Raw genomic sequence first — 144,179 nt, 5'->3', positions numbered from 1 at the left:
TCAGCCCAGGATGGCTCAACCCTGGACTTCTTATTACATCAGAAAAATAAGCCTCTACCTAACTCTGAAGGAACTTCTATTCTTTGTACCACACACATCTCTAATAAATACACCTCGTTTTATGAATGAAGAAGTGAAAGCTCAGTGAGTTTGTACAATGCAACTGATAAATGTCATAAGGAATTTGTACCCAAATGTGCCTGACACCAATGCGTATGCTTTTAACACAAGAGCATCTGCACTGCCCTCTGCTTGTCTTTCCCGTAGGTTCACCACGAGGGCTCACCCTTTCCAAACTGTGTCGGAGTTCGGGGGCGGTTCACAAGTGCAGCCCAGGAGAAACGCTGCATCGCACAGTCCACGCAGCCCCTCCACGCACAACAACGTATCAACATTTCCAAGAAATCCCAAAATAAACATACAAACCAAACACCTTGCTCGGCTTTGACTTCACTCCGTCGTGCCCAAACTGTTCGAACATGACTTTTTTTTTAAAGTGACATTCGTAGTAATTTCCTTCAAAGCAGGGTTCCTTAGAGCACGGATTTGGGAGGCCATTCGCTGGATCTTGAGGAAGAGTTATTTCCTCAGCTTTGGTTTAAAGGAAAAGTGAGTCACAATTTGCTACTTTGTGAATTTTGTCGAGGATTTTCCCCACCCTGTAGCTCAGGGCCCCCATAAAGTCCCACATGATAAATATCTTGGAGAATTTGCTGCCACGTCAAAACATGGGCCTCCCGAGGAAGTTGTCTGCTTCCTTTTTCCTAATAATGAGCATTATGTGACACTGTGCTTTGTCCTTTGCTTTGGCTCCGCGGAAGCTCGGAGACAAATGGAAACAACAATTGCTGGCTCAGGTTCCTGGGTTTCATGTGCTTATATTTTCTTTTACCTGATCTTGATTTTCCCTTTTTAGTTTTTTGATCCCGATTCTGTGTTTTAATTTTATTGGGACTATTGTGTATATTCTTTTGAGTGATACTATATTCTTTGTAGGATGGGTGGAACATAAACATACTAATTCAATGAAAAATCAAGACTATTCCAGGAAAAATAAGTCCCATGGCCTCCTTGTCAACATGGTTGTCCCTATCATGTCTAATCAAAGAATCAAATTTATTTACCACCAAACTTGAAATTATGTCTTATGAATGTTTAGTAAATGGAGGAAGTAAATTTTCAAAGGGGTAGTATATTCTTGAAGATGAAACATAAATACCTATACTTTTATTTGAATCCATTATAATATAAATTAAACTTTTATTGAAATTAATTCTATTTCTGTAGATTTTGGAGTTAATCCACATCCATACCACCAAATTAGGTAAGCAAATTAATCACAACCTTGCAAGAAAAATAAAAATAAGATAGACATACATGCCTGTGATATACGCCTATTTCGGAAACTTAATTTAGTTAACCATGGTTAAATAACCATCACTTCCTTAAGGCGGAAGAATTTGCTCTAGGTGCCCACACAAAGGAGCGGTGAGTTATTCATAAAGTGGATGACTTGGGCCATTCATTGAAGGGGCAACCAGACAAGCTCCGTATCAATAAGCAAATGTTAACTAAGGGTACAATGTGAAATGCAATAGGAGATGCAAAGAAATATGATACCGATGTTGACTCTCAGCTGTTAAGGGGAGAATGCTCAGGTATTGAGTAGCAGCTGCGAGAGGTAATTCAGAATACATGGTTTACAGCCACTGCTTTCGAACAAACTCCTGAAGAGCTGCTTTTAGATATTATCGAATTTACTCATAACTTTTCATATCTCTGTAGGGCTTCTCTTAGATCTTCAGTGCTTTAAATTCCAGGCTTTAGTGCAAGGCATGGTGACTACTTGGATAAATTTCTTGTGTAAGGACATTTTGAAATATTAACATTGTTTTTTTTCCTCTCTACTCATTCAGGCAGCAAGAAGATGTCCTCCTCACGGTTCTTAAAAAAGGGTTGTTGGAACAAAAGGAGTCCAGTTTTACCTTTTGAGTGTCAAAGTAGACCTTGAAATGCATGGCAGAGAAAATAGCTTGAGAAAAAGGGTTTTCAAAAACACTCTTGTTAATCTTGTTAGAGTTAGTTAGGCTTCTTCATAAAACAGAAATGAAAAGGCTTACATATGCAAATTTATTTCTCTTTCTTATTAAAGAAGTCTGGTAGCATAGACTCAATCTCATCCTCATATACTTGGACTCCATCTGAATTTGTTTCCTCCTAGCACTAGCTTGCAGCTGCCAGATTACCTCCTGGTACAAGATGATTACTAGAGCAGAAACCATTATATCTACATTTGAGACAGTAGGAACCAGGAAAATGCAAAGCGTATCCCTTCCAGTTGAACTGAATTGACAGAAGTTCCATAAACACTTACGCTTATATTTCATTTGCCGGTATTTAGTCATGGACATGCTTAGCTGCAAGGGAGCCCAGAACATAGAATCTTTGGTAAGGTACACAGCTGACCTAAATAAAATCAACACTGAGTGGAAAGGGAGAATGGGTATAGGGCTGCAAACAGCCGTCTCTGCCTTATCCCTGAAGAACTCAAGGTACAAAGTTGATATCATAAACATAAATTGAGGCTAGTCTTTGATTATGTTAGAGCAACTTTTGTTTTGCTTTTTAATCCCAAATGAGATAAACATCCTTTGGACTGGGCAATGAAGAGAGGAAGAGGAAAGAAGTGAGAAGCAAATGGGTATTGTGGGTCCCCAAGCAGGTTCCTGTGCCCTAACATTCATCACCAGAGAAATCTCCAATAGATCAGGGGATCCAAGAGTGGAGGTTCTGTGCCTTGCTCCTTGGTGAAAAGCTGGGACTTGACAGCCTTGTGGGCTTTCCCCAGGCCTGTGTGGTGAGATATCAATAATACAAATGGCAGCCTGACACAACCATACGTGGGGGCCTATGACCCTAGAGTAGTGTGAGGGAGCATCCAACACGTATGTTCCCAAGCCCTTCCCACTGCATTATGAGGGGCGTAAAAGTAGCCAAGAGGGGCCAGCAGGCCTGAAGATGTTTTGATACTGAGATGAAAGGGATGTGGAGTGACCTTCCTGGACCGACTACTAAACACCAGATGGAAAACCCAGATGTCCTGGAAATTTCTGGAGGGGACGGTGTACATCCCCACATGCCGCCCCTCCTCCAACACGGGCTCTGTGAAAGCTCCCGGAATTCAAACAGAATCTTGAACTGACTGAAAAAATAATCCTGATGTGAAACATCAGAAAAGTATGATTTGACTGAGTTTTCTCTAAAAGTGCTAGGATTAAGTAATGCTAGCAGGAGACTGGGTACTTGAAATTAAAATTAAATTCAGTTATACCAAAGAAAAAGTAGTATTATTTTTTGTATAACTGAATGGATGACTTGGCAAAAATTGATCTGCAATGTAGGCTTTATCAGTTTGTCATATTTCACTCAAAAGTCATTCAGCTCTGAATTTTGGCACCTTCTTTCTTTAATGGTGTATGAAAAATAGTAGCAAATGAGCATTTTGCTGTTTCAACTAAAACTGTTTTGAATGAGTAGAATTTCACTGTCACGTTGCCTTAATAACCCTGTACTTCATATCTATGACTCACACACACCCTCCCTGCTCCCTGCTGACAAGCGCCACCTTGGATGGCCTAGGATGGATTTCCCCAAATTTAGCAGCATCCAAGGAAAACTCTGTCCTATCTTGCCCAGGGGGAGGGAGGAGCTTTACAGCAGGAATTCTTTCAACAATCCAGGGCAAAACAGAAAGGTTGGTCACTGCTGTTGAATCAGAATCACTCTGTGAACTTCTACAGCACAGATTCCTGGGCTCCACCCGAGAGCATCCAATTCAGTAGGGAGGCTGAGCCATGCATTTGTAACACACTCCCAGAGACTCTAATGTAGCTGGGCCATGACCCTGTTGTACTGCCCCTAAGGTCACATTTCAGTACCCCATACGCCCCTCAGCAGTAACACAAAGGAGTTCTATCAGTCCATATATTTAATCAATGACCAGTTCCTGGCAAAAAGCTTTGACCAAGATCTTAAGTCTCTCTTCTTCTTCTTTTTAACAGCAAGCAATTCCCTGGCCTGACTGGCCCATGCACCTGAGCCAGAGCTCAGTCCTGGGGGCCTTAGCCTAGCACCTGTCCCTCCAGCTCTTCCAGAAGTTCTTCAAGCCCTCAGTGTTTTGTATGAAATCCCTGCCTCCTAAAACCAGTGAAAGAGAGTTCTGTTTTCTGTAACTGAATCTTGACTGATAAATCACAAGACCATTGAACACAGGGTTTGAGAAACAGTAAAGGAAAGGGGAAGGAGTTAGTGTACATTTCAGGGACCGTGGGGAGAAGGAAAAGCAGAGATTTCCTGAGTGCAAAAGCCTGTCTAGGCAAGGATGTCCCTGCACACCTCCACCCCTCATGAGCAAAGCACTTAGAAACCCAGCTGACCATATCAATACTGTACATTCCAGAACAATTACTGCAGGCAACCGGGGAAATGACATCATCTGTCCTCTCAATCCAAACAATAAGCCTGTCTCTAACTCTGTATACAACAAAAGCATTTTTCTAACAGAAGGAAATAAACAGGCTTGAGTTCATGGTGAACTTTCTGTCGTCTAACTAGCCTCCCCCAGTCCAGTATCTTACCCTAAAAAAGATATCCAACTTTTTGGTGTCTCTGGGCCACACTGAAAGAACAGTTGTCTTGGGCCATACATTAAATGCACAAATGCTAATGAAAACAGATGAGCCAAAAAAAAAGTTTTAAGTAAATTTATCATTCTGTGTTGGGCTGCATTCTTAGCCATCCTGGACCGCATGCAGCCTATGGGCTGCAGGTTGGACACCCCTGCTAAATCTGAATAGTGGACACAGTAAAGTCCTCTGAGACCAGTGAAGATCGAAGGAATCAGGGGCCTGGTCTACCATACGAAGAGATTTAAACACAATCAGAAAAAAAGAGTCCCCCAAATTCTCACACATTTCCAAAGAAATCAACTATAAAGCCATTCCTTTAGACTTCTTATTTAGTCCTTTAAAAAGAAATTCATCCTATAGGGTAGAAAGGAAAAAAAGATGGCAGACATATACTCGACTACAAGGTCACTGATTTGCTAAACCAAGCATGGAAGGGGACAAAGTAAGCCATGAAATCTTGATGTAGACAGGCCTTGATAGTAGCTCAGACATGCCAGTTAAAGTCTTGAAATTGGGTGGTGCCTGTCTGAGAGCCCAGTGTCAGGTATTAAAGTCATTGTTTCTCCCGAGAACACAGCACTTCTGCCGGGGGCTTGGAGAGCAGCTCAGCAGCGGCGCTGACACACGAGGGCAGGTACTGCACAGTTTTACATTTAAAGTTACTTATTTATTTTGCCTTATGCATTTGTTTACTTGAACTTTCCAGCTTTATTGATATATAATTGGCAAATAACACTAAGTTTTGATTTGATATGCACAGATATAATCTATATATATAGTGAAATGATTAGTGCAATCATGTTATTTAGTAATTCCTCTATCACCTTACACAATTACCATGTTTGTATGTGTGGTTTGTAAACCTAAGATCTCCTCTCTTAGCAGCTTCCAAGTTCATGATCCAGTATTGGCAGCTGTGGGCAGCGTGCTGTGCGTTGGATCCCGGAAACACCACACATCACTCAGGCCTGATCTCCTAGGCCATGGTGGGCACCTTACACCACCATGTTTCACACATTAAAAACATCCTTTTATGATCTGAAAAATAATTGTGACAGGCCCTCTTAATATAAACTCGATCACTATTCTGTAAGATGCTTTCCTTCTAAGACCAATGAATCAATAGAATCCTTTTCCCCTCTCAACACTTGACTTCTCATCCCAATAGAGGCTTTTCACCTATACAGCTATATACAAGGTCATCATGTGTTGCAGTTTTCACATTTTTCCTTCTGCTTTTCTCTCTGGCTGCACTTGTGATGAAACTTGTGATAATAGTTCCATCCATGCATTGGAAGTCACCCTCATGTACAACAACTCTTCAAGTTGTGGGGGAAGAGCGAAGGGGTGGGTGAGAATGTAATGACTCCTTTCTACCCTTGTCTGTCTCTGGTGGTCCCTCCTCAACATAGCAGCAGGGCCTTTGTACAATTTAAACTCAGTCATGTTTCTCACTAATTAAAATCCCTCAGTCATTCCCCGCTGTACTCAGAATAAAAACCAACTCCTTTGCAGGGCCCCAATAAGAGGCCTCTGGTCCAGAGTTTCACATAAGCTAGTAAATGTAAACTCTTAGAACTGTGTCAGCATGTAGCAAGTGCTCAGTAAATCTTAGCCCTCCTCACCCTCTTCATCCTCCTCACTGTTACATGACAAGGCTCTCTGTGGTCTGTCCCTTGTCTCGCCCTTTGCTGTCAGTCACTCCCCCCACCCCCACTGTATGTCGCATCCACACTGGTCAACTTTATGATGGTATGAAGATGCATTCAATAGACACTTAAGATAGTGTGAGGATGCATTCAACAGAAGCCATACTTCAAATTTTGAATTTTGATCTTCTCTGAGGTTAGTGATGTACAGTAGGCTTCTCTCTTGTGATACTGGGCAGTGGCAGGGAGTCCCAGCTCTCAATTAGCCACTAATCGCATTCAACGACAGATGCTCTACATAATGTACTATTGTTGCCACCATTTTTGAGTATATGTTTTCTGTTTTTGCATTCCATCATGTCTATAAAATGCTCATCTATGTCTCCTGCTTCTGGTGAAAAGGAGAGAAATGCAATTACTCTTGAAGTAAAAATGCAAGATAATTTCCAACTAGGCTAATGTAAGTGTTCTGGGCATGTTTAAAATAGACTAAGCTGAAGTAAAATATTTGGCAAGCTAGGTGTATTAAAGGCATTTTCAACTCATAATATTTTCAACCAATGAAGGGTTCATCAGAATGGAACCCCACTGTAAATCAAGGAGCATCTGTACCATGCAAAAAAGACCAAAAGAGAACTGAAGCGGCTACACTAATATCAGACAAAATAGCCTTTAAAGCAAAAAAGAAAAGTTACATAAAAATATTATATAATGCTAAAAAAGCAAATCCAGCAAAATCTATAACAATAATAAATGTATATGCACCTAACAACAAAGCCCAAATACATGAAACAAAACCAAATGGAATTTGAAGGAAAAAAAGACAATTTAATAATAGTAATTGGAGATTTCAGCACCTCCACTTTTACTAATAGAACAATCAGGCAGAAATCAGTAAGTAAAGAAAATAGTTGAATACTGTAAACCAGACTTAACAGGCATGGATGAATCTCGGAAACACAATGATAAGTGAATGCTAGACCCAGAAGGGCACATAATGTATGATTCCATTTACAGCAATTGTTCAGCACAGACAACTCCGCAGAGACAGAAGGTGGTTTCTCGGTGCTGTGTAGAGGGAGCAACTGCTAATGGACAGAGGGTTCTTTTGGAGTTCTGGAAGTAGATTGTGGCAACATTTGCACAACATTCTGGATGTACTAAAATCGATAGAACTGTACACTATAAACAGGTGAGTTTTGTGGTATGTGAATTTAATCTCAATTAATAAAATTTATATTGGGTTAAAAGTTAATAATTTTGTGCCTTAACCCACCTTCAGCTATATTCACTTAAGAATTATCTACAAATGTACCATATATTCTTCAATATGCCCAAAATAGCACAATTATCAATTTATTTCTTTTTTAATTGATTGTACATACATATCTTTAATTCTTGTGCATACAAGAATATTTTTGCCTATTCTTGTGTTGTCATAAAAAGGCCTGTGGCTTGTGAAAAGCTGAGTTTAAATAATTATTTGCATGTAACATTACTATTAAATTCATTGCCTATTATGAAAATTATTGCCATCTTTAAGAATTACTTTGCTAAGTGAAGTAATTAGAACTGATATTTATTTTCTATTTCAGTTCCAAAAATTGATTTTATATGCTAATTAGATTCTACAATTTGGGATACAAATTTCTTTTTTTTTTTTGTATTAACTATTGCAATGTCCTGTATCCTTTTAAAATTTAGTTTGCTTCAAAGGTAGTTGCCACATGAAGTCTGTTCATGTGAGTGAGTTTCAGACCCCAGACAATGAGCAAAGGATGGGACACTGCTCTTCCCAGCTGTGATGCTGTTTAGCTGGGCAGAGAGAGAAAAAGGAGACATTTCTGGGATCCTATTATCAAATAACTGTGCCCTTAGAAATGAGTTTTAATGTTTCTAAGCATTTCCTTATAATTTTCTAAGTGAAACTAATATTAATTGCCATCATGCATCATTGGAGTTTTGTCAAGATTTATGACATATTAAGCCTGAGCTAAACAAGCCAGGCAGGGCAACAGTGGGGCCAGGAGGAGTAACGAGGAATAGGAAAGAAGGAGAAGAGAACTGTTGTCTGTTCACCCACAAAATAATATTTGTTTGGCCCACATCATATGGCTGTTGCAAGAATCAAAGAGTGCTTTGTATGCACAGCACATAAATGAAAGGAATCATTACTGTTGAATGAGCCAGAGAAGCAGTTTACTAAATTACTAGTAGTCTGAGTTACTATTCAGTTCTCATGTATAAGATCATGCCCACATTTTCCATGGAAAGTCTCAGTCTCATTATCTGGCACAAATTATCCTGCTACTGTGACTAAATAATAGTCAACAAATGTCTAAAGTGCCTAATAAAACTTTCTCAATATATTGACAGTGTTTGAGCCAGAATTGAGGCAAAGCTATAAAAGCACTTTATTAACTGTGAAATGCTGAATACATGTTGAGTAAATGAACTGAGAAAGTTTTTTTCACTTTAGCTTTTTTAAAAAGGTTCATGTTGAAATCAACCGATTCCCAATTCAGTCCTATGACAGTATTTATTGATGCCATCTGCTGGAAGCTCTGAAAAATTGATGAGGTTAAGATGAATAAAATGATAAGCAGCATACCACATTGTATTTTAAGTACATGCATTTCTTACCTATTAAAAATTAATGTCGGTAGAGTTTCAGGGATGCATGTATCATATTAAAATTTGCTATATAAAACATTTTAATGCTGAATAAATAAATGTGTTTCATGAACTATAACATTCATTCATTCATTCAACCAGTATGTTCTGAGCTCTTGCTGTCTGCCAGGCCTGTGATAAGAACTAGAGCTGGAAGGAGGTGTCAGTAACTGTCCCAGTTCACAAGAGGTTAGGGTCCTCAGTGGTGAGGTCTCCATGGGGAAAACTGAGAAAGGGAACTTCCCAAACCAGGAGATGGCAGTTTTTCCCACGAAATATTGAAATCCACCATCTTTACCGGAGTGGAAGAGAGAAGGAAGAATTACGGAAGAAAAACCAAACTTGAACTACTTGAAACCATCAGGCAGGTGGAGGTAGAAAATTTTTTTAAAAGGCAAGTTTCCTCCCACCCTCTAAAACATCCCAGGTACCAAGTGATCTCCATGAACACTGAGTTAGATCTAAATTAGTCTAGGCTTTCACCCATGAAATGCACCAGGGATTTAATACAGAGTGTATATACTCTGTAGACCAATGTATTCATCATAAAACCCCAGCATAATTTGCCCCACATGAAATGCAGACATAGCATAAGTGTGATGAGTTTTCCCTCTCCTCAGCAGGCTAACCCCAGTGAGTTCATGAATCCCACAATTATGCAAACCTGCATTTTACATGACTGACATTTCAGACCCTACTTACAGAACTTTAGGAGAATTTACAGGGCGGGATAATGAAAATTGTTTTTAGACCAGTGGTTCTCAAACTTCAGAGTGCATCAGAATCACCTGGAGGCCTTAAAACACAGATTGGCTGGGTCCCACCCCAGAGCTTCTCATTCGGGAGGTCCTGGGTGGGGTCTGGTCGTTTGCATTTCCCACCAGCTCCCAGGCGATGCGGACACTGCTGGCCCAGAGACCACTGTTGGCACGCAGACCACTGCTTTAGACAGTGAAAACAAACTTAAAAGTGATGAACACAAAGCATTCATCAGTTTCTATACGCACTTAAAAATAACTCATAATAATCTGTTTCAATTTAAAAAGCAATGCAGGGAATATTGGAAAATTGAGAATGGAGCTGATTATAAAGAAGATATAAATCACCTAATATCTCAACCTCGGAAATAGGCACTATAAACATGTGGTATCTTTCCTTTCATATTTCTTTTAGTGTGTGCACATGTGCATATAATTGAAATTGTTCTGTATATACAATATCATATCTGATTTTTTCTTGTGACCATTTTCTATAAAATTTAAAATGAGCAAGTACAGGGTATATTGATCACCAGGTTATTGCCGTGAGCAGCTGGGGAGCAGATCATCAGCTACACTGCGTCTTGCTGGAGAAAGGGTTCGCTGAGCTTCCTAACCCAGGATTTTGAAAGGCCTTCCTTACCCTCCTTTACTTTTCCTTCCCTGACACAAGGTTGGTGGAGGGAGGAACATGAGTAAGTAGGAAGTGAGTGATCAAATTTCTTCCTGTTTTGAAACGGGTTTTCTTGAGCAAATAAGAGGAGACTTCAAATTCTAAGATCTTCCCTTCCTCAGTATCTCATGTCCCTTCAACTGTTAGTGTAACTTTGAACAGGTTTAGTAGAGTGTGTGTAAGTTGTCATTGTTATTTGGATTAAGATCAACTGATTGATCGTATAATTAGCCTAATTAATTGTTTTGGCATTCCTAAGATATCTGGTTTTATGTTAGTAAACAAAAATTGAGGTTAAGAGTAGAGATCTATAACCAGAAATTTTTTTTAATGTTTTTTGAATTATGTGAGTGATAATGCCTAATCATAGGAAAACGGCTCTATCTTTTGTTCCCAGATTATTTTATTTAGGTACTAACTCTAGTGCACACTCACTCTAGTTTTGGTCTAGATAATTATCACTCTACCTTTGGCTACATACTAACTCTTCATTTCCTTCCCACCACACCTTATTGGTCAAGAGCTCAGACTCATGAGAGGCTACTCAGAAACACTCCCAGCATTTCAAAAAGGGGCTTTAATGGGGTGGATAGTTACATAGGTGCAGAAGGGCTGATGGAGCGAAAGGGGGGACAATGGGATAACGGAGAGGTTAGTAAGTGCAGGCATTTGCCACCACCTCAAGGCTAGAAAAAAAGAAAAAGGAAAAAGGAAGGTAATGTCATCAGGCCCACCAGGCAGTCAGCTCTGTCACCTCTGAGGCTCACTATTGTTTCCAGAACCGCTGACATGCCACTTGTGCCCACTGCTGCCACAGCTGCCACCCACCGTCTAGCAGCAGCCGTGACCTACTGCCCCACAGCGTTTGTCGAACCCAATAAGTCGTCTACCGTTTTGTTCCCAGGGGGATATTTCTGATACCACTATGACATGCTAGGAGGCTTCGACCGTAACACATTGCACTGTATGTTTTTGCCTGATTCTCCTTATCATATTCTTAAAGATAAGATTTATAAATGTTTCATAAGAGGTATAATACATTGCAAAGCTTAGTTTATTTTAAATATTTTGTGCACAAACCAGCTCTCTCCACACAATCACTTCTGCTCGTTTGCTGGGTTAAGGGAGCAGGCTAGCATCTGGATACTTTTTTTACACTACTAATGTTGATATGGCCTACACATTGTCAGCTGCTTAGAGAACACTATTCCAACTGAGAATGACAAGTCTGGATTCAAGCCAGAAACAGTGTTAATGAGACACACCTGGGCATGACACAATTCTACCGGGAGGGTAAAAAAGCTTTTTCTCATTGGTCAGCTACATTGTTACGCACGGCCCATTTCTTAGAAAAATCACTAGAGGGCCTTTGGAAGAAAGAGTAAATATAAAAGGAATGTGGAGTCCTTACTGAAACCTAACCCGGCAATTAGTTAACCTGCCTGCAGCTGCAGTGAGCTGCTGTCTGCGTTATGTGATAACAGGACCTTGGGCACATCAGGCCCCTCCCCCACAACAGCCAGGGTCAGGTATTGCTGCAATTGTATTTCCTGAGGCTGTGCTATCAACACCAGTGAGAGCTCCTTACATTAAGTAAGAAAAAAAAATCACGGGCCCACTGTGGTTCTGCCACCCTCTCGCTTTCATATTAGATCCATCCTTGTGTCCTGGGAGGGTTATCTTGAAGGCCATCATTTGCCAAGACTTAGATTAATTTTTGTTCATCCATTCTAAGGTTCTAGAAAATGGAAGTAAGTAATTTGCTGCAATCTTCTTTTCTACCTTGAACAATATTTCGGCTGGTGACAGGAAATCAGCTTCTGGTCATTCGTTAGTGCTGTCTTTTAACTTCCAGTGATTTCACACTGGAGACTGTAAAGCAGAAAAACCACAAGAAAGCACTTGAGAAGGTGCAGATGAAGAGGTAGTCAAACTGTTTTTTCTACAGTTTGGAGCATACAGAAAGGGAAGTGTAGGAAAAGCGGTCAAACTTGTTACCCATTTCCCTGTAACATCTGACAGCGCTATTACTGCTCTCCAGCACAGACTCTATCTAGTTGTTGGTCCCCCAAGGTATAGCTGCTGTGGCGCCCCACATTCTAAGTATCATAGGAAACTCCTGGCAGGATGCCTGGACAAAAGAGGGCAATTTCTCTCTATGTTTGGCTTTCTTCACCATCATCCTTATAAAAAAAAAAGGGTGGCCTGACACATTCTTGGGGACTCGAGGCTCCCTGGGATTATTTAATCCTAGAAAAACTTTGAATTTCCTTTTTCTGGCACTCTCCGCAGTCACCCCAACACTCCTACAAAAGTCTACTACTGGTAATAGAAGTAAGAGAACAACCTGGAGGAAGTGAATCACGAGCTATCGGAGCCCCACTGGGGACTGCAGAATCCACACCCCCTCCTTAAACACTGAGTGAAGATGGAAGAACCGGAGCGACTGACCCAGGTTCCCTCTGATTCTTTCCCTGACGCCATGCTTCCGATCGTGAAATGTGTTCAATACACTTCGTAGCTTCCTTTCGGCTGAGAGTGGGCAGTGGAGGGACTTGCTGAGCATCAGGCCCCCACACAAAGGGTTATATTGTCTGTGCATTCTCTCGTTTAATCCTCATGCCAAACCTGGGAATCATTATTCTTCTCAGTTTGCAGATTTGTAAACTGAGATCTTGAGAGTATGAGTCACGGAGTTAGTAAGTGCCTGAGCCAGGATTCAACCCCAAATGTGTCTGACTGCAAAGGCCCCTGGTTCAAACTGCTCCACGACACTGCTCTGTCTACGTAGGATGTTGCTCGTTCTAAAGAAGGAAGCACAGCCAAGACATGGGGAGCAATTCAGCGCCCAGGGAAACACGCCCAGGGCAGGAACCACTCCTTCATAATGTTAGTGATGGTCCTAGCCACCACTAACTGAGGGCCTGCCAAAAGCCAGGCATTTTGTATGTGTTATTCCATGTAATTGTTACAACTGCCCTGTGAAGTGATTACATACCCATTTTGGTATTGACATATAATGGGGATCCTTACATGCCCATTTTCCAGATGAGGACACTGAGAATTAGAGAAATTAAGTAACTTTCCCAAGGCACGCAGTTGGCAGGTGGTAAAAAGAAAACAGAGTTAAATCTAAGTGACTTGAAATACCATGTTCTTACTCATTGAAGATGAGAGCTCAGGCTATGGATCTAGTTCATAGATAAAGAAGACGTGAATAAATGAACAGAGAATAAATAAGTGGGAGCTGGAACGGAGTCTGTACCTATTATCAAGTAGGCTTTGATTAGAAGCTCTTAAAAGCACAATGTTCTGTTCTGCTCCAAAAGGTAGAATTGGGACAAGTCACTGGAAATTGCAGGCTTCCTGTGGCTTCCTGTACAGGAGTCTGCCTCCGAAAAGTTCACAGCCCAGGTCACCTTCATTTCTATGATTCAACCGTTCTCTGAGATTTGATGTCTTTTAGAGGCATTATAAAAAAAAACACTGCAACAGTGAGAGCTGTCTTATAAAACAGTGACCTGCCCACCTCTGAAGGTGTTCCAGCCACAGGACCACCTGCTGGAAATCCTGTAAAAGAAACTATTAAATTGGGTGGTGTAGAAGATTGTTTACAAAAATAGCTGCAGCTGTTCCCTTCCCGTATTTCCCCTTTGCAAGATGCCCTTGAAGTCCCTTCCATTGAGAGATGGCATCTCCCCACCCCTTGAATCTGGGTTAGCCTCGTCGTCATTTACGTATCCAAAGTAATGCAACAGAAGCAATATTATGCCAGTTCTGAGCCTAGGTCTCAGAAGGCCTTGCACAGTTTCACTCTTTCTGGAAACCCTTGTGAAAAAGCCCTAGCTAGATTCTCCTGCTGGAGCCTGCCAGACAATATGGAGAAGAGAAGCACCCCAGCCAATAGCCAGCCACCTAGCTGGGCTTTGCTGATCACAGATGCAGGAGAGTGTACAGCTGAGTCCTGAGAAACCACCCCGTTAACCTGTACATTCAGGGGCAATAGTAAATGGTTGCTGTGTGAATCTCAAAAACACCCACTGAGATGAAGGGAAGATGTCCAATCAGAATGGGTCAGGCCACCATCACCCGCCTGCATCCCAGAAGGTCCCAAGGACCCTCTCAGAGGACTTAGAAGCCAGCGTGAATTTGGCATCTTAATACTTTCCAGGCGATAGTTTTGATGCTTTATGTAAATTAATTCTTAAGCCTCACAACAACCAGTGAGAAATGCATTATTATGACTATTATCATTATTATTGAACTGATTTGACAGATATAGAAATGATGGCAGAGAACTGAAGGAACTTACCCCTGGTACAGAGCTTAGTAAATGTCCAGCCCAGGTTTTGAACCCAGGAAGTCTAAAGCCACAGTCCTTGCTGTTTGTCCTACTACGCCGCCTCTTGCTGTCTGACATAACAGGGAAGAATGTCTGCAGGGACTATACTTATCGTCCCCAAATCTGGTAGTTGTAAGTATTCCCACAATGCCTTTCACCAGGCTCTGTTTACGAAGCCTGAGGTATCATTTTCCAGGCCTTTCCCACTTCAGAGTAGGTTTTCCTACATCCTGTGGCTAAGGAATTTTACTATTTTACTTGAAGCTTAAAACGATGATAAAGAGAAATGTTTTAAAAGATTTATCACCAAAAAGTATGAGAGCAATTACAAAAAAAACCCCACTTATTTTCCAAAAGAGAATCGATTTGCCAGTATGAGAGTTTCCATCCTATCTAGAAAAAGAAATGTACATAAATTAGGTTTAGGAAAAACATATGAGATGGGCTTATGCAAAAGGGTTAAGTAGAGAATCAAATACAAAATAAAAATCTTTATTTAAAGCAGATCTGATAATCGCGCCTAATGTCTCAGATGTGTTCATTTCTCTCCCGTCTGATGCAGTTTTCCTGCTGGTTTTCTTGTTGATGACAAGGAACTGCCCACACTTCACCCAGAGTTAAACCAGCCCAACAGAAAAAAACCAAGAAGCGTATCCATTCCAGCATTTTCTGCAGTCTGGTCATGTACAGGGTGGGGCAAAGGTAGCTTCATGGCTGTAAGTACATGAAACACAGTTTACTCTTTTGTTATCATTTTATTAATTATTGCGTTACTTTCCACATGGACAACCATAAACCTACTTTTGCCCCATCCTGTATAGCTCTCTGCTAAAAGATCTGTTCCATGGGAACTCCAGTTGCCAAACTGGAGGAAACATGACCAAGACATACACACTCTTCTAGAAATTTCCTCTGTCTAGTCTAATTTCTAATTTCCATTAGGGCAGGCAGTGCCACTTACTCGTATTTCTCTACCGTTGTGGGGTTTTTCTCTGACAGCTCTAGTGGTCCAGGTGCAGCACCACCCCCATTCCCCCCCACACACACACACAAACACACATGGTAGGAATTGATGGGAATCCTCATTGCCCCACCCCTACCCCACTGCTAGGGACAGGCCACTGACTCTAGGCAGAATAGTATAAATGCCTGTGTATCTGCTTAAGACCTCCTTTTTATATCGCCTATATGTCTAATTATTTTAAGCATTCCTGTAATCTCACCTCCTTTTTACCTATAGCTTTTTCAAGTTTCTGATAGGGACCCCTCACTTCTCCTACCTCTTTAAGTCAACTATCAGGCTCTCAAAACCCCAGTGCCAGTCTTGTTCTGGGAAGTTTCATGGACCCCCCTTTTTTTAAAATGGACTTTATATTTCAGAGCAGCTTTAGATTCACAGCAAAATTGAGTAGAAGGACCAAGTCCTGGAACATATCCCCTGCCCTCAGAGACACACAGCCTCCCCAACTATGACCACCCCAGACCAGCGTGGTATCTTTGTTACAGCTGGAGAACCTACATTGACAGGTCACTATCACCCAGAGTCCATAGTTTACATTAGGGTTGACTCTTGGGGTACATTCTGTGGATTTTGACAGATGTATCATGACATGTACCAACCATTACAGTATTATGCAGAATAGTTTCACTGCCTTAAAAATCCTCTGTGCTCCACCCATTCATCCCTCTCTCCTCCCAATCCTGGGCAACCACTGATTTTTTACTGTCTCCATAGCGTTGCCTTTTCCCAAATGTCGTATAGTCAGAATCATATAGTATGTAGCCCTTTCAGAGTGGTTTCTTTCAGTTAGTAATAGTCATTTAAGTTTCCTTCATTTTTTAATGGCCCGATAGCTCATTTCTTTTTGGTACTGAATAATATTTTTTGTTGAAATACATGCTAGTCTATGGTAAGTATGTTTAGTTTTGTAAAAAAACTGCCACAGTCTTCCAAAGTGACTGTACCATCCTACTTCATCACCAGCACTGAATGGGAGCCCCTGGGGCTCCACCTCCCGGCCAGCACTTGGTGTTGGTGTTCTGGAATTGGACCTTTCTCATAGGTGCATGGTGCTATCTCATTGTTGTTTTTAGCCCTGTGTTTTCGCTTCATTTTTTGCCCTTTGTTGTTATGCCTGTACTACGCTGTGATATTTTTCTATTCTTTTTCAAAATGTTTTTATAAAAGTAACATATGCTTAATAACTAAGAGTCTGCTCTGCACATCAGCCTCTGCCTTAGATGCTACCAGGCACACAGAAAACATAATGTCACACTTTCTTATATCTCCTTGGAAATCTTTTTTTAAATCTCTCCTTTCCATCTCTGTCCCTCCTACCATATCCTGGTGTCTCACACTCAAACCTAGACCTGCCAACTGTGCTGTTGTTTTTAACCCATTGAAATTTACTCAGGAAAACATTCTGTCACTTTTCTATCTGTCTTACAGCTGTAGAAAAGCCCAGAGAGCTGCTTGTCCACTCTCAGCTGCCTCTAGCTGTGGAACTGCCCATGTAATGCTCTTGTTGTCATTTTTGCTGTAATGAATTTGTTTATCCAATTGAAATCAATGTTTGTTTCATGCAGAGGTTTTACTGAAATGGAAATATTTTATTCATAAAATTTCTGTTTGAATCATCTCTCTTTTTGACATAATCCTTAAGATTATATTCTATTCCATTTGAACAAAGATATAGTCATTTAAGCAAAAGACATATCTTAAAGTTAAAAATAAAAGTGATCATCCAAAATCATAGTTTAAAAAAGAAAACAATTGACCCAAGTTTTTACTGTGCTTTCAGCTGTTCATCAGTAGATTTATTTGGAGGCTGAATCCACCTCGAGAGTGGATTCTATTATTATATATGGCAGTAGGGTGAGGGGCTGGAAATGCAGGCCATGCGAGAGGATGATGAAGAAAACTCCCTGATGATAAAAAACAATTCCTCATCAATACTAGAAAAGGTGAAGGGTCAGAGCAAGCAGTGTAGACTTTCCTCTCTTCCCGAACTCTCCCTTCGGCAGTAAGGGCCTCCAGATCGGAGGGACAAGGACGGGCAGGGTTTACCCTGGTGTGAACATTTCTGCAGGAAAGAACTTGCAAGTAGTACATGTACTGACCAGCACTCCAATTACCCTCAAAGAAATAAATAAATGTTAAAGTTTTGTCAAAGGTATACAAAGAAAAGTTAACCTGTTCTGCAAGATTTATTATTAATGAGAACATAGGTCAGCAGCCTTCCCTACTACCATCCACTCTTTCCCAGAGAACATCAATCCAATTATTTTAATAGTTTTTAACTGCCTCAAAATCCACCTGAGTTACTTCATTTCCCTGGTCAGTATTACACCACTTTCCTCCTTTTGAGAGAAGGGAATTCTGATTGTGAGGTTCTCAAATCTTATGTAATTTTAGGAATTCTTTTTAAGAAAAATAATATAAGAGTTCAAAGATAAAATTACACAGAGCTTTGGAAAGGTTCCTGAAGCTTAAACTTCTTTAACTTCATGGTGAATCTGCCTTTGTCGTCAAGTGAAAACACACGAGATCCAATGTACTAAACTATCTCCCTAAACTGTCTCCCAATCAACACATCATGTCTAGAACACCTGATCTCCCCAAAATCCCACTTCCTCTATATGTTTTTTTCTACTGAACTGCAAAAATAGTAATGTTTCTTTAATTCTACGTTGTCTAAAATTTAATCTCATAGTTTCCTTCACTTTCACCTTATCCCATTTGTTTTTAAGGCAATTAAAAAAAATCTCATAAAGTCATTAGCAGCCCATGGTGCACAATTAGGTGTCAAGTTGGTTTTGCATATGAGAAGAAATTAACTTAGTTATTTAAGCCACTAAATTTGAGGCAGAAGCCTTTGTCTAATTGCTAAAAGCTTTAAGGAAAATACCATTTCTAATGTTCAACTTAATATGGCTACTCTGCTAGAAAAAAGGGTAAGATATTAAATACTAAAGATGACCAAAAGGTAGATATTGAAGGCACTAACAACAAAATCAAGAAAGGTATACTCACAGACCCAAAATGTAGCTCAAAGCATTAGCAAAGCTGAAGCTGTTTTTCTTTCACAGATGGTGAATCTATTTGCAAATGACAATAACTGAGCTCCAAAGAAGCGATCTTATACATCGAACTGTCATTAAAATGTGTGGCTCTTTCCTGCAGTGTCATGTTACTGAAATTTTTATTTTCCAGTAATACTGGAGGTAGTAATTAGAAGGTGTATTATTTTTGGCCAGCCATGATGGATACAACCACAGCCAAAGGTTAATTGCTATGTTGCAAACAGGTCAGTGATTAGCTTTTAGAGCAGACAGCAACAGGCAATATACTTCAAGGGAAAGTTTTTAAATAGACGCCATCCTTTATGTTGTGTTCCCAGATTCCCCTAAATTAAGTCAGTAAGCCACGAAATTCACACATGTCACTTGGAGGAGCTAGAGGCATGGGTAAAGAAGGGCTAGGCAAAGTAGAGTTTGGGAGAGAAGTTCAGGGGGAAAGAAGCCCAAACAGCCCAAGTTCCCCTCTTCCCCTTGGTTCTTTTCTGTGCCTCTGCTTAGCTCAGCTTCCCTCCAGCTGTTGGCTCCCCAAGCCACTGACTGACACCTGGCCATCAGGCCAGTGCTCACAAGCAGGTCTGCCCACATGTGACTGCAGACTTCAGGCCAGAGTATGAAGGAGGACACCATACCTTATGTCTACTTAGTTAAAAGTCCGAAATCAAGCTAATGAACTGTTAAATAAAATATGTTCTGTCCTCCTACCTTTATCCTAAGTTAAAATTTTTTTCATGTATGTAGCTATATTTTAGTGAGTATGGGCAAACTATCAAAGATGAATACATGTAATTATTATTATATGGTCACATAGCCTGTGATAAGCTGGAGATGTTTGGATAAGCAATAAAATGAAAACTTACACAATTTAAAAATTATATATTTAGCTCTGGTTTGTGGAGGGGCTCTGCCTGCAGAGCTCCCTGCCACCGTGGATGAGAATAATTCTACTGAGACTGCTTGCAGAGGAAAGGCTGGCCAGTTTCTCAGAGGAGAAAGGTGTCTACCCCTCTCTCAATGGGCTTTTATTGAGTTTAGCTTGCATAGGGATACATATCAAAGAAAGGAGGTATGGTTTACAGATAACATTTCTGGGAGCACAGGGGTCCTTTTGAGTCAGGGTCTGGTAGACAGGGTGACGCCAATTAGCTGTAAAACCTTGGGAAACAAACTAATTTTGTGCTTGGACTCTTAACATTTAAATTGAGGACATTCTTAGCAAAGCAGGTTTCACAGGGCTTTATGCATTCTTTCTTAGGCCTGATTGCCCCTTATGGGGAACTGCCAGTTCTGGCACAGGGCTGCACCCCCTTTCAGCATTGTTTCAGGCCTGAATCAAATGGGGGAAGCAAGGCAGCCGAGAGATTAAGAGACTTTTTATAGATAGAATGAGGACTTAGGCTATGATAAAGCTGAGGGGTGAGAATTTTTTGTCCCTTCTCCAAAATCCCCTAAGTCCTTCCCCGATCGCCCCTTTGCAACTGTGCCTGTCTTAGGTCGTTCCTTTCTTGAGGAATCTTAACTGTCATTGACTATCCAGTCATACTCCATGGGCCAAGCAGGGTGAAGTAAGGGGAGAAGAGGCCGCATCCCTGCCAGGAAGATAAATTTTGTCTTCTTAGTGGCATATGGTCCCAAGGACCCCTAGCTGTGGGGCCTTTATACCTGTCGGTGGGGTTACAGCTTCTGAAACCAGGTAGGACAGTTCCCAACACTGGTTGATGTGGCTCAGTGGATTAAGTGCTGGCCTGTGAAACAAAGGTCACTGGTTCGATTCCCAGTCAGGTCACATGTCTGGGTTGTGGGTCAGGTCCCTCAGGCGTTGGGGGTGTGTGTAAGAGGCAACCACACATTAATGTTTCTCTCCCTCTCTTTCTCCATGTTTTCCATCTCTCTAAAAATAAAGAAATAAAAATTTAAAAAATGTTAATTATATACTTCATAAAATTTATTTTCTTCCTTTTGTTTTAGCAAAATCACTTAATAATGTTATAATCAAGGTATTAATATAATCAGTGTTTTATTAACAATAATGCCAAATTTTAACTTGGAAACACTTTGTTCTCCTAAGACAAAGCAATTGAAATTGTCAATCAAATCCTTAAAGTAACATTTATTTTAGAAAATGAAGAACTGGAGTTTCAGGTCTGACATGTAAAGAGCATAGAAACCATCGTTCCATCCCAACAAGTAAAAAGCTGAATAAACTGAAAAGCAAACATTCTTGGATCTGTCAGAGGTCTAAGCAGCAATTTGTTGCTCCTAAAATAGAAGGAGACATAGAAAAACTCCTGGAACTAATGTGATTATAGCAAGGTTGCAGAATACAAGGTTAACACCCTATATATCAGTCATGAACAAGTAGAATTTGGAGTAAAAAAACATAACACCTGGAGGGACAGAGCAGAGAGAGAGAGAAAACTCATGGACAGCAATGTGGTGATGGCCTGGGAGAAATGGGGAGTGGGGAGAAGTAGAGGAGAATACAGGGGAGATAAATGGTGATAGATGGAGGAAAAAAACATTACACCAATTGAGAAAAATACACTCAAACACCCCCAATGGTACCATTTACATTAACACCCTCCAAAAGAAATGCTTAGGTATAAATCTAACAAAATATATAAGGTCTACATGAGGAAAAGTACAAAACTCTGTTGAAAAAGATCCAAGAGGATGTAAATAAATGGTGGGATATTCAATTTTCGTGGATAGGAAGACACAATATTGCTAAAATGTCAGTGCTTCCCAACTTGATGTATAGATTCAATGAGATCACAGTCAAAATCCCAGCATGTTATTTTGTAAATATCAACAAATTGAATCTGAAGTTTATACAGAGAAGAAAAAGACCCAGAATAGTCAACACAATATTGAAAAACAAACTTAGAGACTGATGCTACCCAATTTCAAAACTTACTGTAAAGATACAATAATCAAGTCACTGTGTTATTGGCAAAAAAATAGACAAATAGATCAATGGAACAGAATAGAGAGCCCCAAAATAGACCCATTTAAATAAAGTCAATTAATCTCTGACAAAGAAACTAAGGCAATATTTTCTTTCTCAACAAACAGTGTTGGAACAATGGGGCGTCCACATGCAAAAAAATGAATCTGGTTAGAAATCTTACACCCTTCATAAAAATTAACTCAAAATTGATCACAGACCTGACTGTAAAATACAAAACTATAAAACTCCGGGAAAGTAAAATAAGGAGAAATCTAAGTCCTTGGATTGGGTGATAACTTTTTAAATATAATATTTAAGGCACAATCAATTAAAGAAATCATTGGTAAGTGGGACTTCATTAAAATCTAAAACTTCTGTTCTGCAAAAGATAATGTCAAGAAAGTTAGGAAATAAACCACAGACTGAGAGAAAATATTTTCAAAACATAGATATCTGATAAAAGATTGTTATCCAAAATATACAAAGGACTCTTAAAACTCCACCATAAGAAAACAAATAACCTGATTAAAAAATAGGCCAAATATCTTAACAGACCTCTCATTAAAGGAGATATGTAGATGGTAAATCATCAGGGAGATGCAAATTAAAACAACAATGAGATACCATTACCCACCTATTAGAATGGCCAAAATCTGGAACATTGACAACACCAAACGCTAACAAGGATGTGAAGCAACCAGATCTCTCAAACAGTTTGAGAGATCTGTCTTTTGCCAAAGACAGTTTGGCAGTTTCTTATAGAACAAACATATGGTTTCCATAGGATCCAGCAATAGTACTGCTTGGTATTTACCCAGAAAAGTTGATAATTTATGTCCACACAAAACCTGCACACAGATGTTTACAGCAGTTTTATTCATAATTGCCAAAACTTAGACTCAACCGCAATGCCCTTGGGTGGGGGTACATGAACAGTGTACACCCGGACAAGAAAATAGTTTTCAGCACTAAAAGGAAATGAGCTATCAAGACATGAGAAGAAATGGAAGAATATTAATAAGTGAAAAAGGCCAGTCTGAAAGGCTGTATCTGTATGATTCCAACTATATGACATTCTGGAAGTCAAAACTACAGAGACAGTAGACAGCTCTGTGTGTTGGGTGTTAGGAGGGCAGGAGGGATGACTAAGTTAAACGTATGAGCTTGTGTGTGTCATAGTTGGTACTGAAAACTAGATTAACTGCTAAAGCAGTTCAACTTTCTATTATGATTTCGAATCAATAAAACTGTAGGACCTGCCTGGGCTGGAATCCCATTGCCATCTGTGTGTGGAGATCATGACCAGATTCTGGGAATTAACACAAGCTTTTTTTAGTTCGGTTATTCAGGAAGTTACTTAGTTTCCAGCTATGATCACTTGGGCAATTGACTTCACAGAACAAATTGGCCCTGTTTCAAAATCTTGGCTCCTGAGATATAGAAGCATCCCAAGTGCCCATCAATAAAAGAGCGGACAAAAAAAGTTGTGGAACATCATATATAGAATGGAATATTACTGCCATAAAAGGAATGAAATCTTATCGTTTGTAATAGCATGGGTGGACCTAGAAGGTATGTTAAGTGAAGTAAGTCAGCCAGAGAAAGTCAGGTACCATATGATTTGATTTGTGTGTGCAATCTAAAGAACAAAATAAACACAAACCCAGAAACAGACTCAAAGAACAGACTGATGATGGTTTGCCAGAGGAAAGAGGGGGTTGGCAGACCAGAGTGAAAAAAGTGAAGAGATTAAGATGTACAAATTAGTAGTTACGAAAGTCATGGGGATACAGCATAGGGAATGTAGTGAATAATAATAACTATGTATAGTGCCAGGTGTGCACTGGAAATATTGGGGGCAGATCACTTTTTAAAGCATATGATTGTCTACCCACTACGCCGTACGCCTGAAGTTAATATAATACCGAATGTCAACTGTAATTGAAAATTTAATTTTTTTAAAGAAGTCTTAGCTTCTGAAATCCAAAATGAAGTGGATTTTTAAAAAGCGAGCTTTATTTGGGGCATCGCCAAGAGCTTCCACAAATCCTTCTAGGCTGTATCCCTCTGGACGGGACAGCGAGTTGGAAGGCAGCCGGATGCTTCAGGTGCTGTAACGCAGGGCGAGCAGCCGGCGGCACCGGACACCGTTCGCCCCAGCCCAGCCCGGGCCCGCCCAGAGCCCGGCCGGCCGGGGAGCGCGGGCGGAGCGCGGGCAGAGGGCCAGGCCCGACAGCGCCGCCACCGCCGCCGCCACGAGCCCGGACCTGCCCGCCGGCCGGGCGGCGCAGTCTCGCGGGATCATTCAGCTCTCGCTCCCCGTGCGGCTCGGGGGCGGCTGGCGTCCGGGACCAGCCCGGAGCGGGCTCCGGTCGCGGGTGTCCGGCGGGCTGGACGGGTACGGGGAGGGGAAGCTGCCTTCCACGGTCGCCCGAGGTGAGGCTCCGCGGCCGCACGCTGGGGCGGGGTGGTGGGGGCCGCCGCGGGTGGCGAGTCCCCGGGAGGCCGGGGCGGTCGGGGCGCGCCCCCAGCGCGCGGGGGAAGCGGGGGCGCGCTCCGAGCCGCAGGTGCGCGGAGGACGCGCCGGGTCGGGAGGCGAGACCGGCCGCTCCGGCGAAGTTTTCGCGGAAGTCGGGGCCAGCTCCAGGAAGGCGACGCGGGGCCGTCGTGGGTCCGGGGACGCTGCCGCCCGGCTTCGGGCCCGGGGCAGGTGCGCGGGCGCGGGGCGCGTCACCGCGCGGGCGCTGGGAGCGGAGGCTCGGGCGCGGGTTCGGTGGGGTGGGGCGCGTGGGGCGCGGGGGGTGCGGCCCTTCGTGCCTCGGGGCCCGCAGTCTCCCTCCCACAGACGCGCCGTCGCCCTTCGGGGCCGGAGCTGCGGATTTCCCTTCTCGGTGGGACCACTGGGCCCCAGCTCAGGAAAACTAGTTTTGCTGCTCCGCAGGTGGGAATCCTGGGAGTCGCCCTTTTTAAAAAACGGAAAAGCATTAGACCCTTAGACCCCTGCCACAAAAACTGCCTTTTAGTCTTTAAAGAATTCACTTAAGAACTCACTGGGTCTTCAGAATTTCCCTGGGACCCAGTTTTCTTTTACATGCTACGATGTCCAGCAGAGTCTTAAGAGTTTATTGTTCTGTAAATCCTTTTTAACTTATTCCTAATGCCTTGCATTACTTTTTTTCTGTCTCACTTATCCAGTACCCCCATTTTAGCCTGTGTTCCGTGCCGCACAAACCTTCTGTCATTGATTCCCTAGAGATGAGATTTCCTCTGCAAATGATAACAGTCTGGGCTCAGGCAGGTGGAAGAGTGGATGGAATTTGCCGTCGTGTTGCCAGTGTTGGTGACCTAGGTGCAAGTCTTAGCGCTGCACTTGAACTTCCGCGTGTGAGTTTGTGACAAATGTTGCTGATAACTGCCTCTTGGTTGTTTTTTCAGCCATTGACCTGGAACTCATTTTCAGGAAAAGAGCTTCTTTCAAAATGGTGAAATAATGAAATGAGAAATTTGAACGTTTTATCTTTGGGTGGGAATCTGACAATGGAAAGAGCAATTTAATCCAAGCCATGTGGTAAAAGCAGGGACTCGAAGAAAATGGAAATGTTTCCATTTCTGTGGACATGTGTTTTTCTACCCCTTGTCAGAGGGCACAGCCTTTTCACCTGTGAGCCAATCATCGTCCCCAGGTGTATGAAAATGACCTACAACATGACGTTTTTCCCCAATCTGATGGGTCATTATGACCAGAACACTGCCGCTGTGAAAATGGAGGTGAGTAGTTCTTTATGCCTGTATTGAGAACTATTTTATGCTCCATGCTGGAATCAAGTGTGTGAGCTTTTTTAAGACAGTATGGAATTCTTTCAGTTGTGTACAAGTCATATTTGGAACAAATCTTTTTAAAAATTAAATCCTGCTAAGAATTTATGTTTTGTATATATTTGTGGCCCTGTTCAGCGGATTTGCTTATTTTAGGGTTTGTTTTCTATATAGTTGTGAATAATTTTGGCAAATCATTTTGCCAAAATTAATTTGCCAAATAATTAATGATTCTTTCCTGAATTAATTATGGTAGTTCCTCTAATAATGCAAATCCCGAATTTTTCCTAATTCATTGGACATACAATCTGTATTGTCTAGACTACATACCATCTTTTGCTGTGTGTACTGTGCACTTTTTTGCCCAAATTTTTGAGGGAAAAATAAGAATGTGCATTATACCTGGGCAGTGCCTGAAATACCTTGTATGTTTTTGTGTTTTGTGCTTATTTGGTACATAAAATTTCTTGTACCATAATATGATAAAAAAATAAATGCTAAAATTCCTTCATAATACAAAAAGCAAGTATCTAAATATAAATAAATAAATCGAATTAAAAAATTAAAATGAAGGATTTTTTTCTGAAAGTTTGGGCCAAAGACATAGCTGCACATTATACGTGGGAGCACATTATACATAGCAGAATCCAGTACATTTTTTCATTTTTAAGTATATTTTACTGATTATGCTACTACAGTTGTCCCATGTTTTTTCTCCCCTTTGTCCCCCTCTGCCCTGCACCCTCTCTCCCTCCAGCATCCCCTCCCCTTAGTTTGTGTCCATGAGTCATACATATAAATCATTTGGCTTCTCCATTTCCTGTTCTTAACCTCAACCTTTCTGTTTTGTACCTACCATTTATGCTTTTTATTCTCTGTACCTTTTCTCCCATTCTCCCCCACTCCCTGCTGATAACTCTCCATGTGATCTCCACTTCTGTGATACTGTTCCTGTTCTAGTTGTTTGCTTAGTTCGTTTTGTTTTTTAGGTTCAGTTCATAGTTGTGAATTTGTTGTCATTTTACTGTTCAGGGTTTTGGCCTTCTTTTTCTTAGATAAGCCCCTTTAACATTTCATGTAATAAGGGCTTGGGTGATGATGAACTCTAACTTGACCTTATCTGAGAAGGACTTTATATTCCCTTCCATTCTAAATGGTAGCTTTGCTAGGTAGAGTAATCTCAGATCAGATGTAGGTCCTTGCCTTTCATGACTTTGAATACTTTTTTTCCAGTTCCTTCTTGCCTGTAAGGTTTCTTTGAGAAGTCAGCTGATAGTCTTAGGGGAACTCCTTTGTAGGTAACTGTCTTCTTTTCTCTTTCTGCTTTTAAGATTCTCTTCTCATCTTTAATCTTGGGTAATTTAGTTATGATGTGCCTTGGCGTGTGCTTCCTCGAGTTCAACTTCTTTGGGACTCTGATTTCCTGGACTTTCTGAAAGTCTATTTACTTTGCCAGATTGGGGAAGTTCTCCTTCATTATTTGCTCAAATAAGTTTTCAGTTTCTTGCTCTTCCTCTTCTCCTTCTGGCACATCCCTGTGATTCAGATGTTGGAATGTTTAAAGTTGTTCCAGAAGATCCTAAGCCTCTCATTTTTTGAATCCTTGTTTCTTCATTCTACTCTGGTTGAATGTTTATTTCTCCCTTCTGTTCTAAATCTTTGATTTCCGTTTCTGTTTCTTTTCTTTCACTGTTGGTTCCCTATGTATTTTTCTTTACTTCACTTGTATAGCTTTCACTTTTTCCTCTATATTGCATCTGTACTCAGTCATTTCTGTGAGCATCCTGATTGCCAGAGTTTTGAACTGTGCATCTGATAGGTTGGCTATCTCCTTGTTTCTTAGTTCTTTTTCTGGAGCTTTGACCTGTTCTTTCATTTGGGTGCACCTGTTACATTGTAAGGGGTGGAGCTTTAAGTATTCATCAGGTGTGGGCAACCCACTTTGCTGCATTGTGGTGCTGTATGTGGGGGAGGAATCTGAGAAAAACAAAAATCTGGTACATTTCCATAAGTGGTTGTAATATGGCACAGTTTGGCACAGTTTTCTGAAGCAAATCAATTATTGGAAGATTTGGGGGTTGTAGATAGTGTTTTGCTAAAAAGTGACCTTTTGGGGGGCATGTAAATATTCTTTGATAAGATACTTTTTTAAAAAATATATTTTATTGATTATGCCATTACATTTGTTCTATTCCCCTCTTCATTCCCCTTCACCCTGCACACCCCTCCCCCACCATTCCCCCCCCTTTAGTTTATGACCACATGTCTCAAGTTCTTTAGATTCTATATTTCCCCTACTATTCTTGCCCTCCCCTTATCTATTTTCTACCTACCATCTATGCTACTTATTTTCTGTACCTTCTCCCCCCTTCTCCTCCTCCCACTCCCCTGTTGCTAACCCTCCATGTGATCTTCATTTCTATGGTTCTGCTCCTGATCTAGCTGTCCTCTTAGTTTGCTTTTGTTTTAGGTGTGGTTGTTGATAACTGTGAGTTTGCTGTCCTTTCACTGTTCATCTTTTTTTATCTTCTTTTTCTTAGGTAAGTCCCTTTAACATTTCATATAATAAGGGCTTGGTGATGATGAACTCCTTGAATTTTATCTTACCTGAGAAGTACTTTATCTGCCCTTCCATTCTAAATGAAAGCTTTGCTGGATAGAGCAATCTTGGATGTAGGTCTTTGGATTTCATGACTTGGAAATACCTCTTTCCAGCCCCTTCTTGCCTGTAAGGTCTCTTTTGAGAAATCTGCTGACAGTCTGATGGGAACTCCTTTGTAGGTGACTGTCCCCTTATCTCTTGCTGCTTCTAGGATTCTCTCCTTCATTTTAATCTTGACTAATGTAATTATGATGTGCCTTGGTGTGTTCCTTCTTGGGTCCAAATTCTTTGGGACTCTCTGAGCTTCCTGGATTTCCAGGGAGTCTATTTCCTTTGCCAGAAAAAGCTTCCTTCTCCTTCTTCTTCTCCTGCTCCTCCTGCTCCTTCATTATTTGTTCAAATAAGTTTTCCACTCTTGGCTGTTCCTCTTCCCCTTCTGGTACCCCTATAATTCAGATGTTGGAACCTTTAAAGATGTCCTGGAGGTTCCTAAGCCTCTCCTCATTTTTTTGAATTCTTGTTTCTTCATCCTTTTCTGTTTGGTCATTTTTTTCCTCCTTCTCGTCCGCTCCTTTGATTTGAGTCCCAGTTTCCTTTCCATTACTATTGGTTTCCTGTGCATTTCCCTTCATTTCAATTAGTTTAGCCTTCATATGTTCCTCTAATTTGTGACTAAAATCAACCAGTTCTGTGAGCATCCTGATCACCAGTGTTTTGAACTGTGCATCTGAAAGTTTGGCTATTTCTTCATTGCTTAGATTTATTGGCTCTGGGGCTCTGAGTTGTTCTTGAGCCATGTTTTGATCTGTTCATGCTTGTTATGTATGAGGAGCGGAGCCTTAGTTGTTCACCAGGGTGGGGTTGCCCAGGTCTCTGGTTTGTGACGCTGTATGTGGGGTCAGGGTCAGAGAGGGACAATGGCAGTCCCCTCAACCTCTTCCCGCCACTGAGGCCTGCACGGTTTGTCTCACAGCTCGCTCCTTCACCGGTTTATCTATGCGTGAATGTGTGACCATGATCAGCCCTCAGTGGGTCCAACGCCTTGTGCCTTCAGTGGGTCTGCCTGCTTCTCCACACCTGGGATCTGCCCACGGCTGCTGGCACGCCTGGGTCGGTCCAGTGGATCTTTTCTGCCTGACCCTGCTCTGCTGCTGGCTCTGCCCCTCTTACCAGTTTGGCTGAAGGGTTGGTTGTTGTCACACTTCCGTGTAGTTCAATATTCTGGGATTTGGCTGCATTTTTGTTGCTAAAATTTTGTTGTTTTTAAACTTGATTGTGCGTGAAGGTGCAGTGCTTCCACCTATGCCTCCATCTTGGCGGAAGTCCTCTAAGATACTTTTTAAAAGAAACCACATGTGGGATGGGGAACAGAGTGACACTAAAGATTGCCTTAGGTGCCTTGGTTACCTGCCTCTGGTTTAGAGACACGCAGATTGCTTGGATGGTGTGGGAAGAAAGAGTTTCCTATGGAGACAGGAACCTGTCCCCCAGTACAGATCTGTTAGGTTCAAAAGTCTCATGAAGGAAAGAAGACAGTGTTCTTGTAGCTTTTCTTCAGAAAAACTGTCCAAGAATAGTAAAGGTTTTCTCCACTGAGATTGTTGCTAAGAAATGAAACCCCTGTAATTTTAATATAGACACTACTTAAAAAACTAACCAGACTTGATTTTGCAGCTTCAAAAGTCTTCCTTTGTTGTTTGGTGAATAGTTGTTGGACTACCTCACTGTAGACTCATGTGTAAAATAGGGGGCCTTTTAAATACTAAGCCGTTGTACTTTAAAAGGGCATTACGAATTATAGTATTGTAATCTTTCGGTGGTCTTTTAAACCAGTGCAAGAGGTTATTTTGAATGCTGAATAGATGATGCAGTGAGACTTTTATTGATTAATCAGAACAATTTTGATGTTTTCATCTGATTAAAATAAAATATGTAGTGGGGATACCATCAAGGAATAATTATATCATTCATTCACAGTTTCTCTAATGATAGTATATGTTTTATGAGTCATGTTTTATAGTGTTCCTAACTTTTAAAAAAATCTGGCTCCATTTCTGTGTACCAGCTACATACATTTTTAAGTTTGAGTGCCAACATCACCCTTATAAATACAGATCATTCAGAGCTCCTAGGAGAGAGAGGCATCCTGTTAATAAATGCCTATAATTATAAGTTGGTAAGAACTAGTTTTTATTCTACACATGTGTTTTTAGAACTAATTGTTTCTGTGTAAAATATTATTTATTTTTATTTACCTAGCTTCCAGGTAATTTTGTGTCTGGACATTATCAAGAAAGCATTTTTGTTCTGACCTCCTCTACGTAAGGATATCTTCATTATATGATCTTCCTTGTACACAGAGCTTCCTCATAGTTTTTCCTGTTAAGTCTTATTGTATAAACCATACTTCAGTAGGTTTAAGGATGTAGAAGAAGAAAGCCAAACAGCCTTCACTGAAGTCCAAAAAGAAGAAAGGGAAGTGGGAAGGCAGAGTGTCAGCCTGAGTCAGACCTTAAATCCCCGTGTCTGATTCTTTTTGGTCTACGGTGTCCTGCTTTCCTTATTGCCCCGTCTGTATTTATCCTTAGCCAGTGGCATTCTCTTTTAGTTTTTGTGTTGAACATCCAGAATCCTTTTATTTTATTTTATTTATTTATTTTTTGACAGAGGGATAGGGAGGGAGAAAGAAAGGGAGAGAAACACCGATGTGAGAGAGAAACACCGATTGGTCGCCTCTTGCATGCACCCGTCCAGGGCCCGAATCAGCCCCTAGGCCTGTGCCCTGACGGGAAATCAGCCCACAGCCTTTCGCTTTGCAGGATGACGCCCAACCGAACCACACCAGTCAAGGCTGAATGTCCAAAATTCTATAATTTGAGAGCTGTAAGTGACCATGTCATGCAGAGCTTCTTAAACCTCTTTTCTGCCATTGACCTTTCTGAGAATAAGGGTATGTTTTAAAATTTAAATAAAATGAGTAGGAATACAAAGGAAACCAATTACGGTGAAATATACTTCTATTTATAGCCCAGGTTCAGAACACCTGAATCCTTCGTTTTATAGGTGTAGAAACTGAAGCCCAAAGACGTTCCCGTTCAAGGTCCAAGCACTGTCGGACGCAGGCTTCTCTGTCGACGTGGACCATAGTGGCATCTTTACCTTTATCCCTTGACCTTAAGGGATAAAAAGAAAACATCTCCTGACATTCAGAATATGATGTGTTAATTTAGTCTTTGCTGCTGCTTTGCAAATTTAGACAAAAGTTTAACAGAGTGGTTTTTTTTTACCTTTATTTGGCTCTACCATTTTCCCTCTCATCTATGCCATGCGTACAAAGTCTCCATAGAACTTTTCAATCAAAAATAAAGTCGTTAGCCTTCTGTTGCTCCTCTCTGTGGTACCAAAGTGATTTTATTAGAATGTGGATCCGTGAAGTCCACTTTGGGATTAAATTCTTCACTGCTTTCCTAAAGCCGAAGCAGTAAAGACCTGACTCTAATGTGGCATCCACGTGACTCCTCCTGTGGGGCCTTCCCTCCCAGGGCACTTACTCTGCTTCAGCCAAAGTGGCCGATGTGCAGAACTCAAATCCATATTGTTCTCTCTCACCTTTGTGCCTTTGCACGTAGTACGGTGTCCACTGTCTACCTACCTACCTGTATTCACCTGCTCAGTTTCTTCAGGGCTCAGTTAAAGCAGTAACTCTGTGCTTAGTGGAGCCTTTCACCTTGTCCCAAGCTTATTTAATCAGCTCACTCTTTATACTCTATAGTGCTTAATACAGGATTGGGCACAGGTAGGTTTACAGTTCATATGGCAAATAATACAATAATAAATAATAATACAAGAAAAAACTGTTTCCCGTACTCACAACCGTAAACCGACATTTGTTCAACCCAGTATATACAACTATTCTTAGCATGCTGTGTTGCAGTTATTTACATGGCTCTCTCACTAGATTACAGACTAGAGGTGGGGCTTTTTCTTTTCTATCCCCAGTGCCCGGCACAGTGCCTCTGAGCACGGTAGATGCTCAGGAGAGGCTGAATAAGGAAAAAGGTGCCATTTCCTGTCCTAAAGAACCAGCAAGGAGAATATCCTCCCATCCTTATCTCCCACCTTCATCTTCTGCAGTGTCTGAGTAAAACACATTCTTATATGTTTAGGTCGTTTACATATCATCCACTTCCTGCCCGAGCCTAGTTCTAGTAAAGTACCAGTTGGCATCTTCTGTTCTTTTCCGTATTAGTTTGCCACATGTGTGTTAGAATTTATTTAAAGAATTTCATTTTTAACCATTTACACTTATTTTTATGGAGTGAGAGAATTCATCTTTTGATTTGACCATTATATTATAAACTGTCAGATTTTTTCAAACACTGTATTTTAGTATTTAAGTTTATAGTCCAGACAACTACTAAATTATTAACTGCATATACCTTGACTTTTCCTTTTTTAAAAAGTGTTTTATAGCTTCCCTAAAAAATAGAGTGGGCTTTACATCTCCAACCCTACTGCCTTTGGTTTCTGCTAGTCCCTGTTGAATTTCCAGTGTTCACTGTGAATCGATGTTGGGATGAGGAGCTGAAGAAATATCCGATGTTGTGCTTTCTTAGCTTCCAGGAATTTCGTGTTCAAGAGGTCTATCTCACTCTTATATGCCTCAGTTTTCACTTTCTACGGTGGCTTCCAGACCTCACAGCATTTATGGTCATTGCAGATCGATGATTGTAGGAGCAGGTTTCGAGCAGTGGTTCTCACAGTTTAGTTCTTTAGACCAGCCACTTGAGAACTTGTCAGAAATGCAAGCTCGTGTGCTCCATCCCAGCCTAGAGAATCATGACCTATGAAGATAGAGCCCAAAGAACTGTATTTTAACAAGTTGTGCTAATGTTTCTTACGAATGCAAGAGACCTACTTGTTTAGAGCAGGGAATGCAAACTTTTTCCATAAAGACCCAAATAATAAATATTTTGGCTTTGCAAACCATACAATCTCTGTCACAGCTATTCAGCTCTGCAATGGCAGCAAAAAGCAGCCATAGACAATATATAAACACATAAGTATAGATGTGTTTCAATAAAACTTTATTTACAAAAATAGGCAGTAGGTCATTGTGGGGGGTTGTTTTTGTTTTTTGGTTTTTGGCCCATGGGCTGGAGTTTGCTGAACCCGAGTTCAAAGTACTTGCAAGTGTTCTTAAGTATTACACATGTGTAATAAACATTGTGCATTCTTATTAATGTTATCTGAGCATATTATTTACACAGAATATTTTTTAAGTCAAATATATCACAAACCAAAAGACTCTGGGGATATCCTGGTTTTTTAGTTTTGTTTCAGAGATTGCTTGAAATCAAGGACTTTGGGTTTTTTCCCTTATTTTATTAACCGAAGCTAAATTAATTTGTATTACAAAGAGTTAATTTACAGTTCTGAACAGCAGCTTGGCTTCTTAGAAGGATGTTGTGCAGTCTCACTTTCCCAGGTGCAAGAACAAACGGCTGTGGGGTTTCCATTGTGCGCCTTTGTGTTTCGTATCTGGAGTGCTGTTTCTCAGATTGTTGGGTCCATGTCCCTTGAGAGGCTGATCTAGGGAAAATGGAGAGAGGAATATTTGTTTTTCTTTTTGAATTGCCTTCAATGAGCTCTAGGCAAAAGCAAAGTCACGTATTATGTTTGGAACAGCATGTGTCCATTCCGCTTCTGAAAAGTCTGAAGGGAAGTGAGCCAAAGGGGGAAAAAACCCAACCCCTTTCCTTTCCACCTGTTAGTATGCACTACTAAAATGTTTATGTTCAGTTAAAAGAAAGGGATGGAGAAAAACCGCATAAACAAACTTAAGAAAAATCTGTTTCTGTTGGACAGTGGTTTTTAAACATTTTCATTTTTCTGCTTGTAGAAGAGTCTAGTGAACCCCTTCCTTTCCTCCTCTACTCATGCAGCTGCCTTCCCCCTCCCCCCCCCCCCCCCCCCAACACACAGGCAAGAATGTGGTTGGTGTGACGGGCCTCTTTATTTTCAGGGAGGGCGTCCTGAAAATAACTAACTATTCTGAAGGTAAGCTATCGAGCCATTGAAAATGAAATAGATATTGAGCCCTGACTGGTGTGGCTCAGTGGGTTGGGCATTGTCCTGCAAACTGAAAGGCCATTGGTTCGATTCCCAGTCAGGGAATCACTTCCAATCACTTTCTCTCTGTCTTCATTACCAGCACTAGAAATTATCTTTCTTTTGGTGCCATTTTACAGTAAAAATGAAGCTTTTGACACTTCGAGTGTTACTTTGAGAGTACTTTGAGAGTTACTGTGTATGCCACCACGAGTAGAAAGTGTAAGTCCTGCAGTGAGAATCTTTGCCCTTGGCCTCGATCACCAGTGAAGTTGCTTGTTTCCATGTTCCGATGGGGTTCTGATTCATGCTTCAGAATAGTGACAAATGTTAGTATATCTTGTGCCTTTAGTCCTAAAGGAGGCAAGGCACAGCCAAGATACTGCTGCAAAAACATTTCACTTAGGTTGGCTTTATATATTTTTAAAACATCAAAATATCTTCCTTCTTTTGATCTCTATTAGAATTCTAACCTAATGGAGAGACCTCAGGGTCTCTAACCTCAGGGTCCTACGCCCACGTTGTGGTTCCTTCATTATTGTGTGGTTGAAGCGCAGGGACTAGCTGGTGTGCTGCAAGGGCAAGGCGGTGGTGTGGCGGAAGTGGGCGGTCTGAGACTGAGGACGTGCTCACACTTCCTCCCCACGCCTCCGGTCCTGCTCAGGCCACTTGAGGATGGAATGCTCTTTGAATACACCTGATGTCATAAGGAGGTGAGTTAGATAACACCCCATTCATGAGAGTAGCTTGGGTTGATTACTCTAGGTGTCCCCTAATTGTGTCCAGTGGGTACCAGGGAGTATTAGCAAAACCAAGATGGGTGGTCCCTTTTATTTATGTAGGGTTAATCTTACCGGCCTCATCAGCTCTATGCTCTAAATATAATGGGCCAGTATAATGGCCTGGTAAACAGGGATATGATTAGAGCCTCTGACAATGAAGTTGAGGTACAGAGCTGAAGAGCTGACAGAATAGTTACTGCTTTCAGCCCCAGAAAAGAGGCTACAAAACCAGTTCAAGAATTCCTCTTACTGAGGTCACATGACCCATTCTTTCTGTGATTGCCACACCAGTCAGCAGTTCTGAGTGTAAGATCAAGGACATAGGAAACATCACAATGAGCCAAGTTAGTACGCCTTTTCATCTCAAAGTTTGGTTTCTGAGAATGATGCTCAGGACATGTTGTGGAACAGCATAAAAGATACCAATCAAGATTTTTACTTCAAAAGATTAGGGAAACATGCTCATTTGGTTTATGTTTTTAACCTGTTAGGATGAGTTCAGTAATAGGCTGAGTAGCCATTATTTAAAGTGCTGTTCTAAAATTATTTGTTCCAGAATTACCTGCTTCGGGAGGTACACACAACATCTGGAATGTTCTAAACATGACTTCTGACTATGTGTCCTATTATTTCGTTTTTCAAACTGAAGAGTTTTGTTTTATGTAGAAGATTCCCAAGCCTCTTTTGATGTATTTTCCCCCTTCATCCTTCTTGGCATTCGTGACGGCCTTGTGTTTTAGGGAAGGGTGATTTTCAAGGAGTGTGGGTGATGGCGTGGTGTCGGAGAAGACGTGCTGTGGGTCCACATGCAGTTTGCCACAGTCTACACCTGACTCTGTAAAAATTGCCTCACCCGTTAGAGTCTCAGTTTCCTTGTTTACAAGGTGAGGATAAGAACACCTACCTCACCTGACTGTTCACAGACTCGGTATATGAAAAAGCATAGCGCCTAGCCCATGGTAAGTGCTGAATAAATCAAACCTCTGATTTATCATCAGGAGCTGTAGTGTTGGTAAAGGTAGTGGTGGATCTGGGCACTTAAATTTTAATTCAGACTAGATTTGGGGAATTGCCTGTCCTCACTGTAATTTGAGGGTTTGGGCGAGGTCACTGGTTACAAACCGTGATCTCGGGAGGTGCTCTGAGGTCACTGGGGAGCGGTGAGCGGTGTCGCAGAGGGAGGGCTTCCTCTTCAGCCCGAGCAGCTGCGCTTTTATTTACTCAGTGTAGCAGGCTCTGTGTAACCTCTTTATTTAAAGAACACGTCCCTTGGCAAGACACACACACACATACTCTTTGGAAATAATAGACTTTAAAGTCCCTTCAGATCCCATCCAAGTCTGTAATTTTTCATGACTGTGGTTTGTAACAGAACTGGAAAGTTAATGGATTTGACTGTGGTTTGTAACAGAACTGGAAAGTTAATGGATTGACCTGAAGACATTTTGCTTGTCCTGTGCAGTATTTTAAATGTTTACATTAAAGTGACAAGATCTCTGTTTGACAACATATCTTGTGAGCTTCTAGTCTTTAAAACAAAACAAAACAAAAACCCACTTGCTTATGATGAAGACTGAATGAAATGGCTCATTGCCCACAGATTTTTTTCCCTTGTATAAGCTTTTGGGGGGATTTCAAGGGATGACAAAATAAAATGTAAATGTTGTGATTTGGAAAAAATAAAAATAAAATGACAAAATGAAAAATTTTGGAGATTTCACAAAAAAATCCAGGTTTTGTATTCTTGGAAGATTGATATATCTGACGGTTCTGGGCCCACATTCCCAAATAAAGTCAGACGGGGCTGAGTGGCAGCTGCCACCCAGCTGCTCCTGGTTGTCCTGCACCCGATGAATTCACTGGCCTGGCCTCTGCAGTTACTCCGTTTCCAACATCTGATTTATCCTCTGCAGACTGCATGAGTCTCGACGTTGTTGAATTAACCAGTGTTGACACTTTGAAGAATTAAACAAAGGATGTCACTTGCCATGTTTGCTCTGTAAGAAAATTATTTTAATACAGCAAAACTGTATTAAAGGTAACATGTGTTACCTTTATTTTGCTTGCTCTTAAACTGGACAATAACAGTTCTTAAGTGCTGACCACGAGTTTATCATAGCTATCGCAAACTGGCTTCTGATTCAGAATATTAAACACAGTGTGTTTTCATTCTTTCTAATATAGGATCCAATTACCAGGCACTCAAAAATTTTAGAAACTAGGCTTTTTTGGGACAGTAAACAAAGAAAATGCTACCAGTTTCCCACACCTCCCCTTCCCTACCTCCATCCCAGGTGGGGATACTCATACAGTCCGGCAGTCGCCCCGTCGGGAGAGAGGACATTGAGAAAGTACTCTGCCATTTGCTCTGCAGCAAGCTCATTAGGTGGCGAAGGTTCAGGCCCCAGTATTGTTCAAATGCGGGAGAGAGGTCTCGTAGTGCAGAAAAGCAGTGACAGGTCCGTCTGCTCAGTCACTGCCCCATCAGGACAGGGCGAGCTCTCTGCTGGTCCAGTGTCCCTAAAAGGTGTTTTTCCTCTCATTGTTGGATGTGGATGCTGTATCAGACTCGTTAGTCATATCTCACATGTACTTATGTTTTGTCTGCTTGCCCTTATGCTTTGTCTGCTTGTACTTATGTTTTGTCACATTTACTAGGAAATGTGCATTGACTGAAATCTCCTGTGCTGATCATGGACCTGCTCATTTCTCCTTGTACTTTTGTTCCTTTTACTTTATAGGCTTTATACTATTTTATTAGTGGTATACGGTGCTGAGCGATGCATTTTAAAGTATATTTGTTGAAGTTTAGTCAGAATCTGAATGTATTATGGGAGGAGATAGGTAGTTGGTTATACCCTTAAAAGTCAAAGTGCTTATTCCTTCTTTTTCATCTTTCAAAAATTTTGTAAAGTTTATAGTTCACAAAAAGACATTATCTTGTTTGTATGTGTGTAGCTATAGATTTTATTTTATTTATTTATAAACTTTCTCATTTCAGTGGCATTTGGAAAGGAAGGAGATGTTAATGTGTAAGTTGAGTGCATTCCCCTTGAATCAGAGTTTTCATCTCTTTCTCTACATGTTCTCTTTAGGTAATTTAATAAAATATTTCGGTGGCCTTTTTTATGATGATGACTTCCAAATCCTTCACCTAAGTCTTTCACCTGCATAGCTGTACTTAGTAACTGCCTGTTAGTAGCTATACACACTCAAATGTCCCATGAGCACTTCACATTGTCCATCAACAGGCAAATGTTTAAACAGGTTATGGTAGAGCCACACAATGGAATACTACTCAGCAACTAAAAAGAATGAACTATTCTTTTTAGTTCATGGAACAACATGGTGAATCTCAAAATCATGATGCTAAGTGAAAGAAGCCAGACAAAAAGAGTATATACTATATGATTCTATTTATGTAAAATCTAGAAAATATCACTTTATAATGATCTCAGGGTCAGTGGTTACCAGACGTGGGAGGTCCCTGGGGTGGAGGGAGGTGTGAGAGGAGAGGTAAAAGGGAGGGATTGTAAAGGGGCAAGAGAAAACTTTTAGTGGTGATGGATTTATGTATTACCTTGGTTGTGATAATGCTTCAAAACCCATTGGAGTGTGTACTTTATAAATGTTCAGTTTACCGTATACCATTTACACTTGAGTAAAGCTGAAAAAACTCTCAATGTCAAAGGCTTTTAACAGAAAAACAGCAGTCCCTACCCACCCTTCTCCATTCTCATGGAAGTCTTTCCCAGAAAAGAAGACACTTTGAAAACACCTTCAGGTGTTTTCTGATATGTAGGCTATATAGCAACAAATATTAATGTCTTGAATAACAATTTTGTTCAACATCATTTCATTGTAATGTTGACGAGATGCTATAGTAACCTATTCTTGTTTATATCAATTAGCCTGTGGTAGAAATTGATTTTACATCATTTTACTTTAAGTAAAGTCTATCAACAATGTTAACTGAGCGGTTACTGTACTCTAACTAATATGCTTACTCTCATTTATTCATTGGTTCAGAACTTCAGACAGTATCTGTTTATCCCTTTATATTATGGTTGATAATTAATTTCTCTTCCTCCACCACTTTCCTTCTCTTCCCAACCTCCTAATTCAATTTTCGGTTACATGAATAGTCAGTGCCAACATTACTAGGAGTGTTAAATACTGTATTCTACAGAGACAAGTAGTATACTCTGATTGCTTAATTTCTTTAATGCCTTCTGCCCCGTAGTTAATGCAGTAATGCATTTTCCCCATTTGCTTTGTTTTCTATGTAGCTACTACTAATTTTTTTCAGAACTCCCAACAGACTTATTAAACATCTAGCAGCAGTCTTCTCAAATGCTCAGAATATATAATCTGGCATTCTAGTTCTTCACTTCCATCCTCTTGGAGACCTTTCTCCTTAAGCCGTCTGTCCTATCAATACACTCTGACTGCTTTCCTAACTAGATATGTAGCTTTCCTGCTGAAGCTTCCTCCCACCATTCTCCATTGTTGGATTAACCAACTCCTGAGTCCTGTGGCATTTTTATTTCTGCTTTATCATATAGTTCTTCACTTTGTTTCAGACATATTACATCCTACAGTGGCTTCCTTAAAAGTGATTTTTTGAAGTTAAAATTTATTCCTTAGAGGGCCAAAATGGTCATTATTTTACCCTTACCTGAATGTTTAGTTGGGTATAGAATTCTAGGTTGAAAGCACTATTCCTCTTGAATATTAGTTATTTCCTCATGTCCTCTAGCATCTGATATTATCAAATATTCAGAATTTAATTCTTTTGCATGTAATTTGTTTTTTCCCCTCTGGAAACATTTATTGTTTCTTTATCATGATTCTCTAAAACATTTTATGGATAAGCCTTGTCATTGCTCATTCAGTGTTCTGGATAGTCATTCAGTTTTTCAGTAAATTTCTGTATAAATGCCCTAGCCAGTGTGATTCACTTGGTTGAAGCATCATCCTGTAAACCAAAAGGTTGCATGTTCTGTTCCCCCTTAGGGCACATGCCTAAGTTGTGGGTTCAGTCCCTGTTTGGGACACGTACGAGAGGCAACCAGTTGATGTTTCTCTCCCACTCTCTCTTCCTCTTGTCGCCTTTTCCTAAAATCAATAAGCAGTGGTAAAAAAAATGCATCTCCTATGGTAGAAAATGCATCTTGTCCCCTTTTCTCCAGATGAGGGGGAAAATAAATAAAATAAATAAATAAATATACATATGTATATACATACACAGTGTTCTAGGCACTGGGATGTAACAGAGAAAAAAATAAACAAAATTTCATCCCTCATGGAATTTATATTCCAGTGGTGAAGGCAGAAATTAAGAAATAAACTAGTATTTAATGAAATGTCAGACAGTGATAAATAAATACAAATTGGTGCAATGGAACAGAGGATGACAGGATAATTTTTTATACAGAGTGGCTAGGGAATGACTCTGACAGTTCAGCAGAGACTAAAATAAATGAGGACACAAGCTATGTGATTATCTGGTGGAAGAGCATTCTGGGTAAAGGGAACAGTAAATGCAAAGACTCTGAGACAGAAATATACTTGGAATGATGAGAAGCGAAAGCCAGTTTGGTGGCAATGGAATGAATAAGAGAAAGAATGATAGGAAGTAAGATTGGAGACATAGCCAGGGGTCAGGAAATGTAAGGCCTTACAGGACTTGGTAAGGACTTTGGAATTTATTCTGTTGGAGTCTTTTGAACAATGTAAGTTTTTTAAAACATTTTAAGCAATCACATTGGTGGGAATATGGATTGGCATGAAAATTTACTAAGACTAGCAAGGGTAGGAAGTAGTAAGACTTTGTAGAAGGTTTCAGTAGTCTGTGTAAAAGATGTGGTGGCTTAGACTGGATAGAAAGGGAGGGAAATAGTCAGACCTGAAATAGCTTTTGAAGGAAGAACAAACAGGATTTGCTGGTGGATTGGATATAGGTTAAGAGAGAGAAAAGAATGGATCTTTAGATTCTTGGCCTGAGCAATTGGGTGAATAGTGGGTGGTACCACCTTGTTGAGATGGGGAAGACTGAGGGAGTCTTTGGGGGACAGCATGCAGTGGGATTGAGTTGTGTTTTGGACATGGTTTGAGATGCACGCTGACAGCAAATGGAATTGTCCAGGAGGCAGATGGTCATTAACGTGTGAGGTTCGTAGGAGAGTTGAGTGCCAGAGATAAATGTGGGAATCTTTCTTGTATAGCTGGTATTTAATAACATGGTTCTGGGTGGGTTTCCCCTGAGAAGTGAGAAGAGGTCTGAGGATTGAGCTCTGGGGCCACTTCGTTATTTAGACTTGGGACATGGAAGAGGATCAGAAAAGGAAAGCCAGCCTGGTTGGGTAGCTCAGTAGGTTAGAGCATTGTCCTCAGATGCCAAGGTTGCAGGTTTCCCCTCATCAGGGTACATACAAGAATTGACCAGTGAGTGCATCAATGAGTAGAGCACCAAATCGATGTCTCTGTGTTTCTCTGTCTCTCTGTCTCTCTCTCTCTCTCAAATCAATTTTGAAAGAAAGAAAAGGAACAGCCAGTGAGATAGGTAGAAACCCAGGGGAACTGGCATTCTAAAGGCCAAGTTAAAATAGTACCTCACAGAAGGAGTGCAGTCCATTTTGTCAAATGTTGTTCAGACTTGAGTAGGATGACAACTCAGAATTGACTCTTGGATTTGACAGTGAGAAGGTTATTTTGACTCTGAAAGTAGTTTTCACTGGACTGTGGGGGACAAACCTGATTTGAGAGTGTGCTCAAGAGGGAATGGGAAGAGTTAAATTGGAGAAAGTGAGCATACACAACTATTTTAAGGAGGTTTTTTTTTTATAAAGGGGAATAGGAAAATGGAACAACTGGATGGGGATTGGAATGTAGAGTCAAGAAAAGGTATTGTTTTGTGGGTTTTCTTTTTTAGCAGTGGGAGATAATAGAGCAAGTTTGTCTGATGGAGGAATCACTGTAGCATAGACGGGGAAATTATTGCTATGACAGTAAACAGTTGCAGAAACAAAGTCCTTAACTTGTCAAGTGGGCAGAATGCAGTGTACAGGTGGACTTGGCTGATTAGGAGTTCAGGCTGTTCACCTGCTGCAGAGAATGCGGATTAAGTTGCAGGTATGTTGGTACATTTAGAGGGTGAGGAAATTATCTGGTTGTTCCTGTTTTCTCAGTGAACTAGGAGCAAAATCATCAACTAATGTGGTATGGAGTTGAGGCTTTGAAAAGAGAGAAGCTGAGAGATATCTCTTTAAAAGAGAATTCATTGAAGCTTTAGTCTATATATGTCTTAGTAGTAGAATTGCAAAGTGTGGTGCCAGCCTTTCCATTCTGAAGACTAGTATCCCTCTGTTCTGAGGATGTTCTTATTCTGTATTTGATTATCACCCCTCACCACTTCCATTCTCCCCATTATTTCTTTCTGAAGGCCATTCAGATGTGGCCCACTTAGACCGATCCCCTGATTGGGAGGATTTTCTCTCTAATTGTCTATCTCCTCCCGCAGCTTTGTCTTCTGATCCTTCTATAGAGTTCTTTATTTCAGTGATCTTATCATTTTAATTTTCCATAGCATCCTATTCTTTGTTAATGTATGTAATAGCTTTTTATTCAAAATATTAACCTTTTTATTTATTTCATGATATGTTCTGTTTTCTTATGTCCCCTGCATAATCTCTTTCCTCCAGATTTCCTTTTATCTGCTTGCTTTTTTGGTCTCTGTCTCTCATAAGGCTTCTTCACATGCCTGGTGCTGCCTGGGTGCCCATTTGTATTTGTGTGTATTAAAAAGCTCCACGTACACCAGTGGAGCTTGTACTGGGGTGGCTTCATGGTAAGGTGGACTCAAACTTTTTCATTGTCAGTATATAGAGGCTTTTCCCTCCAGGGCATAAGTTTTTCAAAAAATTGGGGGTGGTGGTATATGCCTGTCTGCCAACCTTTCGGGAACAGGGCAGAGAAAGGATGAGGGCTTCCCATTTCCCTGGACAGACAGTTACTCACATCAGTGTCTTTTCACTCCGTGCTGTATCTTTGCCTGGGTTTGTGTCAGGTTGCTCGAGTGCAAGGACACCTGTAGCGCTGTGTCTCCTGGGAACAACCCTGGTGGAATTTGGTGGGCATCTGGCTTCCTGGGGTGGGGGGACTAACATGGAGAAGAACTGGTTGTCAGCATTCCTTCAGTTTTAGCCTTGTCTGCTACTCTGGACCTGAAGAACTGAGGCTCTCAGATTCTTTAGGGAGAATCAGTTTATTCTCATATGAATCGCTCCACTCCTACTTTGTAATCCACTCCCATGTCCAATTAAGTTGCCTTGCACTCCTCTAATAGCTTTCTGTCATTCAAAGTTTGGGGACTTTCTCTTTAGGTGTCTTTGTTCTTTGGAAAACTCATACACTGAAGTAGTCTTTCCTGTTCACTTACTAATGGGTTAGTATCATTTTTTCTTCCTTGTCATTTTAGTGAGGAAACAAGGGAAAGAAGATAAACACAGGTGGTCAACATATGTTTACCCAGGACCCTCTGCCCTAAAGTGTAAACAGCACAATAACCAACATGATTGAATGCTTTTGCTTATTAACATAGTTAGTATTCACAACAGCCTTATGAGACAGTTACTATTATTGTTGCCACTCTACATATGAAGAAACTAAAATACAGAAGTTAAGTAACTTGCCAGAGATACACAGCCAGTTAAGTGTGGGCCCAGGATTCACACTCAACTGTCAGGCTGTAGAGTCACTTCCTGCCTAAAGCTCTCTAGTCATATCCCGTTTATTTTAAAATCCAAGCAACGCAACATGTCATCTGTGTTCTCCTTGATCAGGTCCAGCATATTCCAGTCTCATCTCTCTCTCTAGTAGCTCCTTGATTCCACCTCTTTGACCTTATATTCTCGGCAGACTGAACTTCTTGCCCTGAACGCACCATGGTCTCATGATCCTCACATCTTTTTTCTGCTGCTCCCTCTGCCCCCAAATTGCTTTATTCTCTGGGGTACTCAGTACAGTGTTAGGTTATTGGATATTTCAGCATATACTTATAAACTGAACATTTGTATAATTTATTTCACCTAGCAGTTGGCTCATGCTTTTGATTTGCTTTGATTTAGCATGTCTTCTTGAAAAATTATTAATTGAATGAAGTACTGTTGCATTTGCGTGAAGGCTTCTAAGTCTACCAAACAAAACAAAATCAACTCAAAATTTGATTGTATTGAGAGCGACAGTTGAAGATTCTCTTGGAGTATAAGTGAAAATGTATATACTTTAAAAGTAAATGAATTAATGTCTCCATTTGTTATTAAAATATTTTCTAACCTTATCCTGCTGTTTTTCTTAATAGCACTTTCTTCCTCTTGCAAATCTGGAATGTTCACCAAATGTGGAAACTTTCCTTTGCAAAGCTTTTGTACCAACCTGCACGGAGCAAATTCATGTGGTTCCACCTTGCCGTAAATTTTGTGAGAAAGTATATTCTGATTGCAAAAAATTAATTGACACTTTTGGGATCCAGTGGCCTGAGGAACTTAAATGTGACAGGTAAATTATTTTTTCAACTGAAACTACTCATGCTAATGGTATTTTAATGTTGCTGTTAGCTTTCCGGAATGTTAGTGACAGGCTTTCATTATTTGATTCAACACATGTTTATTATACCTTAATACACGCCAGGCACTGTGGTGGTGAGTGTTGCAGGCACAGTGATGAGCAAAACAGGCTTAGTTCTTATTCTCAGGGCACGTACAGTGGGCTGGAAGGAAAGGAGAGTAGTCAAGTAGTTATACAAAGAAATGCAAATGTACAGCTGTAGTAGAGAGAGCAAAGGAGAGGCGCATGCATAGTTCTTTGAGAACATGTAATGGTGCCTTTGACCTCACCTGGGGGGAATGAACCTTACCGATTCACTGACCTTTTTGCACATTAGCTTTGATTTAAGTACTTTTGTTTCTTTTTCTCCGGATATTGGTAGCTTGTAATTTGAAATATTCTACTGATATAATGAGAACTCATATAATAAATCTGTGAAGGAAGCTGGCTGGCTCTTTGTTTCTCCATCTGTAAACTGAAGAAACTTTGTGGGACTCATACATTTCTAGCAGACTCATAGTCATGTTCATGAGCAATCAAGTAATGCAGGCGCTCCTTGAACAAGGGGTACCGACCTCCTATGCAGTTGAAAATCCATGCGTAACTTTTGACTTTCCAAAAACTTAACTACTAATAGCTTACTGTTGATCAGAAGCCTTACCAATAATATAAACAATCAGTTAACAGACATTTTTTGTATTATTGTATTATATGCTGTATTCTTACATTAAAAAAAGCTAAAGATGTTATTGAGAAAATCATAAGGAAGAGAAAATACACTTAAACTATTGAAAAGGTCTGTATATAAATGGACCCATGCAATTCAAACCCGTATGTTCAAGGGTCACCTGCATCCAGTAAAGCTGGAGATGCTCACATTCTATGTTTTGGGACATCTTCTGGCACAGAGACTTTGACACCGACAAGGAATCGTGTACAAAAATACTAATTGTAGCATTATTCTCAATTTTTTATGGGAAAAACTCTGAAAGTCTATTGTAAAAATGATGAGTAGCCTATGATGTACATACCTGCAGAAATACTACCATAGAATTGAAAAACTGAATGTAGTTGACTCACATCTGCCAATATGAGCAAACCTAAAACTTGGAGTGTTAAGTAAAAAAGGAAGTTAGCGTATGGTATATTCAGTCATTTATATGAAGTTCAAAACCTGTGAAACAACTATATAATACTCTAGTTAGAAAATAACATAGTAAGAATACTTTAAAAAATGCATGAGGAGAATCAAAACGGAACTTGTGGCAATGAATATTTCAGGGGAAAGAAGGAGAATAAAACCAGAAACAGGTTCTAATTTTTTCTGTAGTGTTATATGGCTTTATTTTAAAAGATATACAGCAAAACTGACATAATATTAATTTTTGAAAAAGCTGGTAGAGACTACGTTCTTTTTACGGGCATCCATTTTATTATTTTCTAGTCTTATCTAAGCACGTTTATTTTTTTTAAAGATTTTATTTATTTATTTTTAGAGAGGGGAAGGGAGAGAGAGAGGGAGAGAAACATCAGTGTGTGGTTGCCCCTCACGCACCCACTACCAGGGGGACCTGGCCTGCGACCCAGGCATGTGCCATGACTGGGAATTGAACCCGCAACCCTTTGGTTCACAGGCCTGTGCTCAATCCACTGAGTCATGCCAGCCAGGACATTATCTAAAAGCACATTTTAAATTCTTTCTCATTAAAATCCCTACAAATTTTTAAACCATGTAGATCTTTCAAAGTAATACTGGAACACAGAAATTCAACTCAGTGCTGAAGCTCTGCACAAAACAAATACTCCTGTGTATCCCTCAGGAACACCTGCAAACAGGGAGGCAAACAGCCCAACCACGAGGAAATGGGGATGTGGGTGAGGCCAGTCCTCAGACTGCCTCTTGGGGATCCTCTTGCCCTTCTTTAATAACTTAGGGATCACTTGAACTTTACCTTACTGATCCAGGAAAGGATTTTATTTCAGCTATCACCTTAATTATGTGGTTTATTTACTTTGCTCATGGGCATGAGGTAATAAACATTAATTTTCCTAAGACTTGTATTTCGTATGCTTATAAACAGACAAGCCAGTACTTCTTTTTTCTGGGGAAGACAAAGCAAGATAACTTTTCCTTAAATATTTAGTCTTGAGAGCAAACATCATTTTTAAATTATTAATTGATTGATTTCTAAGTAAGGAAATATTTATGTTCACTTGCCTTGCATTTAATATATATGAGGTCTGTCCAGAACATATCCAGCCTGGTAATATAAAAAATAGAGACATTTATTGAAGAAGATACAAGAGACATTGTACATAGGACAATGATGCCTCAGTCCCCTTCAAAGTAGGCACCTTGGGACCTCACACAGTTCTCCCAATCCCCATCAGCTGCCCCATTGTATTTTCTTGAATCTTATCGATGGTCTGAAATCTCTTCTCTTTGAAAGGTGGTTTTAGTTTTGGGAAAAGCCAGAAATCACAGGGCACCAAATCTGGGCTGTAGAGGGTCTGAGTCACCTGGGTGATTTGATGTTTGCCAAACAGCTTTGCACAAGACATGATGCATGAGCAGGTGTGTTGTCGTGATGAAGCTGCCAATCTCCAGTTGCCCCTAGCTGTGGACTTCTGAATCATCAGAATAGTTTCTGTGAAGGAATATTCAAGCTTAATGCAAAATTTGATGCAGATTCATTGCTCTACTCTCTTAGTCATTTTGAATGCAAGGGCCACACAGTGCACATGCTCACTCAACAGCCTCTACCACCCCCACTGACTAGTAGTACAGTGAAATTGTCATTGTTTATGCATGCCATTCCAGTCCACTCTCCTTGGCTGACAAGTTACATCAGTGTCATGCAAACCATTCTCATTATATTAACAATGGCTGAACTTTTTCTGGACAGACCTTGTATATTAGTCTGTTAGGGCCTCATTAACAACCACAAATGTTTAGCCAACTCCAAAACTTTCCACCCACCTCTAACCTATAATCTGTGTAGATAGGTTTGTGTATGTCTTCCCATCAGTTATGAATACATAGGGAAATATTTTGTAGTCAGAAAGCATAGCATTAAAAGTGCTGACTCAATAAAAATGTTGACCTTATATATTTAATTTTTATAATCTTACAGATTACAGTATTGTGACGAGACTTTTCCTGTAACTCTTGATCCACACACAGAGTTTCTTGGTCCTCAGAAGAAAATAGAACAAGTCCAAAGAGACATTGGAATTTGGTGTCCAAGGCATCTTAAGACTTCTGGGGGACAAGGCTACAAGTTTCTGGGAATTGACCAGTGCGCCCCTCCGTGCCCCAACATGTATTTTAAAAGTGATGAGTTAGAGTTTGCAAAAAGTTTCATCGGAATAGTTTCAATATTTTGTCTTTGTGCAACTCTGTTTACATTCCTTACATTTTTAATTGACGTTAAAAGATTCAGATACCCAGAGAGACCGATTATATATTACTCTGTCTGTTACAGCATTGTATCTCTTATGTATTTTATTGGATTCTTGCTAGGCAACAGCACAGCCTGCAATAAGGCAGATGAGAAGCTGGAAGTTGGAGAAACAGTTGTCCTAGGCTCTCAAAATAAGGCCTGCACCATTTTGTTTATGTTTTTGTATTTTTTCACCATGGCCGGCACTGTGTGGTGGGTGATTCTTACCATTACCTGGTTCTTAGCTGCCGGGAGAAAGTGGAGTTGTGAAGCCATCGAACAGAAGGCAGTGTGGTTTCATGCTGTTGCATGGGGAGCACCAGGTTTTCTGACTGTTATGCTCCTTGCTATGAACAAAGTTGAGGGAGACAACATTAGTGGAGTTTGCTTTGTCGGCCTCTATGACCTGAATGCTTCTCGCTACTTCGTACTCTTGCCACTGTGCCTTTGTGTGTTTGTTGGGCTGTCTCTTCTCTTGGCTGGCATTATTTCCCTGAATCATGTTCGACAAGTCATACAACATGATGGCCGTAACCAAGAGAAACTGAAGAAGTTTATGATTCGAATTGGAGTCTTCAGCGGCCTGTACCTCGTGCCATTAGTGACACTTCTTGGATGTTACGTCTATGAGCAAGTGAACAGGACCGCCTGGGAGATGGGCTGGGTCTCGGACCATTGCCGCCAGTACCACATCCCATGTCCGTATCAGGTAAAAAGCTGTCGTTTTTATTGTTTTGTGATTTAACTTTAACTTAAGAAGTTTCGTAGACATATGCTCAAATTAGCTTTGAATAAATTAAGATTTCAGATGAGAGTGCATCAGCTGCAACTGGGATGAGTGTCATAAGGTTTTTTAATTCGTTACAACATTGAAGCCTCCTTTAGCTATCTTGTACAAATTACATGGAGTTACAAAGGCAGATGAATAGTAATGAAGAAAAGAATCAGAACAGGTCTTGGCATAGGGAAAAAGGGAGAAGTGTTGTAACTTCTGAATTGAGAGTTGTTTTAAATTCTTCAGTTAATAGGGGAAGACTTTATTTGGGTATTTTTAATTTCATAACATTATCTTACAATTTTTTAGAGTACAATTGCTTATAAAAACAGACTTGACTTTTGCCTAAACCATCCTGTCATTTCTTAACTGAAAAAAGTACAGTTGAAACAAAATGTGTTTCATATGATCCTGATTTTTATGATCAGTATAAAGGTGGTGATTTCAAGATTAAAACAATAAATTTCTGAAAATAGAATAAGTTCTGAAAGCATTTTAATTGAGCTATTGAGCTTTTAATAGAATTTTTGTTTTTAACTTAATACATTTTTTAATATTTAGACATGATATACAAATTACGTTGGTTGTGGGTACTATCATCATACTGTATCAAATCAAGTCATGTGTGGGCTGAATCATTTTCCATAGTAATTTATATTCTAGAAAGTTACTACATTTGAACACAGTGGGGCCTGTTTTATATACTGATGGGTGGGAATAATAGTTTTACTTGCCTTACTATCCATAGTCTATTACCAATAGGCTGCTTTTTCTGTATATTTAAATAAGGAAGCTGTGTCTTAAAGTGGTTCTGAAATATTAAATGTTTCCTATTTTCGGTAATTTTGGCAAAGTAGGAGGAAAATACAACTATTCTATGCTACCAAAAAAACTTAAGATCTGTGGTTTTTCAGAATTATGTTTTTAGTAAAGAAAAAAACTATAAAGCATCAGAAGATAAAATGAGAAAATTCTAAACTTAAAGTGGAGTAGGACTTTGTAAGTATGGTATAAATCCAGGAACTATAATAGAAAAGATTGTTAAATTTGACCAAAAAAATCTTTGCATGGCAAAAACCCCATCATAACCAAAGTCAGAAAACCAGCTGGGAAAGTTTGTTAATACATCACATCATAGTTGAAGGACATATTTCCTTAAGTTAAACATAGTTCCTGTAGATCAATAAGAAAAAAACCCACAATCTGAAATAAAAATGAAAAAAATGTGAAGAGAGTTCACAGAAAAAGAACCCTCTTAAATGTGCAAAATGTTATAAGAGAAATGCAAATTAAAGTTAGGATGCAATTATATGTCTACTTATGACATGGCAAACATCTGAAGGTTTTGTAGCCACTGCAAGGGTGAAACTGTGTCAAAATGCACTCTCTTTGTTACTTCATGAGTTCGGCCTTCTGGGGAAAGCAGTTTGACAGTATCTCATTTAAAATGTATGTACTCCTTGATTTGGCTTTTATGAGAGTTTATTGACAAGTCTCATGAATGTGAGTGATTGAGTACAAACAGAGATGGTCACTGTGATGTTATTTGCCGTGGCAGTAGGTTGGAAATAACCTAAATATCCATTAATGAGGGTACCTGAATAAATTATGCTTCATCTAAAAAATAAAAAATAATAACATGTAAAAATAATATTTGAAAGTTTATACTTGAAGAAAGTATTATTGATTTTTATGAAATTGCCACATATTCACTTTCATGATATTTATTTTGCCCTAGTCGGGTTTTTATAACATAAACATCATTTGATGTGTAAAGATTCTAAAATAGTGTGTTGTTGTAATGAGTTTAAATGTGTTTTTTTGTGGTAAAGTAAAGGAAATAGATGAATATTTAGAGGCAGATATTTAGCAATTATACTTCTGGGACAAAAAGGTCAGGAAGTCAAGCCAGAAGTAGGAGGGACATCCTTCCCAAGTGTATTGCAGCGCTTTTCCCTTTCTGGCTGTACGTCACGACACATGTGAGGTTGTTTGTTCAGAACGTAGGTAAATAATGTATCACACTTGAGGCACCACTCATTATATAATCTGTTGTGTCAATATTTTGTAATAAAACAGACTGAATATATTTTTTGTCCACATTTTGCGTTGACAATGTAGACTTCACTTAGAATGTGTCACTAAAATTTTCATTCACTGTTTTTTACAGGTAAAGACAAAAACTCGACCAGAATTAGCTTTATTTATGATAAAATATCTGATGACATTGATTGTTGGCATCTCCGCCGTCTTCTGGGTTGGAAGCAAAAAGACGTGCACAGAATGGGCTGGGTTTTTTAAACGAAACCGCAAGAGAGAGTAAGAACCTGTTGAATTATCTCACACTTTAAAAAAAATAAATTGCTCTAATACCAAGGAGCTATTTAAAAATCACCACTATGCTGGAGCTTTATTATAGCAACTGTTGTTCAAGTTTTGAAATCTTCACGGAGAAAGATGCTTTACTTTGGCATTCATTATAGTCTTGGATATAAACTATTCTATTGAAATATGAATGAAAGATGTATAAAGTGTGTATTTTCTTTCCATGGCTTATACTATATCCAATGTTATTACCATTGCATTGGAGTTATTATTTTGGGTGTAGCACTTTAAATAATTTTACCCTGTTTGTTCATGATAAAAGATTAAGTAGGATCAAGTATTTGTAAAGAAATCTATAAAGTATGATTCAAATGTGATGTGTCATAATCATTACTTATCTTTAAATTTTATTACACGCAGTATTGAGTTAAAATTTCATTTATTTACCTTGCCTAAGATGGTAAAAATTCAAATTTAAGGAACATTCTGTAACAATATAGTAGGTTTACAGTTATGAGCAAATAGCTCGCTTTAATTCTTTCATACATTGCATACTGTGTACTGTGACCAGTGTACAATACAGCTTTTTAAAAATATATTTTATTGATTATGCCATTACAGTTGTCCCATTTCCCCCCTTCATTCCCCTCTACCCTGTACACCACCTCCCCTCATATTCCCCTCCTTTACTTCATATACATGTGTCATAAGTTCTTTAGCTTTTACATTTCCCACACTACTTTTGCCCTCCCCCCTGTCTATTTTCTCCCCACCATCTATGCTACTTATACCTTCTCCCCCTTCTCTTCCTCCCACTCCCCTGTTGCTAACCCTCCATGTGATCTCCATTTCTGTGGTTCTGTTCCTGATCTAGCTGTCTGCTTAGTTTGCTTTTGTTTTAGGTTTGGTTGTTAATATCTGTGAGTTTGCTGTCCTTTCACTGTTCATCTTTTTTATCTTCTTTTTCTTAGATAAGTCCCTTTAACATTTCATATAATAAGGGCTTGGTAATGATGAACTTTTTAAACTTGATCTTATCTGAGAAGTACTTTATCTGCCCTTCCATTTTAAATGAAAGCTTTGCTGGATAGAGCAGTCTTGGATGTAGGTCTTTGGATTTCATGACTTGGAATACTTCTTTCCAGCCCCTTCTTGCCTGGAAGGTCTCTTTTGAGAAATCCGCTGACAGTCTGATGGGAACTCCTTTGTAGGTGACTGTCCCCTTATCTCTTGCTGCTTCTAGAATTCTGTCCTTCATTTTAATCTTGGGTGATGTAATTATGATGTGCCTTGGTGTGTTCCTTCTTGGGTCTACCTTCTTTAGGACTCTGAGCTTTCTGGACTTCCTAGAAGTCTATTTCCTTTGCCAGATTGGGGAAGTTCTCCTTTATTATTTGTTCAAATAAGTTTTCCACTTGTTGCTGTTCCTCTTCCCCTTCTGGTACCCCTATGATTCAGATGTTGGAACCTTTAAAGATGTCCTGGAGGTTCCTAAGCCTCGCCTCATTTTTTTGAATTCTTGTTTCTTCATGCTTTTCTGTTTGGTTGTTTCTTTCTTCCTTCTGGTCCACTCACTGATTTGAGTCCCAGTTTTCTTTCCATCACTATTGGTTCCCTGTGCATTTTGCTTCATTTCACTTAATGTAGCCTTCATTTTTTCATCTAATTTGCAACCAAAATCAACCAGTTCTGTGAGCATCCTGATAACCACCAGTGTTTTGAACTGTGCATCTGATAGGTTGGCTATCTCTTGGTTGCTTAAAAGTATTGGCTCTGGGGCTTTGATTTGTTCTTCTGCCTGAGCCATAATGTTTTGGTCTGTTTGTGCCTGTTACATATGACGCGCGAAGCCTTAGGTGTTCACCAGGGCAGGGCAACTGATGTCACTGGGTTGTAATGCTGTACCTGGGGGCAGGGTCAGAGAGGGAACAGTGGTGCTTGTTCCGCTCTCTCTCATATTTTGGCCGCTTGCCACAAGCTAATTGGGCCCTTATGGTGCTGCTTCCCAGGTGGGTTGGCTTGTGTACATTCTAGGACCCTGTGTGTCTCTCCAACAAACTCTCCTTTGAGGCTGGGAGTCTCTCCTCGCACCTCAATCTCCTCAAGTTTTTTCAATAAGTAATTTTAGGCTTTATTTCCCGTCACTGGGGCCCTGGGTTGTGCGGTTTTTCTCACTGCCCGTTTTTTGCCTGGTTTATCTGCATGCGAATGTGTGTCCTCAGTCAGCCAACCGCCTTGTGCGTTTCACTGGGTTTGCTCATTTCCGACTCCACCCCTCTTACCACTCTGGATGAACGGTTCATTGTTGGACTTCAGTACAGTTCAATTTTTCTGGCTGTTGTGGTTGTGTTTTTGTTTCTGAATTTTTATTGTCCTTAAATTTGGTTGTGTGAGGAGGTACAGTGTTTCCACCTATACCTCCATCTTGGCTGGAAGTCCAATAGAGCTTTTTAAACTCTTCCCCAATGCTTTGATTAATGAACTTGTATGGTAAAAGTTTCAGAATGGTAGACTTTTTCACAAATAAGTTTTTGAAATCTGAAGAATTGCCCTTAGCTGGACTTTAATTTTTTGCACTGTTATTATACGCCCATTCCATATTTGTATACCCATACTAACTTCAGTATCACTTGCTATCTTTAATGTTAGAAAGAAAACCGTTGAACTTAAGCAAAGACCACTAATCACACTCTGTGTCCTCCCTTCTGGTTTACTTCTATTTCGATGTGCTTGCGTGTGGTGCTCATTCCGTGAGACCTGCCCTGCAGGCTGGGGTGCGTTTCCTGACCAGTCCACTACCTACGCTGACAAAGGCAACACACAGTTGTCATAAAGACTTCACTTTGTGACCGTGTACTTATATCTCATAGTATTTATGATCCCAGATCTTGTAATAATATATATATCTTAAAATTTTTTACTTTATCGAACAAGGATTGTTAGCACAGCTGTGTGATAGGCTTCATGGCTTCTGACATAACACTTAACATTTATAAGTAAATCTTCTCCTTGGGTTTTCTTACAGTCCAATCAGTGAAAGTCGAAGAGTACTACAGGAGTCATGTGAGTTTTTCTTAAAGCACAACTCTAAAGTTAAACACAAAAAGAAGCACTACAAACCAAGTTCACATAAGCTGAAGGTCATTTCCAAATCCATGGGAACCAGCACAGGAACTTCACCAAATCATGGCACTTCTACGGTAGCAATCACTAGCCACGATTACGTAGGACAAGAAACTTTGACCGAAATCCAAACCTCTCCGGAAACATCAGTGAGGGAAGTGAGAGCAGACGGGGTGAGCACTCCCAAACCGAGAGGACAGGGCTGTGCGGAACCTGCCTCCCCAGCAGCGTCCAGCTCCGGACTCTGCGGGGAGCAGACCGACCGGAAAGGCCTGCCGGGCCACGTGCATGACAAGAGCGAGAGTGTGCGGAGCGAAGGAAGGTGAGCCTGGATTTTGTTGTCTTAAATCATGACTCTTCTGAATACTGCATTGCCAATTTTTTTAAGGTTTTATTTATTTTATTTTTAGACAGAGGGAAATGGAAGGAGAGAGAGAGGGAAAGAAACATCCATGTGCAGTTGCCTCTCATTTGCCCCCTGCTGGGGACCTGGCCCACAACCCAGGTGTGTGCTCTGGCTGGAATCGAACCAGCAACCCTTTGGTTCACAGCGTGTGCTCGTGCTCAGTCCACTGAGCCAGACCAGTCAGAGCTGCATTATAATTTTTGTATTAAAGTTTGGAAAGAAGGCATTCTACAAAATGACATGTTTATACACCTAACCCAAGGAAGTGTGGGTTCAAGAAGTTGAAGTTCAGCCTATCAATATACTATTTTGTAGTTTAAGTCGTAGCATTGAGAAGAGCCCTCATGTATGTTGTTCAGGTAGAACAGTAATTTTCATGTCTATGGTAATTGTTAAGAGTTGTGTGTGTATTTAGGTAGATGTTTAAGATTCATCAGACATATAGGCTAGGTTTTATTAAGGTTGATGTATATTTTAGTTGTAATTCCAGTTTGGTTCTGGGAGGAGGTGAGTATAACTTCTGCCTACTCTGCTGTCATCTTCGGGCTAAGTTTTAATTAGTACTGTATTACGGCCCTGGCTCGTGTGGCTCAGTGGGTTGAGTGCTGACTTGTGAACCAAAAGGTCACCGGTTTGACTCCTGGTCAGGGCACATGCCTAGTATGGAGGTAGCCCATCGATGTTTCTCTCGCACATCAGTGTTTCTCTCCCCCTCTTCCCCTCTCTCTAAAAGATAAATAACATCTTAAAAAAATTAGTACTGCATTAAAATAGTGTCTGAAAGATACTTGTCAGTTTAGACAAAGATGATTATAAGATGTTTTTATTTTCTGAGCATGCAAGGATATGGACATTATCTTTATATAGTCATAGGTGACCCAGACACAGGTAAACATGAAACTAGCCAGAATGCTGACAATTATTTGAAGGTGTCAAGGTTGTCTTACATCATCCTCCAAAGTAGGCCAAGTGCACCTTCTCTGTGTTCCTCTAACAGCCTTTGCACACCTGGATTGTAATTAGATACGTGTTTTTATTCTCCACTAGAGTTGTAAATTCCTTAAAGGCCGAGATGAGGTTTTACTTATCTTTGTAATTCCCAACTGCTTACATAGTGTCTGATCCATGGCAGGAAATCAATGAAATGTTTGCCAACCGCAGGGCAGGAATCCTCTCATTACTTGTATTCCCCATGAGACACCACACTCCCTATGCATGGGCGGGGCTTGACAGTTTCCAAAAATTACTTGAAAGTATTTGCATTTTGAGTTGTTAGGGCAGACCTAAAGAGTTTCAGTTAATTTAGTTATCTATGGTAAAAGTGGCCACTGGTTGGAAGTAAACTCATGGAGAGTGGATAGCAGCTTTGAGGACATCTGGCAGCACGTTCGTGCTTGGTCTGTGTGTCTGTCAACTTCTGTTCTTTTACCTAGGGGGACTCCCAGAAGTGACGTTACTGACACTGGCCCGGTGCAGAGCAGCAGCGCGCAGGTCCCCAGTTCTTCAGAGCCAAGCAGCCTGAGAGGCTCCACGTCTCTGCTGGTTCACGCGGCTGCAGGAGCTAGAAAAGGGCAGGGCGCTGGCAGCCACTCAGATACTTGAAAACTAGGCAGTCTTGTTGCTTAGAAGCAGATTTGTGTTACACTGGAGCTGACCAGCACACTGTCTTACAGGAACCACTGTAATATTCTTCTTTCGTACTTAAAGCTACATTGCCTGCTGTTACACTGGAAACAATAGATGCTGAGAATAATATGACCCATTTCATACACTGTGCCTGAAAAACAGAAGTGTGCAGGTTAATAATATTTTTTAAATTGCCTGAGAGGAGGGAGGGAGAGCAGTCTTCCTTCTTTTATTTATGAAGATTCTACTCTTTTTAAAAGTATTTTAAGGTGTACTATGTTATTTCCCATTTATGATATAAAATCAGGATGTTTTTTGCTGAAGTATTAAAAACTTATCTTTGTATCTTTTTTATATATTTGAAAATAAGTTTATATGTATTTGAACTTTTATTAGAAATTCTGGAAAATCTCAAATATTTTAATATGTTATTCTGATATTTTATTTTCACACTATTTTGGTAGCTTTTACACTGAATTTCTAAGAGAATTGAAAAATAGTATTCTTTTGTGGTATAAAAAATAGTTGGCTGTTCTAATGATAATTCAACTAAAAAAGCCCACTTGCTCTACCTTATCGTCTTCAGTGTGTGAGTTTTGTAAAGTCTGGTTATTTTAGGAATGTCACAGCTCCGTGGTGCAACTCCGACAGGGCACCTTTAGACCGAGTGTCTAATGTCGACTGTACTGTGTGGCTTGCTGACCCTTCTGCATTTTGAAAATAAAATGCCCCAAAGGATTAGTAGATGAAGTGTTATTCTTTTGTAAATTAAGCCAAGGGCAATCAATTTTCTTGTTTTTGTAATGTTTCATGACCACCCAATATTATATTATTATGACCATTTACAGTCGCCTATACTTTTGTTTTAACTTTTATTTTTTTAACATTTAGAACACTACAAATGCTTTGTATTTGTGCAATATCTTTCTCAGATATTATGTAGAATTCAATTTGGCAGCTAAATAGGAGTTTTCTGAACATTGAAAAGTGTGTTAGCAATATTAGTGCCAATTAAATGGAAAAAATATAGTCCTGATACAATAAAATGTCTTTCATATAACATACTTTTAAAATACTAAAGAATGTGTTTAGTTTTGTTCTCAAGCAAGTATTATTCCTTGAACAGGTTTTCTGATGGCTTTCGGTTTTTTCTCTATTTGGAATTCTGTTAAAGCACAAAAATAAAGTTACCATGCACTGTATGGAAAAATGTTGTCAATATTAACTTTTCCACATTTGTTAAGTTTGTATACAAACACTTTGTTTTATGTGATCTTTTCAGTAATAAAATTTTCTTCACATGAGAGATTGTGGAATATTCTGTGTTACATATTGTGGTCCTGGCTCAGGAAGTGGGGTAATTTTTCAGATCAGTGGCTCCATGACTTATAAGCCAGAAGCTTCTTTTTATTTTATTTTCTTTTTTAATAATGTTTTATTTTTCAATTACAGTTCACATAGAATATTATATTAGTTTCAGGTGTACAACTTAGTGATTAGACATTTATATATTTTGTGAAGTGATCACTTTGATAAATCCAGTGCCCATTTGATACCACATATAGTTATTAATTATTGTTGACTCTAGTCCCTCTGCTTTACTTTACATCCCCCTGACTGTTTTGTAACTATCCATCTGTACTTCTCAATCCCTTCACTTTTTTCACCCAACCCCCCTCCTGTGTGGTGACCATCCATCTGTTCACTATATCTATGAGTTGGTTTCTATTTTCTTTGTTTATTTTGTCTTCAAGATTACACATACAAGTGAAATCATTTGTCTTTCACCACCCAGGGTGAGTGCTGCAAATGAGATTTCATGTTGGCCCTTTAAGAGGGCACCTATGTCTCTAGCCGACGGTCATCTCTCCCTGGCAGACAGAATTCCCACTGATTTTCACAGCCATGTATTATGTGGGTGCCTGTTCCTGGCTCTGGTGCTCTGGACTGGGGAGCACCAGAGGTTGAGATCGCATGATTCTCAGGGGGAACCTTTGCAGCCGAGACATCCCTCCAGAGTTTCAGCCATCACCCATGAGAGTGGGGCCAGCCATTTTCATGTCTCAGCCCTTCCTACCAGTCTTGATGTGGCTTCGTCTGTAAATCCTTGGTTATAAGACTTCTGATCAGCTAGTCTTCAATTGGTTGTTTAGGTTGACTATTCTATATTTTAGTTGTAACACCCACCTACTCTGCAACTCTCTGGAATCCTCCTCTTAAATATTTTAATGAAAATGCTTATAGTACATAACCATTAAGAACAATGTTAACATTTGGTGTAAGATAAACATTTTAACAAGTTAATAAAGAATTCTATTTCAATTTTTGAAAGTTAGCAGCAGGTGTTGAATTCTATCAATTACCTATCTTTTTGCTATCAGTACTAGCCAAGGTTGGCTTACTGCTATAACAATCTTCAAAATCCTTAGTAGCTTAAATAACAATCAAGTGACAGTGAGGTGCAGATGTTCTTGAAGTAGCCTTTTAAGTCATTATTTTAAGGACCCACCATTTCCATCTTGTGACTCTTCCATCTGTTACGGCTTCAGATTCCTCTGTAGAATTCGCTGGACCCAGCCCGCAGGTGGAAGAAGAGACAGTAATTTCATGGGTCAGAGAGGGAAACAGCACACATAATTTCCAGGTACGTTCCCTTTGCCTGAATTCAAACACAGACCCATGCCTAACTTCAAGGAAGGCTAGGAAATGTAATCTAGGTGTGTGCCTTGGAGGGAGATGACACGGGCTTAGAGAGCAATTGGCCAGCAATGTTTCCATCTACAAATGGGATGTACTAAATACATTTTCGAACCTAACGCCATTCTTTAATTCACTGAGTAACTCAAAATGATCATGGTGTATCATTTAATATATTGCTTGACTTGATTTGTTACTTATTTAGAGTAAAAATTTGCATCTATATCCACCTATATGTTAAAAAGCATGGGTGGCAAACACCGGCCTCCACCTCGTTTTATCTGGCCTGGTACCTTGTTCCTACCCAGTGGCAGCGCTGAGCTCCTTGCCCCTAGTGAAGGAGTAGTTACATTTACACAGTCCTAAAATGACATTCACCCCTTTGAAGGCAACAGCAAGGCTGATGTGGCCCCCAGGGAAAATAATATATTTTCATTATATCATTAAAATGATTTCTTGATCATGGGCATAAGATTTGTCATCAGTAAGCTTGAATTTTAAAAGTGTTCATTTTTAATAACACACTTCAAAAATGCCATCGAATTGAAAACAGCAGTTTTTCTTTTTCATGGGGCTATAATCTTTGATGCAAAAAAAAAATCTGCTATCTCAGAGGCAGTAGTTGACCTTAATGTTTATAAGAATTTCATAGCATTTTTAACCAAGAAATTTGACCTGAATTACATATTTACAATGATAATAACAAGGCTGGCATCAACATTGTACAGCTAAAATGAACAGCAGTAAAGATGTTCAAAACAGCATTTCGGTTTGGCAGTCAGCCACAAACCCTCTATAGAGTTTTATGGAATGCCATCTTTCAGAAAGGCTCAGTGCATCCATTGGGGTCCATTACTGCCGTGCTATTCATGGTACCAAAGAAATGTTCCCTAGATCTTCCTCGAAAAACGAGACGAAAAACACCTCGTAATTGCCACCCACCATCAAAGTCACAGTTCTAGTTCTTCCTTACTCTCATTGTCTCTGAAATGTACCACTGGGGGGTGGTTCCAGTTACCACTGCTGGAAAGTTGTAACATTGCCAAGGCAGGCACAGCTCCTCAGGAAATGGAGGATATAATTTTTGATGACCACAAGAAGCCCTGCTGCTCCTCTTCTGCATGGAAAGCATAGTCGTTAATACCTCACTGCCCATAGCACAAATCAAAGACTTAAAATTACAGATGCTGAAAGTTTTAACAGAAGCCACTGTGATCCGTCATGTGCAAAAGAATCAAATGTCATTAACTCACAATGGCAATGTGTCAACAAAGAGAAAAGAGGAAAAGATTAAAAGGCTGATCCAAAATTATCCAGAGACATTGGGACCCAGAACTCAACAGTAATGCCATTCCTGAAGGAGCAGAAATAAAATGGGGTGAGAAGAAAAGAAGAGTGAGAAAATTAAAAGAAGGAAGGACTGGAAATGGTAAATACTAATTAGAAATGAAAATAATGAGCCCTGACTGGTGTGGTTCAGTGAGTAGGGCGTTGTCCCATAAGCCAAGCCAAAAGGCCACCGGTTCCATTCCCAGTCAGGGCACAGGACTGGGTTACAGGGCCAGGTCCCCAGTGGAGGCCCGCGAGAGGCAACTGATCGATGCTTCGCTCCCTCTCTTTTCCCTCCCTCCCCCTCTCTCTAAAAATAAATAAATCTTTTTTAAAAAGAAATGAAAATAAATGAGAAAATGACTGCTAAAATGAACAACTTTTAGCAGGCATATCTGTGGTTTTTATTTTCCATCTTTAAAAGAAAAAAGGGAAAATCAGGAAAAACTTCTAAAGATGGATTTTCAAATTTTCCACCACAAAAGGAGGGGATGAGAGAGGGTGAGCACACTTAAATGCTTTAATAGAAACATGTTAGAGAAAGGTTTTCAAATAAATCATTTTCCGCCCTGGCTGGTGTAGCTCAGTGGGTTGAGTGTCGGCCTGCGAATCAAAGCATCGTGGTTCGATTCCCAGTCAGGGCACATGCCTGGGTTGCAGGCCAGTTCCCATCAGGGGACACATGAGAGGCAACTGTACATTGATATTTCTCTCCCTCTCTCCTTCCCTTCCCCTCTAAAGGTAAATGAAGAAAGTCTATTAAAAAAATAAAAAATAAATCATTTTCCAAACACATGCCATCATTGACCTTCGTTAACATAAAACACATTTATTTTCTATTGGGTTTTAACATACCTAAAAGCGAGGACTCTACTAAACCCTGCATTTAATACCTGTTCATAAATATACAATTATATTTAAAATATACTGAGAAGAGAGGCACAAAATCAACAGAGATTAATAAAAAGATTTTCCTAAACTCAAAACAAAATAAATTATATTAATATCTTCTCCCTCTTATTTTCCAGACTGCTAACTAAAATAAAACTGGTTTGTGGATTAATTTCCTTCAAGGGCTACTCTGGCATCTTAATTAGTTTCACTATCAAGAAAGATACAGGCTTGACTATGTAGTCTCCAGACTTTACCTGGAAAATTCACCAGCATAGTAGTATTAGCCCCTGCTGGTTTTAGTCCTTCTGAACGGCCAGTCCAGTGGCCCCCTGAAAACTTCAATTAAAATAACTCTCCGGAGCCTGTAAACAAATTGACCACCCTCAAAACCCTGGCTGGCCCTTTCCCCTCTCCACTGCCATGCCACTTGATGCGTGTGCCTCTGGACGAGGAAGAATGGCATGCTGTGTTTCCAGAGCTGACCTGGTTGGCAGGCTGCGGGCAAATAAAAAGTTCAGTAAAACAAAACAGGAGGACTGTGTTTCCTCAACCGATAGGCATCACTGCCCCTTTGTCGCTGGTCCTCAGATTCCGGGCAGGGCTCTCCAGGTCTGCCGGAAAGACACGGAGAGGCCCAAATGGTATATTTATGAAAGCAAAGGCCAGGAAAGGGGCTTACGGCCCACCCTAAACCAGGGGAGGCTGCTCTGGCACCGCGGAGGCAGGGCAGAGCCAAGCTACTCGGGACACCTGGAGAGACAATATAAAAACCTGTCCTCTCCACTCAAAAATGTGCAGAGCGATGGAGGCAGCTGAACTCACACGTGCAAGAGGCAAGAACATCGAAAGAATTAGCAGTCAAAGGGAAAGAAATCTAAATGCACAGACACAGCATTGTTAAGCACAAAAGAACAAGTTATAAAACTATACTTACGGAATAATACCGAGTACGTAAGCAAGCCCCACCCCACAGAAGACTGTGGAAAATGGGGCAGCATGGGTCATCTCCGGGGTGGGAATTGGCCTTGGAGTTGCTGATCAAAGCAGACTTGTGTCTGATATGTAATGCCAAAATTTTTATAAGGAGGTTCTATTAATATATCACTTGATGTAATGCAGAACTCATTTTTAAAAAATCAACTCAGCACGTATTTAGCTTGTCGTGACTCAGTGTGTCCAAACACATCCATCTGAGCGGGTCTTGGTGGAACGCAGTTGTTCCTTCACTGATAGGAGCCACACCCCTGCAGGGAGGGTCAGCCCACCCCACTAAGATCGATCGGGAAAGACCACCAGTTCCTCCGTCCTGTGCTTCTCGGTCCCCAAACCATTTTCTACCTATTGGCAGTCACCACATGTGTTTTGAGAACCTCTGTGGCTTCCTTCTCTTCAGTCCCAGACTCTACTCCCATCCCCGTGAGTAAAGCCCACACCTGCTGATTTGATCCCAGCACTGAGGGAGGGGGCCAGGGAGGCAGAGGAGCAGCCCCCAGGGTGCCACGTGGGGAAGGAAGAGAGGCCAAGAGCACACAGGATAGCAAATTATTTCTATTCAACCAAGCCCACCACCTCCCTTGACACACACTGACATCACCACCTTAAGTGGCCCCAGCAGAGGGTGATTCATCAATGTAATTTGCTTCCATATTCATCAACTTCGGATTGAGAAACTGGTGAAATGGGAATGCAAGAATCCGAGGTCTGAAGTTCAGGGAGAGTCTAAGGTATGTGTGGCTTTCTGCAGAAGGCAGACCCCTGTTCTCGAGAGGGTCCCCCAGAGTGGTCACCCTTAGAGCGAGGCAGCCAGCCCAGGCTCCTGACTCTGGACTGGGGGATCGGGGCCCATGGAGCTGAGGAGGAAGTTAGCTCTTCGTAGTGGGCTCTGTCCTGATCGCCAACACTAGGTGTTCAGGGACCACCCCATTTTGCTCAAGAGCTTCCACTGGCTAAGTTGTTCCAAACAGGCTGAATTGTGAAGTGAATGCATTTCCTGTCTGTACCTACCTGCTGCCTAAACTGCTGAGAGATGAAGTTTTAATTTTAGACATTGACCTGGACCTCTCCCTCCAGACCAGGTAAGTCGACTTTTTCTCTTGATGTGCTTGCCAAGAACAAAAATAGCATTTTTAACCACCTGACGCTTAAAACCAAATTTTCACTATTTTTAACCAAGAGGACCAAATGTTCCAATAAGAATCCTACACACATCAGTCAAAGACAAGGCCCTCCCATGGCCAGGAAGACCACCAGGGAGAGCCCCCCAGAGCAATGCCTCTGTCACAACTGGATCTGCCATTCACCTCTAGAATGCAGCCAAGAACAGGTAAGGTATATTCTGGCAAGATAACAAACTCACTATAGATACAGAACTCAGTGACTCCCAGTGGTTATTTTTGTTTGTATATTTTGGGTCAATGTTATGGTTTCTGCAGAACTAGAGGCTGGTGTTCAAATTGGATTGTGTTCCTCAAACGAGCTGAAGCATGTGCTACAGTCCCTCCTTGTCATTTTCCGGGAACTAGGGGGTGACGTGGTCAAGTCAGCCACTATCTGTGCTTCGGGCTGCAGGCGGGTCCCTCGGGCACCGAACTGGAGGTGTACGGCGGAGTTAGAACGATGTGTCTTGTACAGAGAATGAGGGCCCGTGACAACAATGTAACAACCTAACATCTGTAAGTCGTATACATGGTTGTGCTGTGTTCTCAGCCCTGTGCTGTAATCTCAGTTGATCGGGTAACAGTAAAAATTGAAAAAACCCAGGTACTTCAGCAAGTGGTGCTGGAGCAACTGGACGTTCACATGAAAAGTGACGGACATTACACCGTTCGCCAAAGTTAACTCAAAATGGATCACAGATCTGAATGTATGATACAACACTCCACAATTCCTAGAAGATAACAGAAGAAAACCCAGATGATTTTGGGTGTGGCGATGTTTTTAGATACAACACCAGAAGCATGATTCATGAAAGAAATAACTGAGAAGCTAGTCTTCATTAAAATTAAAAATTTCTGCTCTGTGAAAGAAAATGTCAAAAGAATGAGAAGCCGAGCCACAGTCTTGGAGAAAACATTTCCAAAAGATATATCGGATAAAGGGTTGTTATCCAAAATATACGAAGAACCCTGAAAACCCAACTATAAGAAAGCAAACAACCTGGTTAAAAAATGAGCTAAAGACCTTAGCAGCCACCCGACCAAAGAAGATACACAGATAGCAAATTAGCCATCGGATTCTACTAAGAGCGAAGGTGATGAGGGATGTGAGTGACTGCGAGTCCTGGTTCCCTGACCCCATACGACTGGGTAAGTTGCAAAGAAGAAAGAAGCTGGGGTGGGGGTGGAGTTCCTGAGATCCGAACTGGTTCCTAATTTCCAAACTTCAAAGGCTTCACAGTTTTAGAGAAACAGAATCCTGAAAAGGGCGCCTTTAGGTAGGACAGTATCCTAAGTGGCTAAGCCGAGGAACCAGGCAGGAAGAGGGTTGAAGTAGCCACCTCACCCCAGTTTGCCCTTGGAGCATGGAAAGAATCTAGAAATATCTAACACATCCTTATTACTGTTCTCACTTCTAAAATTCGAAGAATTTTAGGAGCTCCATGCCAAAATGGGGACAAAGACCAGATATGTGTGTGTGTGTGTGTGTGTGTGTGTGTGTGTTTAATTTATCTTTAGAGGGGAAGAGAAGGAGAAGGGAGAGAAATATCAATGTATGGTTGCCTCTTGTGGGTCCCCTGCTGGGAACTGGCCTGCAACCCAGGCATGTGCCCCGACTGGGAATCAAACCACGATCATCTGGTACACAAGCCCATACTCAATCCACTGAGCTACACCAGCCAAGGCCAAATATATATTTCTTATAAACCACAACATCGCATAGGAACACAGTAATCCTATTTCATTTACATTCAAATGCTGCTGTGTGTGTGTTTACTGGCTAGTAACATGTACAAATAACACTAAGGACAATAATTAGTTTGAAAGACTGAGATTGCAATAAGGTATAATGGTAGGAAGACCTTTCACTTTTGCTTTCTGCATTTCTGTATTGTTTGATTTCAAAATGAGCATATGCTATTTCCCACCCACCTCCAAACTTTGGGGGTGGGGAGCTTCTCAAAGTGGTAAGAAAGAACAGTCTGTTTTGCGAACTTCTATAACTTGCTTAATTTGACATTTCAAGTAAATAAGAGCATATTTCAGTTCAAGATATACATCGATATGAAGACAAGCAGCTTTATGAATCTCATTGTCTTTAATATTATTCTAGAATTTTCAAAATTATTCCCCACCAGAAAAGTATTTCCTTTTTTTTTCAAGTTTTGTAGAAGACACAGTATTGCGTGTTCCTACATGCATGAGAATGTCTAATAAGACTTGTAGACTTTCATTCCATATGATATTAATTCATTCCATATATAATGTTAATGTGTAAAACATAGTCGATTCTACCACCTACTGTAACTTGGTTTGGAACTCGACTTTGATGAATGACCTGTGTATCTGGATAAAGATCTTAGAAATATTTGACATGTTTTAGTCCTATACTGAATTCTAAGTTAAGTATTTCAAGATGGCTTTGGTCAGCCATGCCTGACTGCTGGAATGCAGACATGAGCAAATCACTAAGAAAAACAATTAAAACCCTTACTTTGGATATGCAGCTTGGAAGCCAGCATATCTGCTGAACATATTAAAAATGACTCATAACCACATGAGTTAAATATACTGAGGAATTAAATGTTTAGTCCTGGGTGTACTGAGGTCTAGGGTTACTATAATTCCAACAAAAAGTTGGAATTGAATTAGACATATTGGACTTGACTCCCAACTTCAAGGCCAAGAGTTTGCTAATGATGCGCCCTGTGGGGCTCAGACAGGAGGGGAACCTCCCTGTCTCTTCTGCCTTCTGTTTTCCAAGATTCTCTCTGGTAGAAGGGGGAAAATATTTTTGCAGCAGCCCATGGTGCAACTTGGATGCTTGCTTCTGATGCAAAGTCCAAGAATTAAAGAACAAAAGCAGTCTGATCATAAGTTATAAAGGGTGGGAAATCTGTCCTTGCTCAGCTTCAGAGGGAATCTCCGGGGAGCACCCAGGAAAGTCCTCCGTGACCCTGGGCCCCCTCCACCAGTGGGTGCATCAGGGAGGCACTCACTGGAACACTGTCACCTTCTCTCAGCATGTTCCTGGCTTTGAGGGTCATCCCAGAGCTCCAGTCTCCGGCATCAAACCCTGCTCTCTAGAAAGGAGCTGATACACTCACTTACCCTAAACTGTAAATGCCAATAACAGGATAATCTCAAATAAACAGATCAATGCAGTAGGGAATTTTGCTCAGTGATACCAAGAAACAAACTACTGATATGTGTAATAATAAATGCATCTCAAAAACATGGTGCTCAGCAAAGGAGACCAGACACAAACCGGCACACAAAGAGTCCATATTCTAAAGGTGAACAGGAGAGGAGTCTAGGAACTGCTGAAGGGTCGGAGGGTTGTAGAGGCACGTCTAGCACCTGTCTGCAGAATGTGTGGGTCTGATCTGGGCTCATGCAAGTTTCTGAGGAAAAAGAAACAGTTATTTTTCACATCCTGTTACATGTATCTGTGTCCTTGCCCTGAACCAGAGCCCTTGGTGATTGGCTCGGCATTCATTCCCCCTTCCTTTGCAGTCCAGGACCTCAGTTCACTAAAGAAGCAATTCCATTCCATGTGGAGTTTTTCTAGATTTGCTTAAGTCTGCTGTGGTCATCTCCTTCCCCTGGTTAAGGGTTACTTTAGGTTTAGATCTGTGACCCCCTTCTGGCCAATGAGATGTGTAAGGACAGGGGGCTTCTGAGAAAGATTCTCTTCCTTTTAACAAAAACATACTAGCACAAGAGATGGGCCTCTTCCTGCACTGGCGTGGGGCTCCGTTACTTGGGTGCCATCCTGCAGACCGAGGGGTTGCTTCCCAGTCAGGGCACATGCCTGGGCTGTGGGTTCAGTCGCGGGTCAGGGGCATGTGCAAGAGACAACGGACGGATGTTTCTCTCTCACATCAATGTTTCTCTTCCTCCCTTTCTCCCTCACTTCCCTTCTCTCTAGAATCAATAAAAGAATAAAACTTTTTCTTTTGAAGAGACGGGCCTCTTCTTTTCTAGACACTGTTGCCTCCAGCAGGGACCCCTGGACCAGCTGCCTCCCAGGGCAGGATGACGACCTGGGGACAAAGCCAAAACCCTACGAGGCAGAAACACTTTGAATCCTTGATGATGTGCTTGGGTCGCCGCCTCCCTCGGAACTTCATGTTAAGAGAAAAAAATAAATTTCCTCACTGATTAAGCTGCACTGAGTTACTTTTCTGTTCCTTGCTATTGAAAGCATCTTAGCTGATGAAACAGTCAACTCCTTGCAGGTGACACATAGCCTCCAACACAGAGTGCTTGTCACGTAAAAGACACTCGGTAAAGGTTTGGTGAAATATTATTAAGAATGCGTATCTCAGGCCCTCTGATGACCTCATTCCATCTAAGTAAGCCTGACTTTGAGCTCGTTTACAGTGCCAAATGAGTAGCAGCGTAAAAGGGCATGCTAGGATTTACGGGGAGTGAGCACATCTGGGAGTCGCTGACGGTGGAGACGCTGAGGACGCCACAGAGAACGTCACAGTGACCGTCACAGTGACCGTCTGGCAGGGCCTTCAGCCTTCAGAACGGAGTCCTTGAAAATTCTGCTGTCGACCTGGGGGAAGGATGACGCAGCAGGGCAGTCAGTGATAAGCTGACAGCTCTGCCCCATCTGCGGTCTGGTGATGACAAATGAAACAGATAATAAGCCTCTAGAATAAAAGGTTTAAACTTTAAACTTTGTCCAACTTGCAGCCCACGGGCTGCATGCTGTGCCCAGGTGGCTGTGTATTTGGCCCCACACAAAATGGTAAATTTACTTATAACATTATGAGATATTTTTGTGGTTACATACCACGATGGATTTAATGTGTGGCTTGAGACAACTCTTCTTCCAGTGTGGCCCAGGGAAGCCAAAATGTTGGACACCCCTGGTTTAAAGCTTTCGTGTATGACCTGAGTTCCTGTACTGTTTTATACTTAAAGAAATGCCACTCCTAAGGATTCCTTTTTTTTTTTTTTTGCATATTACCAAAGGCAGAGTGATCTTTGCAGTGGGGGAAATGGTGATTCTAGGAACTCTGTTCAAACAATGACTCAGAGCCATGGCTTCATGGGACCTTATTCCACACTGTGCTGTTCCCCCCAATCATACCTGACTCTTTAAAAAACAGACTTTATTGTTTTAAAGTAGTTTAAGTTTACAGCAAAGATGAATGGAAAGTACAGAGATCCCCCATGTACCTCCCGGCCCACACGTGCACAGGCTGCCCATCAGCACCATCTCTCACCAGAGTGGTACACTCATTACGACGGATGGACCGACACTGACACGTTCTCATCACCCACAGTCTACACATTAGGGTTCGTTCACTCTCGGTGTTGTACGTCCCATGAGTTGACACATGCATAATGACATGCGTCCATCATTACGGTATCATACAGACTAGTTTCACCACCCTAAAAATTCTCTGTTTTGCATATTCATCCCTCCCCCACCACTTCTGGCATTCACTGATCTTTTTCCTGTCTCCACACTGTTGCCTCTTCCAGAATGTCACATAGTTGAAATCACACAATAGTATGCAGCCTTTTTAGATTGGCTCCTTTTGGTTAATAATATGCATTTAATTTTCCTCCACGTCGTTTCATTTCCTCTTAGTGCTGAATAACATTCTATTGTCTGGATACCACAGTGTATTTTTACCAACCTGCTGAAGGATATCTTGGTTGCTTCCACATTTTGGCAATTATAAATGAAAGTTGCTGTCAACACCCACGGGCAGGAATTTGTGTGGAAGTAAGTTTTCAACTCATGCATCTACCAAGGAGCATAATTGCTAGACCATATGGTAAAAGTGTGTGTAGCTTTGTAAGAAACTGTATTCCAAAGTAGTTGTACCATTTGTACTTTTGCCATTAATAAAGGAGAGTTGCTGTTGCTCCATATCTTTGTCGGTATTTGGGGGTGTCGGTGTTCTGGATTTGGGCCATTCTGATAGGTGTGCCCTGGCATCTCATAGTTGTTTTACTATGCAGTTTCTGAGTGACACATGATATAAAGCATCTTTATATATTTTTCTTAGATTGTTGGTGTTTTTTTTACCTATGTTACCATGTTTATCTATTTGTTTTAATTGAGTATGAGTATAATTGACATACAACATTATATTATATTACTTTCAGGTATACAACATAATGATTTGATATTTTTATATATTTTGAAATGACCACAACAAGTCTAGTTAACACCCATCACCACACCTAGTTCCAAAATCTTTTTTCTTGTGATAAAAACTTAAGATTTAGTCTCTTAGCAACTTTCAAATATGCAATACACTTTTATATGGTTATATGCCATCTGAACATCTTTGGCAAAGTATCTGTTCAGTCGCTTTGGCTCCTTTTTAAATCGGATTGTTTTCCTACTGTTGAGCCAAACTTTTAACTTCTTTTTGGCGACAGGTTTCTGAAGACATGGATCTTCCCACCTGCCTGCATCCAGCTGCTGCAGGTGCTCTGCAACTCACAGGGAGGCAAGGCTGCAGTTTCAGTCCAATGCAGTGCACACTATTTAACATTTATTCTGTGCCCAGCACATTGGTTTAGGTGTTGTAGAAGGTATAAAGAAATGTCAGATATAATCCCCGCGATGTTGGCCATCTTTGGGGAAATAAAAAATATGGCAATGAAGCAAAATTTGATAATACCAAAGGACATGAACAGTTAACTGCCAAATGTGTGGTATCCCTTCTAAGCACATCCCATGAAATTATTTTTAATCTAATTAAAACAAATTTCCTATGCATGTACATTTTAAAGTTATTTGACAGGTGATGATTGGTGCGGCAGACATTTTACTGAGAACTATTAATCTATAAACTTATAAACTGCATGTACATTTCATCTTTACCACTGCCCTGAAATACGGCAGGTGCAATAGACGAAGGAATGAAACGATCATCTTATACTGTACCTCTTTCAAATGGATAAAGCAGTGGAGAACTCTGTCCGTGGAGAAAAATTATCGCAAGAACTCATACTTTCCTTTTTGATGTAGAAGTAAAGACCACACCAGTGGAATAAAAGCCAGTGCAGAAACCACTAACCAGGGGAGCTAAAGTGCAATAATGATCAATACAAGACAGGTAGGGCAGCAATCATTAACAGCCATTTGGAAACACATGCCTAATACTTGAGTTTCTGCCAGTGGACCAGTCCTTCAGGCCCCTGGAGACTGTAATGGGTCTGGGAAAATATATCAGCATTATGAGAGAGCCTAAGTTTTGTCTGAGGAATTATCAAGGGAGAAAGTGCCTGTGGAAAAGTGACTGGCCAGAAAATCCAGCTTGTCAAAAGAGAGATTTCCCAGACTTACCCAAGACCCCTCAGTGAGAACCCACAAGTGATCACCCCAGGAAGGAAAATATAAAGCACATTCCACTGAGATTAGTATCCCTGGGAAGAGAGGAAGTAAATAGTACAGACAAGAGACTGATTCAGCAGAGAAATATGTGTAAGATTTTCAGCTTTGCATAAAGCACTGGTGAAAATGGATCTTCTCGGGGAAAACTCCATTGTAACCACCCTGGGGCTGCTTCCCTGATGACAGGATTGGGTCCTCTGGGTGGCCTTTGTGTGCTAGAAAACTGCTGGTGCAGAAAAAGAGTGGGATTACGGGTTAATATCTACAAATGGAGCTTCGTTCCATCCTGTGAACTTTAGGTTTATTCCCCTGGTACTTTAGGCCAAGTTTATCTCCTGGAGGTCTCTGATATCCAAAAGATGCCAGAACCAAAATAACTGGTGGTAGATTAGATGAACAAGCTGAGGACTTTCTAGGAATAGAGAAATGGAAAAATTATCACTATGAGAATTTTTATTTTTATTTGGTTTTGTAGAAAACACTCTGAGTTGTCTACCCAGTATTCAACAAACTATGCCTGCCACTCACCCTTCCTTGTGAAGTGAACTCAAATGTCGTTCACTGTGGTCCAAGCAGCGACGTCCCCCAGGGGACGCACAGTCTCCCTCTAGCCCCAGGTGGCTAACGTCTCTTGCCAAGTGATTTGTTTTAGGTGACAGGCATATGTGACAATCCTGGCCAGTCAGACTGGAGAAAAGTGTGCAGAGAGAACTCTGGAAAGAATTTTTTTCAGTCTTGAAGGGGACACATGACAGATTTCACAACTTTGCCTCTGGAAGAATGGTAATCTATATTTTATTCATTGATTTAATAAATATTTACTGCTCATCAGCATGTGTCCTGAAATCCCAAGTCTACCTGTTCTTCAACTGGAAAGAAATGACTTTAAAATATAGACAATTTTGAGCCCTGGCTGGTGTGGCTCAGTTGATTGGAGCACCGTGTAATACACAAAAAGGTTGCTGGTTCAATTACTGGTCAGGGCACATACCTAGGTTTTGGGTTCAATCCTCCATTGGGGAGCCTACAAGAGGCAACCAATCAATGTTTCTCTCTTGTATCCATGCTTCTCTGTCTCTCTCTCTTCCCCTTCCCCTCTCTCTAAAAGCAATGAAAATGTGTCCTTGGGTGAGGATAAAATTCATATGTGTAAGTTTCAAAGGCACATTCTAATAAAGTCGTGGATTGGATTAGCCAAAAAGTTTATATGTTTTTTTCCTATGAAACAAAACACACATTTTTTATTTTCACCAATAATTTTATTGATTTGGATATTCTGAGTATGTTGGCTATTTCCCATGTGGTATAATGTTGATTGTTCTCTATTAATGTCTCCATTTGATCACTACCAACTTCAGCTGGTCTACCCGATCATGGAGCATCCTTCAGCCAGAAATCTCCAGCACGAAACTTCACAAACCACTTGAAACATTCGATCAGTCACAGCACCTTCTCCATATAGGACACAAATCTTTTTCGTGTGTTTCAGTTGTGTTTTCACCTTTCTTGAAATAATAAAGTATAATATGCCAAAAATGTTGTGGTTTTTTTCCCCGTCTTCCATATTAAGGGGCTCCACAAAAATTCACAAATTTTGATAAGTTTTTAAAAAATTCACACTGATATGACAGCTGTCAAAATAGAATCTAACAAAATTATCTTGAATGAAGTTAAAGACAACTCAGTGCTACCAACACCACTAACTTTTTGGCCAACCCAATACTTTACAAATAGAGTGGAAATACAAGGGAAATAGCAGATGCTAGGTCTCTAGCTGAACAGCTCTGAAGGCCTAGCTTGGTGGAGACGTTGGGAGGAAGAAATGCATGCTGTGGACAAAAGCTAAGGGCAAAGAGAGAGGAAGAAGAAGAGCACCAGAGGTTTAAGGACATCAACCAACTCCAAAGCCCAGGAAGTCACCTCATAGGAAGATGTGGTGTCCGAGTCCTAAACCGAGGAGCAGAACTAACGATCTAAGAATCTGGGAGACCATCGTGGACTTGAAACAGGGTGAGACTTCTGATTCATCCTAGGGATGTTTGCTGTCATCTGTGGTTTTAACATCCTCACTGCACAAGCCCGTGTTTGCTCATCCATGCGCATGTGATAAAAAGAAACCGAGTCTGACTCAGCAGGGTGGATCCTGCTTCCAGCACAGCCCAAGGTTCTTCTGGAGTTCCTCCTATTTCTCTGGCCTCTTCCTTGGGGCTCTTTTCTTCTGCCCATCCCATAAATTATCCATTCTTCAAGTGTGGTCCAGGGACTCTTGGGGGGGTGACTGAGATGCTTTCGGGGAAGGTGTAACATTAAAACTATTTTTATAATATAATGATGCGATTTGCCTTTTTCACTATCATTCTCTCACAAGTACACAGTGGAGTTTTCCAGAGGCTACATGCTGTGTGATATGACAACAGATTGAAGATAGAGGCAAGTGTGAGATTCTATCTATAAAAATAATGCCCTAGCTCATATGGCTCAGGGGACTGAGTGTCGGCCTGCAAACCTGAAAGTCACCAGTTCAATTCCCAGTCAGAGCACATGCCTGGGCTGCAGGCCAGGTCCCTGGTTGGGGGCATGTGAGAAGCAACTGTTTCTCTCAAAACAATGTTTCTTTCCCTCTGTCTCCTTCCTTTCCCTTCTCTCTAAAAATAAATAAATAAAATCTTTTAAGAAGTAAAAATATGTTTTAAATTTCTGTTTCAATTTCTAAGGTGTGGTGCCTGGACCAGCAGCCTTGCACCTTGTGAGAAATGCGTATCCTCGGAGCCCTCCCTACACCTGTGGACTCAGCGGCTCTGTGGGCAGGGCCCAGCATCGGGGTCTGAGGAGCCCTCCAGGCGACACTCAGGCTCGCAGAGAAGCTAGAGAGCCGTCCCTCACCATTTCTCCAGGGTGAGCGGAGACACACGAGCATCCTGAGTCCTCTGAATGCAGGTCTCTCTCGAGGGGCCATGGCTTCATTTCTGGGGTACAGAACTGTCTTAGTCTGCCTGGGCTGCCATAACTAAATACCGCAGGCTAGGTGGCTTAAACACAGGAATTTGTTTTCCCACAGCACTCCAGGACAGATGTCTGAGACCGAGGTGTCAGCAGGTGTGTTTTTTTGTGAGGTCTCCCCCCTTGGCTTACGGAAAACCACCTCCTGGTTGTGTCCTCACATGGTCTTTCCTCTGTGCATCCTGAAAACTGTTCCTTCTGCTGTACTTTATGTCCCGGTTGGTGGCATCCCAACCCATGAGTTGTCACCCACGCTAGAAATCCTGGCAGGGAGGGAGAATCACTGTGGTCTCACTTTCTCATACCCCCCAGGACAAATCAATCACTATATCCTCTGATTGTTTCTTCTAGATTTTTCTCTTCTTTATCCCCTCCTCACTAACCTAGCTATAGAAATGAAAGTTCGAGTTCTTGTCATCTCTCCCCTATACCAGTGGGCCCCACCTTTTTAATTCAGAGAATAGTATGCTCATGCGTAAGCACAGCAGGACAGCCCTATGGGGACGCAGCACAGATAAAGGAGGCTTCAGATCCAGGGTAGTTTCTTGGCCCCTAGAGGCATCTAGAGATGGTTACCAGACTGACCAGGACACAGGGCTATTGCTGAGAGCTGCTGTCCTGCAGGGCAGCAATGGCCCTGTAAAGGATCTCCTGGGTAGGAGACAACCTGGCTTGCTCAAGTCCAGTGTCTACGTGCTACCAGAAGGCTCTGCCCAACCACCCAACCAAGCCAGTCCTGGTTACAAATCATGTGAAGCTTCTCCCCAATCACAGAATAAAACCCCACCATCTTCACAAGAAACAGAGAGCTCACTATTTTCTAACCCCTGCTGGCCTCTCCAGCCTCTTTGCTGGACACTTCCTGCCTGGCACCCTAAACTCTGGCACCCCAACTCCACAGTTCCCTGAACATTTCCCTTACCTCTGTGCCAGTCCTAATGCAGCCACCCTGACCGAAAGCCTTTCCTTGTATTACTCACAGTGCCATACTCTTCATAACAGCCAGATATCACCTCCTCCAGGAAGCCTTCCGAGGAAGTGCCTCTTCCTCTTCCCTCTCCTCATTCGAGACTCGCCCACCTGCTCTGCACATATATCTTTAGAAAACTGCCTTTTTTCTCTGGACTCAGAGATTTTTGAGGACAGAGGCCATGCCTCTTCAAAACTTGTATTTTCAGTGTCAAGCACAGTATTCTAATTCATAACAGGTGCCCCGTAGTGTTAGATGAGTAAATAAATGACTTCCAGGAAAAATGGTATTAACTCAAGTGACAGAGTCAACAAGAGATATGTGTTTTCCTCTGTATTTTTTTCTTTCTCTTTTTCTTCTTCTTAAAGCCTTTTAACATTTGTTGCAGTGCTGTGTGCCGTTAATAAACTCCTTTAGCTTTTTTTTCCCTAAGTCTTGGAAGCTACTTATTCCTCCTTTGATTTCCAATAATAGCCTTGCTGGGTAGAGTAGCCTTGGTTGTAGGTCCTTGCTTTTCATCACCTTGAATATTTCATGCCATTTTCTTCTGGCCTCAAATGTTTCTATTGAGTAATTAGATGCCAGTCTAATTGGAGCTTCCTTGTAAGTAACTGTCTGCTTTTCTCTTGCAGCTTCTAAGATTCTCTCCTTAAGCCTCTTCGAGCCTTGTCATTTTCATTATAATGTGTCTTAGTATAGGCCTCTTTGGGTCCAACTTGTTTGGGGCTCTCTGAGCTTCCTGAACTTGTGTGTCTTTTCCCTTCACCAGATTAGGGAAGCTCTTGGTCAGTATTTCTTCAAATAGATTCTTGATCCCTTGCTCGCTCTCTTCTGATGTTCACATGATATGGATGTTGTTATGCTTCATATTGTCCAAAATGTTTCTTAAGCTCTCCTCATTTTTTTAATTCTTTTTTTTTTTTTTCTGCTCTACCTGGGTGTTTTTTGTACCTTATTTCCCAAATCACTGATTTGATCCTCTGTTTCATCTAACCTACTTTTTATTCCTTCCAGTGTATTATTTCAGAGGTTGCATTCTTTGTTTCTGACTGGTTCTTTTTAATGGTTTCTGTGTCTTTTTTTATGTTGTTGAGTGTCCCTATAATCTTTCTCTAAACTCTCTAATAAATTGCTTGCCTCCATTTCATCTAGTTCTTCTGCAGAACTCTCTTGTTCTTTCACTTGGGGTCTGTTTCTTTGTCTTCCTGTTTTGGCTGCTGCTGTGTATTTCTGCCTTAGTTGTTAAACTAATCAGTTGTTAAGCGGATCAGTTGTGAAACTAATGCAGCTGTAATCAGCAGCTCATCTTAAACTCCACAGGGTGGGGCAGAGTAATTCCTGTGGGCGGGGCTATTGCTTTCCTTCAGGCTGGTGCCACCTGGAGGAGATTGCTCTGTCCGAGGAAGATGGCTCCTGCAGTACAGGGAATGGCTCAGCACAGGGATCCCAGTGGTTGTGCCTTCAGTTCTTTCTTCACAGCCACCTACTTCGGACTCTCCTCAAGCATCTCTAGTCTACTCTGCCCTTCCTCTGCTGGAACCCAGGGTAAGTGGTTGCGAGTGAAATTTTGTGCATTGGCGCTTTAAGAGGCTCTCTGAGTCTCCAGCCATCTCTCCTGGCAGACAGAAATCCCGCGGCTTTTCAAAACTGGAGGTTATCTGGGTTCTTTTCCTGCTCTGGTGCTGTAGGATGGGGAGCCCGCTTTGGGGTTTAGACCCCACCCTTCTCAGGGGGAACACCCTGGCTGCTGAAATACCCTTCCAGAACTTTAGCCGCTGCCCAGCCAGCCCTCTGTGCCGCCTCTGCTTTCCCTACCAGTCTCATTGTGATGAAATAGTTTCTTTTGTCTGTTCTTGGTTATAAGGCTTCTCACTGGCTAGTGTGCAGTTGGTTATTCAGGATGATCTCTCTACAATTTAGTTGTAATTCCAGACTGGTCCTGGGAGGAGGTTAGTGTAGCTTGGACTCCTCCACCATCTTGGGTCCAAGGTTTGCTTTTAATCTCCAGCAGTGTTCTTAACCATACAGGACAGTTCATGCCTGTAAAGGCATTTGTTTCTTGTACTGATTATGATGTTATTAAGATTACCTTAGGATTTAGAAGCCATATCACTCCAGCCTTGAAAACTGTGAAATATGGAGCGATATAATTATAATCATAGCAGAGATGCAGGACTTTGCATTTGTCTCTGTGCATGAATATGGGCTAGGGTTGTAAGGTGACTGGGAGATGTCCCCAGAATGTAACATTCCAGCCATAACCTTGGCATGTCCTCATACACTTAATAAAGGGCTACCGAGAAGCAGAAGCTTCTGGAGACATGCTAAGCAGTTGATGAGTGTGTGGCCTGGTTCTTAGAAGGGATCTACCTAAACAAAAGGGGAGGAAAGACTAGGACATAGATGCAAATCACTGTCATACCCAAAGAAGCAATCACCTTAAGGAATGGGTAAAGGTGGTCAAAAGGTACAAACTTCCTGTTATAAAATGAATAAGTATGGGGGTGTAATGTACAGCATAGTGACTATAGTTCATAATACTGTATCATACATTTGAAAGTTGCTAAGAGAGTAGATCTTAAATGTTCTCATTACAGCCTTGACTGGTATGGCTCAGTTGTTTGGGTGTCACGCTGCACAGCGAAATGTCGCTGGTTCAGTTCCCGGTCAGGGCACACAACTGAGTTGCACTCCTATCCCCAGTTGGGGTACATGTGAGAGGCAAATGATCAATGTTTCTCTCACACATTGATGCTTCTCCCCCTGTCTTTCTCCCTGCCTTCCCTTCTTTCTATAAATAAAATATTTTTAAAATTCTCATTACAAGAAAAAAATGTGTTGTAACTATGTATGGTGATGGATGTTAACTAGGCTTAATGTGATCATTTCACAGTATATACAAATATTTCAACATCCTACAGTATACCTGACATTCATGTAAGTTATCTGTCAATTATATCTCGATAAAAAAAATCAAGGCCCAAGCCAAGGACTCCAGTTACCTGATGAAGAAATGTCACAATGAAACCATGAGGGAACCAAATTCCAGAGTGTCTCTTATCAGCCCTGGTGTGCGAATCACACAGAACTAACAGCAGCATCTAGCCACCAAATTTAACATCCAAAAGAAAATTTGCATCTGGTTGGGAGTCACTTGATGTTTATACCCATTTAAAAGATGGTGAGAATTTTTATTAACCCTCTTTAGTCAATCTCAGGTGACTTCCTTCTGTATAACAGCTCTTGGGTTTTCATTTAGCAAGTGGCTAATTCAATATTCTCCCTGCTCCCTCCAGCACCCCAGATCTGAATGACCATCCTAATTTTTTTCTCAGAAACTGCTGCCAAGCGGATCTTTCCCATGTGGCTTTGGTACAAGCAGCTGGAGCTATCCCTTCCAGCTTTGGATCACCCGTAAGTGCCAAAGCATGCCTTCTATAGCCTCCATAAATAAATTAGGGGTCAGTAGTGTCCATAAAAATAGGAATCACTAATCTAACCAAGAGTTAGAAGGTAAAAGCAGTGAGAGATGTTTTAATACTGGTAATTCTGTAATACTGACAATTCTGATAATACTGCCAAAGTATCTGATAATATTGACAAAACATTGTTTTTAAATCATGGTAAGGATTATGGAAGGGATATGCCTGGGCTTAATTTTAATTTTATAAACAGTGGTTGGCAAGTCCTACAACTGGTAACTTCTATGCCATAATTACAACGAATCATTTCATTAACTCTTGTTTTTTCTTTGGACAGTTGCCCATTTCTTGAGTTGTGTCCAAACCTCTTGATCTTTTTCTTCCCCTCCTGTCACCAGCCAAGTCCCATTTTGTTACTGTGTAGCATTCTCTATCAGACAGTTTGGGGAGATGTGAAGTTGCATTCAGTTTGCTTTACCATTTAATAAAAACTCTGGTAGGTGAGGCAGGAGATTATGTTATTGGTTCCAATTTCCATTGCAATGACCTGACTTTATATCAACAAAACAATTATACCTTTAACTTTCAGGAGGAGGTATCGGGGGAAAATAACCAGAAACCATGGTTTAGGGAGATGGAAGACCTAGATGCATTTTACAAACCTAAATGTTTTAAGATGTAATTCCAAGTATCCTGCTTACTTTGGCTTTCTTTTATCATGAAACAGGCCATTCTTTGTGCCTTGACAGAGACATGCAGGCTGCAGAAAGTCATCTGAACTGCCCAGAAATGCCTTTAATCTTGACCATTTTCAAACACAGATCTCTGTGGTGAACAATTTTCTGAGGACTTCTTACAATGCACGGTCTGTTCAGAGGATGCTGATTTATTTCAAAACGTCTGTACAAAGGGCACCATAAAGGGGGCCAGAAAGTGCACAGCTTCGGGTAACTTAAGAAAATAGAAAAAGTTCTATGGGAAGTGAAGGACTACCCAATTTGGAAGTGTGTAGCATGCTACGATTCAGAATAAATGAAATGTAACTCTTCCGGGTCTAACAGCGACCACTGCAAAGGAGTCAGCTTCCAGTTGTGTAAATAAGCACAGCTGGAAAGGGAGGCATATAGAATAGACTCACCATGATCGTGTCAAGGGACTTCTCATCTTTCATGAATGACATCTAGGTCCTATAATTTTCCATCAACTTTTATTCTCCTTGGAACTATAAAAAGTCCACTCACTCATGAGATGGTTAGTGTGCTATATATTTAATGTTTATTGGTGTGGGATGTGGATAGATTAGCCATTTAGTACCAGTCCGAACGAGCTGGTGATTTAGGTCTTTAGGAATGTGGATGAGGCCACCATCCTGTGGGACTGGAGAGCTGTGTGTGAACATGAGCCCGTGGAGGGAGCAGTTCAGTTCCCCGCAGCTCTGATGAGCGCTGTTTGCCCTCAGACCCATCCCTCCTGCTGCTGCTCTGCTCTGCTCCTCATCACAGGAGCCTTAGGGACCTCCGCGGGCTGTTTCCCAGGCTCCTGTTTCAGAGGCCCCCAGCTGCCTTTGGGCAGAGATCAGAGGGTGGGGGAGGGGAAAACCAGGATATTGCTTATCTTCCTTCTCTGGCAGTGCCTTCCTCTCTTTCATGGCTCCCACCTCCCTTGGACAAGCCCAGCATGATTCCAGCTTTCACTGGCCACCTTATGCCTCTCTGGCTTTAAGGATGGTGGCAGTTTACAGCTATGGGCAATTTTGGGTTTCATCACTGCCCTCTGTTGAGTTTCTGGCTTTTGTAGGCAATTTCCTACATTAAGTTCCTTCTGTTTCAAATTCTCAGAGTGGTTTCCGTCTCCTAATCAGACCCTGAATGATAGATATACTGATGTACATGTAGGTTAGTTGTCATCTGCTGAATCATGGCTTCTTTTAATTTTATGTGGAAGCCCCTCCTTTTATAATAAAAATAATAACAGCTAATGTGTCTAGAGAGAGGACTTTATAAGTATCAGGTAAAAGTGCTCAGGAAGTCACCAAGGAAAAGGTAATGACAGTTTTCACTTCCAGCAGCTGCGCTGCATCCCTCAGAGGCACCAGCTGCCCCGGGACTCCTCGGTGGTCTGGATGCTGCATACTTGGTGCTCCGACCAGAAGTCCACGAACCAACTGTGTCCCCTGAGACGGGGATGGAACTTGCTCCAAGCTCTAGCTTCTAGGACCTCCCCCAGAGACACCTCTTCTCCTCTGGGTCCCAGCCCTAGGGGTGGTAGCTCCTCCTCTGAGTAACCACCTGGTTTTCCTGAGCACCCTGGCTTCCAGCATCTGGAAACCGACCTCTTCTATTCAGTCTTCTTTGGTCAAAATATCCAGCCTGGTTTATGTTACTCTGATTACAGACAGACACTTAGGTTCTTCTACCTTAATTCCAATGAATCTCACTGATTCTCAAAAACTGGCAATTTCGGTCCATGTATTTCTATATTTATTTTAACTATACTAAGTTTGTGAGCTCCTGTCATTTATATCACCTTTCCTTTACCCTTCTTTTTGCCCTTTTTTAGAAAATAATAAGAACAAATACAAACATGGGCAGATAATAGTATAAGTACCATAAACATAGCAACACAGACTTTTCAACAGGCAGGCAGTGATTATGGGATACTTTGAAGTTCATTAGCAACTGATACATAAAAGATACACTTGGCATGGCAAGGGTGATTGAGAGATAAGTGAATGTTTAAAGATTTAAAAGTTGAGAACCTTCTCTATTTGCTTTCCTGAAAAACAAACAAATAAATAAATAAATAGAACTCTATTGGCAGACACCTATCGCTAGTGTGGTTAGAATATGTGTATTTATTGCCCATTTTGGTCTTCTTGCCCTGCCAAACAGATTACTTTTTATGTTATAAACAGGCAGTGATGAAAATGAGAAGCTTCCAGCCATAGCCCATAGCTCTGTGTGGCGGACGGTATTCTAAGACAGCTCCCTAAGATTTCTGCCTGTGGTCTTCTCTCTTTGAGGATGAGTGACCCTGTGAATATGATGATGCTACTTCCCCAACTGTGTTACATTACCTGGCAGAAGGGAGTTTGCAGGTGCAAGTTCCTCAATCAGTTGACTTTGAATTAATCAAAGGGGAGATTATCCTGGGTGGGCCTGACTTAATCAGGTGAGCCCTTAAAGGGGACTGCAGCCTTCCTGAAGCCAGAGATTCTAATTGTAACTGAGAGGACCTTCAGAACAGGCCAATTCGCATGCACCTGAGAATGGTCCCCAGAAAACAGAGAGTAAGAAAGCAGGGACCTCAGTTGTACAACTGCAGGAAACTTGGAAGAGCATCTCTCTCTAGTCAAGCTTCCAGGTGAAGATTCCCCTGGTTGACACCTGACATCAGCTTTGTATGACACTAACCTGTGCTTAACTCCTGACCCACAAAACTGGGAGGTAATAAATTTGTATGAAGTCACTAAAATTGTGGTAATTTATTACACAGTAATAAAAAAATACAATCAATAGTGGAATCAATATGAGTAGATTCCGTGTGCAGCAGCAGCAAAATCTATAATAGCCTGAATAAGAAATATAGAAGAACTATATAAATAAAATTATAAAATATTGCAAATACACAAAAGAGGGTTTTGAAAAATAGAGATACATTATATCCCTAAATGGGAAGACTAAATGTTTTGAAGATATATACATTTTAAAGGGGTTCGATGACAGAAAATGCATTAACAGTTCAACAGATAAAAAGTAGGATATTTGAACAGAAAATATGCAGAACATGTAAAAATCTTTGAAAAGATCACTCTGGAAAGAGCACCCAGGATTTAACCTAATCTGTAATTTCTAACTGGAACTAACATCTATAATAGCATAATGGGCGTAAGTTTTAGACCAAGCCAACCCAACTAGACTAAGATGGTACATTCCAGAGGTGGAAGGAGAAGTGGCTTTGCAAACCACAGAGGCAGAGAAGTAAGAACAGGGACAGTGAAATCAATCAAACCCACAGTGGGAGTGCTTTAGTGATAATTTCTTGGACCTGGGAGCCTGGATATATGCAAGTCCTCTTTGTATGCTAAAAATATGAGGTCTGTCCAGAAAGTATCCAGCCGTGTAATGTGGAAAATAGACATGCACACTGAAGAGACATTGTACACAGGACGATGAGGCTCCAGTCTCCTTCAAAGTAGGCACCTTGGGACCTCACACAGTTCTCCCAGTCGCCATCAGCTGCTCTGTCATATTTTCCTGAATCTCATTGACGGTCTGAAATCTCCTCGCTTTCAAAGGTGATTTTAGTTTTGGGAAAAGCCAGAAGTTGCAGGGCACCAAATGTGGGCTGAAGGGCAGCTGAGTCACCTGGGTGATGTGATGTTTTGCCAAACAACTCTGCATAAGATGTGATCCATGAATGGGTGCATTGTTGTGATGAAGCTGCCAATCACCAGTTGCCCATAGACACAACCTTCTGAATCATCTGAACAGTTTCCATGGAAGAATGTTCAAACTTAAACCAAAATTTGATGCAGATTCATTGCTCTACTCACTCAGTCATTTTGAATGTGACAGGCACACAGTACACATGCTCACTCAATGGTGTCTACCACCCCCACTGACTAGTACAGTGAAGTTGTTGTTGGTCACGCATGTGATTTCCAGTCCACTCTCCTTGGCTGCCAGGTTACAACGATGATTTACAAACCATTCTCGTTATGTTAACAATGACTGGACTTTTTCCAGACACACCTCATAAGTACATGTAGATTGTTATAGGTTATCTTTGAAATATATATAAGATATATATCAATAAGATATAATAATATTTACTTACCTTGAATAGTAATTTGATTAATTATGTGAATGCATAGTTTAAAAATGCATGAATGTTAATACAGGATCAGCTCTTTGCTAAAACCGCAATCTGGATCTCAGTTTGCACAGAGAGGGCCCATCCGAAGTCACTGGGTGATTGGAGCAGTAGCAGGAGTTATGCGTGGCTAGAAGTCAGACTCTGTGGCAATGCCTCCCCTCCTTTCCAGCCTGTGCACTGCTCCCACCATAGTGGTTTGGCTGTAGAAGGGACCTGCTGGGACCTTGCTTAGCTTTACACAGGGCTGGTTTCATGTGTGAGCGACCTGTGCAGCTGCAGTCAGAAGGGTCCCACACCTGGAATAGTGCTCTGTTGACAGTCTTAAAATTCTTTTTTTTTTTTTTAGAGCTTTTAAAATTTATTTTTAGAGAGGGGAAGGAAGGGAGAATGAGAGGGAGAGAAATATTGACCTACAAGAGATATGTCAATCCATTGCTTCTTGCACAACTGCGGACCTGGCCCACAACCCAGGCATGTGCCCTGACTGGGAATTGGACTGGTGATCTTTTGGTTTGCAGGCCAGCACTCAATCCAGAGTCACACCAGCCAGGGCGACATTCTTAATAATTCCTTGACAAAGGACCCTGCGTTTTCATTTTGCATTGGGCTGGGCAAATTATGTAGCCAGCTTTGGCTTTAAAACCCATCTGGTTATTTGCCTCTTCTAATAAACAGAAATGAAACTGGTCGAAGAGTGAGCATTTCTAGAACTGTTCTACCTGCTACCCTGCCAATTGTTCCTTCTCCTTAATACCCACCTGTTGAGTCCACTATAACTTGCAGAAACTGGCTGTGTCTCCAAAGAGAACCCTACTGCGTTGAATTTTACCTCAGCAGCATTGCCTTCATGCTGTTCCAAGCGTGGCAAGTCTTTTCTGCTCTGCCTGGTGCCAGCCTGTGGTGTATAAAGGAGCCCACCTGGCCCCGACTGGTGGGTGGGCTGGGTTCCAGAGGATACCTCCTTCCAGAATGCACAAAGGACGGTGGAAGGGGGAGAGAAGGGGTTAGAAAAAGACCTCAATCAGAGATCAAGGGTGACTCCTCAAAGTAAAATTCCACTACTGAGTGTTGCTTAACCTCCCTGAGCAGCAGTTTCCTCATCTGTTGATTGGCAGAGGAGAGGGAATGCCACCCCGCTGGCACCCGCCACGGTCCCAGAGGACAGAGAGTCTGTGTAATAGACTGCGTTGTTCCCGGAGTGCAGCAAGTGTTAGCACTTATCTCTGAACCGCATTACTTAGTCATTTGGGCCGTGGGCCACTGGGAGAACCTGGTGATACCTATGGTTCTTCCTGCCCCCTCAAAAAGACACCCCCCAAAAAGAGTTCGTAGGAGGTGCCAGGGTTTGACAACCTTGAGGGCGGCCCCTGGACACTCGTGAAGGCACAAGCCTCTACAATGTTCATTTAGGCGTTACCGTCTCCACTCTTGTCCTCGAAGTCTCCACTCGTGGCTACGTGAGGACAGCCAGCTCACCCCGACTTTGCAGGAGGCTTCTCCACGCGGTCTACACAGCCCCGAGAGGGTCCCAGATGGCTGAGCAGCAGCCGCAGGAGGAGGCGGGCCCGGGTCTCCGCCCACCTTACATCAAGCTCCGGGTAGGGGCTCCGGCCTATTGCCGGATGGAAACTCCGGGTGTCCAGAGGGGCGGGAGGGAGAGGAGGAGGGAGGGAGGCGCATGGGTGAAAGGCGCATTGATGCAGCCTGCGCTGGCCGGGCAACGCGGAGGGGCCAGACTCTGATCACCTCCGTTCCTCCAGCTCCGGCTCCTCGCTTCTGGTGGTCCCCGTGCGCCATGCGCCCCCAGGCCTTGGCCCGCACCTCAGCACAGCGGCTCCTGAGCCTCCTGCTGCTCCTGCTGCTGCAGCTGTGGGCCCCGTCGAGCGCCTCCGAGACCTCCAAGGTGAAGCAAAAGGCGCTGCTCCGGCAGAGGGAGGTGGTGGATCTGGTGAGTGCAGGGAGCCGGGCGCTCTGCTGCGCTAGTGGAAGGGGCAGAGCCGCAGGCTGCACCCGGCCAGCCCAAGTCCAGGTGTTGGGGGGTCTGTACAGCTGGGGGTTGTGTGTCTCACGGGCATGCACCTGGGTGTCCTGCTTTGTCCGAGTCTGCGTGTAAGGAAGGACCTGGGCTGTGAGTGTAATGGTGTCCTGGGACCAGGATGAGGGAGGTATCATGGAGCATAGGTGCTGTGTAGGACGGGTGGGATGCCCCAAAGTACAGGATTTGCCCAGTAATTCCTGGCCTCTGAGGCCCCCCACCCTTTCGCTCCCCTGTGAGGGTGGAGAGGGTTAGAGCTGCAATGAGAGTAGAATGAGTGGCTTGGGTAGGTTAGAACTTGGTGGGAGCTGCCAGGGAGAGACCCTGGACCGGCCGATCGCCTGGGTGGGCTGGGCCAGGGACATGCAACGTGTCCTTTGTTGAGACTGATGGCCACGTCTGCCCGCAGGAGAGAAAAACAACCCTTACAACGCCTCCATCCAAACGCTTTGTAACTTGAAGACTCTGAGTCATGTCGGGTCATCTTCCTAGGGAATGTGGGCTGCAATTTACTTTTTTGGATGACCACAGCTGGGGTCAGGGGTGGATCAGAGGGTTTATGGCCAGAAGGGGAAATGGAGACCCCAGCACTAACCCTCTGAGGACCCATTTTATTGTTCTGTTTAGACCGATAGTTGGTCACTCCTTTCAGATCCTTGGGTTTTCAGCCCGTGGTCACCAGGTGAAAGTGTCAGACCTGAGCTGAGCAAGAAGACAGATTCCAGGAGAGCAAATGAAGAGCCTGAGTGCTTTCCGAGGGGCTGATCTATGGGAAACTCTGTTCACTTAAAGCGCTTTCCATCTGAAAGTCAACAAGCCCAGGGAAGGGCAAGAGTGATGCTTTCACAACTACCATATTCCTTGGCACGCGATGTCTTCAATCCTTAAGCCTATCTTAATTGCACATGAATATGGTTTGCAGGCATTTTTTATTAAAAAAAAAACTTTCGAATATGTTAAGCTGCACTTATAAATTGAGCTAATAAACCAAGGTCCCTGGCAGATTCAAGAACCAGATTCAAAATCTCTGGAAAAAAACTCCTGCCATTTCACACGGCTCTTTTTGGTGATGTGCTATGTAATTTTACTCCACAAAGCAGAATATGTATTCAGGGCTGCAGCTCTATTTTAAGTGTCTAAATTGTTTAAAATTGTACCAAATGAATGTGGTTCATGTCAAGCTTGCATTTTGTGAATTTGTAGTTATGATACACAAAATAACCCTTTTCCCCATAAAGCTAGCATTTTTTTTTTCTTTCCCTGCAAAGATTTATAGGACCTGTGGTTTCCTACAGCTCTAGCCTGACTTGGCAGAGCTTACTGTAACCAGACTCAGGTGCGTCCTGGAGCTTGGATTTGGTTTTGCTGGGGGAAAAAAGTCCACATAGTCGTTAAAAGAAGTTTCAACAGATTCTATAAAGCAACTTCTTTGTACGGATCTTTCAAAGCAGTTCTTTCAAGCTTCCAACTACTTCTGCCCCCTGGTGGCCAGTGAAAGAAAGAGGGGTTCATTACACAGTTACATATTTTACTCCTATCTAGTAGGTACCAAAACGTATGCTGAGTTAGCATTTTAAAGTGAAAGAAGCAGATGGAATAGCTGTGAAACCGAATTTGGTAAAATTATGGGGCCTTTTAGGTTAAAAAGTGAATAAAAAATCTCATCCATGGCACTGTAGACATTTTGGGCAAGGTAATTCTTTGTCATCTGGACTGTCCTGTGCATTGTAGCAGGTTTAGCAGCATCCCTAGCCTGCGCTCCCTGGATGCTAAGAGCCATTCTGCCTCCCAAGTTGTGACACCCAAAAATGTCTCCAGACATTGCCAGTGTCCTCTGGGGGGAAAAGTGGCCCCAGCTGAGACTTCCTGATAAATACATAGGAAAATACAACTCTGTGTAGCATCTTGTCCCGACAGGAATAATAATGAAGAAATCTGAGAATGCCATCAGTGTTACGGTTTCTCCTTCTCCACTTGAACTCTATGTCCAAACATTGTATGATCTGCTAGTGTGAGTGAAGGAAATTACTAAAATGAAAAATTAAGTCTAAAATGAACTAGACTGTTTTAGAATACTTTATACTTTAGCAGGTCTTCTAATACTTTGGCAGTTTTGTTGCTTTTCTTACTGTCAGACAATAAATAGCACTGTCCTTTCCCCCCTTACAATCAGGAAAATAGCACTGGTCAAAGTCACAAAAAGCATTTCTCAAAACAAAGATCAAGTGGCGTTGTAAAAAGCAAATTGATCGGCAAACATTAGAGACATTGGGTCCTCCCTAAGCGGCGTCATTATTAGGTTTTATAACATGACCATGTCTATTCCCAGACGGTGAACTTAAAAGATAAGCTTTGAAGTTATTTTGACATAAGGAACCTTGTTTTTATTCTGATTGGACAGTAAACTTATATAGAATGATATTATACTTATATAGAATAGTAGATTGTGAACATCTACACAAATAGAAGAATGTTAAAAACAAAAATTTAAGTGGATTAGGTCTGGGATTTGAAGACTCTAATAAGTGGATCAAACAAGGAATTAGACAGATGGGAATCAAAATATCACCTTTTTCACTGACCTAACTACAGTGATGTGTGTGGCTTTAGTGTATTAACTGGAGGGTCTGGGAATACTCTCTTCTCCCTGGAAGGACCACCCAAGGGAGTGGACATACTGGCCCGGGGTCACTTGCCCAGGGTTCATGCTCTTGGGGAATGATAGGAGTGCTCACGGCTGGCACAGGCAGTGTTTTCCCCTTTGTGCTGATAAGAAGGAGGCACTGGCATGCGGAGCAGCCTGCTCCGTCTCACACGGCTGATGGTGGTGGAGTCGGCATTGAAATCCAGAGAACCTGGCTCCAGAGTCTGTGCTTTTCACTTCTACATGATATTGTTGCTGCCCCTCCCCAACCCAGAAAAAAAAAACAGACACTCCTAACACTCAAGATATTTGCTAGGTCACTGCCACCCTATTGAAGACGAGTCGTCACCTACAATAAGGTCGTTGACTGCTTCGCAGGGAGAAGCAGTGGTGTTGGCTGGTCAGCAGCGTATCCTAGGGATGTGTCCTCCACATAAAAAGTGCAAAGTCTGCAATTAAATGAATAGGAAAGAAATCTGAGTATCTTAGCAATAATTTTAAAATCAGTTCTCTGTAATAACCCATCTAGAACATGAGCAAGTGGTTTGAAAGGATTCTTGCCTCCAAGGGCTCAAAATGAATGCAGTTATAATCAGACCAGAGTCTCTGAATGTTCAATGGTGAGAGTTTCTCTCCCTTCCCTCTTCCCACTGCAGTATAATGGGATGTGCTTACAAGGGCCTGCAGGGGTGCCTGGTCGAGATGGGAGCCCTGGGGCCAACGGCATTCCTGGCACCCCTGGGATCCCAGGTCGGGACGGATTCAAAGGAGAAAAGGGGGAATGCCTGAGGGAAACCTTCGAGGAGTCCTGGACACCTAACTACAAGCAGTGCTCCTGGAACTCACTGAATTATGGCATCGATCTTGGGAAAATTGCGGTAAGTGAAATCTGATTTATTCTGAGTTGAAGCAAAACTTGAGGGTTTTCATAGTTGAGTGTTAATTTTAGGTGAGATTTTATTTGTATTTTATTTTTACCAAAAGACTTTTAAAAATTTAAGGAGCAGGTAACGTGACTTTAACTTAAAGTTAAAGAGAAAAAAAATTGATAGCATTCCAGTTAAATTTATAAAGATATTTCTAAGACCAATAAATCACCGTATTATTTTAATCCTAATACCTCATATACTTACTTTTTTAATGCAAATGAAAAGGGAGAGCATATGAATCCACAAGGTTGGACAGTGAACAATCTTACCCTAAAGTAAATTTAAATTAGCCTAAAAAACTCTGCTGTGGCTCCAGACATAAAGGTGGGAAGACACTTCAAAGACATCATCGCCTGATAGGAACCATCTGGGGGCGGCAAGTCTGCTGGCATTTGTCCTTTTCCTGGAAAGCTGGCCTAGCACAAAACCGCTCTGCCTAAGAGAAGTGGAATCACCAACAATGCACTACAGGGACCATCTGACATTATTCTGCAAACTTTAGGGGGCGAGTTACTCAAAATAGCCTGGCTGGCAGTGCATTATTGACAACTTACTCAGTTGCTTTGATCAGTGGTTGCTTCAAAGGTGATCGACAAGTCTACTGGGACATCATGGAGTTGAAGCTGGTACAGTTCCTAAGCCTTTCTTCCTTCACTGACCAACTCTATACATGGTTCCATATCCACAGTGTATTGCTTCTGACATTAACCACTACCATTGCCAGGCAAATATGAGATATTTTATTTTCATAAAACTCTATGGTTTTAATCTTATATGTTTTACCCCCATTTTTATCTCTGCTCTTTTTTTGTCTGCTCTGTTATCTATAAAAAAATTTGCAACTGTCTTGGTTTGATTTTTATGTGACAGAATTTCCACAAAGATTCTTCCATATTTTTTTTGTGCCTGTGACCACTTTCAGTTTCATTTGTGATTTCTTAGAAAGCATTTTGTGGAAATGTTGCCTATGTCTTTAAATGTCTGACACAGATAGACTTGTTGCTTACTTAATGGTTCATCCAAAGTTGCTGAGTTCTAGCTAAAAGCTATCCCTATGGGCTCTGAGTTATTCACGTATTTTCAAGGTCCTTTTAGCAGAGGTCACAGTGGGTCTGGAGCCAGCTGCAAGTAAAAGATAATAGGGCCATGACCCAACTGGCAGTTAGAGAAAGAAGAAGAGAAAAGAAAAGAGGACCTGGGCCTCATAATCATGTCACCTGGGTAAAGACTAAGAACCCCACCCCTGCTTGAACCCCTGGTACTGTGTGCTGCTGATTCGATTGGAATGGGTCAAGACCAAATGCACACAGGCCGTCCTAGTCTAGAATGTGAATTCCACGGAAGCAGAGAATCTGTTTTGTTTACTGCTGCATCTGTAGCACCCAGCACATGGGGCTCAGGACACATTTTAGGAACAGGAAAAAAAGTAAACATATAAGCGGATTTGTTCCAAATACTGAAGACCATCTCTGTTTGTAAAACTGAAAAATACCTTCAGTGGGGTGAATAATTCTAAGAATGCCATGATTTGATTTTTTTTAGAGTTCCTAATACCAGAGTCACTTATCTATCGAGCAGAAAATCCCTTTCCCTCTGTAAAAGTGAAGCCTTTTAAGTGTGGGTGGGGGTAAAGGAAAGTTGGAATTCACAAGACAGTGTGGAAGCATCTCTTTAATGAAAAGAGAAAACACCCACCCAGCCGCGTCTCCGTGTCTCCGGCAGGAGTGCACCTTCACGAAGATGCGCTCGAACAGTGCCCTGCGCGTTCTGTTCAGCGGCTCCTTGCGGTTGAAGTGCAGGAGCGCGTGCTGTCAGCGCTGGTATTTCACGTTCAACGGAGCTGAATGTTCAGGGCCTCTTCCCATTGAAGCCATAATTTACCTGGACCAAGGAAGCCCTGAACTGAATTCAACAATTAACATCCATCGCACTTCTTCTGGTAAGTAGAACAGTGAGATCTTGTGGAATGAGTCTCAGATCTTGAGAGACCAAAGATTAGTTTTGAGTCCACTGTCATGTCGGGTCACTACGAGAGCAATTTTTTAGCCCATGATGCTCACACCCTGGTTGCATTTAAGAATTTCTTGAAATGGATCTTTTAAAAAATATGCAGATGCCTGGGTCCTATCTCTGACTAACTGAATCAGGATCTCAGGGGTAACACTGTATATATTTTTTAAAGTTCCCCATGGTTGAAAGTCACTGAGTTAGATGAAATGGCAAAACTGCGCCAGGAACACCACACAGCAGTGGTTTTCAGCCTCTGTTGCACATTGGGCTGGGGAACTGCAGACCCTCCCGGTGCCTGCCTGCCCACCCCTCCAGGGAATCTGGCTTCATTGGTCTGGGCGTAGCCTCAGCAGTGGGGCTTCCAAACTCTTTCCTGGTTACCATCACGTCTAGCCAAACTTGAGCACCTCTAGCTTAGATTGATGAGGAGACTGACTTCTCTGCCTTGTCTTCTAAAAGAGTAGGTACAGCCTGCTGAATTTATAAAAGGGAACATCTCTATACTGTTCCTGCATTCTGGGTTTTTTTCTGCCTAGTACGAGAGAAAAGACATTCAATTAAACCAGTGGTCATTTAAGCTGTAAGAAAAAAATTTATTTTCTTATTTTATTCTATTTTAAGGTTCATTAAAGAAAGCTTAGAAGATACCAAAAAGTAGGGGGGGGGGGAACTGTCTTATAATATCAAATCAAAGTCTTGGCTTTTAAAAATATGGGCTTCCTTTGTTTAGTCAAATAAATTGCTTTTTTAAGGTCATATTTTTAACTAAACAAATTCTGGTTTTATGGCTAGGACCTGTAAAAAAAAGTGCCTGTTAAACTTATGTCATAGAAAGGATATGTATTTGTCTTTTAAAACTATTTATGTGCTAAGAGAAACACTTATCAAGATTTAGAATTCGTAATTCACCATACATTAAATAGATTTATTATCTGGCTTGCTAAAGTAACCAACTTTAACTAAAGGTTGATGTTCGCTAAAGAACGATGTGCCCTTCACCTTTGTCTCGCAGTGGAAGGACTGTGTGAAGGAGTCGGGGCCGGGCTGGTGGACATCGCCATCTGGGTGGGCACCTGTTCAGATTACCCCAAAGGAGACGCCTCCACGGGATGGAATTCCGTGTCTCGCATCATCATTGAAGAACTGCCAAAATGAATTCTTTAATGTTTACTCCCTACCTCTTCTCGATTATACCTTTGAATGGTTCATTTTAGTGACATTTTATATAATTTTTAGGTACATATCAGAATGAAAAACAAAGTGTTTACAGACCCAAGTGTGATTTCGCACAGTTTTTAAGTCCAGTATTGTTCATTTCCCTTTGATCAAAGGTGGTTTCAGGATTTCGTAGTGGAATAGAATGCTTTCTTCCTGTTCCCATTCCCTGAATCTATAATTTAGAATGTCGTGGTAGTCTTTAATTTTTTCCTACTCTCTTCATATAGCACTTTTTAAAGAATAAATTCTACTAGTCTTTGTACAAGTTGTAAATGTTCAAAACTGTTTTATATCTGTGAAATAAAACTTATTTCAAACAACCTCAATATCTTTAAGCTCATTCTTACTAAAATTAGAGTGTTTAGTATTTTATATCTGAACAATTGAGTATAAACCTAATTTTGTATTTATTTATATTAAAATGATATATTAAATTTAAAATATATGTAGAGCACCGTTTCCTATTTTGAGGGATACACAGAAAAAGGAATTTATGTGTCAGGAAATACACTAACACCTTAGGGATTTTATCTTTATTTAAGAAAGAGGAAAAAGGTGTAAATTCTGGCCTCAAATTGCTTACCATTTGGTAGGGAGGATAAGATATATATAAAAAAATAGCAACAAATCAAAGATTATATGTTGATTGCCATGAAAGTTGTTGAAAGGAGCAGTACAATTCAAAGGATGTGCTATCATTTTGGATTGAGGTGCTGCTCAGAAAGAATTCATGAAGAAGGAAGTTCAGGTATGAGACTGATAAAGTTAAGCAAATCCTGTGCTTGAGTTGGAAGTATCAATATAAATTCATAAAGTACTTTATCACACACAAAGTTATAAAACAATAACAACAAACTCTAGTTTTGTTACTGAAAAAGCCTAGAAACATTGACCAATTAAGTAATGCTCAGATTGTGATTTCTGCGTACCATTTCCTACTCAAAGGAACTAAGTCTCCGTGAATTAATGGGGGAGTTCTGCCCTGGGCAGGAAATGTACTACATGGGACCGGATCATCTTGGCATTACTGGGAAACAAGGCAACTATCAAAGACAACTCAAAAGATCCTTGTGAGGCAACTTGAATTGGTTCCCACTGGCAAAGATGGTACAGTTTAAGCATGAATAAAGACAATAACTGCAATGGTTTGAAACACACCAACTATGTTTAAGTGCATGAGTTCATGATGATATTAACATAGAATTCATTGGTCAACTTAGAAGACACCAGTAAATGAAATTGGTACTTTGAAAATTGGTATTAATTCATAAAAAAACAGCACTTACTCTGCTTTCTCTCTGTGAACTATATTTCTGGGTAACCAAACTGATGAAGGGAAATTTTTCCTTATAGAAGTGTGTGTGTATGTGTGCACACACGTATGTGCATGTACGCACCCCCATGAATTAAGGGATCTAGTAACAATCATCAATGAATGATAACATTTCAAAAAAATAATGAAGCTGTATGCTTCCTAATGAAAGTAAATAATAGTACCCAAAAAGTAGTTTTGCCAAAAAACAATCAAACCTGGGTCTGATTTAGATGTAACCATTACATTTTAGGAAATACAGAGGATAGAAGAAAATGTTCATTGACATGACAGGGTTATAATCAGCAAATCCAGACTGGGAAACTCAAAAGACAGCTGGATATCTTCAACAAATTGCAAGAAAAGAGAAAGAGGGAAGAAATACAGGCAATAAAAGAGATTTCATATCATATCAACCCATTTCAATGTTTGAACTTTATTTAGATGCTTAAGATAGTTGAAGACATTTGAACATTAGATATTTGATATTGAATAATTATGTATTTTAGGTGTGATAATGGTTTTGTGGTTACTTTTAAATAGTGCTCATCTTTTAGAGATACTGAAATATTTAAGATAAAGTGATATTGATATCTGGCACATGCTTCAAAACAATCTGGATATGGCAAGTGAGTGAGAGGGAGTCTAGATAAAAAAAATGTTGAAGACAGGTGGAAGTTGACCAAGATGCGTCCATTTTTTTACAAATAGAGACTGGGATTAAAGACATTTGGGGCGGGAACAAAAATACTAGTTAAGACCTTTTTTGAATAGTTGTAGGCTGTGAAGATATTTATGTTCCATGAGAATGCCTCCCAAAGAGCGTTCACTGCAGAGGAGACTCTTAATAACGAGATGGAAAAACAATACTCCGGATGGGAGCTGGCTTCTTTGCCCAGCCACTCCAGTGCTAGGTCATGGACCCACGGACAGAGAAGCCGTGGTGGCAAGGATGGAGTCTGTGTGTGGACTCAACAATGTGGAATGCTAGTGGTACTGTTGAGTAGGAACCAACTTGAGTCCCAAATATAGCACCGTTTCCTGGGGGGACAAGCCAGCCACCTACCTGGCTTACCTTGGACTTCTATTGTGGAAGGGCAGAGAGTCATCCTCACAGAAATTGACATATATTCTGGATGCAGATGTGCCTTTTCTGCCTATAATTCCTCTGCCAGCACTACCATCCATGGATGCACAGAAAGTCTTACCCACTGTCATGGCATTTTGCACACACACTGCTTCTGCTCAGGAAGTTTCATCTCCCAGCAAAGATGGGCAACGATGGGACTCACCCATGGAATTAACTGGTTTTACCGCATACCCCATCACCTGGGAGTATCCTCTGCTCAGAGTGCCACCACTTCAGCTGAAACCGAAGTGTTGATGGGGGCTGTGATCTCAGGTGAGGGTCCAGAGCCTCTTCCCAGGTCTCATGGTTGTTAGCAGCAGTCAGTTCCTTACAGCTGGGTGAGGAAAGTCCCTGCTTTCTTGCTGTTAGCAGAGGACTGCTCTCCGGTCCCTGCCACTTAGACCCTCCTTTCACAACGAGGCTGTTTTTCTTCTAAACTGGCCAGGGAATGAACTCTTCTGCATTAAAGACTTGCCTAATTAGGTAGGTTGAACCCACCCATCATAATCTCAATTTGGATTTTAGTTCACTGATTAGGAACCTTAATTGCACCTGCACAATTCCTTTGACATGTAACACAATCATGGAGGTGATATCCAATCATATTTACAGGTCTGAACAATCCACGAGGCAAAATTATGCAGGGGTATGTACATCGGGGGGCTGGTCTTAGAATTCTGCTTACCACAGACTGCCTCCTGGCCATTTTGCTCTCCTTATACCACTGAAGCAACAGGTGAAAAACAGAAGGGTAATCAGTTGGCTGTACTGATTGATCCCAATTACCAAGGGGAACTGGTTGCTGCTATGGTGGAAGCAAGGAGGGCCATGTGAGAGAACCACATGTTAGTCAGAGAAGGCACAGCTGCAGAGCATTGAGTGGTGTGAAGGGAGTTTGCTGGTTTGCCTAAACCAGCAAATGATTCTAAATCTGGACATTTTATAAGGTTTCTCCTAAAACTTCCATGCCAACAGCAAAAGTTAATGGAAAACTACATGACCAGAAAAAAGTCAGGATGATTAAGGGTTCAGATACCTGGAGAAGAAACGTTTGGATCCCTTTACCAGGTAGGAAAAGAACCCAGAGCTGTGGGTTCTGGCTGTGGGTAAGGAATATATGGAATGGGTAGTTGAAGGTGGAAGTTAAGAGTTATCAACTATAACTGTGTCCAATTATAGAATTTAGGACTGTGATAGCTTTGTGTATTTTCTGTTATTTATATGTTTATTTATATAGGCTAACCACTTTCTTCCTTCCTCTCCTTCCCATTTGTACTTTATTTTTAAAGTTGGTGGATGTCAACTTTACAAAGTAGCCTTTCATTAATCGAGTATGCACTGGGACCTTGACTGAATTTGAGCGGTAACATAGCTGGCAGTGGATTCAATGACTGTTGGGGCTTTGTATCTTCTCATTTGGGAGAAGGGCAAGAACCTCACTTAACAGGAGGATAGGCTAAAATATGGTTGCCTTGTTGTACTGAAATTCAAATCTTGTAGAAAGGTGCATATGGAAGCAGAGTAGTCAAAGGGGTTGATGAAGCCTCATATCAGTTCCAAACTCATCCTTCAGTACCTGCTCTGGTATAATGGACTGGACTCTGGGCATTTCTCCTTTAGACTGAGCACATTAAGTAGAGGACACTGGAGGGACATTGCAGGAGGAAAGAAGCTTCTCTTTCTGGTTTCAGTGCACTGAATTTTTTTCTTGCTCTTGCTTCATGATCTGTCACTGGTGTGTATGTGTCGGTGTGTGGACATCTGATGGTTCTTTGCTGTGTTGGCACACCCAACATGCACGTTCCCTCGGGTACCTCGCAGCCCCTCCCCGAGAGGCCTGGTGATCACCTCACTGCAGGCTTCTTGAGAGGGCCACCACCTGCTCCTGGCCTCATGCTTTTAGCAGAGCTAAAACTCACTTGCATGCCCATCCACCCCCTTAGCTTGCCAGCCCCCTACAGGGTTGCTCCTGAGCCTTTTCCAATGTGGAAAAGGCCTGTTCCTGCCTTTGCACCTGCAGAACGTCCTAACTTCCTCTGCAACATGCTCACCAGCCTTGCCTTGCTTGTGCCCCGGAGGGTCATTTCCTGCTTAGCAGATGATTCTAAACCAGCTCTGGCCAAGCAAACCAGCGCTTTCTCACCACCCAGTGGTCTGCAACACCTTCTCCAGTGACATCTGAGTGCCAGAGTGGGGCCCTCTCCAAGCTTGTCCTTCCTTGGGTATTCTTCCCCAGCCCTAGGGTACCACTTAGAGTTCTCTTAATGTAGTCGTATTGCTGTATCCTAACTTAAAAATTATTTCAGCTTCTCCTGGTTAAATTTACTGTGTTTTATCTCCTGATTATACCTAGATTGCTAGAGCTGTGATTACTTGTTAGTTTGGGACAAGGACGTGAGCATGACTAGTACTTTCTCTTCTCTCCTAAGGAATAAGAGAACACACATTCTGCCTCCTTCCTTGTGGCTCTAAGTTTTACAAGAGGCAGGCTGTTAAATAGTTGATTCGTTGTTGTCTGTGGCTAAATGGGTATGTCTGTATGATTCTGGTGCTTGCTATAAGAAAGTCCACTTTTATACAGATGTAAGCCTCGTCCTCTGATTGCAGCCTTATCACTAGTAAAGATCACTATTTCATGCTCCACTTACCACTTGTCTACTGAATTAGTTTAGACCCTGGGTGGGGAAGAAGGTAATGCGAATCACTGAAAAGCACCTTGTTGCTTTTTCTTTTGACATGTTGAGTGTGAACTGGTTTAATCACTTTGTAGCTTTTAGAACAAGCCCAATGTCATAATTAACATACTGGTATATTGAAATCTAATATAAACATACAATCCTATAATATTTGCTTTCAGAAAATATCTAGGGAGCACTGCCAAATCATCCAACTTTTGTACAGTTGGGTCTTTTACCATAAGCAGATTTTAGTTATTTTTCTAAGTGTACTGGTCAATCTTTTTTATGCTTTTCATGGTGAGTTGACTCTTTAATTTTTATAAATATTAAATAATGAAATTGTTTTCTATAAAACTAAAAACATTTTAAAGAACATACACAACATACACAAGGGCCCCAAAGTGCTCACTTTTAATAAAGGTAACGTCAATTTCCAGAGACACAAAGAGTTCACCAGCATCATGACCGTTGATGGGAAGTGACAGACTTTAGGGTCTTAGATTCTGCATCACGTAGGAAGCTTTCAGTTGCAATAAGTAACAGAAACACCCAGTTGAGACTGGCTTACAAAATAAAGGAAAATTAATGGTCCACCCAGTTGAAACTACAGAGGTCCACCCATGTGCTAGGGATGAGAACTGATCCAGAATCTCCTATCATATGATTTAAAATTGAGTTTTTCCTTTTTTCCCAGAAGTCCTTTTCTAGGTGGTTAATCTTAAGCTTATCTGAAAAAAAAGTTTTTTTTTCTTCCCCCAGCTTGAAGTAGGACCTAATTTCTTTCAACTTCTTCCTTTTAACTCATTTCCTTCGTGTCCACTCCATTTTGGACACATTACTCCGATTTATGATCCTAAATAGGATTTGAGGAGCTCTGAGTTACATGACTCCTCATTCAAGAAAACAGCAAAGAGAGAATCTATGTCAGTATACTCAGAAAACAATGTCTTTGAGATCAGTCTGGCTGGAATGGTTTGTGTCAATTCCAAGCCATTCATTATGAGCAGAGATGGCACATGCAGGTTGGCTCTGCTGATCAGGGCCTTCCTCCGGGGCAGGGGAGGCCCATTCCATCTAAATCACAAATGTGAGAATGAAGGGAGAGGGTAGATTCTGCGAAGAAATCACTAGGCGGAGGAGAAATAACCTGCTGGGCAGGTAACAGCGGGTATTCATTATAGGTACAATACTTCCAGAGTCTATTTTCTATTTACTCAGAAAAAAATTTAAGACTTTAACCCTGCTTATCTCACATACATTCTCTTTGTTACCTGACACATTTTAAGAAAACATACATGAAGGTTAAATAAATCATTTCCCAGTATTTTATTTCTATAATAATTTTATCATCACTAAAAAGACTTTGTTATATAAGTGGTAATACATAATTTATCTGGATGATTTTATATTTGGTAAAGTGTCCAAAATTTTTTTTCTCTGATGCCTCATGAATTCTAACATACCTCTTAGTGTGTTTAAAAAAACAACATGACTTCCTAAAATTGCCAGACCAGGAAAGCGCACACTGAAACCTAACAGCCTTCTCTTTACAAGGCATGGCATCCATCATGGTCTTGGACCATCGGGTCATGTGTGTCCCCCCACGTTGAACTCCAGCAACTGTTTTTGCTTTGCCTGTATCTTGTATCTTCAGACATTCTCCCTACAATCATGTCCTCATTTCCCTTTGACATCCTGCCCCCTTCCCCTCCTTCCTTGGCTCCCAAAAATATTTACATGGCTGATAACCCCTTCTTTCTAAGTGTGCTGCTCCTATCTGATTGGTCTTCCTTTGTCGCCCGGAACATGTAGCCACCTCTCTCTGTTCCATGAATTCCTCTCACTTCTTTATCCATTAAAAACCCCAAACAGGAATAGTAAAGCTCCGAAAGGTCTCATACTCTATCTAGTCTCAATCCTTCAGCTTTGTCTTGCATTTCATTATTATCGTCAACTCACTGATCACGACATGTCACCTGTGCCTTTTCCCCATCGTTCCAAGGTTTCCTTTGAAATGTCTTCCTTCAAGATACTTCAATGTTTCCCACCTGTGAACCCTGTTCTAGTTCCCCTCAGGCAATAAACTGCTTCCAGCATCAACCAGGTCCACACTGCCACTAGCTTCCAAAGTAGTATCCTGCTTCTTGCCTGTCTCCTTTCTCCACACAACCACAGGATGGCCTCTTAGGCAATCTAAACCTCTGTAAGACCTGACCTCTGCTAATGTTTACCAGCTCAGACTATGCTAAGCACTTTACTTGGATTTATGCATTGACTCCTACCAGTAATCCTGTGCCTACATACTTTTAATATACTGATTTGTAGCAAATTCTGTTGATGAGCCATCCAGATTCCTTTTATGGGCTGGTGCACCCACAACCCAGCAGCAGCAGCAGGTGCTGGCTGCTAATGGCTCAGACCTCCCCCTTATTAAGAGGAGTGCCCTCAGCTGACAGCTCCTCCCACACCTCTGGGCAGCACAACCTATGTGGTCCCATCCATGTGCACAGTACACTGTACAGTCAGGCTGAGGCTGACCCTGGAAACCTCTTCTTCCCCTACTGGACCCTGTTTTCTTTACTCCATTACAGATTTCTCCCAAGAGCACATCCTCAATAAATGTTACATGCCCAAGGACCCCCGTCTCAGGAGTTGCTACCAAGCAACTGATCTAACACACCATTTTGCAGATGAGAAAACTTGAGGCAAACAGGTGGTGATTTGCTTAAGGTCAAGCAGAAAATGGGAAAACTGATATATGAAGCCAGTCTGGCTTGCTAGCCTGCGTTCTCCTCCCCATATGGTAACGGCCACTCGTCCAGTCTCCTCTAGCCAGGCATCCCCTCTCGCCAAGTTAATTCCTACCTCAGGGCCTTTGTACTTCCTATTCCTTCAGTGTTTCCTCTATCTCATTGTGGCTTCCTTCCTCACTTATGTCAAAATGTTTCAAATATTACCTCCTCAGAAACACCTTTCCTGACCCCAAATATTTACCCAGCATAGCAATACTATTCACAAGCCTGCTTTTTCATAGTATTTAATGCCTGGAATTATTTTATGCTCATATTTGTACTTTTTCTGTCACTCACACTAAAATGAAAGTTCCTTGAGGGCAGGAATGCTTGACCGGCTTCTTCACCGCTATCCCCTCGATGTTGGTAACACACCGGCACAGGGCGGGAACTCGGCAACTGTTTGTTGGAGAAGTGAAATGAGTTCTTTCTCAGAACTCTGTAAGAGCTTTGTAGAAATCTTCACGAACTATAGTTATTTAACGTTTACTTGTTTATTCTGTAAGCTTGTATGCTCTTACAGGATAGAAATTATGCTTTATTAATTTGGGGTACATAGGCATTCAAATAATGACACTAATTCTACAATTCGAGATAACTACATTAGTGACTTTCCATATACTGACTGAGAATCAGGATTTCATATGAATTATAGTACAATCCAGAAATATGAAAAAATATGTCACATGTAATACATAAAGTATTCCTACACATGTTACAAGAAACTATAGTATATATAATTAGGTACTTATCATTTCACCTTTATTTTTAAAACAATGCCATTTTCAAAATATAAAAAATATGCCTATTTTCAAAGAACCATTTAAATATGGCCTTGAAAAACCACAATATTTTATTTACAACAAACAGATGGTAGTGCAATAGCAGTGATAGATTTTTATAATAAATAAAAATATTAGCATTATTCTGGCATCCCTTTGGGGCAGAACTTTATATTTACAATGACTCATAAAAGTAAAACTAATAATGGCCATTAATGAAATGTGTACTAGAACCTGAATTTGAACAGCCAATGTCAATCAGTCACTTATTTAAGATCTGGACCCATGTATTTGAAAGCTGAAGTACAAAGCTGAAGTTTCTCAGCTCCATGCTGTTTGTCAACATTCAGTCACCCCAGTATCTGCGTAAGGGGATCTAGTTGCAATTCCAGTATACGATTTATAGACAAATGTGCTAAATAAGGGCTGACACTGCTGGATTCTAGTTCAGACTTTATAAATTTAAAAGGCACTAGGTATCCATGCCAAAAAAATAATGGGATCCAGTACTACATTTTAAATTACGGAAGAACCTCTGGAAATTAAATCAGTGGTGGAATTGCAACAGATGTCAGATATTTCTTAAGTTCAGAGGCGTACATAACCTCTCAATTTCTCTAGTGTGTTCCAAGCGAATTGAAACTAAATTTGTCTCACCAAAATTTCCTAATTCTAAAATAGTCGGGATCTGGGCAACATCTTTTCCAGCAAATCCTTCAAAGTTCAATTTACCCATGAAACAGCGATGGCATTCTTATAAGAAGTCATTTTCTTGCTATTGCACAGAGGTAAATTTTAAAGCTAATCCAGACAAACGAGTTCAGAAAAAAGAAGCACTTTATCTAATCCACTTAGCAAATGCTGCAAATTAGCTTCTACTTGAACAATGAAATAGAGAAATGTGTGAAACTCTTCACTCGGTGTCAGTTTTACTGTTGTGGTGATGGCAGTCAGTTCAAGCAGAGGTAGCCAAGTCCCATTCACACGGGGAAGGCAAAAAACAGCAAGACATTGTGAAGACTTGGCGGTTTTCTGACTTCTAATGATCACAGACTGATTTAGATTATGAGCCCTCTTGCCATGTAGCATTCTTCTGAGTTTCACGTTTCAAACACAAGGGAGCATGTGGTGCCTTGGGCAGCTGTGCTGAACTTATCTTCTTTAGCTTACTTTTTCTCTTCCCTAAGGTTAAGTAGAAAATGTGACACATTTTCATATACCACGAAGGTAATACAGCAGGCTGGAGTCACTCTAATCAAATTAGGAGCAATTCCTTTGTAAAATCCACCGATGCCTTCTTTTCTTTAGAGAGAAAAACAGATAGATGTTTAATTTCCTATATAGCTAGGCTGAAGATACAAAAGTTTAACTGACAGAGGGCATGGAGCCAACAGTCAAACCTCACTGTGAAAACAAACCTCCATGTTTTCAATGTCCTGGGTAGGGAACTAAAAAGTGCTTTAATGACAACCATCTTTCAAATGCCTTTAAATGTATAAACATGCAAGACTATTAACTGATCTAACATATGCATTAAAAGCCTTACATATTATACAAATGCGAGAAAATACTACGTATAGCACTTGCCAAAATAAAATTTTATTTCTTTAATGCCTAGAACAGAAAGATAGCTTTGGAACTTGTCATGGGGGGTAACTGGTAAATATTTACTAAACTGAACTAAATTTAAACATTCTAAATATTCTGCTCTGGCTCTTTAGAATTAGAGATAAATATAGGGATGCTAGTGAACATACATTTTTCCCAAATGTGAATACTGCAGTAAGTTTTCATTTAATGTAGTCAATAGTTTCTTTGACTTAAGTGAAATGAAATACAACAAAACCAATTCTACCACAGGCTAATAACTGATACAAACAAAGAGTTAAGGTCCTATGGCATCTCATTAACATTATAATGAAATGATGTTGTTTCAGGACTTGCTATACTTGCGAAAGTTATGGGCCCCCAGCAGGTGTGGTGCCTTCTTAATTAGATTAAACCAGGTCTTTTATGACTTCCTATATTCAAGGCTATTCAAATATTTTTTTAACATCTAAATTTTGTTTTATTAATTTGTCAAGGCACTCTCACATATCTCATTTGATTTTTAAAACCTTGTCAGCCTAGTCATTCTAATTTTATAAATCGAGCCTTAGGGAGGGAAAGTCCGTGCTTCTCTGTGTGGAAAGGGGAAATGGGAAAGCAGGGGCTACCAGCCACGCTTTCATCCCAGCGCACTGGCCTTCGCTACATAACCAATGTCACCTAGACAGTTGGAGACTTGAAGGTACCTCCTAAAAGCTATTGTGACATGCCATATGCTCTCACCTCCATGTCCTTGCGATTACATCCAACACACCCTCGTAAGACATATGCTGATCCTGAAGACGAGCTCTCACAACTTGGTATGGGTATGTTGCTGCTACGGCAAATATTTTGGATAGTGCTGCAACAGATATGTATTCTACTGTGCTCTAAAATGACAATGCAAAACACATGCTTTGCTTTAGACAGGGTTTCTTAAAAAATATGTAAGTATATATAGAGTATATCGGAAAACAAACATTTAAATGGACCTGGAAGTGAAAAATACTATTTCCCCTCTTAACACAGGGTCTGAGCAATTAAGGAGTTCTTTTTTTTAACATCTGTGTGTCATTAGCTTATAAAACATTTAACTATAAATGAAATTACTGGCAGAGTCCATATTCATCACTCATCATCACAACAACACTCCCAAAGTAAACATGGCAACATTTCCATCTATTACATCCCCATAAAAGTAAATAATATTGTATATTTTTTCCAAGAATCATCTTACCAACTGGGCTTCTGGTGATCTGTTGATATGCTGGTTGTATTTCAACTTCAACAATTCATATGCCATAAACTGAAGGGCACCATGTGATGTTCCAAACAGCCCAGGAACAAATCCCTAAATTCAAACAAGCAAGCAAGCAAACAAACAAAAAGCTAAACTAAGTAAGCAAATTCCTAAATGACTACAGCTTCCAGGGAGGGGAGAACGGAATGGGTAACCTCAATGTGTGACTCAACAAATGTTAAATGCACAAAGTTTTAGACAGTTCTTACCCCCACCATGTCATGATAATACATCTCATGGTCACAGGGATACACAGGTTAAAGTATAGTTCCAACACTGTAAACCAGATTCCAGTTTTCACTAGTTTGTTTCTTGCCTAAGTTTGGCTTCTTTTTATGACTGAATATAGGTCACTCAGAACTTGGACAGTAGAGCCAAGGAAAATTACAACAGTCAGTGATGATTTAAAATGTATTGATAATTCATTACCTTATACAATCCACGCACACCTTCACACTTATATATTTTCCAAAGGGTATGAAACATCCCTTTGTATTGCCGCTGTGGGGCATTAACAACACCATCATACTGCAGCATAAGGCGGGTCTTTGCCACCCAGAATGGGTTTGTGATGCACAGCGTCATGGCTCCTGAAAGCAGATTTAAATATTAGTCAGCATGCTGGTACTTTCTCACTTATGGCAAACCGATCGTGGTTTGATTCCCAGTCAGGGCATATGCCTGGGTTGCAGGCCAGTTCCCAGCAGGGGTTGCACTAGAGGCAACCATACATTGATGTTTCTCTCCCTCTCTCCTTCCCCTCTAAAGATAAATTTAAAAATCTTAAAAAAATTAAAACAAACACACAAACAAAAAACGGACACTTAGGAGCAAGACACACTATAACCCAGAGGGGTGGAAGGTTAGGGGGGAAAGGACGAGGAATCTAGCACCTCAGTAATGTGTGGGTGTGTGCATGTATATTCACCTCAACTTTACCACAATATTGCTCAAAAGTCCATTCAAAGTAGCTACTATATTCTAAATTAAAGAACTATGCAATGTAATAAGTATTATTTTATATTCTTTACAGGAAGTGAGAATTTTATACAAAAAAAACAAAAAAACAAAAACCAAAAACTAAAAACCTGTATCTGGATAAGTTTCTCACTTGCTGAGTTTTCTAAGTAGTCTTCTTTTATTCAACAAGTATTTCTTGTTCTTGTGTGATTCAGATCTCTACTAGCAGCTAGGTATTCAAAAGTGAGTAACATAGTTTTTGCCTTAAAAATCAACACTGAAAGAGTAAAGTACATAAAATATCAAGTAAAACTTTTATTTTATTTATTTTTTATTTTTATTTTCAGGGGAGAAACATCAATTGATTGCTTCTTGCACACGCCCTGACCCAGGACTGAACCCGCAGCCCAGGCATGTGCTCTGACCTGCAGAACTGGCGACCTCCTGCTCTGCAGAGCAATGCCCATCCCACTGAGCCACACTGGTCATGGCTCAAAGCAGAAAGTTTAAAGACTTACGGGTCTTACTTTGTTTTCCCCTTCTGAATATTATACACATGAGGCAATTAAACAAGGCTACTAAATTGTACTCATATAATTTGAAAACTAAGATTATACTTTAATTGCAAAACCACTATACTGAATCACTTTAAACTATTAGAGATTTATAACTTTTCTGAATTTTATTACCCTGTGGAAAGTAAAATTCTTGAAATACATCCAGAGAAATCAGTAAGAATACCTACTCTTTATACGACACAAGTAAGAATACCTACTCTTTAAAGAAAGTTCATGTGATCACTGATTAGTATAGTTAGATAAGCATATGTAAGCTCTGGTGCTCAAAGGAAAAAAGGCAAATAAAATAGAAAACAAAAGTCAAAATTTGACATTTTAAATTTCACACACAGTCTTACCGGCTTGGGCAGCTGAGACAAGGTACTCTGTTGCCTCTAACTGTTCAGCTCTTCCTTCTGTCTTATATGATTTGATGGCATTGTAACTAAGAGAGTAAAACATGAGCAATTTAATAAATATTTGAGTCGGTGTTATTAAGCAGTAAAGTCTGTTTTAAATTGGTGTGTAACTTAACAATAATGCCTCAAAAGTAAAATTCAATGCATAATGCAGCCATGAAATAAGACCTTTTTCAAGAATGGATGCACTGGCAGGGTTCACTGTTAAGATCATACCTTTCCTCCCCCCAAATACATATGGCTAGCAATACGTATGCACAATATTTTAACCCCACACTTGACAATTAAGAAAAACAACAGGGAAAACCAGGAGTGGGGGAGGTGCAGTGGAGGACAAGCCAAGGGGGAGGAGGCACTTAACAAGTATGTGCTGAACATCTGCCTTCCGGTATATGGTTGGCAAGTACAGTAGATAAAAAGATGAAACCTCTGTAGATCCTTCTTAACAGACTAAGGACCATAAGCAGCCAACAAATAATCATAACAAAAGATAACAGACAGTATTATAAAATACTGAGAACTATGACTGATCACAGAAGGCTCTGTGTGGGAAGTGGCACTGGCTGAGGATGGAGAGGGAGGTACAATCATGACAGGGAAACAGACAAGCATGAGCAGCAGTTATAATAAGGATGAATGGGAAGCCAGGAAAAAACGGAGCCACACTTGAGTGGCAGACTGGCATTTAGGCTTTATTGGCAGAAAACAGAAAACCACTAATGTATTTCTGAGTGGGGCGTCAAATCAGCCTATTTTTTCTACCTCCAGTCTCCACTTTCTCTTCTTTGAAGATTTCAGGTAAATAAATCTTCCCATGCATTGCCAACACCATTCTAACATGAAACAAATATACTGTTTTATTATAAAAAATTTTCAACCCATGAACCTTATATGGCTTGTTCTTACCAACTGTCTTTGGAAAACCTACACAACTCTGAAATTCACTAATAGCATGAATTTTATACATATGGTTTTACCCTTCTAAGTGTAACTTAGAACTGAAAAAAAAACCCCTACACGATACTAAAGCCGAATTTTATTTTCCTTTCACTTAAAGCAGCACACGCTCCTCCACTGCAGTGTAGTGAGGCCTTCTCCCCATGCTCTTGTCCTCTCAGTAGGTTGAATGCGCCGGCCATACATGCTTTCTGTAGCTTCTGCAGTAAGCATGAAATAGTAGTTATTTCTAATGGTGATGGTATCTTACAGGTTAAGGATAAAGGAAATGAATGAACTAAGAAGATGATGAAGCAGGTCAAATAAGAGGTAAGAAGGACCATGTCTCAAATTCTTTCAGCTACAAACTGGCTTCTGTTTTGTTTCCAGGAGGGATTTTCCTGGGGTACATGACGTCATAGGAACCCAAGATCTGTTCTCGTCTGCTTTTGCAACTTCATTACAAACCAAACGTATTTTGGTAAGCCATTGTCCTGAATTCATCTCACGGAAATGGCTCCATAAGAGTGCTTCTCCAGTCCATCCCTTTGACTTCTTCCTATTAAGAACTTTCTTCCAGACCAAATGACTCTGATAATACCTCACAAAAGGAAATAAGCCATTTTGTGCTTTCTGACCCTTTCAATTCAGAGAAGCTGAGTCAATGACACACCATGCATTAACTCATATGTTAAAAATCACTAAAAACAAAAATTGCTTTTATTTAACATCAGAAGATCTCCTAGATCTACTCACAAGAAAAAGTAGAGTCCCCAGGATAAGCCTGCACCCCACACATTTGGGGTTACTCCTTGGTAAAGTCCCCGTAGCCCATCAAGTTTCCAAATGGTAGTCAAGCAATGCAGAATTCCTTTGTATTTCGGTCTCAGTTCCAATCCATCACTCACTGCAGTAAGAGATACACAGAATCAGGTGAGAGCAAAATTCAAGCTCTGAATCACATATAAACATAGATGTACAATCATGTGAAGGAAGCACATTCAGGAGAAAAACATTTAGGTAGATGAAATTATTTTCCAGGGTTGTTTAAAAATAAACACACTTGTGAATTTATTGAAGTTTTTATTGAGGGCATACTGAGCACTCAGGTAATACTGAAGGACGCGTTGGATTAGCAGCTCTTAAATACCCAAAAGCCACTTAAGTAAGTTTCAACACGAGTTTTGTTTTTGTTATAGATATCCAAGATTAACGATTCAAATGACCAACAATATTACTAAAAAAATAAACTTACTAATACTTCAGTAGCTCCTGTCATTGTTTACATCCGAAAACACTCTTCTTCAGGCTACTTTCACCCCCACTCTCCCAGTTTTCCTCTTATTTCTTCATCCTTGTTTCCTCTTTGGCCACTACATTTCCTTCACAGCCTCCTAGTCTGCCCATCTCTCAAATGCTGATTTTTATCAGCAACCTTTCCCCCCAACAGGCATAGTCTCTTAATTACTAAGTAGTTTGAACTGCTGTCCCTGTGTTAGTTTCTGCATCTCTAGTCCCGATCTCATTCCTAAAGCCCAGACCTGGCTTCCATTTTCACATGGCATAAGAGTTGTGTCAATCTAGCAGCTTCTTAAATTTCTGGAATCACTTTCCTTTCCAACCTTTAGCATTTTACCATTTAGCTATACCAAACTACCCACTATGGTTTCAAACTAACTGCATATGCTATAGAATCGGACTTACTAGGTTTGAATGCCAATTCCAACACTTACCATTTGACCCTGAGTTATTGATTATTCTGTGACTGAGTTTTCTCAGCCATAAAATTAGAAAAATAATAAAACTGAACTCTAAAACTTACAAAACTTTTATTACATGTAAAGCCCTTAAAATTCTCCCTGACACATAGCAATCATTCAACAAGTGTTTGGTTTATTTATGCTACTGGCTCTTGCAATAGTATATACCAAAACTCAACTGTATGCTATTCTTATTATTGGACTCTGCATTTTGGTTCCCTGGCTAATCTGTGGATTATTCGATTTTCAGGTTATTTTAGAAAATCATTATTTTTATACCTCATTTACATTCTTCTTTGTTGAGACTTTCTCATCATTCCTGACTATTTAAAACTTCACTCTACCCTTTGCGCCCACAAGGGTGCAGAGGATAAGGATAAAAAATATTTAAGAAACAACGATAAAAAATATTTAAGAAAAAAAAAGTTATGTTGTTGATTGTACTAAGTAATTAGGCCTATGATGGCTACATCTATACTGAAGGTGTACAGACTTTTTTCCCCTTGCCCTTATTCCTTAAATAATACAGCACAACTATTTACATAGCATTTCCCTTGTATTGATATTAGATATTATCACTAATCTAGAGATGATTTAAAGTATATGGGAGGCTGTGTGTAAGTTACATGCAAATACATCATTTTACATAAGGGATCTGAGCATCTGGGGATTCTGGTACCCACAGCGGGATCCTGGAACCCGTCCCCTGCAGATACCATGGGATGACTGTGTATTTTCAAGTTAGAAGAAGTCTCCATGATCACCTTATCCAACCTTTCCACCCAATAGAAGAATATCTTCTCTGTCATCCTGCCACTGAACTACTTCTAGTCATCACAGTTTCATTTCCGGGCATTACTACTTTGCCAGGCCAAAATCTGCTTCCCTGTAATTTCCACCCAACTTCTGTCTGCCCTTTAGATCAACATACAATAAGGCAGCTCCTTTTCTTACATGTCGGTTCTCTAAATACCATTGGTTCCATCCCCTATACCCCCGCCCTCCCGCCAAGCTAAACTAGTTTCTTCAGTAATTTCTCATATGAAATTATTTCTAATTTTTCTTCTACTCTGGACACCTTTGAATTCCAATCTGCATTTGGCTCACTGAAGTAATCCAAGTTTCATTTAAAGTTACATTGAAGACTAACACCCCCAATCACTAGATATGACAATTGTAGGAATTAATTTTATTAAAGCATAAAAACTACAGCATTAATGCATATGGCCAACCATTCTGATTTCAGCTATCCATTTTGCCAAACTTTCTTCTTTTCTATCACCATTTCACAGCCACACTGTGGGCTTTGTTATCACAAAGCCCTGCTTCAACTCCTAAATCTTTAATTCTGTCCTCCCACCCAATTTTTATTGCTTTATCTGTTACCTTGGCCCTACTGGTCTCTTAAAACTCTCTCCATTTCATCAAGGTTACCAATCTCCTCAGGTACCAAGAATTCCCTTCCCACAGGCATTGTATGCTTATCTCACACTCTGACACTCACTAGGGCAACCACACTATTCCTCAATCTCAGCTGACATCCCTGCTGTTTCTAGGCAAAAACTGTCGAAGAGAAACACCAAGTCATATAGGAAAGTGCCTGTAACAAAATCCAAAATTCTTTTCTTCATGTTTAAGCCACTGTACACCACGGATTCCCAGATGCAGTAGAGTGCTTAAATGCCAGAGGGTTCTACATTATATTTCTGGGTTCAAATCCCAGCTCTATTGTTATAAACTGGTGACTTGGGCAAACTAGTCAACTTCTATTATCCTCATCTGTATAGTGTGAAAAATAAAGAAATAGGGTTGTACAGAGTAGTCAGTACGATAATGCATAGGTTACTGCCTTGCTCCTAGTAAATGCTCAATGAATGTTACATCATAAATTATTTGTGCATGCATCATAAACTCCATGGAAATAATATGCCTTTGTGGGTTTTCTCCAATGGATACTACTCCATAATTTTCATTGATTTTTCCTTCACAGCATGGCTGCTTACCTCCTGCAACTGCCAAAACAAAGACCTGATGGAACCTTTACAGATATAGACACGTAGGGCTATCAGCAACCTATAATCTTGATAGTCTCCCTCTGCTCATATTTTTGAATTTAGATTTATTCCATTTTGCCCTTGGCTTTATAGGGGAAGGGACAAAAAAAATCCAGAATTATCTTTTGGAGGGCAGCCCCCTTGTAGTACAGGCTTCCCCCGCTAGGTGAGTGTTCTAGGAACCCATCTGGATCAGTGTACCAGTTTACTTTGTTGTGAAGGGCTGTGGTTTAGTTTCAGGGAATTTTTTTTGAAGACTCTTTCAATGCAAAGAGTCTTCATTAAATAACCCATCATTTCATGGTGGGTTATTTATGAACACACCTGCCCACACCAGGCTGAGTTTTTGACCCAAAACTCCATGACCTCTTGTGCCCCACACTCCCTATTCACCCTACCTCGCCCCTAGCGATGTTTTTTGTTTCCCTGGATGAAAAAGGTCCTCAAAGGGAAATGTTTTGTTGGTGTGGAAGAGGTGAAACAAAAAGTGGCAGAAGCACTAAAAGACATCATAATCACAAGTTCAAAAACTATTTTGAAGCTCTGGCTGGTGCAGCTCAGTGGATTGAGCGCTGGCCTGCGAACCAGATTGTCGCAGTTCAATTCCCAGTCAGGGCACATGCTTGGGTTGCTGGCCAGTTCCTAGCAGGGGACGCATGACAGGCAACCATACATTGATATTTCTCTCCCTCTCTCCTTCCCTTCCCCTCTAAAGATAAATAAATAAATTTAAAAAAAACTATTTTGAGCAGTGAAAAAAACATCTCGATAGGTGTATTGCATCAAATGGAGTACTTTGAAGGTAACTGAAGTTTAAACATGTAAGAATGTTTTTATAAATAAATTCCGGTTTGTGTCCCCACTTGTATGTTGTCTAGAATGATCTTTCGTACCACCAAGTCTCACACCTACAATTAGACAGTAAGTTCTCCTCCAAGAACTTTGTCTAGGTGGTTCTGTATCCCCTATAGCAGTCTACAAATGTATCGAGTGAATAGGATAGAATTAAACTCTTTAAGATAAACCATTTCTGCAGATCTAATTCTCCAGGCAGAACTTAATGTATTAATGATAAGAGAACTGAAATGACAGAAAAGTTCGCGAGTAAAGTTATCAAAGACCTTCTTTTAAACCACCTTTTCCAGAATTTAGCTTTACCTTACTTTGTTGATTTCAAAATACTTAATTTACTTAACTCAAGGCACTTTAACCAATAAACCTAAATAAACAGCAATAATACTATTTAGATTCCAGCCACCAATTCCTTCACAGGACCTTGTACCACACTATAAACGCTAAAAAACAAACCTTCAAGAGAATTCTATCTCATATTTGCTGCAGATTATGCCTTACACTAAGCACTTCCTGAGCGGCGCTGACCCTCACATGACTATCCTAAGATTTCAACCAGGAATGTTTTGCACGTGCTGAGAGATAAGCCTAAAATGTGACAACCCTTTTATTTACAAATCAGGCTTTGATTCCCACATTCTACACCAGTGAGGACTTTATTATTGATGCTCCCCATCTCTTACTCTTGGGGAACCCCGGTGACCACGGCCAGATCCCTTTATCAGGGCCCCTTCCTCAAATCCAGTTCCAGGTGAGGCCGGACAGCAATCTTCAACGCTTGCCTCTCAGTATGGAGAAAGCAAAGAAAAAACTAAAGGTTCCTTGAGCATCTTCACCACCCAGTTCTGGGTGACAGCAAGCAGAAAGAGCCCAGGGTCAGAGCGGGCTCTTACCTGCAAAGCGTATTTTCACTAGGTCCAGCGGGTGCAGCGCGAAGTTGGATAAGACGCCACCACTCACACCCGCCACGAGGTTCTCGTACCGGACGTGGCGGAATACCGTGCTCCACGCCGAGGACCCGGGCGCCGACTGGCCCTGGCCCGTCATTGACTCGGGGCCTGCAGATACTTCGGCGCTTAGGGCCGAGGAGGTGGGACGAGAGGCAGTGGCCACCACCGTGGCGACAATCGCCACCCTGAAGCAGAACAGCGGGACGCTAGCGCACTTCCGGGACCCGCGCGCGGACTCGGAGCACGGACCCACAGCGCGAAGCTGGCAGACTCTGCAGCAAACCAGGCATGACAAGGGGCAGCCGCAAGTGACGCCAGCGGAGAACGCGAGGGAGGTGGGTCTCCCGCTTCTGGCGAGTCCCCGCCCAGCCTTGCTCCCTGTTGCCGCAGGCTGGGGCTGAAGGGCTAGGCCGTGAGGGTACCGAACCGCCCCCGGTCAACCCTCTGCCGTCAAACTACGGAGCGCCGCCGGGTCCAGCCGAGACGCCAGGTTTCCTGTTTGTGTAAGTCACATGGCCGGAAGTGGCCTGAAACAAACGGAAGTAGCACGTGCGGACGGTGGGGGCAGTAACCGGAACTCGGAGGGAGCGCTGGTGGAGTCGGCCAGAGCTCGACCCCAAGATGAAGGTGAAGATGCTAAGTCGGAACCCGGACCACTATGTCCGCGAAACCAAGTTGGATTTACAGAGAGGTGAGACAAGTTAGTAGAGAGCCCTCCAGCCTTGGGTCTGGCCTGGGCTTGCACCAAGTCAAGTGGGCGGGGAGACGCGCTCTTTTCCCGTTCTTTCACTGCTCCGTTTCTCCAAGGCAAACTTTTTACAGATCAGGCCAGACGGGACTGAGTAGCAGATAAATTCTCCTGAAGTCCTTCTAAAAAGAGCTTACTCTAGTGGTTTGTGGGAAAGTTAGCAGTATGGAGAATGCTTGAGGCTCCCCTGCCCCTTTCTCAAATTGTTCTCAGGTTCCTGTTGAAAAGTTCAACTTGAATGAGCCAAATTCGTGGGTTGAAGAATTTAACAAACTGGCTTCCCTAAACCTTTCCGTTGCCCTAACTTCTGGCCACTTCATAAAATTACGTACATCTGAATGTAGGAAGAGACAGGTGAAACCTAAAGCCATCAGTTTTATCAACAGCTCTTGGAATTGGAAATTGTTAAAATGAAGTTAATGAGTTTTACTTACCCGTATTGACCTGTTCCCTCATTAGCATGCTGACTGCTTATGAATTAATCATGTAATTGCTCATGGTATCTAAATGACAAGGGACGGACCATATGTGTGAACAGACTATTCTAAATGAAGGGAATAACAAGTTCAAAGGCCTTTAGGCAAAAATGAACTCCGGGGCTGTGTTATCGGAGTTTGAGTAAGGGATGAGTGATAGAAGATGAGGCTGGAACAGTATTTTGTCATTTTAATTGAGTAGTGGCGGTTATCAACATGTATGCGAGAATTTGCTACGAAGTAAAGATCTACTCATAAAATGTTTACAGATTAAGTAACAAGACGGTAATGTTTCTAACATACATTAGGTTATGTCACTAGGATTTGACATCGTTTTGACATCTTGAACTTGGTCCCATCTTCCTCTCTAGTTTTGCTAGTCATTACTTTTCTCACAAGTAGCTTAAATTTACCCTTGCCAATATGAGTGTATTTGAGGCATTCTGTTAATGCAGGAATGAGTGAATGACCGACTAGTCATAGAATCTCAGTGTTAGAAGGTGATGACTTATCTGACCTTAATGTTAAGGGTCTTACTTTTTATAACAACTTTCTGTTTCTTTATACTTGGTGGAAGTGTTAATAGCAAAATGGGAAAATAGAAGTATTGGAGCTCTGGAAAGCATAAAATAAGGAAGACATTTGCTGTCTTCCCTTATTCTTTTACTTGTATTTAGCTGTTGTTTCCTTGCAAATTTTGTGCAGTATTCAAATGCTTATTTGAGTACTTTGATTCGTTGACCTGGGGGGAGGACATCAGAGAATCTGTATTTTTAAAATTCTGTTGGCTATTCTGATACATTGATTAATATACAGATGTATGAGAAAAACTTACGTGAATATATGCCATGTTTTTGTCAGCTGTGGTATCCTCAGTGCTTGTAACATAGCAGATGTTCCATGTATACTTGTTGACAGAATGTATGGATTTATAGGTTGGAATGATGGTAGTGATTTGAAACCCTTTGTAGAAGACATGAAATTTAAGCTGAGTATTTTTAAAGCATACGTAGGGTTTATTTACGTTAGGATGAGAGTTGGAGTACATTCTCGGTGGAAAGAAATGACTTCTACAAGTATTCAAGAGTGGGAAAGGTCAAGGCAGTTTTAGGTGACAGTGAATAAACCAGATTGGCTGGAGCCCAAAATTGGAGTTTCAAAAATTACATAAAGCTGGAGAAGTAGGTTGGGACCATATTGTGGAAGACCAGAAAGGAGCTTGAAATTAATTCCATTGGTCAGAGGTCTCTAAAACTGATATATTGGGCTATTCATTGTGGAATAGAAAAAAACAAAGAATACTTCAATTTACATTTCTTATGTTAAAAAATAAATTAATCTATTTAGATAATACTTGCATCAACACAGTCATTTCAGCAGTATGTTAAATAGTCACATGATGCGTCTGCTTCTTGAAAATATCTGGAGAAAAGACTAGAGGCTTGACATGGTGTGCTTGCTTCTGCTTTCAGATGTGAAGCTTGCTTATACTCTCAGAATAGTGCAACGTGCTCTACAGTTTACATTAATTGGAGTTTTTTATTACTTTAATAGAATCTTCATAATAATTTGTAAAGTGATGGGGGGCAGACATAAAAATCTGTTTTTCTGCAGAGGTTCCTTGGTAATATATGGCAGAGTTCTTAGAAGACTTGTGGAACATAATGATGAATTAAGCATTGTAAAATTTGATGAACTTTTCTGTGGCTATGAATCCTAGGTAGGAGTTTTTTTCTGATATGTCTGTGTTCTCAATAACACAGTATTGTGGATTAGCAAATTCTGCCTGTATCTTTTGCAACTGCAGTAGCAGTTAAAACCAAACATTGTAATTAAAACCTTTGAGTAGCATTAGATTAAGATTTTTTAAAAACAGCATCTTTAATCACATGCTCTTAATAAGTTCTGTGTGTGTGTATATAGTTGAGCAGCAGAGATCTGCTCAAAAACTCCATTCCTAGAGGTATACAATGAAAAGAGTTTGAAGACTACCAAGAGTTTAGTAGGAAGCCTTCAAAAGTTTTTGAGCATGGGAGTGACATGCAAAAATCTGTGTTTTTAGAATGATTAATCAGGTGATAGTGTAAACTGCTATCAAATAAAGTAGGGATGATAATACAATAGTTCAAGTATAAAGTAATATGGGCCAAAACTAAGTTACTGGAGGTAGGAAGAGAAAGGGGAAAATGAGTAAGAAGTATTTCTGAGAGAGTATAAGTAGGACTTTTAAGTTTTGGCACTGGAGAATAAGGATGATTGATGGGTAAGCTTGATTGAATGTTGAATATAGCACTGCCAATATCAGCATGTTATGAACTTGTAGAGAATTTTTGTAAGAACTTATTTGAGCCAAACTGACAATTGCTGGGAAGTAGGATTTCAAATGCTCGGGAGAATGACATTTTTTGCAGTTTCTTCTATATGTTTGAAAAAGATTTTGTGCTCTCTCGAGGGTGGTTAAGCTTATTCAAAGGTGTGTTGACCTAGAAGCACAGAAACAATGGAAAGAGTTTGCTTAAGGCAAAGATGAACCTTTTACTAAAGACACTATATGCAGGGGTTATAATTACCTTCTACCACCTGTCCGTTTAGAAATTTGTGATTGGATCATCCTGTGAGGTTGCTTCTGTAGAACCTCTTTTTTATCCAGATTCTTTGACAGGGAGTCAGAAAGAAGAGACAGCAAGGTGGAGTCATGAGGTGAGAAGATAGGTTTACTTTTAGATATTCAGGGTATGTTAACCGTGACAACATGTTAGGCAGCGTAGCATAACAGTTAAAAACATTTATTCTAGAGCCAGATTGCCTTGGTTTGAATCCTGACTTCATCACTTCATAGGCAAGTTACTGCTCTGTGCCTCAGTTGCCCCATCCATAGATTAGGAAGTAATAGTAGAACCTAACCCATAAGGTGCAGAGGCGATTAAATGAGTTAATACAAGGTATTGGCCCCCTGGTTGGTGTGACTCAGTGGATTGAGCGCTGGCCTGCAAACCAGAAGGTCTGGGGTTGGATTCCTGGTCAGGGCACATGTCTGGGTTTGCCGGGACAGATCCCTCGTTGGGGGCATGTGAAAGGCAACTGACGGATGTTTCTCTCCCTGTCTTTTGCCCCACCTTCCTGTCTCTCTAAAAACAAATAAATAAAATCTGGATTACCAGCATAGGTAGATATGCTTTGCTTCTTTGTACAAGTAAAAGTAGGACAACGACAAATTTTAAAACAAAAAACCACTAGAACTGCCAGATAATCAAACTGTATGGAAATCTGACAACCAAGGAGTTAAAGAAGGAACATTCATCCCAAATGGTAGGAGGGCTGTAGATGGGCAGCCAGGGTAGAGTGGGTGTGCAACAAGCTAGTGGACTGGGTGGGACTGGGTGGACGAGACAGTGGCTATAGACTGGGAGGTCCCACATTCGTGTGTGGATAAGCCAGGAGGAGCAACTGGGGAGTGAGAGAGACCATGGAACTCAGGGTTCCAGCATGGGCAACTAAAGCCTCAGAACCTCTGGTTGTAAAAAGCTGTGGGGGTTGCAGCAGTGGGAGAAACTTCCAGAATCACAAAAGAGTTCATTGGAGAGACCCACCAGGTCCTAGAACATACACAAACCCACCCACCCATGAATCAGTGCCAGAAGGGCTCAATTTGCTTGTAGGTAGTGGAGGAAGACCGAAAGCAGGGTGAGAGCAAGCAAGTGTCATTGTTCCCTCTCTGACTCCTTCCCCACATACAGCACCATAACACAGCAAAGTGGGGTGCCCCCCTCTGGTGAATACCTAAGGCTTCACCCCTTATAACATAACAGGTGCGCTGAGACAAAGAAATATGGCCCAAATGAAAGAAGAGATAAAAACTCCAGAAAAAGAACTAAGTGAATCAGATTCAAAGTTCAGAGCATCAGTAATCATGATGCTCACAGAAATGATTGAGTGCAGATGCAAAATAGAGCAAGAAGTGAAGGCTATGCAAAGTCAAATAAAGCAAAATATACAGGGAACTAACAGGCAAGGGAAGGCAACTGGGACTCAAATCAACAGTTTGGACCGGAAGGAAGAAATAAACATTCAACCAGAACAAAATGAAGAAACAAGAATTCAAAAAAAAATGAGGAGAGGCTTAGGAACCTCCAGGACAACTTTAAATGTTCCAACATCCAAATCATAGGGGTGCCAGAAGGAGAAGAGGAAGAGGAAAAGCAAGAAATTGAAAACTTATTTGAACAAATAATGAAGGTAAACTTCCCCATTTTAGTGAAGGAAATAGATTTTCAAGTCCAGGAAGTTCAGAAAGTCCCAAAGAAATTGGACCCAAGGAGGAACACACACAGACACATCATAATTACATTACCCAAGATTAAAGATAAGAGAATCTTAAAAGCAGCAAGAGAAAAGGAGAGAGTTACCTGTAGGAAACTCTCATAAGGAGTTCCCAGAAGACTGTCAGCTACTTCTCAAAAGAAAGCTTACAGACTTGAAAAGTCTGGAAAGATGTATTCAAAATCACATCTTTCACAGGCAGGGCTTCCACATCCAAAATTACTCTGTCCTGCCAAGCTGTCGTTTAGAATGAAGGGTAGATAAAGTGCTTCCCAGATAAGGTCAAGTTAAAGGAGTTCATCATCACCAAGCCCTTATTCTATGAAATGTTAAGGGATTTATCTAAGAAAAAGATCATAACTATGAATAGTAAAAAGACAACAAACACAACTATCAGCAACTGAACCTCAAAAACACAAACTAAACAAGAAACTAGAATAGGAACAGAATCATAGAAATGGAGATCACATGGAGGGTTATCAATGGGGAGGAGGAGGGGAGAGTGGGGGAAAAACCAAAGAACTTACATGTATGACCCTAGACATGAACTAAGAGGGGCAATGCTGGTGTGGAGTAGTGCAGGGCGGAGGAGGATAAAGGGGAGAAAAAAATGGGACAACTATAATAATCAATAAAATATACTTAAAATTAAATTTTAAATTACTTTAAAATATATAAGGTATTTGCAAGAGTGCCTGGCACATGGTAAACTCTTTTTTTAAGTAAGTAAACAAACATGGAAAGTGCTCAATAAATCGTAGCTATAATCATAATCACAACAGTGTTTGTTATGCAGTGATTAGCACTGGAGATTAATAATGTTCCTCGCCCCACTAGTTGCTTAGAATTCAGTTGGGCAAACGTTTATCATGCACTTGTTTGTGCCAGGCACTGTGCTAGGCATAGGAGTATAAGTGAAGAATGTAATGGAAGCCCTGCCTGTGAACACTTATACCCGTTGAAATGAATGGCAGGACACATAAAAGGAAAAGCTGCCCTGACTGGTGTGGCTCAGTGGGTTGGGTATCCTCCTGTAAATCAGAGGGTTGCAGGTTCACTTCCCACCGAGGGCACATGCCTGGCTTGCAGGCCAGGTTCCAGGTGGGGGCGGATGAGAGGCAACTAACTGATTGATGTTCTCTTACACATTGATGTTTCTCTCTTTCTTCTCCCTCTCTTCCCTCTCTCTAAAAATAAATAGATAAAATCTTTTCTTAAAAAGCAAAGGCTCTGTATATACAGGGTCTAAGTCTTTTGTAAAATATATGCATTCCATGAGTTTTTTGGCAGTTTTGGGAAGGTTTCTGGACAGAAGGTCTCCTTTTGTATTCTTCAGTGCTAGGCATAGAACAGTGGCTTACTGAATAACAAGTTGAATGTATTAGCTAAGGAAGACCACAGGAAATATTAAATGTGAATCGTTTTTATTAAGAGGAGTCACTTTTATTTCAGTTCCAAGAAACTATGATCCAACCTTACATCCTTTTGAGGTTCCACGAGAATACGTAAGAGCTTTAAATGCTACCAAACTGGAACGGGTATTTGCAAAGCCGTTCCTTGCTTCCCTGGATGGTCACCGAGATGGAGTCAACTGCTTGGCAAAGCATCCAAAGAGCCTGGCTACTGTCCTTTCTGGGGCATGTGATGGAGAGGCAAGTGTCACTCTAAATGATGTTTTCAACTAAAAATAGTTATATTACAAATGTGCTTTAGTTTTGAGTCTCTGTGAGTTTTAATTGATTTCATTTTTATATGTTGTTTTCTTTTCATTCTCAAGGCTCAATTAGTAACTTCTGTTTCTTTTCTAAACCCAAGAAATTAAAAATGTAGTAGCTTTAAGCCTAATTTGATAGTAAATAATAAAACATGTTTATAATAAAGATTTTCAGTGTGAGTTTTATTAGTAGCAGGATGTTAGTAATGATTCAACACTTATTTCCCACTCTGGCAAAGAAAGAAAGCTTTGAAACACTTTAAACTAGAATCAATAGAGTATTTAACAGATTGAATGTTCTGCTTGTTGGTATACTTATCCTTAATGTTCGCATTATTTTAATCCAGAAGATTTTGCCTTTAGCTGTCTGGTAGAATGAGTCATAGCTTTTTCAGTATCAAATTTATTTTTCTTGGAATGCAGTATTCCTGTGCCTGAACATTTTATATTTACAGTTTACTGACAGTTCCTGGTGTACTCTATCATAGGTTAGAATCTGGAACCTGACCAAACGAAACTGTGTCCGTACAATACAGGCACATGAAGGTTTTGTACGAGGAATATGTACCCGTTTTTGTGGGAGTTCTTTTTTTACTGTAAGTATAATGCAATTAAGTTATTAATTCTTTTCAACATGTATAAGACTGATCTAATTGAATATTTTCTGAGTTTGTTTATTTCTTCCAGGGCTCTTGTGGATTTTCACAATGCAAAATAACTTACTAAAACCTTGAAAAGAACTAGTTTTTGTAATGTAATCCAGGCTTCCCCGTGCTTTTGTATGTAATTTTTGAATGAGCAATTACTTAATGTAATAGTGAAACTAATATCCTGTAGGGTACTAAGAAATGGGATTAATTGCAAGGCTAGAGTGGTATTTTATTTACTCTGGAGGGTTTTCAGTGCTAGGAATGAGTAAATTGTACTGTGTCAGGGTCATAAATCTTTGAAGAAATATGTCATTGTATGGGGGGGAGGTAAAATATACATAACATAAAGTTTACCATTTTAACCATTTTTTTTAGATTTTATTTATTAAAAAAAAAGATTTTATTTATTTATCTTCAGAGAGGAAGGGAAGGAGAGAAGGAGAGAAATATCAATGTATGGTTGCCTCTCATGAGTCCCCTACCGGGAACTGGCCTGCAACCCAGGCATGTGCCCTGACTGGGGAATCAAACCGCGATCGTGTGGTTCGCAGGCCCGCGCTCAATTCACTGAGCTATACCAGCCAGGGATCCATTCTAACCATTTTTAAATGTACATTTCAGTGGCATTAGGCCATATTATTGTGAAACCATCACCATTAGCCATTTCCATAGTTTTCTCATTTTCTCAAACTGTAACTCTCAGGCCTTAATAAATACTGTTTCACTTTGTGTCTGTGTATTTGACTATTCTAGGAAGATCATACTAGAGGAATCATAATATTTGCCCTTCTGTTCTGACTTACCTCACCTAGCATAATGTTCTTAGGATCATCCATGTTTTAGAACGTGTCAGAATTTTCTTTCCTTTTTAAGACTGAATAATATTCCATTGTATGTATACACCACCTTTTGTTTATCCATTCATCCATCAATGCACATTTGGATGTTTCGCCTTTTGGCTTTTGTGAATAATGCTGCTGTTGACATTGGTGTATAAATGTCTGAGTTCATTGAAAGCTTTTAACAGGGGAATGGCAAAAATCTAAGCTGTGCTTTGACATGATTAATTTGACAGCAGTGAGTGAACAGTTGGAGGCTGTTTTAATAATCTTGTTAAGCAGTGATGAGTCAACACTGGGTAGTGGAAACAGTTGAAATCTGTAGGTTTAGACACATTTTGGAAGTTTGACAGGCTTGATAACTGGGATGCCTAAGAAGATGGTGCTTTGTGTTACAGAAATGGGGAAGCCAGAAGTGTCAGAGAAGGTAGAGAGTGAGAATGGGAAGGGTATGGTGTGGTGAGCTGGGCTGCCACGTGCTGTTCGAGTGAAGATGTTCTTGGACCTTTGCAGATGCAGAGCTGGGGCATGGGAGGGAAGTCTGAGTTAAACTTGGAAGCATCAGAACAGAAATAACTATTGAAGCCATGGTCTGGCATCAGTGGGGAAAAGCAAGGTGGAAAATACAGAAGTCAGAGATGTCAGGGAAATGGGCTTTGAGGATGCCCACCTCCTAAGAATGGAGAAACTCTGGGATTAGCCAGAGAACTGGAACCTGTGGATGAGCTTAATGTCCCAGAAAGAAGGCATAGTAGGTTATGTGAACTACTATGAAGGATGATGAGAATGAAGACCGAGAAGAATATTTTAGGAATGTAGACCTGCAAAAAATCGAAAGTTAAAGGTCCTGTAATTCTACTCTTGCAGTTATAACACTGTTAGAAGTTTGGTGTATATCTTTTCAAATGTTTTGACCTATCTGTACAGTCTTTTGTGTCTCAATACACACTAACCAACTTGTCAATTTCCCTTGTTTTTTATTCAGAGGTGGTTTTTCAAAGAACAAGTTGAGTAGCATGCTGGGTGCAAAACAGATAGCAAGGGAATAATGAAGGAAAGAGATGACTTGTGGGAAACCTGAGAGTTACCTTTAAATATTCGAAAGATTGTCATGTGAAAGACAAAAACAGACTTGTTTCATATAGGGACATTAGGAATAGATGTTAATGTTAACAGTAAGAAAAAACTTACTTGCTGTCAAAAACTGAAATAAGCTACATTGCAGAGCGTTTAATAGCTTTTCTTTAGAGGGGTGCAGACAAGTTTCATAGCCTGGCACACATATGTACGTTGTAGAAGGAGTTGGATGGGTAGTTGGAGCAGGCTGCAGCTACAGTTCTTCCGCTTGGTTCTTCTTCTGGATATATCGAATAGTTTAATATTCCAGCCAGAGGATTTACTACTTTTTTAATGCTTAAAAATCAATAGACTGAAAATATTTTACATTCATTATTCATTTCTCCTTTTAGATATTTAAAAAATATACTTTATTGATTATGCTATTATACTTGTCCCTTTTCCTCCCCTTCATTCCCCTCCACCCTGCACACCCTCTCCCACCTACATTCCTCACCTTTAGTTCATGTCCATGTGTCTTAAGTTCTTTAGCTTCTACATTTCCCATACTGTTCTTGCCCTCCCCCTGTCTGTTTTCTACCTACTGTCTATGCTACTTATTCTCTGTACCTTTTCCCCCCTTCTCCTCCTCCCACTCCCCTGTTGCTAATCCTCCATGTGATCTCCATTTCTGTGGTTCTGTTCCTGTTCTAGTTGTTTCCTTAGTTTTTGTTTTTGTTTTTGTTTTTGTTTTAGGTTTGGTCGTTAATAATTGTGAGTTTGCTGTCATTTTACTATACAAGTTTTTTTCTCCTTTTTCTTAGATAAGTCCTTTTAACACTTCATAAAACAAGGGCTTGGTGATGCTGAACTCCTTGAACTTGACCTTATCTGAGAAGCACTTTATCTGTCCTTCCATTCTAAATGAAAGCTTTGCTGGATAGAGCAATCTTCAATATAGGTCTTTGGATTTCATGACTTGGAATACTTTATTCCAGCCCCTTCTTGCCTGTAAGGTCTCTTTGAGAAATCAGCTGACAGTCTGATGGGAACGCCTTTGTAGGTGACCGTCCCCTTATCTCTTGCTGCTTCTAGGATTTTCTCCTTCATTTTAATCTTGGGTGATGTAATTATGATGTGCCTTGGTGTGTGTTCCTTCTTGGGTCCAACTTCTTTGGGACTCTCTGACCTTCCTGGACTTCCTGGAAGTCTATTTCCTTTGCCAGATTGGGGACGTTCTTTATTATTTGTTCCAATAACTTTTCCACTTGTTGCTGTTCCTCTTCCCCTTCTGGTACCCCTATGATTCGGATGTTGGAACATTTAAAGATGTCCTGGAGGTTCCTAAGCCTCTCCTCATTTTTTTGAATTCTTGTTTCTTCATTCTTTTCTGTTTGGTTGTTTGTTTCTTTTTTTCTTCCTTCTGGTCCACTCCATTGCTTCTAGTCCCAGTTTCCTTTCCACCGTTCCCTGTGCATTTTGCTTTATTTCGCTTAGTGTAGCCTTCATTTTTTCATCTAATTTATGACCAAATTCAACCAATTCTGTCAGTATCCTGATCAGCAGTGCTTTGAACTGTACATCTGATAGGTTGGCTATCCCTTGGTCGCTTAGTTGTATTATTTTTGGAGCTTTGATCTGTTCTTTTGTTTTGGCCTTTTTTTTTTTTTTTTTTGTCACACCTGTTTGAGGTGTTCACCAAGGTGGAGCAACCCCGTGACTGGGTTGTGACGCTGTATATGGGAGCGGGGTCCAAGAGGGAATAGTGGTGCTTGCTCGGCTCTCTATAGGACCGCAGTCCCTTCCGCCACTCCCCCAAGCAAACTGGGCCTTTCTAGTGCTGATTCCTGTTTGCGTGGGGTTGTGTGTGTTCTAGGACCCTGTGGGTCTCTCCAGTGAACTCTCCAGTGAGGCTGGGAATCTCTCCCTGCCCCTCAGCCTTCTCAGGTGTTTTCAATCGGGGCTTTGAGGCTTTATTTCCCGGTGCTGGATCCCTGGGTTGGATGGTCAGTCTTGCTCCCCAGGTATCTGTACTCGAATGTGGGGCTGCAGCCTGGTCAGCCAGCCACCTTGCATGCAGTGCCTTGCTTCACAATTGCCACCCCGTGCCCAGGGTCTGCCCTCTGCTGTCTTGCCCGCCCAGCGTCACCGCTTCTTGTGCTTTGACCCCTCTCTCCTCAGCTGCCTGACTGCCCTGCCTACTGGTCTGGATGGTCTGGATGAACGTGTCTATTTCAGCTCCTGGGCTGTCCGACTTCCATACAGTGCAATTTTCTGTCAATTCTGATTGTTATTTTTGTTTCTAACTTTTTGTTGTCCTTATTTTGGTTGTGTGAGGAGGCACAGTGTTTCCACCTACACCTCCATCTTGGCCTGAAGTCCTTCCTTTAGATATTTCTAAGTAATGTGTGCCTGGGTAGAGGTGCAATGATGTGAAAACTACTTACCCTGGCATAATTTCAGCACTTAATGTTTCAAAAATGTTTAACATACAATGTTGCAAAAGATAAGCATTTATTACCTAAGTTTCATAGCATCAGTAATATCCCATTTTGTGGTACCAGCAGGTCCTTCTTCAGTTCACTCAGCCTGGAGATGAGGTATTGTTAGCCAGGCAGAGTCTTGTTTGGTTCCTCCATTCTACAAGATGTTAAACCTTTCTCAGGATTTATGGTCTGCAGAGGCTTATGCACAATAGACTTGTGCAGAGTAGCTTAGACATTTACAAGGAGGTTCAGTCTGGAGCTGCCAGACACTGTTTATCAAAAGTTTGATTGAAAGAAACAGTTTTCAGGGAGGGTGTTCCTAGTAACAGTTTATCCTGTCTTCCATAAATGCTAAAAGATCCCATTGGGTCACGTCAGAGCAGCTAAGACCTTGGCACCTTAATGACATTTGACTGGCTCCTAACACTGGTTTCCAAAGTTGAGTTTTGGTATGATACCAGTAGCTTAGATTCAGGTTGTTAATAAAATATAGCCCTATTAATAAATATTTTTGGTTGTTAGCATCCTCAACAAAAGAAATTCTTGTCTGGCCTTATTACCCAAACTTACCTCCTCACCACTTATCCTATTCTAATATCACGAGCACTATGAATTGTTTTGTAGGAAGTGTTTCTCTTTTTGAATTTGGTGCAAGGAAATAGCTAAAATTATTCTCTTCCTACAGATAAATACATGATGTTTTTAAACAAATCAGGTTGTACAGTATTAGGCATTCTGTTTTGTAGCTTGTTTCACATAGTATCTCTACAGACCCAAATCTAAAAATCCAGTTTGTTGTCTTGATTTGAGCTAAGGTGCCAACAGGTGTACCCATCATTGTATCTATACATCCGTGAGCACAGTGAAAAGGCACATGAGGTCTTTACTGGCATTATAAAAATAGTTTTAACCTCATGGACCTCTGAAAAATTCATAGGGTACCTTGGAGCTCTGTAGTTCAGTTTCAAAATTCTCAACTCAGTAGTTTCTGGACATTTATGTCAGGCAAAGAAGGACTTTACTTATGCTAAGATTATAAAAATGTCTCCTCTCTAGTTCTTTTTTAAAATTTTTTATTTTTCATTTTTTATATTTAAAATTATCTGGCATTTTATTTTTATGTCAGGCATCAAATTAGTTCAACTTTTTAAATGACCACCGGATAGCACAAGATCGTTTTATTAAAATCTGTTTTTCTCTCAAATTTGAAATGCCATCCTTACTGCAGTATGCGTTTTTCTGCCATTGGATATGACCTAACTTTGTTCCTACTCTCATTTTCTTTTGCTCTACCCATACTACTTTATTTTTAATTTTATATAGTATATGTATTTGTTATAGATTTTTATAACAAGCGAGATAAATACATGAGTAATTCTACTGGACAAATATCATATGTGTTATCTTTAAAACTGGAGATGTTTGTACACTCGATAACTAGTGTTTATTATCATCACCATAACAAATGTTTTAGGTTGGCGATGACAAAACTGTGAAGCAGTGGAAAATGGATGGCCCAGGCTTCGGAGAAGAGGAAGAGCCGCTGCACACAATATTAGGAAAGGTACAAAAATAAGTTGACCTGTACTTTGTCTATTGAAAACCTTCTCTTTTCAAATTATTTCATAATTTGTCTTTCAAAAAAGATATAGATACAAATTAAAGACTTTAGACTGTAACAGTTGACCTGTTTTAATCAATATTTAATGTCGTTTTGGTCCTTTGCAACTAAAGAATTTGAACAGTTCTTCAGTGTTCGCTATAGTTGGGTTCAATTCCTGTTTTTAGCCAGAGGGTGCAGTGAGGCATCTTTCTGGCAAAGCCCTGGGGGGGACATCTGTAAGGTAAAAAGATTAGAAAAAATAATGCTTCAGTTTCTGTCTGATTTATATTGTCATAGATCTTACACAAAGCTTAGGATGTCTAACTTGAAAGAATCCTTTAAGAAATGAAGAAATGTAATAATATGGTGATGCTTTTTGTATAAATCTCATTTAATTTCTTAAAACATTATTCTGCAAATCAGATGATATGGTTTAGCTTAAGTATAATTCAGAATTCTTGGTTACCCATGTTTTATAATGCTTACATTTGATGGTAAGCAAAGTTGTAATATTAGATTTAACCTTTAAAAATGCCTTTTTAAACTCACTTTGTCTTTTCACTATTATAGTTAGTATATATTTAGGTTCTGCCTTTCAGATTTTAAGAAACTCTCAGTGTTCTTAAAGGAACGTGGAGGTGGGGTATGAGTACGGGGTGGAAGTAGCCTGCAGGTGGTGAAAAACTGCCAGTGATGTCTGAAACAGAGCTGGCTTCATACTTGCAGAATGCTTTTTCTCCAGAAGTTCCAAAAGTCTTTTGAAGTATTTAGTCTTACCTCTTCCTCTGTGGTATAGACGATTCTAATTGTGGAAAAGTTTATAGGACTTCCCTTTATGAGTAGAAAATAGTTAAAACCTGTAGATGCTGCTAAGAGTTCTTAAAAGCTTAAAGTATTAGCTAAATACAGGGTCCAGCACAAATAGTGCTCCCTTTTTATTACAAAATCTTTTAAACTATAAATAATCACACTCATTTTATTACCCTACCAACCACACTGGAGCGGGCCTTACTTCTGCCGGACCCTGTGTGCCCTCTTAACTTGCTTTGCAAACAGTTTTTACAAGATAGTACAAAGGCAGACTTTAATTTGGACCTGACTAGATTAATCACCTATTTTGAGTGGATAATGTCAAACTTACAAGATTTTATTGCTTTTATTGATTTTATTGCTTTTAACAATATTAACATCCACCCTCACTAGTTCTACTTTTTTCTCTAAATTTTAATCCACTTGTTATCTAGTGAGTACTTCACATGGTAAATGTAGAATGAAGTTTTTTAGAAATTGCTTTTGTATTTCATTAGATCCTTCAGTAACCCAATGATGATTTAAAAATTGCTTCAGTGATATGTTTTCACACTTAACTAGATGCATCCTATGTTAGCATTTCTTCTTTATTCCCAGAATGTGTGATAGGCCGAATCACTCCTTAAGGTACTTTTTTCTCCTTTAAGGGTTTCAAAGAAGTTTCTTTGTGAATAGGGATTTTCTCCAAAAAAAAAGAGAGAGAGAGAGTGGATAAATATATTTGAAATATTCTGTAGATTTGAAATGAAAGACCCATTTATAACAACCTCTCTGCTTTTAAAGACAGTGTATACAGGGATTGATCATCACTGGAAGGAGGCTGTTTTTGCCACATGTGGACAGCAAGTGGACATTTGGGATGAACAAAGAACCAGCCCTATATGCTCAATGACCTGGGGATTCGACAGTATATGTAGTGTTAAATTTAACCCAATTGAGGTAATGTGTCTTTTTGAAGTGTATTTTACTCATTGTTTCCTCCTTATGTAATAATTTCAGCTCTCTGTAGGAAACTTTTAAGCATGTGATACAATTTTTCTGAGTTTTCATTGTGTTTCTGGCCTTTGGTGAATTTTCCAGATTATATCTGTGTTCTGATGCCCTGAGTTCTGAGATCTCAAAATATTTTTGTCCGTGGGTCAGGCCTGGACACCAGTGTAAGCGCCTCAGAGGAGGGTGTGTGCTTGTGCTAGGGGGCAGAATTCACACACACTGTGCTGCGACACTCCAGTCTGACCCATGTCTTCAGCACTGAGGTACCACAGGGTACATCGTGGGACCTTCAGGGAGATGTTGATTTGCACTCTCTTGGAGGTCAGAAGAAGGAGAATTGAGCATTGTTTTATGTAGTTATTTGTAAGTGGCAAGGGCACCAGAGCTTCCTAATAATATGCTTGATTATTGTACCTCATGATAGGTAGTTACATTTTTCTTTTCTAGGAAGTATGAGTTATGATTCCAAGTTCCTCCAGGTGTGAGGGAAGAGGTGGAGATAGGCTGCTACTCTCTCTGGTCAGGTCTGAATTTAGGAAAAGAGGCTGCCCTGCGTGCTAAGCTAGATCTTCTCAGGAGCTTTTTCTGAATGTGTAACTAGAGGTGAACTCATTGCCCAGAAGACTCCAGTAGAGATGCTTTTTCCTGTAGAAAGAAAAGGAAATTGCGGCACGTGTAAGCTGATTTTAGAAGTTATCGGGAAATTATCGTGTTAGGTAGTGTGAGAGAAAAATCCTGATGTGCAGGTTCTATACTCTGGGCGTCCCACGCTGACAAGAGGGAGGGTAGAAGGGCGAAGTCAAAGCGGCAGGGTGTAAAATTGTGTACTGTATTGGCACATGAGGTGCCGCCTTGTGATGTGCGCTTGACCTTGTAGTGCTGCTGGAAGTCAGTCAGAGGATACTCTTCCTGCCCCTAGTGTATAACCTACTGCCAGCGTGCCTTTGACCTTATACAGTCCAGACTGTTTCTCTACATTTGTTTCTTTGTTTTTAAAATAAGATTAATTATATCTTTCAGTTCACTTCCTAGGTTTGTTGTGAGTGTAAAGTGTGATAATGTATGTGAATGTCTTTAGGAGGTGCTGTTCAAGTTTAGCATGGTGATGTTATTGCTATTTAAAAAACAAAAAACAGCCCCTGGCTGGGGGCTGAGTTGGTCGAGCGTTGTCCCCGTGCACCAAGGATGCGGGTTCGACCCCTGGTCAGGGCACATGTAAGAAGCAACCAGTGAATGCATAAATAAGTGGAGCAATGGATCAGTGTTTCTCTCAAATCAATAAATTTAAAAATTTTTAAAAGAACAGAAGGGAGACAGATACTGATTTCTCCTCCGAGGGAAGATCTTCTGTTTCTGTGTTTTGGTGAACATCTGTGTCAGGAGAACTGGTGGGGCCATTCTAAAATGGTAATCATTAGCGATGACCTGACAACCATGTTTTTCAAATTTGCCTGGGTGATCACTGTATTTGTTCAGCTGTGTGTGTGGTTTTATTTTTGTAACCTTATGAACGGACGTAGTGGTAGAAGTACATGGTGTGCACGTCTCATCCTGTGTTAAACTTAATGGAAAGGGCATGTCGCTGTGCACAAATGGAGTGTATTTGCCGCCTCTAGTTATTAATCATACATTTTCGGTTAAAATATTGGAGCCTAGAATTCTAATAAAGCCAAGTGTTTATATGAAGCATTGCCACATTTTACAGTGTGGGGGTCAGTTTTCAGTCCAGGTGGAATTTTTGCTTTGCTTACATCAAAGTCTTTATATCTAGAAATGGAAACTGATCAGACCTTGAGGTGATGTGATGAAACACCAAGAAAGGTTGAGAGGAGTCACTAACTAGGAGAAAGTTTCAGAGAGGAAGTGATTTAAAAGAAGAGTTTTGGAGATCATGATGATGTTTTATTTGAACTTTGCACACCTGCGTATAGGAGCTGGCCATATAGATACTTAGTAAATAAGTCTTGTTCCTCTTACATTTGCGATAGGAAGTAACTGGTAGGCAGAAGCCAAGAGTTAATTAGTGTCAGGAATCCTGAGTGAGGAGGAATGGCTGTACAAAGTAGAGTTCAAGGCTCCACTGTAGCCAGAGGGCTTCTTTTCACTAAACACTGAGGGTTATGTAAGTGCCTTTCACATTTATAACTGACTTAGAAATAAATATTTGAAACATTGTGAGACAATTAAACAAAAGACAGGCCTAATTTTTACAGTTAATATTCCCTGAGGACATGTTTAACTACTAATAAAAGTAATAATTTATAAAATTAGAAAATATTGTCATGTAGATATTAACTTTTAAATGACACTACCTAAAACCAGTTGCAGTAAAGTTGACAAATTCCCACATCACAGTGTATGCTGGACAATTCTCTGGTTAACAATTAGCCCTAAATACCAAAAGCAGTGATTTTTTAAATGTTTTTTTGATTCAGTAATACCACTACTGAAATTTTAGCCATAGAAAGAGAAGAGCTGAGTGTATGAAAGTGTTTATTCAAGTGTTATTTATAATACTGAAAAACAGAAAACAGATGTAAGTTGAAGATGGATAAGTAAAATATGTTCTGTTATAGAGTACAGAATTATCTGTATACTGTCATCATTGGCATCTAAAACAAATGGGGACTTAACAGGGAAAATATTTAGTTGTTGAGATTATGAGTGATTTATTGTATTCTCTTAAAATGGACTTGAAGGCTATAACTTTGCGTCATAAATGTAAACATTAAGGGTAATTAAATCACTTATTCACTGAACAGGCATGGTTTGCTGCCAAGTCTGGCTTTAACTGGTGATTGTTGTACTTATTTCTAGACATTTCTCTTGGGAAGCTGTGCTTCTGACCGGAATATAGTACTATATGATATGAGGCAAGCTACTCCTCTGAAAAAGGTGAGTATCAGTGTGTCTTCTGCTCTACTCTGTTGTTAATGCATTCCTTGGTAGATTGAGTAACAGAATATGGAGCAAATGCTTCTTCAGAGTTAAAACAAATTTTTTTATAGAGATGTTATTGGAACATATAAATTTACAAAGTGATCACAGTGACATTGTCTCAGCTCCCTATTACTTTTTAGAGACCTGCATTTACACTTGGTACTGGATCCTAGTCAGCTCTGTGGCTCCCATATGCCAGTTTTAGGAATCTAGTTAGTACTCACTAAATTGAAAGTTCTTTAATTAGAAGTATTGCATCCCTTCACTTCAGGCCCATGATCATCATACAGCACATAAAGTATTCCAGAAATTTTTGTAACTACTTTACATAACCAGCTTTATTTTTTCAGTTATGTGCTGACAGGTACTAATTTGGCATTTTGTTTAGACAAACACTGTCTTGTTCAAAGTGACAGATTTCCCAACAGTACTAAGCAGTCATTCCAGGAGTCCCCTATCAAAGCTAATACAACCTTAGGCTAACTCTGAAAGGAGAGAAATATTGTTGGTAAAGAGGAGTGCTAATAGAAGAATGGTGAGCATACAGGAAGGGCTAGATAGACATCATTGATGTACCACGAGGTCATTGTCAAAGAGTCCACATGTAAAAAAAAAAAAAAGCTTTTATTATTTTTGTTGTTCCCAAATCATATTATAACATCTAAGAAATTTAGAAATCTTAGAAGTAGCGTATATTCACCCTGGCAGGTGTGGCTCTGGTTGAGCACCAGCCTGCGAATCAAAGAGTCTCTGGTGTGATTCCCAGTCACGGCACATGCCTGGGTTGTGGGCCAGGTCCCCAGTAGGGGGCATGCAAGAGGCAACCACACATTGATGTTTCTTTCCCTGTCTGCTTCTCTTCCCCTCTCTAAAAAAGAAATAAATAAAATCTTAAAGGAAATAGAGTATATTCATTGAAGTCTGAACTTCATAAATATGTTAAATGGTACCTTTTCAAAATGCCACTTTTATCATTTTACTCATTCATGTCATACAGTAGGAAGGGTACTACGTGAACTTTGGTTTTAAACTTTAAGTGGATAACTTAATCTGTGTTTCTCCTGTAAAATGGTGATATTAATAACAACCTTGCAGCACATTGGTGAGAATAAAACATGGGACTTTAGCGGAATGCCAACATAAAGTACTAGTTTAATAAGTAATTTCTGCACCACCACCCTCCTGCCCCTGCATTTTCCATTTGTAAATGGTGGTCCAATACTTTTAGGTTGAAGAAAAGAGCTGTAGCCTGGCTCTCAAGGCCTCCCAAACCTGGTCCCAGTGTGTATTCCATTTATTTAACTGTTTTAGTCATAAGGAGACATATAAATAGAGGTTGTCACAGGCAGGTCCCCTTGAGGAATGCAGAAATGCCACTTTCTGTTACTTCTTTGTTCTGTCTACTAGACTGTCAGTGTTTCTTTCATCTTTTCTCTCCCAAATGTAGTAGTTCTCAATCAGATTTCACTCTCTCACCAGCTGTATTTTGGAAATGTGGGAGGGGCATTTTAGAGACTGCTACTGGCATTTAATAGGTAGGTGCCTGGGAGGCTAAACTAGAGTCCTAGAGTGGACAGTTGCACGCCACCAAAGGTTGTCCTGCCCAAAATGTTCTTGTTGAGAAGCTTTGTAATATACTGGTTCTTCACAGGTCAGCTCCAGTCATGCTTGTCTTTTGAAACTTCTCTCTTTTAACTCTAAGCTCACTTTCCATTTTGCCTCTGATTTCATAATTACTGCTTCATTGTTTATATTTTAACTTTTTTACATATGTCTTATTTTTCTGATTATACTATAAGTTATTTGAGGTCAGGGGACTATGTATTAAATATTTTTGTATTTTTCACTATTGACCACCCTGCCTGTGTGTTCAGAAAGCAATTATTAATTGATTTCTTCTCATGTTGCACTGAGCACATAATAGGTACTTACTAAATATTTTCTTGAATCAGTGACAAAAAAGGAAAGGAAATGAAGTGGGAAATTTATTTATTTTAGAGGGAGTTGACTTCATAGTAATAGGTTAGTGTATGCTTCTTTTCTCAGGTCATCTTAGATATGAGAACAAATACACTTTGTTGGAACCCTATGGAAGCTTTCATTTTCACTGCAGCAAATGAAGATTACAAGTAAGTTTCCCTCCTTAAAGCTTATTTCTGTCAGAAATGTCTCAGTTGTATGTTTAATGAAATGTGTTTCCTATGTAAAATTTCTTCATATATGTGAGAAAACTGTCATTTGTTTCGCTGGAATACACACACCCACACTCACACAAAGCAGTTTCCCAAGTCGAAGATGAGCATCATTAGAAAAGTATTCTGTTTTCAAAGTGATAACAGACAAGGAATTGTCAGCTATGACCTGGGACCAAATCCTGTCTGCTGCCTGTTTTTGTAAAGGTTTGTTGTAATACAGCCACACGCAGTTGTGTACTGACCGTGGCTGCTTTTGTGCTGTCGTGCCTGAGCTGAGCAGTTGCAACAGAGACTGTATGGCTCACAGGGCCCAAAGTGTTTATCTGCCCTTTACAGAGAGAGTTGGCTGATCTCTGCTAGAGACTGTATAGTGACTGAACCATACATGTTTCAGTAGAAACTAAAAACATCTGCTTACAAAATCTGTAGCTCTTCAGGTAGCTGATACTCATGGTATTTACTAGCATTGGTACAGTACTATTAACTAAAGTACAGACTTTATTCTGTCCCCAGTCTAATGTTCTTTTCTGTTCTAGGATCCAGTGCAGGATCCCTTGTTACATTTGATTGCTTTGTGTCCTTAGTCTGCCCAGTCTTTGATTATTCCTCAGTCTGACCTTGTCTTTCATGACCTGAGTTCTTTTGAAAAGAACTTACTTGTTATTTTGTAGACTGCCTTTAATTTGGGCTAACTGATGTTTCTCATTATGATGCATTTTTGGTAAGACTACCACAAAACTGATGTGCCCTTCTTGGTGCATTGAGTCAGTGTTACATGATGACAGTATGTCTCATTACTGGTGATGTTAGCCTGGATCACTTAAGGTGGCATCTGCCAGGTTCCTCTGCTATAAAGTTGCTATTTTTCCCTTAGGTAATTGATACATATTTGGGGAGATAACTTTGAAATATGTGGATATCCTGTTTCTTCTTCAACTTCTGCTCATGACTCTGTGTCTGGAAGTGTTGTGATGTTAGGAACTCGCCACAGGGACACTGCATTGCTGTCGTCCATTGTATGTGTCCGCTCATTTGAAGCACTTGTTATTCTTTCAGTTGTTCACGAACAGTTTTTAAACATTGCCAGTCATGCAGCTATTGTTCTTACCAATTGTGTGTAAAGTGTAGTTTTCTAATATTTGTACACTCTTTGAAAACCTGTGCTCACTCTTATGTATCACTGATAGGAGTATAAATTAGTGCAACTTTGTTAAAAATCAGTTGTCAACTCAAAAGCCTCAAAAATGTTCATGCCGCTGGTCTTAATATTTCTGTTTACAGGAATCTGTACAGACTTAATTGAAATCATCTCATTCAGCCAAAGATTAAGTGACAAAAATTCAAGTATTGGCATTTCATTTAAGAATTACTTATTAATAAATGAATTGAAACAAATTATACATTATTTTAACACGTTCAAATATGCAACCATTAAAATAGTTCCAAAGATTATTTAATGGTTAAATGTTTATAATATGCTGTGTGAAATATCAGAATACAGAGCTTTATATAATATCTCAGTTTTATTAAAAGTATACATTTAATTTTTATGGTAAAAAGATTAGAAATAATTATACTGTGCTGACTTTGGGTGGTGGAAATAAAGATAAGTTTTGTATTCTGTACTTGTTTGAAATTCCTGTTTTCTACAAGGTGTTTATAAGGATAAAAGTGTGTAAGTGTAATCTTAAGGAGTAATAAAACAGTTGGTGTTTTTCCCTCTCTCTTACTTGCTGTGTGAAGAATTGAGCTATTTCTTTAGATGTGCATCATTTAGCTCTGAGGGTCACCCGCACTGGTGTCCCTCAGTACTGCCTATGCCGCGTTACGGGAGTTTGTATCTAATGATTAAAAATCCTTTTGCAGCCTGTATACGTTCGACATGCGTGCGCTGGACAGCCCCGTGATGGTGCACATGGACCACGTGTCTGCCGTGCTGGACGTGGACTACTCTCCCACCGGGAAAGAGTTCGTGTCCGCCAGCTTTGATAAGTCTATTCGAATCTTCCCCGTGAACAAAAGTAGAAGCAGGTACGGTACTGCCAGTAAACCATTTGTTTTTATTTCCTTTTTCCTGGCCTTGGTCATTGTTTATCTTCGTTGAAAGGTCATTGGGTTGTGTGTATATGGTGGGGCTCACACTTTGGTGTTTTGACTTGGGTATCAACTTGCACTGTATCATCTGTGGGCGAAACATCAGCCTGCTGGGCAGTTCCTTTCATTAAACAGGATATTGTACTCATAATTTGTTGATGTGGAATTTTAGTGTTTGCCTTAGGGCAAAGCCTTTTATTTTAGAACTATTTAGTAAACTTTTTAAAATAAGGACTTTATTTTATAGCAGTTTTAGGCTCATAACAAAATTGAGAAGAAGGTGACAGATTTCCCATATACCCCCTCCCCGACCCATCCCTAGCTTCTCCCCCATTCTCAGCATCACTCACCGGAATGGCACATTTGTTAACCAAGGATGAACCAACATTGATGCATCAGTCACCCCAAAACTAAATCCGTAGTTTACCTTAGGGGTCAGTCTTGGTGTAGTTTATTCTCTGGGTTTGAACAAATATATAAAATGACATACATCCATCATTGTACCAAAATATTAAACTTTGAAAAAAAATTAATTTGCTAATTAATAGCTTAGGTAAGTTCTCTTTGATACAGTTTTAAAGCAATTAATAATGATACCCTACATTTTGTTATTGTTATTTATTCAAATTCGGCTTTTATACACTGAGCTAAAAATACAGAAGAGCAGCATATTGGTCCTCAGGACCATTCTCCCTCTGTCCCACTTAGTAGGTCTGCTCCCTGGAATCGCCAGGGGGCGGGCAGTAGGAGTTCTCAGCTGTGTGGTGCTCCGCGGGCCTCTCTTCTGTCAGCGCAGTGAATGCGATTCCAGTGTCGAAGATGTGTTTTGTATGGCTTGGCTCTCTAGTGTATATTATACGTTACTAACTGTGGTGCACAATTATACATCTGTATTGTGTTACATATTTTTGTATGGAGGTAGGTTACAGAAAACTGTAAAGGGTTTTAAGGGTACTTTTGCCTGCCCTCGGTTCTTGCTTTATAGGCTGACTGTAAAGCCCACCCCTGTGTAAAAGCCTCTTGGTTTACACGGCACTTTTATACACTTTCTTCTTAATCCTTAATAAGGTCGTATGTGTGTTCCTGGAAACAAAGCAAATCCAAGTATAAAGTGGAGGAAATTTACCCATAAAAAATTATGATAATTAAAGGATTATAGTGGTGTCACTCATGCTTGAAGGTATGACCAGCTCCGTTTTAATATAATCATATTAATAACCTGGAAATTTAAAAAGGAAATCTAAATATTTTCTCTATAATGCAATAAAAATACACACAATAGATACATGTATATACGTGTGTGTGCGTGGTTTAGTGAATGACTTGATTTTACTTGGTGGAATTACAATGGTTCAGTGGGGAGAAGTGGCCTTGGTGAAAGATAACAGGGCATGATTGGAGATAATAGAAAAGGAAGGTGAAAAATGGGTAGAATCAGGGATAAGAAAGAGCCTGGATAGTGAAGGTGGGAGAGGAAGATCCCTGCTCGAGGACATCAGTGTGCAGCTGGTGACACAGTATACCTGGCTTCACAAAAATCGATGGTAGCAGAGGATTTCTCTTGGATCCTTCCTTCACTTAAAAAATAAGTCTAGGCCCTGGCTGGTGTCACTCAGTGGATTGAGTGTGGGCCTGCAAACCAAAGGATCGCGGTTCGATTCCCAGTCAGGGTATATGCCTGGGTTGCAGGCCAGTTCCCAGCAGGGGATACACGAGGGGCAACCATACATTGATATTTCTCTCCCTCTCTCCTTCCCTTCCCCTCTAAACATAAATAAATAAAATCTATTTAAAAATTTAAAAAATAAAAATAAATCCAGAGAATGTTTAGTTTGCTGTTGTAACAACAACAGGGTAGAGAAATCTTACCATTTTAATGTAGTGACAAGGATTTTAATTATTAATCATAACTAGCCTAGTTCCTATAGTGCTGAAGGTTTCTGAACCTTCTGAAAAATGCTGTTCATTTTCAAAGGCCTCTTGTGTCCTTCCTCTGACTCGGTGTCTTTCTGTTCCATCAGGGCCGGTACTCGGTGCCTCGGAGTGAGGTGCCTGGGGTGCAGAATCGGGGGCCTCTTTCAGAGTTTGCACTACAGGCAGCTCACTTGCCTCCCCTAGTCCCAGCCCTGTGTTCACCAAAACCGAAAGGTCTTTCAGACTCTCCTCCTGAGAATGGAGCAGTTCTTCCGCACCTTTTCTCCTTGTAGCCAATCTACTTCTCTCTCTTTGGTGTTTTTACTTACATAGTTGCATTTTTCTCCTCTTCAGTCTGAAAAAGCCATGTGGATTCCTAAAGCACAATGTATCGTCACTGATTGCCAGCAAATAATTGTCATTAACACTGTGTATCAGATTAAGTCAAAAGCATACTGATTGGAGTGTTTGGTGACTTTGATATTCATTCCCTTCCCAAATCTTCATTCCATCATCTTCATTGTAGAACAACTGGTATTGGTTTCTATATGGCTGTTGCAACTGACTTGGTATCATTCAAACTGTCATGAATAGTTATTGGGATTATTCAGTCAGACCCAAGGCAGGGCTAATAGTTTACATTTCTTCTCAGAAAATATTAAGAATCGGTAAATATTGATAATCAATAAATATTAAAATAAATGTTCTGGAAAATATTAAGAATCAAGAGAATGTGGCTTTTCATCATTTCTTCACACCAGAACCTCCAAAGGGAGTAGGACAGTATTTTTTCAACAGAATGAATAAGTACACACACACAAGACAAAATAGTAAAGAAACAAAGAAAAAGTAAGAAATGGGATTGTTTAGGCACCTATAATCCCAAGGGCCTAGTAGATAAATTCAGTCAGAGTTCTTCCAGAGCTAATGTGGACAACTAAATGCAGATCTCGCTGAAGAGCTCAGGTTATTCTAAAATTATATGACATGATGTGTTTGACACCCCATTTTCAGGGAACTGTCGGCTGGTGTCATTGGAGGTTTTATAATATGCCTACTTCCTGTTGGGTGTAGATATAAATGGTGTTCCCTCTGACCTTTGCCTTCATTTGCTTGAAAGCTGCTTCTAGTTTGTTTCTCTGTGGTCTGCATAGTTCCCTATTGTTACAAACATCAGTGACACAGGCAATGCTTTGATCTGCTTCTTAAAAGTATTTTCCTTTGAATGACCTTAAAATTGTTAAAGTGTACTTTTCAAGTAAATTTTGAGTAGGTTGTTTTTAAAAGTACAGTTAAATCAATATTAATAACTAAGCAACCAAGATTAAATCAGTTGTATTCACATGGAGTAACTAGTTTCTGTCCTATGTGCAAGCAAAAACATGCCTAGAAATTTAAAACTCTGCAGTTCACCAGTAAGGAGGATTCTAAGTTGGTTAAGTGACTAACCATTGGATTTGACTGGTCTAATATATGAACAGGTTATTTTTAATGGGTACTAATGCCTGATTGAATTTCCTAATATTTAAGTTCATTACATGGCTGTGGGGAAAAAAGGGGGTCTCTTAAATGTGTAGAGATTGTATGTAAGAATTGAGTCTTGTAAAAGCAGAGCACTGGGAGGACAAGAATAAGCATTCTGTCTCATCTGTTTTCATCTTAATAGGTTGTTCTTCCTAACCATTGCCCCACTTTTGGAAGTAATTCATTCAAGAATTCATTCAAAACATATCTCTTAGAAACAGTGTAAAAGACTAGATGCACTCAGAGATGCTTTTGTCTCAATAATGCTGATTCGGTCATTGTGTATAGGTTTTCTTTTACTGTGCAGCGTGCTGACCTTATTTCCTTTCTCTCAACTAGTCTGCATTTTGAATCATTTTTAATCCAGATATGGAAAATTTACTTCTCCAGAAGTCTCATCTTTTTATTTTTTTCTGGCCTTGTCTTTTACTTGTTTTTTAATGCTCTTCTTCGCACTTCCCAATATAGTATCTTTTGTGAATTCACTTAGCATGTTTCACAGCCTTTCCAAATAGGTCTGGTATTTGACCTCTCTTTTATTAAATGATTCTTACATCAGCTCATCAGACACTTCTGTAGCCCTCCCTTTCATTTCACACATGTTAAATCATCTCTCACTTCAATTAATTAAACTTTTTAAACAATTTGGCCAAAACAAAAATCAGATACTAGGATCAACATATCAGGATGTGTTCCTTGAATTCCTTTGCATTTATCTTGTTTTCCTGTAAAATTTAAAAAGGAAAGGGTGATGGTTGACCAGAATTGATTTGGAGGGTGGATGGAGGCTTATTAAAAACAATCCATATCTTACTGTTACAAAATCTTCAGCGTCAACATATTTTACATGTATAATATGCCTTGTTATATGCCTTTAGTTACTTTTCTGGGCGTCTAGTTTTGCTTTGTTTGTTTGTATTTTTCTTACTAGATTGTAACTTCTCTGAGGACAGGAATAATTTTTAATTACCCAGAATATGGCATAGAATCTTTTTAGTTTGGTTCAATAAAAGTACATTAAAAGGAATTTTAACTTCTCTTATACTTTCTTAGGACTCAACAGTGGTTTTCTGATATTTGGTAGGAGTGGTTCAAGAAAATGTGTGCCCGAATCCTAACGGTTTTAACGGAATTCCTGTTCCCCAGGGAAGTGTACCACACCAAGCGGATGCAGCATGTCATCTGTGTCAGGTGGACTTCCGACAGCAGGTACATCATGTGTGGGTCTGATGAAATGAACATTCGTCTCTGGAAGGCTAACGCTGCTGAAAAACTGGGTGTGGTAAGAGACCCATTTTCTTTTATGTTGTTTTATTGGATTTCATTATATTGTAAAGAGAACTTATTTGAAGTGTTTTAGGTATTTTTATGAAATGGCATAGTTGTGATAGAAAGAAATGTTAACACCAAAACACACAAGGCTGTACTGAGATTTTCTTTCCTGTCGAAGGCACCTTCAGAAGCCTTTATTAATTCAGATGTTTGATAGTAATTTGAGCCTTCTTGATTCCTTGCACCTCCCTCGGGGTGGAGCGAGATGTAGCAACTTTCTGAAGCTCAGAACTGAGAACACCTGTTTCTTTGAATGTCAATCAGGCAGATTAAAGGCTGCAGTTTTCTGTGGGATCTTTTCATATTAAAGACACAGTGAACACTTGAAAAAAATACAGAAAACTTCAGACTTCAAAAAGATTCAATGAAAATGTAAGAAATGTCATTGGCCTGCTGTCTCTAGGTTGTGGAGTGATGGCTCTTTTTGTTTTGTTCTTGATGTTTTCCTACATGTCTCATGTTTTATCTAAGAAACATACGGAGTGTTTATATCAGAAACGTTAAGTTTAAGAAGGAAAGGTTAAGGGTGATTTATTTTCTGCTTAGCCTTGGTAGAAAATCACGAGATGATAAGCAGTAATTAAAGGCAATTCTATTTTAGCTTTAATGATTGCTAAGTATTATTCTCTGCCCTGGTTTCACTTCATCATTAAATGTTCCTCTAAATCTTACCATCCTTCACATTGTTTAACCAAGGCTAGTTATTACCAAATTGAACACTTAATCTTTTCTCTTTTCTTAGTATATTTTATTGATTATGCTCTTACAGTTGTCCCATTTTTTTCTCCTTTTTATCCCCCTCAGTCCCACCCCCTTAGTTTATATCCATGGGTCATATATATAAGTTCTTTGGCTTCTGTAGTTCCTATACTGTTCTTAATGCACCCCGCCACCCATCTATTTTGTACCTACCAATTATGCTTCTTATTCCCTGTACCTTGCTTCCCCCATTTTCCCCCTCCCACTCCCTGCTGATAACCCTCCGTGTCATCTCCATTTCTGTGCTTCTGTTCCTGGTCTAGTTGTTTGCTTGGTTTGCTGTTGGGGTGTTTTTTAGGTTCAGTTGTTGATAGTTGTGAGTTTGTTATCATTGAACGCTTAATCTCTTCTGTTTCAGTACTTATTTCTACAAAAATAAAAAAATTGTTTAATTTAGGTGGTTCTCTATGTTATTTGTGCCCAGGGAGAGGGTCCAGCTCAGTGTCCACATAGGCCTGCTCCCCTCGGCACAGCTGCGTTCCTTGCTGGTGTCTGCTTGCATTATAGGCGTGCTACCCGAATGCAAAGTCAGGGCCTGCAGGGCTGGTACTGCTGTCGGACCTTGCAGAGGGTAGAATTACCTTGCATGTCATAAAAGTGTAGTTTTGGGGGGAAATTTGGGGTCCTTCTAGCTTTGTTTATACTGAAGCAAAACAAAGAACACACCGTTCATTAAAATATCAAAATGTGTTTTTTTTTCAGCTTACATCACGAGAAAAGGCAGCCAAAGATTATAACCAGAAGTTGAAGGAAAAATTTCAGCATCATCCTCATATAAAACGTATCTCACGTCACAGACATCTACCAAAATCCATCTACAGTCAGATTCAAGAACAGCGCATCATGAAAGAAGCTCGGAGGCGAAAGTGTGTTTTGGGCCATTTGACTCTACCTCAGTACCTTTCCCTGACTGTCCCCTCCTTCCCATGTCACCAGAAACAAACCAGAACCTGCCTTTCAAAGGAATAGTTCATGTGCTATTATACTTTGATGTTTTTTTCTAATTTTCTTTTTTTTTTTTCAATTATTTTATTGTGGTTCAATCACACTTGTGTGTATTTTCTCCCCACCCCTTCCCCCAAGCCCCTCTAAACGCACCTCCCTCCCTTGCTTCCACCCTCAGATTTTGAGAATTTCTAATACCTGTTTTTGAGACTATGTTTAAAGAACAGACAATGAAAAAAAAGACAGTGAAAATTATTTTTATCAAAATAAAAAAATGCTTTCTGCTCATACTAGAGGGACTATTATAAATAGATAATGCTTTAAAAAATTCTTTATTTTTTATTTTATTTTTAAACTATCTTTTATTGATTATGCTATTACAGTTGTCCCATTTTTTCTCCCCTTTATTCCCCTCTGCCCTGCAGCCCTCCCATCAGTACCCCCCCTTCGTTCATGTCCATGGGTCATACATATAAGTTCTCTGGCTTCTCCATCTATACTATTCTTAACTGTTCCTGTCTGTTTTGTGCTTGCCATTTATGCTTCTTATGCCTGGTACCTTTTCCCCATTCTCCCCCCACCCTCTTTCTGATGTAGCTAGAGTTTAGAGGTATTATGTGCAAAGAACTCATAGCGCACATTTCTTAAATAAAAACTTTTCTAACCTGCTTCATCATAGCATTCGGATCTAACAGTTGTGACTCTAAAGCACCAGGACTGCTTCCCCTGTGGAATGGTCCTTGCAGGTCTTGGATTCATGCAAAGCATTACAGGAATTCTAAAATGGAGCTATTTTTTTAAAGTTATACTATACAAATGGTTATTATTTTTGCTATTGTTTGAATAGATGTTGGGGTTGAGTCCCTTTTAAATATTTTCTCAACTGTAGCACATTTTTTAACTTACAAAGGACACTGATTTGTAATAAGAGAAGTAGTAAGTAAGTAGATTAACAAAAGGGTTTTTTTTTTCTTTTATTTTTTAACTAATCTCATTGTGGAAACTTTTCTATTTCAGTGAGTAGTTTTCCAGTGAAAGAAAATGCCTTGTCATTTTTTTTTTTTTTTTTTTTTTTTTAGTTTTCTTAAGATGATTTCTCGTAAACTCGCTTATTTTTCTGTGTGTTTTGTCTTACTCTAGGGAAGTGAATCGCCTCAAACACAGCAAGCCCGGGTCCGTGCCGATCGTGTCGGAGAAGAAGAAACACATAGTGGCCGTCGTGAAGTAATGTTTGGTGTGTTCCTGCCAGTGCTCACTTGTGCTTGTTTGATACGTTGCGATTTGCAAATTCTACAGAAAAAATGCAGTTAATCCTTTAACACCACAGATTTGAACTGGCCAGATTCACTTAAATGCAGGGTTTTTTCCCCAGTAAATAAACAGTTGGCCCTTTGTATTTCCAGGTGTGCATCTATAGATTGAACCAAAAAGGATTGAAATAGTATTTTCTGTCAAAGGTTGGGAATCCATGACCGTAGAGGGCTGACTGAAGTTACACGGATTTTCAGCTGTTCAGAGGGCGGGCACCCTGACCCCCACATTCTTCAAGGGCCAGCTGTACCGGCTCTACTGTAACAGTTTAGTTTTATATGTGTAAGCCTTTGTTGTTCCTTTTAGCTACCCTGAAAAATTATCTTTAAAAGGTGGCCTGGTTGGTAAGGCTGTACAGCATTTTATCCTCGATCTACTTTCTAATTTCATCGAAGTATACAGAGGTTTTGCAAACTTATTTTTACTGTTAGAAATTATAAATGTACTTAAGCTCTGATCTGTTATTGTAGACACTGTACAGTTAAATTGACATACAAGATCAAACATCTCTTGTGTTACCTTTAATATTGAGGAATTATTGCAGTGATTCTTCCTAGGATTTCATGTAACGTAGAAAAATTATGTCTGTACGTTTTTCAATCAGATACATTTTCTGTGCTTTATATTTGGTTTTTTGAGACTTCAAAGAGTCCTTGCATTTATGTACCTTTCATAAATGATAACTTATGGTCAAGTCAATAATAAAACATCATTTTCTCAGCATTGTAACCATTTCTGCTAAATAATTTCTCTTCAATCTCAGTAAGTTGTAAATTGTTCTATGTGACATAGGTTGGGTTTGTTTTTCATTTTTTAAATCATCAGCTTAGTAAACTCTTATAAATATTTATAAACCTAAATTTTAGGCAAGTTTAAGTAAAGACATTTTTTTAAAACCCAAAGAAAAATGTTATTTAAGAATAATGTATTTGTAATAAACATAAGGGGTGCACAGGGATGATAAAGATCTGAATCTGGAGGGTGGGAGGAGGATAGAGTCAGGGTGGGTTACACCAGCTACTTCAACTCTTTGGTGTTTACTTCTTAAACTTGGATTATTCTGTTTTTTTATGCTTCCTTGGCATCATTATCTTTCTTACGGCTGAGAAGAGATCAGCCATCTATCTTAATGATTATGGTCTATTGTAGGCCTTACATTACTTTCAAGGTGACCCAAATTCTTTCATTAATGTGTACAGCCTTGGTTTGGGTGCAGTTTCAGAGACAATATGCAAACACCCATAAACATGAGTCGGTGTGTCAGTTTGAGTCCTTTAAAAAGCAGAGGCCTAAACAGGATAAGACATGTAAGAGGTTTATTAAAGGGGAACTGCCTGAAGGATGAACAGGGAGCAGTAGGCAGGGAGAGCCTGCCTTCTGTACGGTAGACTCGACAGGAGTTGGGGGGGAGCCCTGG

General features: G+C 40.5%; 4 protein-coding genes across 8 annotated transcripts; 3 read left to right on the top strand and 1 right to left on the bottom strand.

The window, feature by feature from the left end:
* The first annotated feature begins 24,074 nt into the window (after positions 1 to 24,074).
* FZD6 (frizzled class receptor 6) lies at positions 24,075 to 57,702 on the top strand. Of its 4 annotated transcripts, none has more exons than XM_053661155.1 (7): positions 24,075 to 24,246; positions 25,246 to 25,578; positions 44,483 to 44,679; positions 47,862 to 48,887; positions 51,124 to 51,264; positions 54,296 to 54,715; positions 56,233 to 57,701. In XM_053661155.1, exons 2-7 carry the CDS (start codon positions 25,402 to 25,404, stop codon positions 56,399 to 56,401), a joined length of 2,130 nt encoding a protein of 709 aa, XP_053517130.1. In that variant the 5' UTR covers positions 24,075 to 24,246; positions 25,246 to 25,401; the 3' UTR covers positions 56,402 to 57,701. The 4 variants fall into 4 exon arrangements, with proteins under 4 accessions (XP_053517130.1, XP_053517128.1, XP_053517129.1 ...); XM_053661153.1 differs by having other exon boundaries at positions 24,076 to 24,246; positions 47,862 to 48,879; positions 51,116 to 51,264; XM_053661154.1 differs by lacking the exon at positions 24,075 to 24,246 and adding an exon at positions 24,387 to 24,520 and having other exon boundaries at positions 47,862 to 48,879; positions 51,116 to 51,264.
* A 27,189-nt stretch (positions 57,703 to 84,891) lies between these two features.
* On the top strand, positions 84,892 to 92,182 carry CTHRC1 (collagen triple helix repeat containing 1). 2 transcript variants are annotated; one of them, XM_037133410.2, is made up of 4 exons: positions 84,892 to 85,052; positions 88,485 to 88,706; positions 90,480 to 90,696; positions 91,780 to 92,182. In XM_037133410.2, the coding sequence occupies exons 1-4, from the start codon at positions 84,945 to 84,947 to the stop codon at positions 91,920 to 91,922; spliced, it is 690 nt and encodes a 229-aa protein (XP_036989305.1). In that variant the 5' UTR covers positions 84,892 to 84,944; the 3' UTR covers positions 91,923 to 92,182. The 2 variants fall into 2 exon arrangements, with proteins under 2 accessions (XP_036989305.1, XP_036989304.1); XM_037133409.2 differs by having other exon boundaries at positions 84,892 to 85,097.
* Positions 92,183 to 97,497: 5,315 nt separating this feature from the next.
* Positions 97,498 to 112,520, bottom strand: SLC25A32 (solute carrier family 25 member 32). Its single transcript, XM_037133396.2, has 7 exons — positions 111,997 to 112,520; positions 107,194 to 107,344; positions 105,442 to 105,527; positions 103,995 to 104,155; positions 103,503 to 103,616; positions 103,010 to 103,155; positions 97,498 to 101,980 (listed from the first exon to the last, which is right to left on the bottom strand). Exons 1-7 carry the CDS (start codon positions 112,148 to 112,150, stop codon positions 101,845 to 101,847), a joined length of 948 nt encoding a protein of 315 aa, XP_036989291.1. The 5' UTR covers positions 112,151 to 112,520; the 3' UTR covers positions 97,498 to 101,844.
* A 57-nt stretch (positions 112,521 to 112,577) lies between these two features.
* On the top strand, positions 112,578 to 143,492 carry DCAF13 (DDB1 and CUL4 associated factor 13). Its single transcript, XM_037133404.2, has 11 exons — positions 112,578 to 112,744; positions 119,050 to 119,249; positions 119,800 to 119,907; positions 125,817 to 125,906; positions 127,539 to 127,694; positions 130,566 to 130,643; positions 132,735 to 132,817; positions 134,750 to 134,914; positions 139,562 to 139,697; positions 141,209 to 141,372; positions 142,592 to 143,492. The coding sequence occupies exons 1-11, from the start codon at positions 112,675 to 112,677 to the stop codon at positions 142,677 to 142,679; spliced, it is 1,338 nt and encodes a 445-aa protein (XP_036989299.2). The 5' UTR covers positions 112,578 to 112,674; the 3' UTR covers positions 142,680 to 143,492.
* The last annotated feature ends 687 nt before the right edge of the window (positions 143,493 to 144,179 follow it).

The sequence above is a fragment of the Artibeus jamaicensis genome, unplaced genomic scaffold (assembly GCF_021234435.1).
Source record: "Artibeus jamaicensis isolate MK-2021 breed Jamaican fruit bat unplaced genomic scaffold, CSHL_Jam_final scaffold_916, whole genome shotgun sequence".
Taxonomy (NCBI): Eukaryota; Metazoa; Chordata; class Mammalia; order Chiroptera; family Phyllostomidae; genus Artibeus; species Artibeus jamaicensis.
Note: the sequence above shows the minus strand (reverse complement) of the source record. Positions and strands in the feature narration are given on the sequence as shown.

Bases quoted from the DNA above. Each gene is read 5' to 3' on its own strand.
- FZD6 (XM_053661155.1), top strand. From the start codon at position 25,402: ATGGAAATGTTTCCATTTCTGTGGACATGTGTTTTTCTACCCCTTGTC. The intron at 48,888-51,123 runs CTGTCGTTTTTA...ACAGGTAAAGAC, and splicing joins TGTCCGTATCAGGTAAAAAG to AAAAACTCGACCAGAATTAG. The intron at 51,265-54,295 runs GTAAGAACCTGT...GTTTTCTTACAG, and splicing joins AAACGAAACCGCAAGAGAGA to TCCAATCAGTGAAAGTCGAA.
- CTHRC1 (XM_037133409.2), top strand. From the start codon at position 84,945: ATGCGCCCCCAGGCCTTGGCCCGCACCTCAGCACAGCGGCTCCTGAGC. The intron at 85,098-88,484 runs GTGAGTGCAGGG...TTCCCACTGCAG, and splicing joins AGAGGGAGGTGGTGGATCTG to TATAATGGGATGTGCTTACA. The intron at 88,707-90,479 runs GTAAGTGAAATC...TGTCTCCGGCAG, and splicing joins TCGATCTTGGGAAAATTGCG to GAGTGCACCTTCACGAAGAT.
- DCAF13 (XM_037133404.2), top strand. From the start codon at position 112,675: ATGAAGGTGAAGATGCTAAGTCGGAACCCGGACCACTATGTCCGCGAA. The intron at 119,250-119,799 runs GCAAGTGTCACT...ACTCTATCATAG, and splicing joins CTGGGGCATGTGATGGAGAG to GTTAGAATCTGGAACCTGAC. The intron at 125,907-127,538 runs GTACAAAAATAA...CTGCTTTTAAAG, and splicing joins TGCACACAATATTAGGAAAG to ACAGTGTATACAGGGATTGA.
- SLC25A32 (XM_037133396.2), bottom strand. From the start codon at position 112,150: ATGACGGGCCAGGGCCAGTCGGCGCCCGGGTCCTCGGCGTGGAGCACG. The intron at 104,156-105,441 runs GTAAGACTGTGT...ATCTGCTTTCAG, and splicing joins TGTCTCAGCTGCCCAAGCCG to GAGCCATGACGCTGTGCATC. The intron at 103,617-103,994 runs GTAATGAATTAT...GTTTGAATTTAG, and splicing joins GTGTGCGTGGATTGTATAAG to GGATTTGTTCCTGGGCTGTT.